Source organism: Pelodiscus sinensis, chromosome 11 (assembly GCF_052426305.1).
Source record: "Pelodiscus sinensis isolate ZL-2025 chromosome 11, ASM5242630v1, whole genome shotgun sequence".
Taxonomy (NCBI): domain Eukaryota; kingdom Metazoa; phylum Chordata; order Testudines; family Trionychidae; genus Pelodiscus; species Pelodiscus sinensis.
Genome location: NC_143062.1, coordinates 25,901,017 through 26,045,195, shown reverse-complemented (window position 1 = coordinate 26,045,195; position 144,179 = coordinate 25,901,017). Strand labels below are relative to the sequence as shown.

General features: G+C 46.6%; 1 protein-coding gene and 1 pseudogene across 4 annotated transcripts; one reads left to right on the top strand and one right to left on the bottom strand.

Annotated features, from left to right (window-relative positions):
• Positions 1 to 22,867: 22,867 nt before the first annotated feature.
• IP6K2 (inositol hexakisphosphate kinase 2) lies at positions 22,868 to 57,893 on the bottom strand. 4 transcript variants are annotated; one of them, XM_014577419.4, is made up of 7 exons: positions 57,748 to 57,763; positions 57,003 to 57,044; positions 31,594 to 31,892; positions 29,162 to 29,384; positions 28,131 to 28,306; positions 26,079 to 26,254; positions 22,868 to 23,652 (listed from the first exon to the last, which is right to left on the bottom strand). In XM_014577419.4, exons 3-7 carry the CDS (start codon positions 31,793 to 31,795, stop codon positions 23,155 to 23,157), a joined length of 1,275 nt encoding a protein of 424 aa, XP_014432905.1. In that variant the 5' UTR covers positions 31,796 to 31,892; positions 57,003 to 57,044; positions 57,748 to 57,763; the 3' UTR covers positions 22,868 to 23,154. The 4 variants fall into 4 exon arrangements, with proteins under 4 accessions (XP_014432905.1, XP_006130948.1, XP_025044348.1 ...); XM_006130886.5 differs by lacking the exon at positions 57,003 to 57,044 and having other exon boundaries at positions 57,748 to 57,893; XM_025188563.3 differs by lacking the exons at positions 57,003 to 57,044; positions 57,748 to 57,763 and adding an exon at positions 32,055 to 32,073.
• Positions 57,894 to 73,526: 15,633 nt separating this feature from the next.
• On the top strand, positions 73,527 to 117,498 carry LOC149523806 (uncharacterized; annotated as a pseudogene).
• Positions 117,499 to 144,179: the final 26,681 nt, after the last annotated feature.

Sequence of the window (144,179 nt, the reverse complement as noted above, 5' to 3'; positions counted from 1 at the left end):
GTCTCTCACCAGCAGAAGTTGGGCCAATAAAAGATATTCCCTCACCCATCTTGTCTCAGCACGGCAGAGGCGTGTACAGCATCCAAATGCACTATAGGGAGCCGAAAGGGCCTAATGAGCCCCAGATGCTGTTGGAACAAATGACCCAGCCAAGATGCAGTCAATGATTTTCTTTAAAAAGAGCCAGAGCAGGGCCTGAGGTCAGTGTTCAAGAGCCACGTCAGGAGCAAGGTCAGACGCGCTCCACAGGATCCAGCATATCCAGCCCTTAGCCCGCAGCCTGTGACAGAGGCATGTGTGTTGTCGGTTCGGTCAGCTCATCAGCCAGAGAGATAGGCGGCAATGTTTGTAAAGCAGAGAGAAAGAAGCTTCCCCCACGTTGGGGGAGAGATTGGGAAGCTGGTCTAGATCTGCAGACAGAAGAAACTGGAAAATCAAAGAGCAATGGAACCAAATTCTATTCTCATTTTACTCCCATGCAACCCCACTGAAGACCACACACTGGTCTAGTGGAGAATACAATTCCTTAGCATCCAAGAGCAACTACATGGTAGCACGGGACTCCCCTCCATCCAGGCCTACAAATAGGATGATTAACGCCAGGTCTGGAGTATGAGTTGCATTGAGGAGGAGAGAGGGAGAAATTAATTCAAGAGAAAGCTTTTGCCAGAGCTGGGCTGGGAAGCAGGGGGCGTGAGAGAGCAGGGAAGGGAAGAAGGGGATCTGGACATGGAATGGAAGTCAGTGTCTCTGCCCTGGCAGGGGGCCACAGGGTAGATTATACAATTGTGTGTATGTTTGAAATGCACCTTTCAGGCCTGATCAGCTTGCGAGTGATGCTGCTGCAAGTGGCTGGAGAGGCAGACACACCAAGGTCCCACAATGCATCACAGCAAAACAGGCAAGTCAGAGAGCAATTGTGGCTTGTTACACACACTGGGTACTACACAGAGCAGGGTAAGTTAACGCAGACCCAGGGAGCACAGTGCTGGTTGGCACCGTGCATGATGCAGCTGCTGTGCTGGTTTATCATTGGCCTCCATCCAGCCTCATGCACCAGCAACACTGCACTTGATGCCATCCCCATTTGAATAACTGCATGTCCAGAATGGGCCAGCTGTGTGTGGCAGAGGAAAGCACTAGTGAAGCACAAAGCTTGCCACGAGAGGCAGACAGAGATCCCATCTGTGTCCCTCCCTGGCTCCCTGTGTTCCAGTTTCTGCAGTACATCTGCACAGAGCTGGGCTTGCTGCTCAAACCAAACAGCTTGGAAGGAACCGCTCCCACTGTCACAATGCAAAATGAAAACAACCTAGACTTGGTCCCAGCTGTTCTGAAACTTGGGACATCAGGGTTCTCTAATCATTAACATCCAATAAAAGGGCTGGCGCTTCCACACACAGTTACTGGTCTGATGGTAGATTGAGGGGCAATAACGACCTTCAGATGGCTACTGGCCCCCAATGAGTCCAAGTCCGGCACGATGCTCCAGTGGGGTGAATGAAAAGGAGTTTCTTTCTCATCAAATTCATCCCAGAAGCAGCCCATGGCTTGAGGGCAATTACACCAGCAAAGAATCTGCCCGGTATTTTGCACACGGTGTGTGGGGGAGCAGTGCAGGTTCTTTGTATAGCTGGGCAGACATAGGGTACTTGTCTGTAGTTTCAGGACCGTGATCAGAAAATTGGAATCACTGAAGCTTCCCAAGGTTGGGGTTGGGGGTGGGGGTGGGGATGGGGGCGGATTTACAGGGCTCCAGAAACCCTGAGCCCATTGCTCTTTTTGATAAACTAGGGGGTCAGATTCCTGCAGCTCCTCAGTGTCTCCCACCCCAGCCAATGTGACTGGGCGGGAAACTAGCAGCCAGGTTCTCCCAGGAGAAAGGAGCCTTTGAGTTTCTGCTCAGCTGCCCTGAGCAGATTTTCCTGCTCCTGAGACAGTCCCTTGGTAACAAGGCAGCAGCTGAAGACAAAGCTGGTCCTGCCTCATGCACCAGGACAGGAGTGACTACTACTCAGCACTTTGCTTGATGGTTATGCTGCCGGCTCCGGGAGGAAACACCACTCCCCTCTCCAGGTCTGGCCAGATCTGAGACTCTCTGCAACTGTCAGCTCCTGTTGCCACTACCTCTCTCCTCTGCTGTCCCAATAAACACTCTTATCTCCAGAACCCCCCAATCCTGCTCACCCCACCACCCTTCCAAGCCACACTCCTGCTCTGCTTCCTACCCAAATACCCCCAAGTTCTGCTCCAGTCCCAAACAACTGCACTGCACCTCCCCCCAGCCCACAACAAGCCCCGGCCCCAGCATCAGTCGTTGGACTAACAATGAAAACTTTCCACAGTATGTGCTGTCCCTGGGTCTCAAAGCACTTAACAGAAGGGGGACAGCATCCGCTGCACTTTACAGGTAGAAAACTGAGGCAGAGAGGGGAAATTCTTTGCCCAGAGATTCCCAGACATATACAGCATCCCTTCCCCTCTGCACCCGTGGACCAGCAGGCACGCAGGGGGGCTAGACTGCTCCCTTCAGAGCCAGGGCATGCCCACTTCCCCCAGGCTCCAACCCTTTAATACTCCTGGGTTGGAGCTAAGAGAGCCTAGCTCCTGCCACCCTCTCTCAGACATGCTGGATCAGAGGAAGAACCAAGACTAAAACCTCGGCCTCCTGATTTCAGCACCAGAGGCTCTGGCGCCTTGCAGGGGGTTATTATTGTTTAGAGAGGTGCCTAGGTTGGGAAAATGGCTCCTTACGCAGCTCATGAGCCTCTTCTGAGCAAAGGTGAAAGTAAGCTGGTGCACCCCGTGTGGCACACTGGTAAGAGAGTGGGGGCAGGGCTGTTATGCTTATGAGAAGCAGATGCGATCTTTTTCAGGGGAAAAGGCAATATGAAGCATTTATTGAAGGTACATGAAAAGCAGCATATGCATTCATTCAGACACACACGCACACGCATGGGTCCTGCAGATGGCGTATAGTTACCAGTCTGTTGTGTCTCAAGTCAGTCTTACTGGCCAGGGTAAGGCTGAGTAAGGAGTCGGGGGTCTATTGATTGTGAGTCAAGACTCCTCTGAGGCTTGGCTTGCAGGACAAAACTCAGTCTAATAGCAAAAGCCCCCCATTGTAAGTTGTAACATGTAAGTTCCCATTTGAGTCTGTGGCTATTGCAGTGTCATGCTGCAATCATTCATCCTTGAATGGTATTAATCTCAAGGCTTTCCACAGTTTTCATTTGAGAACTATCCTCAGGCTTTCCATCCTTATCTCTTGTTTGTGTCTGGCTCTCGGGGGTCTGCCTGTCTCCAGGGTTCTGTCAATTCTGCTAATTTAATTCAGTCTCTGGTACAATGGATGTTTCCTGGTTATCTTCAAGGTTCTCACTTCTTCTTGACCATGTGCGCATTTGTGACAGCTTTCATACCACACATCCTCCACTCACACCAAACAATTTTGCAGTTTCAGACAAGATTAGAGTTTAAAAGGGACTATAATTACTAAAGGAATAACAAAAAAGGACAACTTAGTTTGTGATGCAAACAAGAGATACAACTTAATTTGTAATGCTAACAAGAAGCAAGACTTGCAGCAAACATTTTCTCATTGCAAGAGACAGAGTGAAATAGAAGCATTCAAAGCTTATGAGCAAATCTTATAGGACGTGTTATTAGCATTATACTTATATTCTTATACCAACACTAAAATACTACATTTTGGCTACAGGGCTCTGAATGTTCCCCCCAACCTCCTGCCCTAAGCCCCCTCCCCCCACCCTGCCCCAGCAGGGGGAGGTTGCAACAGTACCTGTAAGAATGTAAGTTACTTTCATCCCTGCTTGTGAGCCACCCCCCTGCCATCGCTAGCCCATTAGATTGACAGCCTCCTAACATACAAATTCTCCACCCCCTGAGCCCGTGAGGGGAGAGCAAGCTGGAATCTGCTATGCTTTGCACGCTAGCACCCTGCTCCGCAGCTCATCCCTTGGGCAAATCACATGATCTCTGAGGGCTTATCCCTCTCAGCACAGGATTTCAAGGAGGGGAATAAAGGTGGTTTTTATCCCAGTCAGGGACTGCTGAAGGCCCCTTGCCCCCAGGGCTTGTCCTTACCAGCACCTGGCTGTACAAGCATCTGGGAAAAGCAGGGTCATAGGAATGACCTGCCACATCGTCCTACTCTGTGCCGTGTCCTAACCCACCCACTCTGCTGAGGGCTCATGCAACGGGGTGGCACTGACCTGACTCTGTGCCTATTGGCTGCTCTCTCTATGCCGGGGCATACTGCAGATATGATCGATATGCAGATTGATAGATCTTTTACTGCTACAGAGCGAGTGTAAAAATCCAGCAGGGCACCAACCAATTCGGCTGTGTGGGCCTTGCTTTCCCCATGCGCAAGACAAAGATAGCAGCACTCCCCTGCCGTGCAGGGTGTTGGGAGGAGAGAGGCCTTACTGCCTGAGCTGCACAGACACTCTAGTGTTGGGGCCAGGCATGTACTGAGCTAGACAAACACTCCCAGCAAGTCCCATAGCAACCTGCCCCCTGCAGCATTGTGACCAGGCTACCCAAAGGAAAATCATATTGCCTAGCTGACGTGTACGAGTCCCTTATCAAGCCAAAGCATGTTACCCAGCGCCTGAGCCCTGTTTCACTGGGGACTTCAGTAGTGCTGCTCTGGTTTTATATAGGAGGAAATTAGATCAGACTCTAGCCCTAACTCTGTCACTTTTCCCACCATTGAAATGCAGCCACCTCTGGTGTGAAGTGCTGCAGCTGTTTAACCTCACACCCTGACTCTCTTGTTCTGGACACAAGATGAAGTAGTAGCCCATCCATAACCACGTGAAGCTAGAGGTGGCATTTAGGTTGTCAGAACGCAATGTGGAACTGTCCAAATCCCAGCTGGGACAGCCAGCAGCACAGCTCCCCTGCTGAACGACAGACTCCATGCTAACGACGGACTCCTCACTGACCACACTTGGCCTGGACTAGCCCAGAGGAGTTGATGCAATTGCAGCGTAAGGTGTTTAGGTAAGAAAGACTCCAGCTGGTGAATAAAACCCATGCCCCACCCTGGGACAGAGCCTGTGTATTTAGCCTTGAACTGGCCAGTCACCTGGCTAGGCCATGCTGGGGATATAATATGATTATAAGATACCTATAGCTCTCAGCTGTTGCTCCCTGCATGTCATTGCCTGTGCTGAAATCCCACTCAGACCTGACTAAGAGGAGCTTAGGGCAGAGGATTACATACCGCTCATTACCATACAATCCTAGGAAGGTGGCTTCCCCCAGCTGCCTATTCTTAGCCCGGATCCCAGGACACAAGATGTTTACTTGTCCTCTCTCTTCCGATAAACTTTCCGCAGCAGCCTCACTGTGTCCATAAGCCCGGAATGATGCTAGAGCCGGGAGGGTCACCATGCCCAGCTCTTGGGTGCCTGTGAGTGCTGAGGGGGGTGGCAGGCAGCCTCAGGGGATAAGCTGACCCAGCTCTGAGCATGGGTGTTTGCCTGGGCATGACAACCAGCACCCTAATAGCACCTCCCTAAATGCAACACCTCTAGTGTAGGGCCAGGAGGGATCCATTTTCATGTGGAGGGGCTGGGGTGTGCAGGGTCCCCAGATGCAGGGTCTGAGAGGCTAGGTCTCTGTGTGCGGGGAGAGGTGGGAGCCTGGGGGGAGCACTGAGGCCCAGGCAGAGACTGCAGGGTACCCTGAGCAGGGAGAGTGGGGGGTCCAGTGAGGAGGGTCTCTAGGCTAGTTGAGCTCTACCTTTAGTGTCTCTGCAGTGTGGGGATGTTCAGTGGGTGGAAGGAGGCTGCTGGCGACTGAGTATTCATGTCCTCAGTGTGCTGAGATGGGGTTATTTGCACATGCTGGCAGGGGGCGGGGTGGATGCTGCACTCATTGGTGGGAGCGGGAAGAGCAGCACATGAAATGTTCTTGGGAGCGTCTCTCTGAGCCCAGGCCCAGTGGCTGAGTCCCAGCCTGTTCTACTCAGCAAGTCCCTTAGCCCTGTCCCTCCCCATTGTGTGCCATACAAACCCCTGCATTGTGGCTCCCTGTGGCCTGCGTCACTGCTGTGGGCACAGGGTGGGTGTGTGGCAGCCGGTACCATCTGAGCCAGGAGATCTTTGCCCTCTCCTGAAAGGAACCGTTGAGCTGCCAGCTCTCAGGCCTGCAGGGAAATCAGCCTATTGGGCCGCTCTGTGGGGCCAGTTAGGGGCACTGCTGCCCCCCACCTCAAGAAAGAGGGTGGCGTCTGGCCAGGGGGAGGCGAGGAGGCACAGCACAGACACGGGCTGTCAGCTGACCCTGCATTAGAGGAGTCCAAACTGAGCAGAGAACATCCTGCCTCAGGACTAATGTGGGGAGCCAGGCACCCCAGAACTAATGCAGGAGGGGAGACACCACAGCAGAAAGCACCCTGACGAGGTCCATACTGTGCCAGAGCCAGATAAACGCCTTCCCAGACAGATGCAGCTGCCAACCGCTACTGTTACCTCCCTAGCCTCAGGACAAGCCCCGCTCCCCTCCCAGCACACCAGCCCTGCATTCCCAGGCACGTGGCCAGACTTCCCCCTTGTAGCTGCAGGTTTTCCTGTTTTCCAAGTCCGGGAAAGAGCCTCACCAGGCCCTGGCAGCAACTCTCCCTGCAGCTCCAGTTTCCAGCAAATTGAGTAGCATTTGAAGGGTTAAATCAATTTTAATCAATGCCTAAGCCAACCTCCCCCAACTCTGTCTGCCTCGCTCCTCCCCAGCCTCAGACCTTCTTCCCTGCTGCCCCCATCCTGCAAAGCATTGCTCGCTCACCCTGGTCCTTTTCCCTTTCAAACTGCTGCTGAAAACGCTCCTGCTCCCAGAATCATTCTAGCTCCAGGGATGCCACCTTCCCTATCAGCCGCTCCCTGCAGGGCACAGCTCTGCAAAGAGTGCACCTCTACCTTCAAACCGTGTGGTCTTGTATCCAGGTGCTAAAGGAGCAGCAGGGGCAGTGGGGAGGGTTCCTGGGGCCCCCACCACTGGACTGCTAGCGTCTTGAGAACACAGGGGCTAGGCCTCACTTTTTGGAACTGGGTGAGCATACGAGTGCATTCAAAAAATCCACTCGGACATACTATGGCTACCCTTGCCCATGTGGTCACTACATGTGCTATATCCACTGCATGGTCTACAATTCAAGGCCCTAATGGCTATAAAGTATCTCTGAGATCAGGGGTCAGCAGCCTTTCGGAAGTGGCATGGCAAGATTTAACTTATTCCCTTCTACTTGCGGATCTGCGGGCCATTGAGACTTTTGAAAGTCATTAATAATCCTACTTACATTTTAGCAGCTTCATTAATAAATAAATTAAGATGCAAATGCTTGGCCTTGCTTTCCTTTGCCGAGTTCGCCGATCTCAGGCTCGTAGGTGGATACTTTAAGCAGCACCCAGGCCTCTGTCTCCAGTGCTGCTCTGCTGGTGGCGATAGCAGAAGAATCGCAGCCTGATCCCCACCACAGCAGCTCCCTGGTACTCCCATGCCACACCGCAGACCCAGGTCCAGTCCCAACAGCTGCTCCATGGCCTGCCCCAGGAGCAGCTACCATGTGGCCCTAACTCAGGTCCAGCCCTTCCCCAGGGCTGAATCTGGGGCCACAGCCATGTGGTGACTTTCCAGCTGTCCTGGGTGGTGGCTCTGGCTGCCTGAGGAGCAGCCGCCACACAGCTCTGGCCCCAGCCCCGGCCGCCGGAGGACATGTAGTCCCGGCCAGCCCCAGGTGCCGGAGGAGCCAATGCCTCAGCCCTAGCATCACCTCCTCCCACGGCCACTGGGCATGGCACAGCCTAACCTGCTGCTGGAGAAGTGGGAGGGCGTTGTCCGCTGCATGCCGACAGTGAGGCTCCAGCAGTAGGGAGTGTGCCACTCAAAACCATCTAGTGTGTCACTTACGGCACACGGGCCATACGTTGCCGACCCCTGTCCTTCATCATAGGTAAAATAATGAGCAGGTGAGTCCTCCTAACCCAGTTGTACTTAGGAACCTGGTCGCCTGGCAGAGCAGAGGCAGGTGCCAAAGGAAGCCAGGTGATTACCAACGCAGCACGGCTAGCTCCTCAACCAAACACTCCCAGGCCCTAACTGAAATCCACATGCCCTGCAGTGAGCGGCAGGAGGAGTTTGTATCAGGGGACAGAGTGAAACCTGCCTCTCTCAGACTAACAGGCAAGCGGGCGCCTTGCCTGCTATTCAATAGCTCTGGCGGCAGGCATAGCGCAAACACACCACACCCCGTCCTGCAGGACAGACCGTGGCAGCAGGCCAAGGCTCTCACCTCGGGCGCTGGTAGGAAGTGAGGGGGCTGGCGACGGAGGAGGCTCTGTAGAGTGGGGGAGTTAGGAGCTGTGGGTGGCTCACCCCAGCTGGTTCTCTCTGGGGCTTCACCTACACTGACTCAGCAGAGGCCCATCTATTCCTACAGGGTTCAGAGACACAGAAAGCCCCTGGCGGACTGAGGATACCACAGCTACTCCCTGCTGAGATGCTCCTGCTCAGGGCAGGAGGAAATACTTTGCTCTCATTGTATAAGACCTAATTGTCTTGTTTCGCTCTTTGGCTGTGATGTCAGCTGTTCAAAACAACCCAGGGGCTGTTTGAACAACATTGCAGAGCAGGGGCTCCCTCAAGGCCAGTGCAGCTTGGCACAGAGTGTTGGCAAAGCAGCCCTGCTCTACCCTTTCCTCCCCGATCCCTGGGGGCACAGTGCAGCAGGGTCCAGCGTCAACCTCCCCAGGCAGCACTGTGCTGCTGCCTCTTCTTCACTCCCATCCTCCGCAGCACATCAGCCACTTCCTGCCTGCAGCCACCCCACTTTGTGTTGCTAGCCCACCTGCTAAGCAGGGCGAGGCCTGGTCAGCCCTTGGCTGCGAGACCTCCAGGGAGCAGCCAGTCAAGTCAGGGAATGGCAGAAGTCATTCAGTAGTGGTGCTGTGTTTGACATGTCGTTTTCACTGTTTGTGACAGCTAGCTCTAGTGTCCTGGCCAAAACAAATCTCCTTAGGAAATAGCAATAAGCCAATGTAGAATGCCCCTGCAGGTCCCTTTACCTCCTGTCCCACATGGCTGCACTGCGGTCCTGTTTGCTGAGGACCAGTTATCTTATTCCAGCCCAGACACAGCTGCATTTCAGGATGGGAACTTCTGTTCCTTTGCTAGGTTCTGCCAGAGACAGCAGCTACTGTCACCAGTCTCGGGCATGAGGCTGATCAGTCATTTCCCAATGCGCATCACAGGACTAACAGTAATTTTCTCTGCCCACATTGGGAAGAGGGGAGTGTTCATAGCCAAGTTAAACTCCTATAGAGCCATTAACAAATGTGTTCTCATTACAGGGCAGGTCCCTATCGTATAGCTGGGGAAGACTGAGAAGTTGAGTGATTTGCTCCAGGTCAACTGATTCACATACCAGATTTTCTAATCTAGGGCACCCCTCACTGGATTGTTCAGCACCGCCAGGGCAAGACCAATGAGCTCCTGGTGCCCAGTCCCCCACCAGAACCACTAGACCACACTGCAGTTCAGCAAGCCAGCTTGGTGAGCCTCCCATGCTCTCCTGGCTGATGACATCATCCTTATCGAGGAGGTAGCCCTGCTGAAGCTGCCAAATCTGAGCAGAGAATAAAGCTCAAGACGCCCGGCAGGTCTGAGAGAAGGACAGACACTGACATCCCTGCTAACAGGTCTCTGTCCCTGGGGTCGTTGCCCCCGGAAAAGGAAGGCGCGACACAGGCCGGTTCTGCTGCCTTATGCTGCACTCAGCAGCTGAAACTGCAGGCAGGAGTGACCTGCCTCCTGCAGCCACCAGCCCCTTACATGAGAGTCGACAGGCTGGAGGCAGACGGGATGCCCAGGTGGAAGGCGGGAAGACGACAAAGACCTTCACACTGTGCAATCGGCCTCTGACTCCTGATCAAAGCAGAAATTAATTTCTGAGAGAGGTTGGTGAATGTTTCCTGTCTGCCCAGATGGCCTGTGGCAATTCACAGAAGCCTCTTCCTGCCTCCATTTTGGCTTTGGGCTAACCCACGTACACACGCTAAAGGAGAGCAGGACAGAGTGTTGTGTGTGCAGCCAGGAAGCAGCAGGGGAGAATTGAAAGCAGTAGCCAGCATGCAGGCCAGGAGCCTGGTCCCTCTCCCTGACAGCAGGAAGAGAACAGGCAAGAGGAGAAAGCAACCAGCAGGCAGAGAGATCCAGCCCGGGTCTCTAACCTTCGCTAGGCTGCTGTTACCAGGGGCGGCCCGTCCATATGAGTGAACTAGGCGGTTGCCTAGGGTGCCAAGTTAAATGGGGCGCTAAATGGTGGCGCAATATGGCTGAGGGGTTTGGAGGTGGGGGCGTCGATTGCATGGTTTGCCTAGGGTGCCAGTTGCTGGCAGCTAGTCTAGGGCCACCCCTGTGTGTTACACAGGCTCTCCTGGTATTGCCAGGCCTAGGCTCTAGGCTGCATGTGCCCTTTGGCATCCCCCATCGCACACGCAGGGACCCATCCAGGTGAGAGCAACTGATTTCTCAGAGCAGAGCAGAGGTGCATGAGTCATCGAACCAGCTCAGATCAGGGTCCTGAGAAACGAGAGAGGGGCTCACACACCTGTGCACAGCTCAGGCGTTGAAGTGCTAAGGGAAGCCAGGAACAGGAAGCGATAATACTCCCTGAGGTGACACTGCAGCGCTGCTCAGTGAGCAACCCCCCACCACTAATAGCAACTGTGAGTAGGTTCCAGTTCCCACAGGCCATAGCTTCACCCGCACACAGCACAGGGAGCAGAGCAAACAGGGACACTCACTGAGGAGCCAAATACAAAACCAGAGCAGCTCCTGGGAAGACTAAGGAGGCCAAGGCCTGTGCGAGAGTTAGCAAGGCTGCCACCAGACACAGCTACTCCTGCCAGCACACATAGGGTTGCCAGATGGTTTCAACAAAAATACCGGACACACTTGACATTACTTCACAATCTACATTACATCTTATTTAGACAATACCGGACATTTCTATTTTCTCAATCTGTTTCCCAAACAGAAAGCTCAAATACTGGACTGTCCGGTTCAAAACCGAACACCTGGCAACCCTAAGCACACAGACCCTCAGGGCAAAGGCAACAACACCCTAGCGCAGAGACAGCGAGGAAAATGGCACTGAAGCAACCCGCTAGCCCTTAACCTCCTAGAAACTCTTGGCTTGGTTACAGAACTCTACTGCTCCCAAGGACTGGACATGCTTCCCTGGGTTAGTCATGGCAGGAGGCGGCTGGTGGGGGCAATGGTACATTTACTGTATCCCTGCTATGGAGCTTCCTGAATCACACCCTGTGTCAGTTCTATGCCTGAGGCAGTCTCTAGAGCAGGGGCTCTATCCTGGGTTTGCAGGGGGTTGGTACAGGGGACACATTGACCAGGTATCATCTCAGTATAGCTGCTATGTTGTGTGGTGAGAGAGGGTGATGGGCAAAGGTCAGACCCGTGCAGGAAGGCGGGTGCCACTGATGCACTAACAGGGATGAAGTGCAGAAGAGGAGGCAAATGAGAAAGGAGTGGGAAAGAGGATGGAGGGGGAGGAGGGTTGCTGGAGAGGAGGCAGGGGATGTTTGACTGTGATGCACAGAATAGGAAGGAAGCAGATGGCTGGCTCACATGGCACTAGGAAGCTGGCTCCGGAGGATGACAGTGAATTGCGGTACGCAGGGGGAAGCAGCTTGCTGGGATGGACATTCTATCAACGGCGCTGCACTCAGAGAGGTACCAGAGAAGAAGCAAGAGGGTTTCATGACCATAGGTGACTTCCACCCTGCCAGCATAAGTGTCCTCCTCCTTCTCCGTCTCTTGCTCAGCCAGGCCGCGAGCAATCCGACAGACATTCTGATCCACATCATTGCTATTGCTTACCACTGAAACTGGAAAGAGGAGCCAAGACACACCTCTGCAGCCAAGCGCTGCCACGCCCCGTCCCAGCATCTCTCGTCTCTGTTCGCAGGGGAAGGCAGCCAGCTGCTACCGTGTGTTTTAACGACACTCACCTGTCATCCCAGGCATGGTTGTAGTTTATGTAACAGGGTTGGCTTCGACAGTTAAGTTGTTCTTTAGCCCCTTCACATGCCCCCGATATAAGAAGGGGTCTCTTTACAGCAGCCAAGTGCAGCCCTTGAAATAGTACCTGGTAATTCAGAAACCAAGCTTTGCAGGCTGGATTGTGGAGTCTCTCCTCCTAGCCTGAGGGAGAGCCCAGAAAGTGGCCCAACAGCCCTTCATGTAGAATAGCCACCTAGAGTCTTAGTTCTGTGCCTGATGCAACATGGCTGCCTAGCCCCAGCTCTGCACTGCCCCCACTCAGTGACTGCAGATCTTTGGGATCCTGCACTGGCCGCGGCATGGAACAGACTAGTCACTAGATGAACTGACAGGAATTTTCCAGTGCTAGCGCATTGGCTTTCTGCTGCAAGACCCACAGCAGGCTGGTGTTTTCCTGTAGCCACCAGTTCACCAGAGGAGGTTAATTAAAAGTCTTGATCCTTTTTTATTAATTAAAATGCCTTATGCACTTGGACATGTTAGAGCTGGATGGCTTGTAGCCCAGCAGTATGTAAAGCTGATTGTGGGCCGCACTGAGCACAAGAGCAGGCAACTCCGGGGCAGCATTGTTGCCTCCGACCCACAGCCATGCCCACTAATCTCTGGGGATCAAGAGGAGCTTGAATCATGCCATGTTTACAGCAGAGTATAAGCCCCTTCTCCCTGCAGTGACCAAGGACCAACCTGAGGAGTGCGTGGAAGAGAAAAAAGGAGGTGGGAAGAAAAGGAAAGAGATTGCTTTACCAATCCCAACATGCCTCTGGGGTTCTAGACAAGGGAGAGGGTGAGAGGAGGGTCCGTAGGGGACCAGTTTGCTTCTCTCGCTGCTGTTAGCATTCTGAATCCACAGCAATGGGCAGATGACTAGACAGACCGATCCCAGGGCATACCTCCACATACAGGCTTGGGGCAAGACTTGCCTTTTGATTTCTCCAAACTAGTGCTGGTTTTCATTCGTTGGGCTGCATACAAGTCCCCTTTCACCTGCAGTACCGGGTAGTTCACCTTGGGGTTGATTCTCCCCTTTGTAACTCCTTCTCAAGCCCAGCGAAGAGTCACGAGATTAAACCTGACTCATTGACCACTAGCATTGGGTGAAAAGGCCAGTGTTCATTTGTTTGATGCAGGGACTTAACACATCATTTCTGCCAGTGAACTCAGCACTGTGCCTCTATCTCCCAGGAGGGTAATACTGGCTCACCAATGCACATGGAGCTGTGAGATTCCAGTCATTAATGCCTCGCAAATTCATCAGGTGGCAGATGATAAAGGAATGCTATTCTCAACAGACACTGGCCGCTCTTACCCCCTCCACTAGCCTGGGTGATGCTTTGTGCTAGAGGTGCCCTGTGCAGAATGAGTAGCTGGGTACAGTCAGGTCTCAGAGCATTGCAATCTGCTTTGTTTGGCTGGCCAGTTTCCTCTGAGGTTGTCTTTATCTCCAGGCTTAACTGACTGTGTATCATGGACCAGGAAGGAGGCAACACTCAGAATAGGAGTCATATCTAGTGGGCAGAGCTGGCATTCAAATTGGGGAATGAAGGGGAAGGTCAGCACTGAGTCAACTGCTAGTTCCCAGAGTGAGGGGTCAAGATAGGGCCAGGAATCAAAGTTGAGAGTCAGAACCCAAATGCTGGAACCAAGTGTCAAGCCAGAGCCAGAAGTTGGAGGCGAGAGTCAAAGTCAGGACTAGTAACTGATGGCTGTAGGCGAGGTGTAAAGGAGGCAGGAAGATCAAGCAGGGAGCAGATGTCTGGTGGGGGCAGTGGTGAGGCGGATCAAGTGCAGCAGACAGACACAACAGGATCTGGTGCAGTAACAAAAAGAAATCACCTTTTGCTCAGACAATTTCCTGGGCCTCTTTCTGGCTTAAATAATGTGATTGGCCAAGGGGGCAGAGCCTGGTGACCCTCCAGTCCTACTAGCTTCTCAGCCCACCAGGTGTCAGCAGGGGTTTGAACAGTAGCCTAATGAGGATGCCCCTAGAGCCAAGCCAGGGAGAGCTGGAGGAAAGAATTCTCAATCCTACTCTTCAAACTCTTGGAGGGGAGGATAAAACATTTTGGAGAAGGGAAATCTCCATTAAAGACTCAATGCCCTGGCCCCTTGAGTTAGAGCTGCAGGCACTTACACTGGGACCACCAAGGAATCAGCAACGCCAGACCAGCAGGCCCCAGTTCTGAGGGGGAACAGCCAGGGAGCAATATGAGGTGGTATTCTGAGGCCAAAGATAGGACAAAGACAGTATCATTATCCCTCCATGCAGTGCAGCCCCCACCCCAGCTGTCCTCCCAGAGCCAGAAGAATTTAGGAAAGCAGAGAAGTAAAATCTGGTGGCTTCCTGCCGCCTCTGCCAGGCTTCTCCCCGTCTGCAGACAGACACAGCTGCTCTTGGAATTGCAAAGTTCATTCCTGCTGCCCCATAAGGGTTTACGGTAAGGAGGCCATGGAGAGGATCCTGCCAAGGAGGTGACATTTCCACTGCATTGCCTTTCATCTCAACTGTGAGATGTCCTGTGGCCCAACAGTACTTGGCTGTCACTGGACAGGCCTGGAGGTGCCTGGGAAAGGCACTAGAGCAGCCAGTGAGGAGAGGATCCCTGACAAATTTTACCTTGAGCCCAGAGCTGGCTGGGCCAGGACTCAAGGGGGGAAGAGTGCAGTCAGTAAAACTGCCGATTTCAGCTTTCCTCCAGCTGCCCAACAGGAATCCGCCATGCCAGGCAATGCCATGCCAAGGCAGTGCTCCTCAGGACTCTTGCCCCAGAGTACTGGGATCTGCAGCCAGTGCATGAGATGGGATTTCTCCCTACAGGTGTGTGTGTGTGTGTGTGTTGCAGGATGAGCATCCTATGACGGGCACCTGTAGGCACAGCATCAACCCACCTGGCAATTGGGGCAATCACGCAAGGGTGACACCAGTGCCGTAACTAGCTAATTTTGTGCCTGAGGCAAGAATATAAAATTGTGCCCCCTCGTGTATATATTCATAGTAGTTATTTCATAGAAAAAGAGAAAATACATAAACAGCAACAATACCACCACCACATTTAATTATTATCGTTATGAGATCTGCAGAAACAATTAATACATATATACATATAATTATAAAATATCACCATGTCAGGTACTATTAGGTATTTGTTTATAATTGTACTTTGTGCGCTTTTAATGAGGCAAACTCATCAATAATTGCATTGAAATTAATATTATTTGCTACCTCGTGTTCTATTGATAAAATGGACATATTTGATAATCTCTTCTGATCCGGAGATGTTCAAAGGTAGTTCTTAATTCATTTTAGTTTACTAAATCTTCTTTCACAAGAAGCCAGTCACTGCCTTATCCCCTTGGTTTCTGTAGCACATTCAAAGCACTTGGCACGGGCGGTTCAGCAGCATGGGCTTCAGTTTTTGGAGGGGAAACCATGACTCCAGCGGGCTAAAGGCCTGGACCCCGACCCACAGAACCCAGGGATCATAGCTCCCAGACTCCCAGCTCTAATCTCATACCCTTAAGACCTAGTGTCACTCTCCTGGCAGAGCTGAGAAGACCCAGGAGTCCTGGCTCCCAGCCTGACACCCCCACCTCACCCCTTGCACCTCTGCCCCTGTGCAGGGCAACCTGAGCCCCTTGTCCTCTGGCCCCATGCCCGGGAACTGAGCTAGGCACCTTAAGGTGGCACTTGGCACTGCTGAGCCAGTGCCCGGCCTCCCGCGCCACTCGGAAGCAGCTGATGCACTGGGCGGCCACCAGGGCTGGTGTCTGTTGGATTGCGGAGCGACAACGTGCAGCCTGACATGTAAACTGCGGGCTGGCCAATGCTAATGGGCGGGGGAGGGAAGCGGCGCTGTCTTTAAATAATTCGATTTCTATATTATTTCTCTGTGCCCCCTCAGCTATACGCCTGAGGCAAGTGCCTCACTTGCCTCGCCCTCGTTACGGCCCTGGGCGACACCAGGAGACAGCACTGAAAGAGGCTGGCATGGAAAAACTGGGTGAGCTGGGTGGGACCGGAGGAAAATGGGCAAGAGTGGATGGGGGAAAATCTCAAGGGTTTCCTCTGCAGCGTGCCCAGTTAGGGCTCTGTGTTCATGACCTCTCAGTGGCGCTAGTTTAGTTTCCAAGGAAAGGGAGAGGGACTCTCTAATTGTCAGCACACAAGACTCCCCTGCTACTCTCTGATCCACAGGTTCATTCCTACCTGAGCATCAGCACAGCAGTACAGATCCTGCAGGATCCTGTGAAGGACATTTCAGCCAGAGGGTTTGCACTGCCATAGGGGCTGGCTCTGGGATTCTGCTGAAGATGCACAAGGAGGAACTGACTTCAGCTCCCTTCCCTGGAGCTGAGCTGGCTCTGCTGGCCAGAGGGGCAAAAAACCTCATAGCGATCTCTGCGGCCAGCAAACAAGATTCCAGTAGTGCCCAGGGCAGTAACTGAGCCCAGTATCACGCTGGGGGCACCAGCTGAGTCCAACAGTGCCTAGAAGTGGAGGGCAGCAGCTCTGGGCTGCCAGGATGGAGGGAATGACTCTCACTGTGGAAGGAAGGGGAAGAAGAATGGCTCTGAGCCCAACAGCAGCTGGGGGGAGAGGGAGTGGCTCTGAGCCCCTCACACTAGCCATACAGTGCCTGAGTAGGAAGAGCCCAGTCTTACCCAGAGAAGAGCTGCACTTCAACACCTGTCCTCTGTCACTGGATACTCAGCCCTGGGTACTCAGCACCCTCTCAGGTTGTCCTGCAGCCCACTTCCCTTCAATACAGCTTAACCTGCACAGAGGGGCATGCCCATGCCCAGCCCCTGCACACCCCCATCCGTGCTGCCTGTGCTGCCTCCATTCCCCTCCACCAGCCCCACCCTCTGGCCTGGCCTGGTGGGGCTCCAGCCAGAGCAGGCTTCCATGCTCCAGCAGCGGGTGAAGGGGCTGTGGGCGCTTCTCCCTCTGGTCCCCCTGCCAGAGCAGGACTTGCCCAGCCCAGCAGAACAGCTGTACTCACAGCCAGCCCTGGCTGCACTGACCCTACCGAGCTATTTTCTCCCTCTGTGTTCTGCTTCTGAGCTAAAGCTGTCTGCATTCCCCCCCGGGAAGCTGCATCCTCACTGCCTGCCCTCTTACCGCTGGGCTTGCGTTGCTCAGATTAAATTATGTCTGGCTGACATTTCCCCTGCCCAGAAAGCGCACACGTGTGCCCCGCCACCCCAGAGGCACAGTGCACGGCTGGGGGCAGGCACGTGGAGAGCCTCAGAGCCCCCACTTACCTGCCCTTGCCTCATCTCCTAAAATAGGACACAGATGCGGTGGCAGGGGACACCACTGAACCAGCAGCAGGGAGGGCTCCCCACAGCAGGCCTCAGCTGGCTTCACATCCAAGCCCCAGCTAATTAGCTAACCGCACATTGCCCTGCGCTTGCCTGCCTGATGTGAGGAGCCTTGCTCTCCCTCTGGCACCTCGCTTCAGTCCCAGAAACTGGCTTTGGCTCCTGCCTTCAGCGAGCTGCATGCTGTGGGGCGGGAAGGAAACTATGCGAGGAGGGGGATTTCCCACTCTTCCTGCTTCTACCATTCAGGCAGGGAGGGAGCTCAGGGCTCCAGATCCGGACCAGCTATACGCCCAGGGGCTTAGCACCAACAGCAGTCACCAAACAGGGTCTAAGATTAGCTCACAGCACAGCAGGCCCGGATATTACAACCTTCCTACGCCTCCACAGGCACAAAAAAGGCTAATTCAGTGGTTATCGGGGCATCAGAGAAGAGACTCTGCCAGGCTCTGAAAGGAAAGTCCCGTTGCTAGGGTCAGATAAAACAGAACCCCAGCAAATGCAGTGTACTGGGAGGCACTCTGGGGGTGAGAATAGGGCCAATGGGGCTCTCTCTGCACTGATTTCATGACTGATATTACAGCCACAACACTCAGAAGACGAGAAAAAACAATTTGGGAAGGTGGAGCACAAACAACCCTGCTGCAGTCACATGGAGGAGATGGAAGCCCTTTCTGCACTCTGCTCAGTGCCCTGTGATGTCAGAACCCCGCCATCCAGCCAGGTGTTCTGAACTGCCCTGAACTCAGCAGTGACAGCCAACTCCGGGGGCAGTCCGGGCCAGCCACCTCACATTGGGGGAGAAACATCCCAAAACAACCACGCTCCAAGAACAAGACATTCAGAAATCCAACCACTGAACTGTGGGAGGCCGGAGAAAGGCTCCAATCCCAGGGCTGAGCCCATAGGAAGCTCTTCACCCAAGAGGTGATCTCACAGCAGGCTCCTAAGTAAGGGCCAGATTTATTGAGCACCCACAGCTTGTGAGACAAGCAGCACCATTGAAACGCCTGGCTGTGATTGTGGGTGCTGGGTTCTTTTGAGAAACTGGCCTCTGAGGCCTCTCGCCTGTGTCATCAGAAAGCTCCACATTTTGCTTTAGGGCAGGATGGGGTAGAAACATTTGGCTTAGTCATTCGGGCAGTCTCCTTGCTGGTGCCTTCACACGTTTGTACAATACTCAGTGGAGCCTCTGGCTGGAGAGGTAAGCACAAGTTTCTGTGGGGCATTCCCTCTCTGGGACTGAATTTGCACAGCTCCCCTTTGGGTACGCTGCAGTTACACTTCTAGGATCCGGCAGGACCTATTTTCAGCTGTTTCTGTCTCAGCCTTGGTTTGCTCTGGGGAGACACTGGCCTCCTCCCAGGTTTTATTTAACTCAAGCTGGGGGGGAGGGGTCTCAAAGGAGCTTATGGGTTCATCTACACTGCAAGGTCAGGCCAGCATTAATCAAACTCAGTTTGGTAGACCCTGTGTTTGTCTACCTCAGTCAGGCTTGAGTGTCTATGAACCAGTGAACAAGCCACTCATTTGTAGCTGAAGGTTAGGAATTGTGGAAACGAGTCCAACTGCCTTTAATTCAGATTTCCCACTGACTTCCCAAATAAGGCTGCTCTAGCCTTTTGTTTATGGTGCAGGGTGAAAAAAACTTGATTGCCCATCACTCTTGACAAAGAAGGTTTTGACAGATTTCCAAAGCACAGTAGTGCTGAGTCTACACTGCAAAGCAACAGGGCTTGAATACTGGGGCTGGGCTTGACTCAGGCTTGAATCCTACACTCCTGTAGGATCTCTGTGCAAGCCCTGAGTTAGCATGATTCAGGTGTAGGAAGGCCTGAGTTGGGATCCTGGGTTTGCGCTGCAGTCAAGACATACCCTAAGTGATCTAAAAGCACATGTCCCCCAGGACCTCCACTGGCACTTGTGCTTCTAAGTCACCTACATGCTTTGAAAATCCTATTGTGGGCCACCCAATGTAAAACAAACCTAAGAAGTTATCGGCGTATATGGGAGTGAGAGGAATGGCCTCCCTGTCTGAACTCAGGGTGGAAGCCAAACGTTGCCGAGCTCCACTCACCAATTCCCACTGTAGCCTTGGTCAAGTCGTGGAAACTCTGCCACTGTCTCGCCATCTAGACCCACCTCTGGGGTGGGAGAGGACTTACTCATGTCAGTGACTACTTGTAAAGCTCATCAGCAGGGTCACTGCTGGCCCTGCTGCTCAAGCAGATTTCTGGAAACACGAATTTGCTTTTGTGTGACCACGTCACCTCCCGGGGCTGGATTCTGAACATGCAGGGCCAGGTATTTGCTGACTTTTCCTTTTTACGCAACCTGTGCAAGAAAGAGCCAAGTGAAATGCAGATGTGAAGTGTACAAAGTTCCTTAATCAGCAAACAGCTTCTTTATCTGCTAGAAAGGGAGCATGCACTGAATAGGGAAACGTGTCTACACACTGGTAGGATTTCTCAGTGCAGCACAGGAATGGAAAATGCCTGGTAAAAAGGCATCCAATGCCAGCAAATATCTGCTAGTCAGTGCACGCCATCTAAGGAAGCTAAGCAGCAAACTTGCCAGGGATTGCAGCTGGTGGTGTGGAGTAGCAGCTGTCCCCAGAGGCATACACACCTATAGCCAGCACAAAAGCTGCTGGAGCAGAGACCATCACATCTGTCACATCCCAAAGTCCTCAGACCACCTGTGCAGGCCCAGAGGTCATACCAGAAGCCTCCTCAGAGCATGCAGTTCTGTCTGCAGGGGAACAGGCAGCCCCCTCTCTGCATGTCTGGATCAACTACTGTGTAACACACTCCCTTTTTAGCTAGTCCATGACTATGCAGCTTTGCATGCACCCTCCCAGCAGTACACCTGGCCCCACAGAGGAAGTCTGTGGATACTAAAGGGACATCCTTAGACCTATGGACCTGCAGTGTGGGACACCAATATTAAACAGGACAGTGAGTATCTCCCTTTCCCACCCCCCTGTGCACACTTGAAGCCTCTCCCTGGGCCTGATGTTTCTGCTGTCTTTGGCAGCCATGTTGATGAGAGTTTTGCAGTCAAATTACATTTTCAAAGTCTTTCCTGAGTCACATGCCTGCCTGCTGATGCTTGCAGTGACTCACGGATTAGTGAAAGGATTAGAGCAATTTTAACCAGCCTTATGATGCCCTTGGAAACTGCTCATGGTATGTCTATGGAGCAGCTCTCAATGGGAGAGGTGGCAGCCTACAGCAAGAAAACAGGAAACATTGATGTACACAGCAAATGTGCCCCTCCATGCGCTTGTTGCCCATTCTCCCTAGCACTTGTTGCTGCCTGGCACAAGCTGTGGGCTGCAAAAATCCTGCTCTCTCAGGCTGAACATCAGTCCCAGCTGCTGCCCAAAACCCTGACAGTGGCTGCCGACGGGAACATCCCTGGGGTTTCTGCACCAGAGGCCCTGTGACTTCAGCCTGTCTGCTGGGATTATGGTGACACCAGCTCAACACTTTCCCTTGTATAATTGAGTAAAAAGGGGAAAAAAAGCCAAGGCCTATTTGTCTGCTCAGACTGTCTCATCCACTGAGCCATCAATTACTCATATTGATGGCGCACTCGCCCTTCCCTCCTTCCCACCCACCCACATCATGTCCAAGAAGTTCCTTAGATCTGCATTTCCACCTCCAATTGTTTTTCTGCTGCTTTGCAATCCTGGGCTGTTATATATATAAACTCCATAACCAAAAGATGGACGATACTGATAAAAACGATGAATTAATAGCACTGACTAGTTAACATAGGGGTGCTATATTCTCAGTCTTATCAATCCTTTTCTTAATGATTCCCAACATGTTTGCTTTTTTGACTACTTCTGTACATTGAGTGAATGTTTTCAGAGAACTATCCACAATGACTCCAAGATCCCTGGTAATCAAGTGAGACCACTGCCATCCAGTAAAGCTAAACTCAAATCAACAACTATTGAACTACCATTTTTGTCTCCAGCCAGAACCTGGGATCCTCAAATGACTTGAAGTGAAGCATAGGAAAGAAGAGCTCATTATGGAATCACCAAATGTCTGAGTTACATTAGACCAAACTCTTTTGAGAGTAAGGTCCATGTGAAAAAGTCAAACTGAAAGATCACTCATTTGATTCTGTTTCATCTTGCACACTTTAGAAAGACCACAGAAAAGGTTAACACGGGCTGTGGAGTTTGACATGTGCAGGTGCATGATTATTTTTACTCCAAAAGCATGAGAGCAGATGATTTCACTGCGTGCAGATTTTTCATTTAACATGAACTGATATTTAACTACTGCCAAATACCGATGGCTACTATAAAAAACAAAACTATGACACAAGTCAACAGTAAAGGCTTTATGAATCTCTAAAAGAAACTTAGAATAGCACTCTTAAGAATATTAAACAGTTACAGCCATTCAATAGGTAAGCATGAACAGAAGACCGCAAATTGTAGACTTTGAATAGAGGAAGGTAACATCACTTTGCAAATCAATGTGTGTCAGTAAAAGACCAAAGAGTAGCAGAACCCATCTTCCATCTCGACTACTGCAACACCCTTCTCTCTGGCTTCTCTCAATACATAAATCCCACTCCCCTCTGATGCATGTGAATTCAACTTCTAAGATCATCTTCCTGGCCCACTCTGCCAACACCATTCCCTTTTTAAATCTCTGCATTGGATCCTTCATAACTTGCCTACTTTGTCCATCACATCACCTCATTTACTCTGCCAGCACCTACACATATATCAGCTGTTTACACAGTACCAACTTAGCCTTTCCTTCCATGCTGTCCCTTTGCGCATGGAACTCTGTCCATGAATTGATCCATAAAAGCTATTACTCACTCTTCCCTCAAATCCCACAAGACTCACCTTTACAGTGACATATACAGTAGAGCAGCCTATCAGTTTGTGCATAATTCGGAGCAGCTGATGTGTATTCTTAAAAACTGAAGATTATTTGGCATTATCAGGTTGTATAATAGGTAATCCGAAATGGGGTGAGTTACCCTTGTCTTACCTCACTGTCACACATTCTTATTGCATCTTGTCTCATAAGATTTCAAGCTCTTTAGGAGACGGGTTTTCATATCATGTAGCAATCCAGCAGCTGTGACTAAACTAAAACTAAGCGGAAGATTAACCCTTGGCGGGGTTCTCATTCATGCTCTGGTTCAATTTATCTTTATGGTAATATTTTACTGAATATCCAAATGGGGCTATTTATCCATATAAAATTTACAGAAACGAGATCCTGAATTACTGTAAAACAATGTATTGGATATTTTTAAGCAGATTATTTCTTATTTATTCTTATTCCCCCTCAATAGCCAGTGATCAAACCTACTTTCGGTTAATATATGACTGGAAAAATATGGTAACACTGATTCTCTTTCTTAAACACCAGAAATGACACCAGCATCATTTACAATGAACAAAAAGAATTTATTGGAACATATACACACTGGGATAACAGAGGTATTTGAGTCAAATATGGAATGTTTCAGAAAGTTAAAATAAATAAGGATACCAAGATTTGCCAGTGCTAGGTCCAGCACCATTGTAAGTAAATGCCCTCCTCTGAACAAGTCTGACTCTGACAGGGCCAACCCAACAGAGTCTGCAAAGACTCCTACCACTAGAAAGTGGCCAATAATTTTGGAATACAAAGAGTCACTATAGTGCTTTCTACTGATGTGCATTCAAACTGTTTATTCGCTGCTTTCGTCTCTTATTTCTTTAATAATACCTATTAAGTTCTGAAGTCCAAAAACATAACCTGTATCTTGGCCCTCATGCACCACACTATCTTCCCCATAGTACTTGCAGGTTGTGTGGGCAAAGTCTATCATACGGACATCAACAGTACTAGCAGTAGGCTTGTACGCATATGCGCCAGCTGATTCATCCGAAGACTCCTCTGAGAGATCCTCTAAGTCCTCTGGATCTGAGTCCACAGCAACTTCCCGCAACTCCTTGCCATCATAAATGATAAGCAAGGAGCTGGAATAGAAACGGTAAGATTCTTGTTTTTCTAAGACAGACTTGAGTTCAGTTAATTTTTTTATAACCGATTCAAAGAGTTCCCTGCGCAGGTATTTGCCATTATGAAAGAACTGGTAAAGTGCTTCTTTAAATCCTTGGACTGAAAGCTTTCGCCCATGGTATTTATTCATGAACATTAACTGGCCAGTGCCCGTCTGGTAGACCTGGACAGGGAGAAAAAAAGAACAAAAGGAATGGTTGGATGCCAACAATAGTAACTCTGAAGAACACCTCAAAAAAATTAACAATGTCCCACCAGAAAAAAAGCAAGTTTTATCAAGATGATGTGTTTGTCTCTTAAAACAGCTTGTATGCAGTTGGTGAGAAGAGCATGCTAGCAACCACAGGCCCACCAATATCCAAAGTATTGCTAGTCACAAAGGAAACTGAAAATTCCTCAGGCTTAGACTTGAGCGTTTCCATTTTAAAAAAAGGGGATGAAGAGTTTAACTAGGATTAGGAAGGCTGAAGCCAAGATTTCTGAAGTCATGTTACAACATGTAGGTCAGCCACTCCATAAGCAACTACAGCACATCTCTGCTGGCAGCCTTTCCAAACTTATTTCCAGAACTGCTGGAAGTCTGAACAACAGCAACTGCCCATATGCAACACTGAAGCAAGAAGAAGAAAAAGGTTTTAACAATCAGCAATCATTGCTTTAAACAATTGAGAATGTCATTTGAAAATATCAAACCCACAGACCAGGTAGAGTCTATATTTACAGGGCAGAGACCTGTAAATGGAACAATCACTTACAGCTCTGTATGTTTTTTCCGCAAAGGCCTCCATGTTTCAAGAGCACACACATTCTAAATTGTTGGAACAGGAAACCAGAATCTCTACCCCAAATGAGCACTGATAATGATGGTTAACAAATATTACATCCATTTCTGATGACTGCGCCTCCTCTGCTCGATACATGAGTTAATGGCAGCGGCAAGCTGAGTGTCATCCCAGAAACACTCATTTTACCAAACAGACCAGGGAATGCTGAGTGAACACATCAGGCATCGGAGCAGTTGACTGGATGACAAAGGAGGCACCCCAAATAACTGCCCAGGGTGGAACTTTTGTGAATGGCAGTGGGTAGAGAATTAATTTTCTCTACCTACTCAGAGCTCTGGGAAGAAAAAGCATGCCCCCTCTCTATCAATATCTATAAATAAAAGGGAAGAGGCTTAAACTCTCCCACACAGCAGCTGGAAGGGGAGCACCAGAAGAGCAGGGAAGAGGAAAACAGATTAGAGATTCACTCAACCTTCCTAGGAAACAGGTGAGTGTAAAGCGACCCATCATCATCAGTTGTAGTGGTCATGTATACATCTGGTGAGATTTGTTAAGGGCATACTACTGCTTCTTTCCGCCTTTTCATTCCTAAACTAATTAACCATTTCTATGCTGTCTAACCATTTCTATGCTGTCTAATTTAGAGGGACCTGAGGAAGACCTATGCCTCCAATGTAGCCCCATATTGCTGGGGCATCCTTTTGTGCCAGCATTCCAGGAGAGTTGCGGCTCTTCAACACCACTGGAGCAGCAGTGAAGCAGTTAAGGCATTTCTTAGAACTGAATCAAATCATTGAGTTGCTACAGAACGATAAGTAAGCTACAGGATATTACTTTAAATGGAAGCCTAAGCTGCTGCTCTCACTGTATCTGCACTATAAATCTTATCACTCCTCTTTAATGATCAACTTCTTGTTTACACATTACACAAAGTTTACTTTCAGCAGTGAAAAGAGTCCAGACTTTACAAGTCTCCAGGACAGTACTAACTGTAAAAGCTGTTGCTGCTGATCTAATAGTCAAATGTAAGATCCATGCACAGAGAAAGGCGGCAAACATGTCTGTTTTCTGATCTCCAGCTCACAGGATATATTTACTGTGAGGCATTCAGAGAAAGAACTGCAGATTACTATGCAGTTGCTCCTCAGTCTGACTAGTGCTACTATATCCTTCATGTTGTGAAGAAAGTAATTAAATGTCCTTCAATTAGAAAGGTGACTAAAAGGTAAGACCCTCTCAAGGAGGAGGAACATGAAGTGAGATGATTGGATAATGAATAGCTATCTAAGGCTACAAATGCAAAGAATATAATGGACTAAGAAAGCAACAAAATGTATTTTCCTATTGCCGACTTAAGATAATACTGTAATGGTTTGTTTGTGATTGTTTGGAAAATTATTGATTTCACATTCCTGCTATTACCAGACAACCATACTTGTAATCTTGGAAGAGAGATATTTTCCTCATTCTGACCAGCTGCAGCCTTGTTTCAGAAGAAAGTTAAAATCTTTGTTAATAGTACCATACCACCATCTCATAGAACTGGAAGGGACCTTGAGAGGTCATTGAGTCCAGTCCCCTGCCCTCATAGCAGGAGCAAGTACTATCCCTGACAGATTTGCCCCAGATCCCTAAATGGCCCCCTCAAGGACTGAACTCACAACCCTGGGTTTAGCAAGCCAATGCTCAAACCACTGAGCTATCCCTCCCCAAAAAAGTGTTACTAGCAAAAAGTGTTTAAAAAAAGTCTCTTCAAATATAACCCATTGTGCCCATTCCTACCCACAGTCAATTTCAGACGCACCTGCATGCCACACACTCGGACCCCAATAACCGCTGAAGTACTCTGCTGACACTTCCGGATCTGGTTAGCTTTCTTCTCTTCTGATGCATCATCTCCATGCTGCCGGGTTCCCATTTTAAGGTCCAACACACATGGCACTTCGTATCGGGAGGTTAGGTTTTCCAGCAAGATAAATTCTGACTGGTTAAGGGAAAAGCCTTACAATAACTGTTTTAAAAAGCATTCGGTCATCCCCATTGCAAATGAGAAAAGGCTACAAAACAGGAGCATCCAAACTTTGCCTAATGATTGCACCTTAGCAACAAGCTTACCCGGAACCAAAAAGATACACTTACTTTGCATTAAACAAAGTAGACTGCATATGACCTAGCCTTTCATTTGGAAGTGAAGCCCAAAGAGACCACAGGTTCCAGGTTGCACTGCTCTCTATCACTCTACAAGCACCCCCAAATTAGAGATGAAAATCACCAGGGCTGCATTATTTACTATTATTTTTTTCTGGCAAACCAGAATCTAATTTTAAGTTCTCTATGGCGTGAATAAAGCTGACGCTCTGTTTCTATAAAGAGAGGCAAAATGTTTCACTGGGGAAGATGCTGCACTGAGACTCATTAAATCTGGGTTCAATTTCTTGTTCTGCCAAATACCTGCATGACTTTGGGAAAGTCACTACAAATCTTTATCCTTGTTTCCTCATCTCTAAAATGAGGATAGCACTTCCTTCTCTCAAAAGGGTGTTATGAGAAGTTGATGGATATCTGAGAATACCTCAACTGTCATCTGAAGAAGTAGGTTGTACCCACAAAAGCTCATGATACCATCTACATGTTTGGTCTTTGAGGTGCAGCTAGACTATTTGTTGTTTTTAAAGTTTTTCTAGTTACAGACTTAGCTGAAGCTTTTGAGAATACCTCAGATACTTAACTCCTTATACACAAGATTCCCTCCCCTAAACATGTAGGTTTTAAGATCTTTACAGCATTTGTGCCCGTTGCAAGCAGAACATATTTAAGATTATATGTGCATTATGGAAGAGAAGCAGCATCACTGTAAACATTCACATGCATATAGACTCCTTTTGTCATCACTGGAGTTGAGTGTGCATGCGCTGATGGCTGCACTGGCATTAATGGAACATGGAAATCTCATTTTCCCTCACCTGAACAACCCTACACCCTTCGAACAGATAAGTATAATCTGCTTCTAGGAGCATGCATTCACTAATGATTTTCATCTTTTCCCATCTATAAACCCAGATTAAATTTTAGATTGTTTGCTTTTACCAAAAAATTAGCTGAAACTAGGAATCAGCAGACTAGCCTGAACAAAATATCTCTGCAAAAGGAACTCTCTCAATCAAGGAATCAAAACTTTCCACCTCTAATGTCTTCATTTAAAAGCCAACCATTTCCTTATACTTTTTAAAGTAGTATCTGAAAAAATAGCATTTTTAGAATTGAGAGGGTGGGGAAGTGGAGGCTAAATCCTTTGACATCATCCTAATATATGCAACAAATATATAACTGCTACGCCTAGGAAAGCAACAGCAGAATTCCCTTCCTCTAAACTCATGCATTAGGAAACTTACTTAGGATTAGGGATGTTAGAATATACCTGATTAACTGTTTAATGGATAAGATGATGCATATCAGTTAATGGTTTCGGTTATATTCAGCTTCCCCAGGAATTTGGCAGGCAAAGGCTTTACAACTGCAGAGCCTGCAGCAGGAGTACCAGCTAAGATTTTTAGCGGTTATACGGTTACCCTATTACATGATTTTTAACATCCCTATCTAGGATGCTGGAATCTTGTCTACTAGCAGAGATTCACAGAGATTTGTAGATTCCTTGAGTCGCCCAGCACAAATTCCAGCAAAAAGTAATGATCCCTTCATAGTCACCATCTATTAGACAAATCCTGGTTTCAGATAATCCTATTGTCAGTGTTACAGCTACAGTATGGGTTGGGCTTTTTGGCAGGGGATGGGGAGGCATCTTAACAAAAAAGCAGACTCCATCCTTGTTCTGGCACACACTTCTGGGAAAGGATACTATACTGATTCCGATGTTTTGCATTTTCCTTCATCCGCCGTAACTGCTGCTGGTGACATTTCATACTCCAAGGGTTATGATGCTTAAACTGTGAACTGACATTCCCCTTTTTTTCTACACTATAATACAAGACTTCAGATTTCTTTAGCCACTCAAATTCTTCTTCTAATTTGTGACTAAAAATAAAAATAAAAATAGGGAGAAGTAGTTAGAAGCCAAATGAAAATAAAAAATACAATTTGTTCTAGCTTTACATATTACACGCTGCAGACCCTCAACATCTCAGCCTATTCATGTATCTCAAAATGACAAAATCCATTACTGCATTATACATGGGTCTGCGCAATTTCCCATTAATGATATTTCGCTCTTTGTAAATCTGCTTCCATGCTAATTTATATTTGCAGATTTCAACAGACTATGAAACAAACAGTAATGATGATTGAACTACTTAGACAGAAGTGTGCAGAACAGTGGCACAGCTATAAATCTTCCAGATTTCAATTTTGTTACAGCTCTCTGGTAATTGCCTCTACAGTGCATCACAGATCAGAGATTTCGAATTGGGAACAGATCTGCATGAATCCTGTTTTACCTCTAACTGCATTTTTCCTCATTCATTCATGCAAAAGATTTCAGTAGACTCATTTAACACAGCAGAACTTCTCTCTTGAACAGCCATGCTTTTGCTGATACTACAGTTAGAAAATAATCAGAATCCTAGAACCCTCCTCAACTGACCACTGCAAAAAGGTAATTGTGAAGGAGAACAAATGAAATTCACCTGAATGGAAACCACTTCTGCTACTGAAAGTGTTTCACAATGGAGACAAAATAAACAGAAATGAGAGTGCGAGGAAGAGACATACGGCATAAGAAACAGGAAAAGTGGATAAAACCTCCATTCTAGAATTGAAACAAAGCCCTCACATGTTGAATTTTATTCATCTCTGCATCAGAACAGATATGAATAAAATTCAGCATATCATGGTTATCTTTCAAAGCTTTACATTGACTTCCTTTTGACCTACCTTTTCATTTTTTCCTCTTTCCTGTGCTGTCGAACCCATTCTTTAGTTATCTTGTCATTTTCTAATAATACAGCCTTTTTATTAGTCCACCGTAACAACTTGTTTTTGGGTTCACAATCAGAATTATCTATGCTTTCCAAGTTATCATGGTCCCCATTTAATGGATAGGCTATTAGACACAGGTTTCCATCTTCATCCTCTTCAAAGCTAACTGACACAACACCTGGGGAAAGAAAGGAGATGACCAATTAGTAATCAATGAAATGACATGCAAACATTTTATTCAACATGATTTTTCACTAAAAATATAGCAACTTTTGGTTTTTCTCTTACCCAGGTCCTTAGTTTTTTAATCTTGCCACAGGCCAAACTCATCTGTCAACCTAACAAATATCAAAACATCTAGACACAAATGACACCTCACAGAGAAGACAATTTATCATGTAGACAAAACAATTGTGACAGAAGAGATTTTTCTCTCTCTGATGTACAGAGTCAAATACGAATCAAATAATAACAGGAGACGATTTCAATTATTGAAAAATTTTATTAATTTAAAAAAGTCTGACTGGTCTGACCTTAGGAGAGATGTAAAACATTTTATATTTACATCTTGCAGTGAAAAATAACCTGCATAGAAACACCAAAAGCTTTCAGTTTTGCATGACAGCAAAGCAAAAAGCATTTATCCAGATTTTTTTGCGAATAGATTCCAAGGGCAAGGAAAGGCTTGTAAGGAGAGCAAAACAAGAAAAACGTCACACATTACAACAGATACTAGTTCAATGGCTTCCATTTAGAATCACCACGTTTAATTTTACATTTTTTTTCCTTTTTGGGATATAGATTTTATTGATGTTGGTTATGCAGCAGTTTTGTAAAATAAAGAACAAAAAGCAATACAAAGCAAATCTGATTGTAGTACATAGAAACATGGTGAACCTTGAAAGCATATTTTCCTCCTCATCTCAAGAGTCTCTAGAACACTGCATTGTATATTAAGAGTCTTAGAGGAAAGTTGTGACAGGGTTGCCCCCAGAGCCATATTAGAAAGTTTCAATGATTATCGAAGAAGCCGTAACAACTGGCTGAATGTTTGGTTTTTTGGGGTTTTTTTAGGGTTTATTTTTCTCAGTCCTTTCTCTTTATCCTCAAATCAATCACTCTGCACAGTTCTTGCAGCTCATCACTCGGCCGGAGGAGAGAGTTCTCGGCGAGAGATTGGCACTTCTGAGCTGGGCAGGCAGTTCTGGGACCTATAGTAGCTGGGGTAGGGAGTGCAGAAGCTCAGACTGACAGTCCTGCTGCCACATAGGAAAGGACTACAGGAAAAAATGGGGGAGCCAGCTAGCAATTGGCCTTTGGCTTTATCCTGGAAAAAACAACAGAGATGGACCAAATGAGGCCCCTTACCCCTAAATTCCTCCCATACCTCCCAAAAGAGAAAAATCACATATACTAGTACAATTGTTCTATAACATTTCGTAAAGTATCGTTTATAGACCACATTTCTGTCAACAATTCCAAAAGATGTGTTCAAACCTCTCAGCAATTATGTGAACATTCAAACAATGTAACTTTCAAACATCTTCTCTGAGGTCTTCCTTCAATTTTACAATCAATATTAAAGAAACTTGGTCACCCTTATTCAGTGTTCAAGTCTAAAATACTTAAAAAACAATTCAAAATAAATAAATGCTCCAGACTTATTTTATCAATTAATCTCCGGACAGCAGTTAACAGCAAACCCTACTAAGAAAGAAGCATTTTAACTAGTGCAATGCTTAAAAGAACTGGAATTTCCACTCCTACATACCATCTGACTCAGCCTCATCACGGCTACTTGATCCTTGCCTACCTAAATGCTTCGAATTTTCGTTTCCTTAAAGGCAGAAACAAACTGCAAATGTTTAACAAAATACTTTTCAACTTTCTTTGCTGTACCAATATTGTTATTTATGGAGATAAATATTTGAGCGTTAGAGGACAATCCAAAACACAAAACAATACAACTAAACTTCCACACAACATGTATTCAAGCAATCTTACCCAGTCCTAGAAGACACACATTAAAATAAAGAGCCAACAAAATTTAAAATATATATATATATACACAAATGAGAAAAAAAATCCCAAAAGTATTACTGAGAACATTTACAAGCTGTTAGCTACTTACCTGTCTGTGCCTAGGGGAGATATATGGGCTGTCACCAGCAGAGTTGTTCTACTCTAATGCTGTTAGTCAGCCCAAAGACCCACTGGCAAGCATCTCCACCCTGCATCTCCACAGCCTGGCTCAGACAACATCAAAATACATGAAAAGAAAACCCCTAAAATCTCTTCTGCTCAGAAGAGATTTTAGAGGAAAGAGAGCACACTTAGAGTTACACTAGAGAAAAGCCCCAACCCCTTTCTAAGGCTTTGTAACATACCTTCATACTGTGGAGTGAATTTACGCATTTCTGTTGGGAGAGTCTCATAGAATTGGTGTTCCCTCTGGATGAGGGGTTTACAGATGGTCTTGTCATTAAACCGGAGGACACAGGAATGACCCCCAACCTGGTGGACAAAAGGCTCGAGCAGGACTCCCTTGGCATAGTGCTCCACTTCCATGGCTCCAAATGCAGGGCTCATCCTTGTAGCACATTAGATAAAACAATGTGGCAGTGGTGAAGGCAGCTCAGAAGTAAGTAGATGTCTCCCAAAAGGTATTTATTCCAGTTCAAAAAGTCTGTTAAAATAAATATAACAGAATCCTTTGTGTTAACTTTTATGTTGAGGTCTGAACAGCCAATGCTAATAACAGTTACAGTATTTTCAAAATGAAGGCACAGGAAAGGAAACTGAATGTATACAATCCTCTATGCAAAGATGAAACTGAAAAGAACCTTACAGCTCTAAGTGCTGAGGCAAATAAAAGTGAGGTCATACAAGCAGAGAAAAACAAAGCCACTTACCCCTCCCACCAAAGCCTCAGCCAATGGAAATTAAATTTAGCTGCTATGCTGAACCAAGATGAAGGAGGGGAAACAAGAGGAGGTGAGACAAAAGAAAGGAGGCATGAAAAACATACTGCTTCTGTCAGCTTTTCTCCTTAGGAGCCCTGACAGCATTTTCTTATCAATAAGAAAGGACCATAGGGCAAACTAAAGATAAAACTTCATGCCTTAGCATTTCATGCCACATACTCATATTATGTAGGTACTAAGCAGAGTTTAGATCCAAGTTACACTTTAGATATAAGCTACTGTATACACTTACAGAACTACTCAAAACAATCGCTGTCAATCCATGCCTAGGTTTCCATTTAATACATGTGATGTTTTACTAAACTTTCAACACAAGCTATAAAGAAAGACTAGTTTAAAACTTCCACTAAATTGACAAATCCTCTTTTCCAGGAACTGAAAAAAAGACCCTATAAAAATCTACCCTGCACAACTTTCTACAATATATTATTTAAAAGTAATTTAATATAAAAATATGCTGTGCACTGTTCTTATTATCTGTAAAAAGTTCTGATCACAGTAATTAAGCTTTTAAACAGTTTAACTTTTTGTATCATTCACCAATTTTTAAATGTACTATATTTCATAGATAAAGGCAGAGAAATCTTTTGTAGAAAACAGACATCGCACCCAGAAAGCTGCAAATCAACTACCACTAATCAGTTTCAATCATCTATTATTTTATCATTTAATTTTACATATAAAACAGTACAGCATGAAAAAAATCATACAAAGCATAAATCTTATTACCAAATTTAGGTTGAGTAATTCTAATTTGAGAGCCTATTTTAATAATTAACTTTAGTATCTAAAAATTGAACAGACATCTTTATTTCATCTTAAAGAATGTTACATAAACAATAAGGCACCTAATTCAAAGAAACTACAAAGTGTTCTAGGTCACTGGGCTATTTTTATTTGTCCTTCTTAGATATTTAGCAGCTTTAGGCTTATCTTTAAAACTCAAGAACTGGAAGCTTATGGCAGTGACCACAGGTCTGACAGGCAATGACCTGTTTACCTTCCTAATTTAATTTACCAGAAACAATGGGTCAACCAATTAATTATGACGGCAGGAAAATATACTTTAACTAAGGCACCTCTGCCAGTGGAATTGTTCCCATGCATACTTAAGTTAACATATATAAAAATTGCAAATTTCCAAAATAAAATAAAATAAAATAAAATTACTAGATTTTTATATCAAGACTGAATTAGAGAAACAAAAGCAAATTGATCGACTGAATATATTCTATGGCAAAGATATTTAAAACCTAGCTTAAAACAATGAACTCACAATCTTGCACAGTTTTTTTTATATTTGATAATCTAGCTACATGAATACGAACTGACCCAGACAATTTAAGCAATACTCTTTTATCCAGAAGATGGCACTCATAGTATTTTTCCCTTGCAGCAAATTACAGAATACATCCTTTGAACTTCTAGTGCATTTCTAGCCATCTTATGAAAATATATCAGTATGCTGACCGCTACTGAGATTGCTACAAGCAAGCATCAGTACACACTTATCAATTTCTGAGATATGAGAGAGCATGAAAATCTACTGAAAAACAGATATTCCAATGTGATTCTAAGAGAGCACTAAATTTCAATGGGCAAAGTTTTTTGTTTTGAGGCTTGCTTGCACACTTTACTAAAATTATTTTGTACACATTTTTTCAAACTAATTTTAAAATCCCCAAGTATTTAATCATGCTTCCTGGAATAAAAAATCCAGCTGTCTGGATTTTGTTCAATCTTAGATAACAAAGGCTTGTCTAGAAATAAAAACTATATTGCTTTAATTATAAGGTAAATCTAAAAGCTGTACATTACCCTGTACCTACATTATTATACTGGTAATAGCTTATTCCAGTAGATAAAGGGAAATAATCTACACCAGTGTAAGCACTTTTATATCAGCATAACTGTGTCCACAATAGAGGTTGTAACAGAATAACTATTTTAACAAAAAAAAAAAACAATTTTCTAAAAAAGCACCATATTTTTAACTTAGTTACACTGATACAACATCTGTGTGGAGATTGACGAATCTTGTTCCAGAACAACAAAATTTATATTGAAAATTATGCTTATAGCATCACAACAGAAATTAAGTAAATATCTAAAAGGAGAAAGTTCACCTAAGACAACTAAAACAACCCATGTCCCTCCCTCACATCCCCAGTGAGCTCATTAGTACTTCAGTGTAACTCCATAACTTGTTTTCTTTTATATAGACCCAAACAGTCCATAAGGTATTTGCACACTGTGTATTTAGAAAACACTAGTCACTTGGGTATGACATTAGCCAGTATGCAGTTCAACAGAAAAAAAAATCCTACTAGTTCTAATGATAAAAGTATTTGATAAGGGCACCATATATATTATGCAATATCTAGTGCAAGTGCTAAATCAGAATTAAGCAATTTATATATTCTCATAATTGCTGTGTCCTATGTGAAATTTTATCAAATTACTTATTTCATATTTATGCAAAGTTCTGAGTTTGAAGATTTGGGTGATCAGTTCACAGATACCGTATTTTGCGGCGTAGAAGACGACTTTTTATGCTAAAAAACATCCCCCAAAAATCGGGGGTCGTCTAATATGCCGGGTATACAGGCAGTCCCCGACTTGCAGGTACGAATGGGGCTTTTCTCGCCCCGGAGGACATGGACTGTGGGACCTCGCGGTCCCGCTGCCCGTGTACTCCGGGGCGAGAAAAGCTGCTCCGCGTCTCCCTGGTCTGCAGACCAGGAAGACGCGGAGCAAAGCTGCGGAGGGGCTCCGGCAGCGGGGCAGCCCAGGCACGCCTGAGCTGCCCCACTGCCGAGCCCCTCCACGGCTTTGCAAAGCCTCGGGGGAAGCCGGCAGCGGGGCAGCCCAGACGCACCGCGGTTGTCCTGCTGCCGGCATCGTCAGAGGCTTTGCTCCCGGTGTCCCTGGTCTGCTAGAGACGGTCCCCAGCAGACCAGAGGCACCGGGAGCAAAGCCGAAGCGGCGGCGGGGTGCCACTCTTCTGAGGCTTTGCTCTGGCAAAGCCTCAGAGGCGAGGGACCCCGCCGCCGCTGCGGCTTTGCTCCCGGTGCCTCTGGTCTGCTGGGGACCGTCTCTAGCAGACCAGGGACACCGGGAGCAAAGCCGAAGCGGCGGCGGGGTGCCGCTCTTCTGAGGCTTTGCTCTGGCAAAGCCTCAGAAGCACGGCACCCCGCCGCCGCTTCGGCTTTGCTCCCGGTGCCCCTGGTCTGCTGGGGACCGTCTCCAACAGACCAGGGACACTGGGAGCAAAGCCGGGGAGGCGGCGGGGCACTGCCGGTTGGCCTCTTAAGGGGGGGTAGTCTTATACGGTGAGTATAAGACGAAAACCTATGTTTTAACTAGAAAATTAGGGGGTCGTCTTATACGCCCAGTCGCCTTATACGCCGGAAAATTCGGTACCTAAAAAAAAAAAGGTCCTATTTTGACTAAGTGCAAGAGGTAAGTATAAATCCTTCCTAATGGCGGGAAAAAAACATGGAAGGTAACTTTATTGTGGTTGTGTTACACAAGCTCCTCTTATATTTTCATATTTAATGAAACAATATGTATGCTCTGCATCTGTGTTCACAAAGTACTGATATAAGAAATAAGAATATGGTTTAGAAATATGCCAGACTGAGGATTTCAACAAAGCTAATTCTGTTAAAATCCTAAGGCTGGGATACATGAGGAAATTTACTGCTATAAATATGATAAATTCTCCATGTGAATATTCTTCTCTTGAATCAGAGTACTTTGGAGGAGTATAAACTAAGCAAGAAAAATCACCCACTCTCACAGAATAAGTATCTACACAGGCCCTTATGCCAGAATAGCTGTAGTAGTAGGATTATGTTGGGATACTTTACTATGCAGACAAGCACTCAAGAGAACAAAACTCAGTTTGGAACCTGGCTTTATTCTCAAAAACAGACTGAGGAAAGAAACCCTGTCTTTACTTACTCACAAACCAAGTTCACATTCAGACTGAGTGCCAAACATTATAATGGATTCACTCAATGAGAGTGTTATATAAATCTGGGATTCTGTACCCCAGATGTGCTGTACTAACAAATTAATTCCCAGCGCTCTAGGTAAGAAGGAGAACAGAAATAACAATTTGGTTAAGTGACTTTCAAAAGGTCAGTGACACAGTGAGTCAACATGATGGAATTGACTCAGAAGTGTTCCCAGCAGCATTCCTCTGTCTCTGCTAAATTCTGGAGTAATTTTCTAGCAACATTTTTGGTAATCAGCTGTACCAGCAAAAGAGACACAGGTAAACAGAGTATGCATTTAACCATTTCCTTTTAATCACACAATTCAAATGGGGAAGTCAGAGGGATTTGACTTAAACTCAAATAGTTTTTATTAAAAACTAACCCAACAAATGATTTGATGTCATTATTAAGATACTAACACTTCTGGATATTCAACTGTAAAGACCTGAAGGAAATCATGTAAAGTATCTCAACAGTATGTTATTTCTGCTCAGTGGAGACTACATTTCAATGAATTAATTTTATTCTCTCATATGATCATATGACTATCCAAAGCATATCAGTCTGGATTAAGTTTTGATAAAATGACTAATCGTTTATATTAATCATAGCTGCTAAATGCAAAGCAACCCATGAAGAATTTCACCAGGTTTGCTTGCAATGTACCTATATGTCTGATTGACATAAACAGCATCATTGAAACAAATTCATTAGAACAAAATATGTTCCTCAGAAAAGCTAAGAACTCCCCTCCCCTCCTATCATTCCATTAAAAACCTTATATACTCAGAGGGAAAATGCCTACAAGCCCTGATTCAAAGGGAAAATGTGTCATAAGAGCAGGAATTCAATGCTCTTTAAAATGTGATGAATGCATAATACAAGAAACATACTCCACTTCCACCAAACTCCTCATAAGAGTTCCCATTTCATTATTATAGTCCCACAGATATGCATGATACAATGTCCCCAAGCCAAATAACTCACAACCTAAACATAAAACATGAAGACTTAACCTTTGCCTCTCATTTTAATATTCATATTTACTCCTTCCTATTCTGACCCAGTGTAACAGCAACACCTTCACTTTCCTTCCAATTGCCATTTTCAGCAGTATCCAGAGGAAGACAAGCAAGTATGCTATTGCCCGAAAAAACATGAAACTAAACAAGTAATGGAAGAGCAAAGAAAATGACAAGTGCATTGCTTACTGTATTCCCTTTATAACCTTGCTTAGTCTCAAGAAATATACCAACCACTTTAGCAGTTTGGAAAAAGAGACCCAGTAAGTGTCAGTCAGATACAGCTCTATTTAACAGAAAATATCAAAACTAAGATTATACCCAATGTTGCCTGGTTTGCCAGTATCTGGCCAATCGGAGTAGCAGGAGGCCATGACTGGGAACAGCACAGAGCGCAAAGGCAAGTGCCCCCCAACCTGACATGCCCAGACCCCCATACCTCCAGCCCCCTCATGCAACCTCCCCCAGCCCACTCCTGCTCCCTCTCCCTGGCCAAACAACCTACTCCCAAATCTGCTCCTGTACCCCACCTCCCACCCAGACCTTGCACCCTCACCCCCTAATCAGATCCTGCACCCCCATCCCTCTCTCTGGCTACCCTGTCCCACACACTGAACCAGATAAAAGCAGTAGCGCAGGCAGGCAACACCACCGAGCCAGTGCCGCCTTCCTCCCCATCCCCCACATCTGTAGGAGGCAGCAAGAGGTGGGAAGACAGGTCTGTGGGAGCAAATACACCCAGGGAGCTGGCTTGAAAGCTGGCTCCCGGCGCATATTCAATTCAGCCTGTCCCTCCCTCCCCCCCACGCTGCTGCCTCTCTATCAGAAGCAGCAGCACCAAGGAGGGGGCAGGCGGAACCGGTGCTTGTGGGGAGCTGGTTTTTAAGCCAGCTCCTCACAGACACTGGTTCTCAACTTTCCCCCTTGCTTCCTCTGATACGGAGACAGCAGGGAGGTGGAGAGAAATGTATGTAGTTGACAAGATCGTGTAGTTGTTTACATGATGACAACCATAGTGGGTAACAGGACAGCTGCATTTATGCATACATGAATGACTGGAAACAATGCTAGGACTTTGAGTGCAACTGTAAATACTAGGAATTACTGAATAATAGGCATCATAATACATAATGCTGTACACTTAATTATATACAAACTTTTATAACGTACATATGATGTTGTAATATTTGCTTCATTATTCACCTTTACGAAACACCACAATTTCAGTCTTCTCTAACTCAGCTTTATTTCCATTTAACAGACGTAATTTCTCTGGCCTTCCTCTGGGTACATTCCCCCCCAAAATGTTTTTTTTTTAAATTCCCTAATGAAACCTGTATAACTCTACATATTAATTCACTTTATGAGAAGATTATGAAACAAATCTACAAATCCCCCACCCATTTTACCAATATGTAATAGTAAACTGCAGCTACCTTCAGCTTACAAAGTAGTCTTTTCAGATATCAAGAATTCCCTGCTGTGCTGCGAATTCATGAATTCAAACATGTTCTGGTATGAAGAGCTTTATTACACTAAATACTCATTTCCCCAAAGATCTTTTACGAAGTTCTGTACAACAGCAATATTGTTTTAACTAAGAATTTTTTCTTACATTCAGTTCACATCCTCCTAATCCTAATGTTTTTCTTGCTCTTCCACATCTGAATCTCAAAACATATTTTAAGAAGATAAATACTGGTTTCACCTTCCTGGTCTGGCACACTCAGGACCTGACTGGTGCCAGATGAGGGATTTTGCTGGAACAGGAGAGGTCATTTCTGACCTCCCTGCTGCTGGCTGGCTCCCCCAGCAGCCCAGCTGGGCTATGAACCAGACTCCCGACCCCACCACCACATTATGCTGAGTTTCCAGTTCCCTCACCCCCCAATCCTGGAACATCCATGGCCCTGCCGAACTACAGGGCTGTGTCTACACTGGCGCAATCTTGTGCAAAAGCGGCTGCTCTTGCGCAAAAACCTGCTGCCTGTCTACACTAGCCATGTGGTCTTACGCAAGTAAACTTATGTTCTAATGTATGAAATCAGGGCTTCTTGCGCCAGAACTCTGATGCTCCCGCTCAAGAATAAGCCCCTTTGTGCAACTGTTCTTGCACAAGAGGCCAGTGTAGACAGGGTACATAAATTTCTTGCGCAAGACAGCCCTATGGTTAAAATGGCCATCAGAGCTTTCTTGCGCAACAGAGCGTCTACACTGGCAAGGATGCTCTTGCGCAAAAGCACATCTCTTGTGTAAAAGCACATGCCAGTGTAGACGCTCTCTTGCGGAACTACTTTAACGCAAGAACTCTTGCGCTAAAGAGTTTTTGCGCAGGATCATGCCAGTGGAGACGTAGCCCAGGTGCTGCTGGACCAGAATTACAGGTTGTACCTCTGTAAACTGGACTTCAAATTTAGAAGCCTAAGGGAATAAGGTGCCAAAATCATGCTCACTTCTAATGTGATTTGCATGCCTAACTCCTTAGGCTCCTTTGAAAATCCAATCTTAAATTAAGTTTTTGTAAATGCCTGTAAACCACTAGCCCTCTTTTATTATAAAAAGACAAGTGACAAACACATCATCACCACAAAATCTAGTAAGGTATGGCTTGTAATGAACAAGAGAAATATGCATAGTATTCTGCAGCCACTTGTCATACTACAAAGGCAATTTAAAGAAAGGGGCTTTCATGTCTAATTTTTGTGACTAGTTACAGTTTTAAATAAAGGTTTTCAAAAGCAGATTCCTAGTCTTCTAAATCCTGATGTATCATGGCACAGTGGGGCTGTACTCCAAAGAAATAGCTATAAGGTTATGCCCCCAGGGTGCACCTTAGAAACTATATTAAATGCATTTAAGGAAACAACCAGTGTTCCAAGCACGTCACTTTAGTGTAATACTGCTACCTAGTCATACATTTTTAATGGAATAGAAAATTATTTAGAGGGTACATCAGATATCTGTTCCTGCCCTGAGTTCAATTTCAAGTCAACAATATATCAAAGACTCTTCTGACACCCGAACACCACTGTTATCTGCAAAGCTGCAACTTTGACTAAAGCAAGGGTGGGCAAAATATGGCTCGCAGACTGCATTCAGCTCCCCACCATCTTGCAGCCCAGCGAGGACCTTGGGCAGGCAACCCTGCTTGCTGTGCCTCTGCATACTGTTCAAAGCAGCTAGCTGCCAGGGCCATGTGAGTTTCTGCGTGTGGCATGCCCAGAGGGGTGGGAGGAGGAGGGAGCTTCTACAATTATAATAATGCACATCGCATTTTGTTATAACTGGCTGAGTATTTCTCAAAACTTTAAAAAATTGATTTTTGACCAAAAAACTGCAGAAATTTGTTAACATTTCATTTTTCTCCAATAAAAATTTCTGAGTGAAAGGTTCTGGTTCTATTTTTCTGCTTTCCCTTGTACTTTTTTTCCCCCTTGCTTTGTTAAAAAACGTGTCTCCTGTTCCACCTCACTGTCCCTCCCCCACACTACACCTCCACTGGGGAAAAAAAAAGGGGGGGGAGAGAAATTTTAAGTGTATTGAAAATTGTCTTGAATTTTTTGCACAAAATAATTTTAATCATCCTTACCCTTTGATAAACTGCCCCAAGGCTGACATAAGAGAAAAACTATAGTTTTGGCTCCCAAGCACTCCCCACCTTCAGGAGTCTTTCAGACACACAGATTTCTAAGCAAAAACTCACTAACAATTACTAGGGGGCCACGCCCCCTGCTTGCTGTGCTCTCCAACTAACCCTCCTGCCCCCCAGAGCACCAGGGAGGGGGGAGGCCATGCAGCTCCCACCTCTCCACCCAAAACACCAGGAAAGGGGAAGGCCATACAGCTCCACCCCTCTCCCCAAGATCACAGGAAAGTGGGGAAGCCGAGCAGCTCCCATCCTCCCCCCCAGCACCTGCGAGAGGGGAAGAGGAAAGCTGCAAGGCTCCCACCCCAGCTCTCTCTCACCCCTTCTCCCCCTCCCCAAGTCCATCTGGCTCTCTCGCCACCCCTCTGGCTGCCATTCTCCCCCCAACATAGAGTGTGTGTGTGAAGGGGGCTGGGGAAGAGTGTGGCTGTGTGGTGTCCCCCCCGCTCCCCTCGAGCACCGGGGAAGGGCGTGGCTGAGCAGTTCCCAGGGCCACATGGCTAGCAGTTTCACCCCCCCCCCCCGCCCCAAACACTGGGAAGGGAGGAGAGGAAAGGTCACGCATCTCCTGGCTTTGGGAACCCCCACCGCTACACAGGAGGTGTGGGGAGAGGAAAGGCCACGCGGCTCCCAGCTTCAGCCCACCCACTCCTCACCCTGTAGCAGCTGAGCACTGGGGAAAGGGGAGGGAGGAGGCAGGCAGGATGCAGAGTGATGTGACGACGTCATTCTGTTGTCCTGCAGGAAAAACTTTTTTTATATAGAGATAGTTAAACAAAGGTCTTATTTTTAAAAAGTAACATCTCCACCTACACTTTAATAGGTCAAATTCAATAGTACTTCAATCACTGGTTGGGATCTCTGTTAGGATCCCAGCTCCTACTACATTTAGACTGCAGAGTCGGGGGGGAGGGAAGGGGGAAGGTAGTTCCCAGGGGCAGTGTGATGCTGCTGCCTCTCTGTCCCCTTCCACTCCGTGTAGACAATGCTGGAGAGAACCGGCTTTCAAGCTGGCTCCCCCCAGCACCAGCTCCTGCTTCCCTGCCCTCCTTGCTGCCTCTAATAGAGAGGCAGCACGTAGCATATGCTTATCAGGTAGTCCAGGGGACCAGCAAACCCATTCATAAACTTTGGCAGACCGGTAACATTTTATTTTCATATTTATTATGCAAATGATGAATATGCACATAAAACATTACTAGTCCGCCAAAAGCCCAGCCTGCAGAGCCCACCTGATGAGGAATGACCACATCATTATTATGCCTGTATATATCACTTTTTACCAGAAATGTATCACAAAAGAAGTGTTTCTGCACTACAAGCAAAGGTGGTTAATGTTATTTAATTCAAACTAAGGATCCAAAAGGATTTTGCAGGCAAAAAGCTATTGGCAGGACCAATCCCCCACCCAAATGAGAACCAAGGAATCTTTAGGGCAGGGTTTCCCAACCTATGGGTCGGGACCCAAATATGGGTCGCCATTACATTTCAAAAGGGTCGCCAAGTGTCTCTCCAGTGGCTCTACCTCCGCTGCCTTCCCCCGTTTTTGAATTGCCTTGGGTCACCAAGTCTTCCTGAATTGTCAAAATGGGTCATCATCCGGAAAAGGTTGGGAACCACTGCTTTAGGGGAAGGTTGCTGACTGCCCACTTCCCCCTCCACAGCTAGGGAACAGCCATAACCAGTAAGACATTCACGGACCATAATGAGCCAAGAATATGGACTTTTGTCCCCTAAATGATATACTAATACAGGCAGTCCCCGGGTTACGCGGATCCGACTTATGTCGGATCCGCACTTACAAACAGGGCTTTTCTCGCCCTGGAGGACGCGGGCGGCAGGACCGCCCAGACACGCCGTGGTCCTGCCGCCCGCGTCCTCCGGGGCAAGAAAAGCTGCTCCGTGTCTCTCTAGTCTGCTGGGGGGGGGGGGCAGCAGACCAGGGAGACGCGGAGCAAAGCCGTGGAGGACCCGGGCGGCAGGACTGGTCCCCCCACCCAGTCCTCCACGGCTTTGCTCCGCGTCTCCCTGGTCTGCTGGGGGGGGAGGCCAGCAGACCAGGGAGACACGGAGGACCGCGGCGGCGGGACCACGGCGCGTCTCGGTCCCGCTGCCCGCGTCTCCCTGGTCTGCTGGGGGGGGCGGGGGGGAGCAGCTAGTGTGCCCCCCCCCCCCCAGCAGACCAGGCTCTTCTCGGGACGCCTGTGGTAGAGCAGCTGGGGCGTTGCCGGTTGGTCCCGCAGCGCCGCTCTCGGCGCTACCTGACCAACCCGGCAGCACCCCAGCTGCTCTGCCCCAGGCGTCCTGATTCAGCTGCTGCTGAAACTGACCAGCAGCAGCTGAATCAGGACGCCTGGGGCAGAGCAGCTGGGGTGCTGCTGGGTTGGTCCGGTAGCACCGAGGAGCGGCGCTACTGGAGCAACCCAGGAGCACCCCAGCTGCTCTGCCCCAGGCGTCCCAAGTCAGCCGCTGCTGAAACTGACCAGCAGCTGACTACAGGAAGCCTGAGGCAGAGTTGCTCGGCCCCGGGCTTCCTGGAATCAGCCGCTGATCAGTTTCAGCAGCAGCTGACTTGGGGATGCCTGGGGTTCTTAAGTTGAATCTGTATGTAAGTCGGAACTGGCGTCCCGATTCAACCACTGATGAAACTGATCAGCGGCTGATTCCAGGAAGCCCGGGGCAGAGCAACTCTGCCTCGGGCTTCCTGTAGTCAGCCGCTGGTCAGTTTCAGCAGCGGCTGAATCTGGACGCCAGTTCCGACTTACATACAGATTCAACTTAAGAACAAACCTACAGTCCTTATCTTGTACGTAACCCAGGGACTGCCTGTAGTGTTTGTTTCAGAGCATTTTGACAGAAGAAATGCTGGATTTCAGCTAGAGGTTGGAGTCTTTGCACAGTTCTCTAACATTCTTTTCATTTACATTTCCACTTCATATTCTGAGAAAATACCACTTGGCTCTAAGAATATTATTAAAGCAAAATGGACAAATTACTCCAAAGGTATTGACCCTTCAATAAAAAAAACCTGCACATTCATCTACCAAATCCTCTATGGGAGAAAATTATGATACCATGAATTCTGGGAACAATACTCCGTAAAAGAGTATTTTTAACTCCCCCACCCTTTTCCATATACAGGAGATTTTCACATTTTTCACTAGATTCACCTGATGACATTTTAAACATCTGCTCATAAGGTTTTTAAACACAGCTGTAAACAAGAACTGCAATCTTTTTACATAATTTAATTAATCCTGCGCAATGTACTGATTCACATAAGCACAAATCAATAACTCTAGTTTTATTTTAAAGAGCTAAAGCATTGCTATCTTTCTGCGCAGCACCTATTTGAGAATAAAAAATGGAAACTGATCTTCCTCCTCTGGTCCAATTCTTCTGAAATTAGCTATATAGCATCATCTCTTGTAGCTTTGTCATGCCCCTCTATGAATAGAAAAAGGCAAATTTATCCTGGATCACTAATTTGAGATCACAGACCAGATATAAACTGGGTGAAAAGTTTGGAGAACATTATAAATGAAAATTAAATTCCCCAAGGCTTGAATTTCTGAAAGAATCCAGCACTAATGTAGTTAGCAGCACATTACCTATTTCTGTATATGCTGATGACTAGGATAAAAGCTTGTCCCTACTGAAAACAATTATTTAAATGGGACTAAGATTTCATCATAGGTTTTTGTTTTAATTTGCAGGATTGCACTCTCACATGCATTCAGACAGATAAATAAGTGAAATGATGTCAGCTGGAAGAGATCAAATATTTTCCATGCTTGAGATAACAAGGTATGTTCAGAAGGTCTATGACTTATATTTTAATTACTCTGTAACTCTGCCTGGCTTTAATTCCCTCTATATTCTGTTAAAAAGAGTTTTACATGCATGGAAATGAGAACAAGGTAAGCAATCTAGCAAGTGCAAATTGAAACCAGCAGGCACAGGCATGTGCCTGGAAAGACTACAGGATCACATTCACTACAAGGGGAGGATGACAGGTCTAATATCTGCTCTCTGGAATCCAGTATAAATATAAATGATATCTAAATAGAAGATAGCAGTCTATTCTCAAAGTAAACAAGACATTCCAATGGTGAATACCATACCAGTCAGCACGTTTTTCAAAGTGGTAGTGTAATGCCAAAACCAGGGATCCTCAATCTTTTCACTCAAAATGAACTATTAGTAACTCTGCACAGACCTGCCCAGCTCAAGAACTTTCCAACATTTTATATCACCTTTTTAATGCTTTAAAATTATTTTGATTACAAAACATATTGAGTCCATGCCTATGTCAGGTGGAGAAATCGATAATGTGTAGCTGTCTTTGCAACTGTATGTACAGTATGACATAAAAAAGCAATACAGACATAAAATATAAACCCCATAAAAGTGACCTTAAATGTACACCACCAGCTTTCTCAAAACAGAGTTCCTAGTACCAACTAGCACTTGATGTAGGATAAACATAAATCCTGGAAAAGGCAACTTTGTTAAATCAAACCTCCTAACAGTTTTAAAGGTGAAAAACTGGGGCAGTGCCTTTTTTGAGTTCTTTATTTTGTGTAATAAAGGCCTGAAAGAGCTTGGTTGATTTTTTTTAATTTCATGTCTTTATTGTTCCAAGTTTGTAGGGGTTTTTTCCTGTTTGTTTTATGCTTTAGAAATTCAGGCCTTTTCTATCTCGGAAGACTATGATTGAGTGAAGACCCTGTACAGAGATGGGGAAACTTACCACCCAGATCCAGTCCACAGCTTGCTTAGATCCACCCCATGCAGCCCAGGGCTCCACCCCAGCATCAAGAGCCCAAGCTGATGCTCAGCCTCAAGATCCCCCCCATGTGGCTGCAGCCCTAGCTTCCCAACCCTTGTGAGTCCCAACCCTTGTGGACTAGAGCTAGACAAGCCAGGGCCAAATTTGACTCACAAGCTTTGCCTGGCACAGCAGTTCTCAAACTTTTTGGGCTCCGGAGACCTTTACATGTGTACAAATTTATGAGGAGCCCCAGCGGTCCACTGATTGTATGTGTTGTACCTATTGATGTTTCCAGTTTGTCAACCTCGCGGAGCCCCTGGAGATGTCTAGCAGAGCCCTGGGGCTGCGCAGAGCACAGTTTGATAAACACTGGCCTGGCAGAAGGATGAAAGGTTCTGTGTGCTGCCGCTCCTCCTTCCCTCTGGCTGAATGGCAATGCAAAAAAGTGCTGGCCTGGAGGCTTTCCCCTGAAGCTACCTGGGAGCGGTGGGGGAGTGGAGCCACATTTCCCTCCCATACACCCCATCTTCCTCATACACCTCCTTCTGTCCAGATCCCCCAGCCTGCTCCTGCACCCTACTGCCCACCGACTCTGCACCCCCAGCCTGCTTCCCAGCATCCCCCTCCCACATACTGAACGCATTTTGCCCCACCCCAAAACCTGGGGGGTGCCACAAAAATCTACAAGCCTGTCCCTCCCTCCCATGGCTCTGGGACTAGAGTGTGAGGAGAGTGTCATTACAGGAAGGGAAGCATTTTTTGTAAAGCATGACACTAAATACAGGGCATATATTCAGGTTTTTTTTTAAAACTACTTTTCAAGTTACTTTTAACAATAAATTAGACAACATAAACTACTTGTTTAAAAAACTCCTTTTTAACTAAAAGTATCTACTAATACTAGTACTAGGGTTGTAAAATCCTGTTTAATTAATTAACCGGTTAAACATTACGTTTAAGTGGTTAACTGATTAAACAGGGGTGGGAAGGGACCATTCCAACTTGCTGGGCTGGTGTGCCCCGACCTGAACCTGCCATGGCTGTGCCTGAAGTGGCCCCAATGCTGCTGGCAGGAATTGTTCCAGCCCTGCTGCTTCTGACGCCCCATGTGGCTTCACAAAGGACTAGAAGGGGCAGCAGGGGTTGGAGAAAGAGGCCATCAGCAACCACCCTCCCTCCCCACAAAGGCTGCTGGCAGCCCTGTCCCCCACTCCCTGCCCCTCAGCAAGGCTGACAAATCCCCAGAGCCAGCAGCCCTGCAAGATTAGAGCAACCCTCTACCTGCATCGGGCCACTGGCAGGGGGCTGCTCCCAGATGCTGGGTAACCAGTTAACTGTGTACCCATTCACACCCCTAGCTAATACCATCAGACAATACTTAGAGCTTGGTTACTTTGCTTTCTTCACAGGTTAGAGTCTAGAACTTGTCTAAATAAAAAAAATGTACTAATTTAAAATTAAGGCATGATGTTAAACCAGTGTAAAGCCTTGTGTAGACACTTTTGTTTAGGTTTAAAAGTACTTTATTTCAATACAGCCTAAACAGATTCCTAAATCAACTTAAACTGATGTACAGCTAGTTTAAAACAAAATAAGAATATAACCTTTGGCACCAATTTAACTAACTCAGTTTAAAATCACACCGTTTGTTAAATTGACACAACTTTCTTTATAGCAGGGACTGGCAACCTTTTCAAACCAAAGAGCCAAACTACATAAAAATTTAGAACATGTGGTCAACAAAGAGCCATATAAGAATGCCTATTTACATGACTGAAAATATACAGCTTATTACTGATAACTGACATAACGATTAATAATAGCATAAATGAAACATTGTACTCACAAACTTAATTTAATGGGACTTCTGTTGCTGCCTCTTTTCTCACATTTATAACTGGTCAAATCCAGCTTCATGCACGTATTCAGGCTGTCTTCTGTCAATCTTATGGCAGAGGTTGGGGATGTGGGGGTGCAGAAATCTGAGTTGGGGCATATAAGGGGCTCAGGGAAGGTGGTCTGAGGATATGATTGGCTCAGGGCACAAGTCTGGGGTATGTGTGGGGTGCAGGAGTCTGGGGATGTGCGTGTATGAGGGGCTCAGGGCAGGGGGTTCAGGAGTATGATGGGCTCGGGGCTGGTGTGTATGGAGGGTGCAGCAGTGATATGACGCTGCAGCCAAATAGGGGCTGGGCCCCAATTAGGGGCTTGTTGGCCAGAGTTCATTTTTAAATAAAGTAAAATATTATGTGTCACAAAAAAACCACAAAAGGTTTCAACACTGTCTTTATTTATGGTAGGGGTGGAGAATCTTTTTTGGGCAGGGGCCACTGTCCCACAGAAAAATCAGATGAAAGCAAAAACCCAAAAAAGCCCAAAAAACCTCCACAAATCCCCAGCCTTCAGTGATGTTCATCCCCCCTGGAACTGAAACACCTCACTCCCCTGGTGCTCCAGTCCAGGGGAGGACTGAGAGGTTCAAAGTCTCAGGCCAGATTTACTCTTCTGGGGTTCCAGGGTTAGTCGATTTTGGGCCCCTCTAGGCTCTGGGTTGAGGCCAAAAATGAGGGGTTAAGTATGCGGGACAGAGCTGCCAGCAAGTGGGATAGGGATGGGGTGCAGGAGGGGGTGAGGGTGCAAGGTCTGGGTGGGAGGTAGGGTGCAGAAGCAGGCTGTGAGTAGGGTGTCTGGCTGGGGGGGAGGTGGTAGAGCAGGAGAAGGTTGGGGGCAGGAGTGGGCTGAGTCTCAGCAGGAGGTAAGTGAAGGGGTAGAAATGCAGGGTCTGGGCATGAGGGAGTGCGAAGGGGCATTTACTTGCTTCCGTGCCACGTTGCAGGCACTGTATAACACAGCCCCCCACTGCTCCCATTTGCTGGACTGGGAGCAAAGGGGAAGCCTGCAGGAAGTGTGTGCCTTTGAGGCTGGTCCCCAGCCAGGGGAAGGAAAATGCCAGTGCACTGAGCCATTTTTGGCTCCGCTTGTTCCCCGCACACCAGATCCCCCTGCCTCCCCTTCCCCCACAGAAAGCCAGCATAGGCGTTCCAATCTTGTGGGGAGCCACAAGGTTGTAGCACCAGCACTGACTCCCTGCTGCAGGAGGAACTAGGGGGGGGCTGAGCTGGAGCTCCAAAGGAGCGATATCTGGCTCCCCTAGTGAGCCCCCTGTCTTACAGCAAGGCTCAGAAAACAAAGTAGGCAGGGAGTTTGTAAACAGTAGCATTTCTTACTTTTGTATCCAGGAACTATATTAATCTAACTGATGTAATAATTAAATTCTATGACCACATGATTTATTGTACATTTGGAATTGATCCAAACACAAAACAGGATCAACTGCTAAAAGAAAGTCGTCTTTTTTAATGAACATGAAACAAAGATTCACCCACGCTTCCTGACAAACCTCAGATACTGTAAAAGCCTTCTGCATCATACTACTGCATAGCCATTTAAGTATTCTAGTCAAGACCCTCTATGCATAATGAAAACAGATTAAAATAGAGCATAGGAAAAATGACAAATTCTAGTTGGTAAAAGATTTAATAAAGCTAAAAAGCTAAAGATCCTGGGACATTTTTAGCAATATAAATGTGGGAGGTAGCTTTTAAATTATAAGCTTACATTTAATCATTATATATACTAGTCAATGCCATGGCGGCATTTCAATGGGGCAGAGCCGCACTGCTGATCCCGGGCTCAGCGTGGTGCTGCCCCCCTTTGAAATGTTGCTGCTGAGTTTCAAAACGGCAGGATCGTGTGGAACCTGGGATCAGCTGGGGAGTCCCGAAATGACCCCGGCTCCATGAAGCATTTTAAAGGCTCCATGTGGGTGCTTCCACTTTGAAATGTACAAGAGCACCCACTGGGCACGCTTGGTACTTTTCAGAGCTGGCACACTGCCTGCTGCCCGGGGCCATGACTCTGGGCTCCATGCAGGCACTTCTGCTTTGAAATGCACAAGAGCCCATTTCAAAGCGGAAGCGCCAGTGTGGAGCCCTGAGTCAGCAGGACTTCCCGCTGGCTCAGGGCTGCACATGGAGTTCCACATTCCTCCTCTGAAATGTTCAAGAGAACCTACAGGGTTTCTTGTACATTTCAAAGGAGGAATATGAAAGTGCCTATCAACTACTCGAGGAAAAGTCCATCGACTACTCGACTAGTAAATTAACCGGTATTTAACATCCTTAACGGGGATATGCTTATCAGGTAGCTGACTAGTTGCTTACATCCCTACAAGGAACTTGTACTTAAAGTGGCAAATCAGGAAGACAAACAGGAGAAGAAGCAGAATTTTGGACAGACTGGATGAAAGGAAAGGAGACCAGAGAAGAGAAGCTAAGAGGTTCAAACATTAGGTAAATGGCTACCTAAAATCTCCTTTTTCCATCCACCAGACTGCAAGCAGCAAATCTTGTGTTGCTGACTAGGGATGTTAAGGAATAGTCCACAGGATAGTCAACTAGTTGCTTCTCTCCCCTTGCTGCCTCTATCAGATAGAGGCAGCAGGGGGACGGAGGGGGGAGGAAAGAGGGGAGGACTTCAAAGCAGCTGTGCCACATGGAGCCCACCAGGGTCCCGGGCTCCATGCTGTACTGCCGTTTTGAAACCCCACAAATGCATCGACTATTCGATTAGTCAATTACATGATACTTAACATCCTTATTGCGGACTCACAAAAAATTTAAACTACCCAGTATTTTGTCTTTGAACAAGTATTTGACACTGGAAGAAAAATCAGTGTCAGACGAACAGAGCCTGAAGTTACAAGCCTGAAATGCAGACTAGCACAAAATGACATCGGTTTAATTTTTGTGAAAAGAATGAAATTTCCTCTACACAGATAACCCTGGCTCTGGTGGCCATTACTGATCTGAATAGCATATTTTGAAATTAAAAAGTAAACAATGTGATCAAATATACTTTACTAACTTGTGCAATTTTGATGCTACTTATGCTATAATTCTTCAGGTCTTTTAACTTATTAAATAAAGATAAATGTAACAAACATCTAAGGTAACAATCCATCTACATATATTTACAAAGCAAGACTACTACTCTCATCCATTCTGAGGATTAGTATATTATCACATTAGATCTACCACAATCATTAACACAACTAGACATATTCGTGACAAAAAACCATTGCTGTGTGAAGCAGGAAGTTAAAAAAAAAACCTGTAGTGATTAAGCCATCAAATCAATGCCTCCAGAAATATGTAGCCAAGCACCTGACTACAAGCACTCAATAGAGTTTTAATTTTAGCAAACCTTGTTTTCTTCCACTTTCAAGAAGTATAGTGAATTTTAAACCACTGTCTGGCAAATCAAAACGGTTTGTAGCTCCTATAGCATATTAACAGCGGTGGACATGCACTGTAAACGTATCATGCTCTCTCTTGGTAATATGAATTTTTGTAACTGAACAGGATAGAGCGATCAATTTTTAAACAAATAAAAATGAAATGTTACCTCAACAAAAATCCCAACAAAAAATCCTGATGTTTGTCAAAATCTGCACTGACACATCTCAACATACCTTAAAACTATTCACACAAAAAATTGTAGTTAAATAGTTATATAGTGTATCTTGTTCCTGCATAATTACAAAAATATATTAATCTGGAACAGAAAACAACAAGCAGGTGAAGGAATTTAGGTAGAAAGGAAAAATCCTCTTCCCCTGCGATGGAAAATTTTAATCTCTTGAAGCAGGTTGCAGAGATGCTTAGCTGGACTTGGGTTGCCTAGATACTAATCACACCTCTTGCCAATAGAGACAACTAACCATCAGCAAAATAAAACAATAGACAAGTGAATGAACTAAACTAGAAGGATTTTTATTTTATTACTCCTCTGCACACCAAGCACAAATCACACATCTTAATCTGGTAAGGGACTGCTTAAGATTGATTTAGCAGAAACTCATCAAAAGTAATGGAAAAATACTGATAAGCTCTAGCCACAATAATCAACAAGAACACAATATTCCTTTATCTCAACTGACCTTGGCTCTGGAACTAGGGATGTTAAATTTTGATTATTGACTAATTGAGTAGTCAATAGAAATTCTAATGACTACTCGATAAGCTGATTAAGGGGGAAAGGGGCACTCACTATCCCCAATGTGCCTCTGCCTTTGAAATGTAGTAAGAGCCACCTGCAGCTCCTGCTACATTTCAAAGGCAGAGGTGCAGCTGTTGGGACTCGTCACAAGCAAGGACTGCTTCAGTCCCTGCTTGCATCGAGTATCCCACTGTGCCTCTGCCTCCCCTGTCCATTCCCCCTGCACTGTGGAGATGGTGCGGGGGGGGGGGGGGGGGGGGGAACCAGCTTTTAAGCCACCTAGCTGAAACCCAGCAGGCTTTGCATCTACCCTAATATTATGAATAGAAGGACAGATTGTATATAATGCCAATTTCCTAAACCATATTCCTAACTCAGTGTTAGGGATGTAAGCAAGTAGTCGACTATTCAACTACCCAGACAAATGGCGCTCTCATCTACTCACTCCCCTCTTTCTACCTCTGAATGTGAGGCAGCAAGGAGGAGGAGGAGGAGGGGAGGAACAGGAGCCAGTACTAGGGGGAAATGGCCAGCTCCTGCAGTGGCTCTGCGGAAGGCCCCCATATCTACTAATAGCAGAGAGGATAAAATTGTATCGACTACACGATGAACCAGATAATTGCAATTTAACATTCTTACTCAGAGTTAAATAAAAAAGTTGAATTACCAAGGCAGCATGGTTAATAACACTGCAACAAAGAAATATAATAAAAATTATCATTTAAATATTGAATACGCTATTTAACCAGATAGCTGAATTTTTAGATCACATTCTTAGTTACTGAACAAGTTTCACACTAGAAAACACAATAAAAATCAAAGGCACATGTCAAATCACACAATCTGTATTGAGATCCTGAAAAAAAATAATTTTTAAAATAATGTTAAAGATTGCAACAAATTAAATTGAACTATACCAAAATGAAAAAAAATCCCTATCTTGCGACCTTGTCTATACCAAGATTTTTTTCCATAAAATTTCCCACTATAGCCACCAAGTGAGTTTTACTAGTAGAAGCAGTGATGGAAGAGGCTAAAATTTTGGACACCATGTATTCTAGATCAATTCTTACCAGAGTTAGATGAAACAATATTAAACATGCTTGTAGGATAGCCTTCCATACTAGGGATGTAAAAGTATAACCTTTTAAACAGTTAACCGATAAGTCTGGATTTATTGGTTACTCTTCACAATTATACACAGGCTCCCATCCTGCTCCTGGAGCCAGTTGCTACCCTGCGCTGCTGGCTATGTATCAGAGGCAGTAACATGGAGTGGCAGCTGGCTCCCTGGGAGCAAGGTGGCAGGCAGAAACTGGCTGTCTCCCCCCCCGCCATTTTCCAGGTGCATGTAACATCCACTATGCTATATTAATACTCCCACAGTGTTGCTACCCCACATGTAATGATAATAAAACCAATTATAATAAAAGGAGGTAGTGTGGTCCAGTGGACAGGTCACAAGATGGTGATTCAGGATAACTCGGCTCAGAGTTCTGCTACTACCTATCTGTAACGGTGGGGAAACCATTTCCCCACCAAGCTCTTGTATTCAACTCTTCAAGACAAGGGACCATCCTATGTTACAAATAGCATCTAGCACAACTTAGCCCACAATTCTGGCTGGACCCTCTAGATCAGTGGTGAGCAGTGGGTGGCCCATGAGACATTTTTTTTAAACTGTTGGCATGTGTGGGGATGCCAGATTCTGCTTGTTTCAGTTCATGTTATTTAGTATTATGAAAGTGAAATGTACTTAAAGCAAGGGCATGCAAAGTGCAGTGTGCGCTGACTGCACACAACACTGACTGTGAGAACCAGGGACTCCCTCTGCTTTCAACGTATTCCTATGGTTCAACCGCTGTACTCCACAAATTCTAGGCATGCACGCATAGTTAGAAAAATACTTTATCTGGGGAGATTGTGACCCACTGAGATGAAGGAGGGCCACAGATGCAACACACTCACCAGCCCAGGTTGCCCATCGCTGCTCTAGGTGCTATTGTAATACAAATCCTAACACAGATGTGGCCTTAGAGAAAACTGGCCTGTATAAATAAATGATTTTCTTATTTATATGACATTTAAGTTATTTGGGTGTTTAATATTAGTTTCCAGAACATCTGCAACTTACTCCCTTCACTATAAGCTTCTTATGGTCAAATGTATAGATAAATACTATGATGTACAAATGTAAAAGCCAACCAACACTATTACTGAACTTGCCCTTCTAGATACGCAATCTCTTTACGCTCCTGTGTGCTAGTTATATTAGTCTGAAGGAAAATTTGTTTAATCCCTAGTGGGACACTCAAGTCTCACCCCACTGCTGTAATTCTTTCTAGAGTGCTGCTCCTCAATCCTGCTCAGGGTAGTAAGATTGTCATTCTATGATGCACTCTTGAAACACAGAATATCTGTTGAGTCAGTATGAAATTAAGGAAATGGCTATAGACAAAGCTGAAAAACTTCTTTTTAGATTTTGGACTGTTATATCCAATTTTTAAGTTGTCAACCTTTTTGACTTTGAAAATTACATGCATGAGAAAGAATGGACTATCCACTACTAAATTATATTTAAACCTCTAGCAAGTGGGTGTCTGATAAATTTAATAGTGATAGAAATGTAGCCATGTTAAGTCTGGTGTAGCTGAAACAAAATACAGGACTATGTAGCACTTTAAAGACTAACAAGATGGTTTATTAGATGATGAGCTTTCGTGGGCCAGACCCACTTCCTCAGATCAAATAGTGGAAGAAAATAGTCACAACCATATATACCAAAGGATACAATTAAAAAAATGAACACACATGAAAAGGACAAATCACATTTCAGAACAGAAGGGGGATGCGGGGGGGGGGAGTGGGGGGAAGAGAAGGAAGGTAAATGTCTGAGTTAATGGTATTAGAGGTGATAATTGAGGAAGCTATCTTTGTAATGGGTAAGGTACTTGGTGTCTTTGTTGAGCTTCCCCCCCCCCCCCCCCGCGAAGAGCATCGAATTTTAGCATGAATGACAGTTCTAAATGAATGACACTTTCATTTAGAACTGTCATTCATGCTAAAATTCGACACTCTCCGCGGGGGCTCAACAAAGACACCAACTACCTTACCCATTACAAAGATAGCTTCCCCAATTATCACCTCTAATACCATTAGCTCACAGACATTTACCTTTCCACACCTCTAATATCATAAACTCACAGACATTTACCTCCCCCCCCGCCCCATACACCTTCTGTTCTGAACTGTGATTTGTCCTTTTCATGTGTGTTCATTTTTTTAATTGTATCCTTTGGTATATATGGTTGTGACTATTTTCTTCCACTATTTGATCTGAGGAAGTGGGTCTGGCCCATGAAAGCTCATCATCTAATAAACCATCTTGTTAGTCTTTAAAGTGCTACATAGTCCTGTATTTTGATAAATTTAAAATTCTCCTCTCCAACGAGTTAGGGAGAGGGAACTGTGTTAATATATAATACGTATTATATGTTTCTAGCCAGTTTCTAAGCTAATACTCCCAAAATATAACAGAAAGCAAGATACACAAAAGTAACCGCTATTTGTTTTATTTTAAAATGACAATATATTCAATTGTAAATAACTTGTAAATGGGGTGAGATTTATTTGTACATTTTACAAAATTGATACAAAACAAAAATGCCAATGAATTTTACATGAATAAAAGAGTCGACTCAGGTCAAAGATCATTTCTAAGCTTCACATTCAGCATGCACAATTCCCACATATTCCTAGCAGCAACTCTGCCATGATTTTATAGCCACATAACTTCAGACACCCTTTGATTTTGAAAATTGATCTTATTCAGCAGGTGAAGCTTTCTAAACTACACACACACACACACACACACACGTTCTAAGTTGCAGAGACAAACTAAGTACAGGCCATCCTTGCTTTAAATCCAAGATAGGTTCCAAAAAAACTTGGGACTTAGAGTATGTCTATACTTGTACCCTAGCTCGAACCAGAGATGCAAATGCAGGCATTCGAAATAGTCAATGGAGTGGGGATTTAAATATCCCGCACTTCATTAGCATGATCTCTCCAGCATGCTAGTTCGAATTACAGCTGATTCGAACCAGGAAGTGCACTCCGGACATGTTAGTTCAAACCAAACTCCTCATTTTTTGAGGAGTAACTTTAGTTCGAACCAAGGGGTTTAGTTCCAACTAACGTGTCCCAGCACACACTTTCTGGTTTGAATCAGCTGTGATTCGAACTAGCGCATCTGTGAGATCATGCTAATGAAGCACAGGATATTTAAATCTCCACTTCACTGACTATTTCAAATGCCTGCATCTGCATCCCTAGTTCGAACGAGGGTGCAAGTGCAGATATACCCTTATAGGGAAACAAAACTGGGAATTTTTTCCCTGCATCTGACTTCCATTTAAGCAAATTGGGGGGAGTATTTCACAGGCTTTATAGAGGGGAATAAAAGGACTTTAACACATCAGTTCCTACAAACGTCAACAACGTTAGTGTGGAACGGATATATACAGGGGTGACTTCTAGTGAGGATGCCCTGTCATAAGAAAAAGGCCTCCCAAAACTCTGTCTCTTTAGACAAGTTCGCCTCATGGCTTTTCTGGAATATTCAAAGGACAAGAATACAATATTCATTTGTTAAAATACTGGTTTTGAAATAACTGTGGAATATATTTGGCCACTGTATCATACAAAAAGGACAAAGCCCATCGCTATACAGTAATTCAGTGTATAACCAGGAAATAAACGTGTATTTTAATATGTGTCAGTGTGTTGAAAACACACCTTCTTTCTAGAGAAGACAAAGTGGAAAGTAGGATTGTTTTGCACATAACTACAACTGGAGTTTATTTTGGCAGCAATGTTAACACAACACAAACCACATTTTATGAACCCCAGAATTACAAAACCTCACTTAATCCAAATGTCTTTTTGCCCCTGTACTTGAGAACACTATTACACCCTTCCTTAATTTTGTGAGACCTTGATTTTACAAAATATTTGTAGAACAGGTTTTGTTCACTGAAACCACGATTTAACAATATGCACTGAAAACGACAAGTGTTGCCTTACGCAAGAGAAGTAATTACCTTATTTGCATTTCTGTAATTTTTCGGTGGTTTTGAAATAAATATTAAATGTAATTTGTATCCACTATACTGAAAAAACCCAGCCCCTCATCCCCAGTCTATTTTAGCAGTTAATGTTGAACAGTACTGCTTAAGGAGTGAAATTATCCACGTTTAGTCTGAGCATAAAACCACTCTTCGTAAAACTCAGGGGGTTTTGCCTACCTATTTGATGACATCCAGAAACTAGCACCAAATGTCCCAACGCTGTTTGTGGGAAGACAAAAGAGGAACTGAACTGTCTCCTTACAAGATAGGATGCTGGGGCGCTTAAAGGGCTCCCACCCCCCTACAGAGAAACATTCAATACCGAGACTGGAAACCGGTGCAACAAGAAGCCAGTCCGCACGCAAAGAAACTGAGGCATTTTAGGAAGTGATTTCCCTGTTACGTCGGCCAAACATTAGGACCAGGCGGGCCCATGTTTCCGTGGGTGCCTGGCGCAGCACCAACGCCAGCCACACGAGAGGTGCCCAGAGGAAGTCGGGGGTGGAGCAGGGAAGGCAGAACTAGGCAGCGGATGAAAGGCCCATGGGGGGGGGGGGGAAGAATTATTGGGGATTTCCGCGTCCCGCGAGGAAACAGGATCTGGGCGGCCGCAGCAGCGCCGCGGGCCAGGGCTCTGCGGACTCGGCCCATTGCACAGCCCGACCCCGGAGCGGCGGGGATCCGCTTAGCTCAGCTGGGCTGGCCCGGGCCGGGTCCCCGTGGGAGGAGCGTCAACCTGCACAGGCCGGCCCCGCTTTCCCAGGCTACCGAGCGGTTTGTCAGCGTCCCTGGCTCCGGGCGGGTCGGGCGCGGCCGCCCAAACCGCTATGAGGGCTGGCAACGGGGGCTGGGCCCAAGAATCGGGGGGAGCTACCGGAAGAGGGGTGGTGCGGCCCCAGCAGGGGCGGGAGGGACAAGTTACCTGAGTATCCGGTGCCCGCAGCCGGCGGCTTCACCTCTTTTGTTTCTCTGTAGCCAAAATGGCGGCGACGAGCAGGACAGCCCCCGGCCCCCTCCCTGAGGCCTGGCCCCGCCCCTGCCCCCCTGCCTTCCCATTGGCTCTGCGGCGGCAGCAGCCCGCTGATTGGATGGCCGCGAGAAGCATTGTTACTAGGGCAGCCAGGCCGGCAGCGCGTGCCACGTGACGGGGGGAGGGGGAAGGATGCTCGAGGTGGTGGATGTGTTGAGCTGCGCTAAGCTGTCCCCTGTGCGGTGCTCCCTCGAGACGGGCTCGCGCCCTGCCCTCCATTTGCAAGGGCGGGGGCTTGGTGCCCATATGGGTTTGGTTCCCTCGCAGCTCCTCTCCCTCGGACCCCATAAGCTCTGGTTCTCCTCAGCCCCAGGTGAGCGCCGGATGTGGCCGGCCAGCCAGCCAGCCCTCCTTCGGGTGGCCCACTCACTGGCCTTGCTTCCAGCTCTCACGTTGCACTGAACGGTGAGGTGCGTACCCAGCACTGCAGCCTGCGCTGTCACAAGGCTCACGGGGCCTTTAGTGATACCGTCACGTGCAACGTGCCCCCTTTGCCACTGCCCCTCTGACAAGCCGATCTGCAGCCAGCTAAAGCGCAAGCTGGATCGAATGATACAGAAAATGCAAATATTGGCTTACGTCCTAGTCCTGCTTTTGTTTCTGTTGGTAAAACCCATCTCATTCACCCGAAACATTTATTCCTGTTCTTCGTGGACACAGCCGGAGTGGTCACCCTACTGTAAAAAGATGCCCTCGGCTGAATGCTTTGTGAAGTGACAATAGAGGGCCAATTGCAACCCCATTAATGGACCTATGACAATAGAGCTGCCAGAGAAGTATAAAATCAATAAAATAATAATATTGCAGTTCAGTTTACTAAACAGACTCTCTCTGTCATCTATGGAGTCTAAGGCTCTGTCACAATTAATGCAAAACAAATTAACTGGATTTAAAAGTCATGATTAATCAGTTTTAATCACACTGTTAAACAATAACACATTCTGTTATTTTGCATTCTGTGTTGTAACTGAAGTCAGTATATTTAAAAATGCAGACAATATCCAAAATATTCATAATACATTTAAATTGTTTCAGAGGGGTAGCCCAGTTAGTCTGTAACAGGAAAAACTTCAAAAAACAACAAATAGTCTAGTAGCACTTTAAAGACTAACAAAACATGTTATTAGTCTTTAAAGTGCTACCAAAGTATTTGTTTTTTTTACATTTAAATTGGTATTTTATTAATTAAGTGTGATTAAACAACTATTTATGTTACACTCATGGTCAATTAAGACTTTTTTAATCGTTTGACAGCTGTAATTTAGTCATGAGATCAGATACATCCACATAGGTAAAAATTATTAGCATTCTGTGCTAATTTTAAATAGAATCTAAATGTGGTAAAAGCCACTGCAATTTTGTTTCACAAAGCACCCAGTAAAGAACTCTGTACCAAAAGTAATGGTTGGACCTTTTGTACCATCTCTAGATATCAGACACTTTGGCACTGCTGTGAACACCCAGAGCATGCTGCAGAGCAGTATGATGCTCACATCAAACCTCTTAGATTTGTGAATTCCTATGTCAGTCATCGCCAAGCAACAAAGGACAAATTATTCTTAGGGATACCTATTTGGAAATGTGCAGTGCCACTTCACAAATGAGGTTTACAGGCATCTGTATCTGTTTTAACCATACACAGGTGCAGCACAATATAAACAATAATTGTATGCCTTATTGTATGCCTTAGATTCTTTTAACCAAAAATTCACTCCCCTTCACTCCATGTTGCAGCAATAGTGAGATTAAGAGCCTCCAGATTTGTTTGGAAATTTGTGCATTATTCTCAGTAAAAGCCTTTGGCTCTGGAAATAATTTTCCCAAGCCTGGGGACATATGATTCTGTTCTAAATTCTATTCTCTCAAGGTGGCTGTGGAGTATGATCATAGCTTGTTAGGTTGGCAGTTTCTCATTTGGGGCAACTTTTTTTTAGTAAGTTTTGCATATTTTAGTTACTGTTTACATGGTCATGGGTGCACTAGAAATCATGCAGTTGCCACAAAATGCAATGCAGAAGTAGATGCAGAAGTGTGGCCCTTTGAGCCCATTGTCCATGAGCGATTATTATACTTCCAGAGTGGTGAGTATATTATCATATTAATAATGACAGTATTAGAGTTCCTCATGCCTTGTTTCTCATTGCACCTTTCTCTGTCCTTCTTATATAGATGTACGTAAGGGGAGTCCAGTTATGGGATGGTCCCTCAGATGCCATAATTCCTCTCATTTTCCTATGTTCAGTTCCTCGATATGGTTCATGACTGTAATAAATTGTTGACGCCGAGCCTCATTTGGCAGGTGCAATATCTTACTTCTCAGTTCTCACACTTCCCTTCATTGCTTTAGTGCCCTTGATTATATTCCTCTCATGTTCATTTTCTGAACAGATGCCATCCTCCTCCAAGGCCCTTTGTACCTCTCAGCTCCGTCATTAGCTAATGACTTGGTTACATTTTGAGAGATGGATACAGTGTCAATGCCTTGGTAACCTGGCCTTGCAGGTGACCCGATTGGATCAATCTTTCAGTAACGTGGCACTTCAGATGACCCCATAATTCTTATTTTGAACACTCACCCTGGGCTCTGTCTTGTTGTCATTCTATACAAGACATTTAATTCTGAACAGAGGTGAGAGCTACAGGAAAACTACTTCCTTGCATAAACAAGGAAGGTGCACCTTGTAGACACCAATTAGCACTGAAAATTCTACTGATCCAGACAATCTCAAAAGTGCTTCTCAGAGTGCCGCATTCACAAAACAAAGAACCACCACATGTTTCCACAAAGATCTGCCTTTTCTTTTAAGAGCTGGTGAGAAGTGTCAAATTGACATTTGTGGAAACTAAAGACTCTTCTGTTCATCCACAGAACTGATACAGCACAGGGAGCAGCAGTGCAAGCATCTCATTCCCCCACTGTGCTTTGTCCATGACCCAAAAGGAACACCCTTTAACAAGACGTTCATACACATTTACTGTTTGGTTTTTCTGCTGAGACGGTCAACAAAAAGCACAATTATTGCTGGGGGGAGAGAGAAGTTAGCACATATCTGAGGCTGTGGGACTCACTCCCTTTACACAGAGCAGTGAAGAACTACTAGATGAAGACAGATTCAGCTCACTACCTGAAGGTTATTTTTGCTACAGTAAGGGCATGTCTACACTAGAGCAGCACATCTACTATGATGTTGTAAAACTGCTTCCACCATTGTAGGAGTTCTGCCTCCCCAAGCAACATGAGTCAGGTTGAAAGACAGAGGCGATTAGGGTGGTGCTCAGGGCTGTGAATTTACCCTAAAATGCTTTAGCTAAGCTCAGTGTTTAATTTGTACTGGTATGGAGTCCCTGCATTTAGAAGGTTGGCAGTTCATAGCGGTGGCACACCTGGACTTGCTGCTTCGGTTATGAAAATAAGAAAACTGCTTGAACCTCAGCACCTAATTGCTTGAGCCCTGGCATCTTTTTTATTACAAATTAAGCACTGACTATGCCAACCTAACTTTTTTGTATAAACTGTGTCTACGTGTCATCAGTGTGCTGTCCTGACAATATATTGCTCTGTCCAATGACGATAACCATTCAGCTGCATGTGTGTGCTTCCCCTGTGTGTTGCACTGGCTCTGTGCAGATAGCAGCACAGCAGACTCAGAGAACCCCCAAGGACCACAGAATCAGATAAGACACAAAGCACCTGGGCCAGTTTATTGTCAAACAAAGCATGGTCTCCAGCTCCCCAGATCAAATATTTACAGGTCTGCTAGTACATGAGTGCCCCCTGACAATGGACTCAGCTCAGTCAGTGGTGGGATTTTCCATTGTTCCCTTGGCTAGAGAACGACAGCCCCCTTAACATACGTTTTTATACACAAGTATAAAGTTACACATACTTTTTGACATATCCGGTTGCCACCCTCTTTGTACCCAGATATGGCCATTATCTTGTACACAGTGGTTTAATTAAAACACCACTATCCATCCTGCTGTCATCTTAGAACTTATCCTGAACCTGAGTCAATATGTCCCTGTTATCTGTGGGGAGTGTGTTGGTACCACAATGTCTCCTAACAGGGTGTTCTGTTACCATCCCTCTGGAATGTGTTTACAACCTGTGCCTAGTACTTCTTAGGTATAAGTGTTTTTGTAATATCAGCCCTGTTCTTGACATGTTCTGTGAGCAGGGCCTGCCTCTTGCTTATAGCTTAACTTTGCTTTATATTAGCAGTCTTGACCGTTGTTGCTAGGGCCTCAAGGCTCACACCAGGCCTGTCATACATGGCCTTATGTTTTAGGCCCTCTTCTTGCTACATAGACCTAGCCTTAGGCTTAGAGTCTTTTTAAAAATGAAATACGAGATTCTGCAACACAAGATGGTAGCCTTAACAAAATATATGTACCTGCTAACCAAACTGATCCCATACAAACCTGATAGAGTGCTTTCCTAATTCTGTGATCATCCCTATCTCCCAAACCCCCTTATTCTACGTACAACGTGTGGCTAGCACAGCATTCACGGTGATTTGATTTCTGGGGCTTGCATCGATGCATCTTGAATTGTTTTCCAAACAAATACTTCTTAGATGATGAGAGGGTTAATTGGGCTGTGCTTGGTTTAATACTCAGAAGGTGCACAGCACGTGTTTTAATCACGACAACAGTTTGAGAGTGCCATGCTGTTCAGATGCACTCTGTATAGCTTGAAAGCTCTCTCACTCACAGTAGTTAGGTTAATAAACGATATTACCTCATCCACCCTGTCTCTCTAATATGCTGAAAAGAGGCCCTTTAGAACAGAATGTGATAGAAATACACCCAATTCTACTCTCAGCCCTGGCAGAGTCATGAAATAATAATTACAACAAAACCACTGGAAAAAGGATAATGACTGAAAGACTCATTTCTCTTTAGCTCAGAAGCAGAGACAGCTGCCTGGGCAATGACAACCCGATGAATGAGACATGGATAATACACGTGTCAGGCCTTTGTTTACGGGGAATTTGAGATCAAAGTTCTGCTCTGGGATTTCTCTACAGCTGCAGGGATGGATGGGCAGACAGCTGCCATTTTAATGAGGTAGGGCATGAAGGAATTACAGGTAAATCCTGTGTCTTTGCCAGGAGCTGTAATTAATGGCCGATATTTACTCCACTGTACACTCACAATCCAGGGAATGACTAATAAAGCCATAATGTGCAATTTAGGAATTTATTTTGTAAGTTATGATCCAGAAAGCTTGGAGGCCTCAGCTCTACACTGCTTTTGAAATCAGTTGTTGACAAACTGGCTGGCTGGGGAGATTGGTATTGAACTATGGCTCCTTGACACGCTCACTCACTAATTAAAATCCAGCTGTAAGGGAATGATCTCCCCTTTAGCCCCCTCATGCAAAGGGAGAGCCCTGGGCTAGAGAAGTGCTTTTTTTCCCCCTCCTACCAAATTCTCTTTCAACCGAATCTGAAAGCAAACATTTGAAAATCACTATTTTCATTCTGTTGCTAACGTTGGCAACATATATTCTAATCACACTGTGGCCCCAAACTTAGTGGTGCCCTATGCTGCATATCCCGGCCTAGAGCTAGGGTGTTAAGCAGCTCTGATGGCCCCTTCCCATAGCCACCCTCTCAACAGCAGGCTCAGTGCTGGGGCTCTGGCAGTGTCCATTCCCCTCCTCTGGCAATCTAAACAGAGGAGTGGCCGCCAACTTCTATAATTCACCATCTACTGGCCCTTTTGTCTGAGTGGCTGAATCCCTGCCCTAGACCTTGAGTTTAGTATCCAAACTTGCCCTTTTAGGATTTGGCTTCATTGGTGAATCAAAACTACTAACAAAACCTAACCCTAAACACTGGCGGGTTCTTGCGCAAGAACGGCTGTTCTTCCATAGTGTCCACACTGCCCGCCCACTTTTGTGCAAGAATATTTACAGCAAAGCCGGGGAAGAGAGGGCTTCTTGCGCAAGAGCTACGCTGTTTTCTAACAAGTCCTGTTCTAGCAAGAGCTCATGCACAAGAGGTCAGTGTGGACGTGTGGCTGGGGTTTCTTGCTCAAGAGAGCAACCACACTTCCGTGGACACTCTTGCGCAAAAGCACATGGTCGTGTGGACATGTTATTGCGCAAGAATCCACCAGTGTAGACATAGCCTAAGTGTCCTCCTCTGATTCAAAGAGACATATCCCACTCTGCTTGTATCCCAGCTGTAGCTAACTCCACCCACTTGTTGGCAAGGCTCAGCAGCACTTACCCCAAATGTTAACAGTGTTTTAGTCGCCAAGCCTAGGATGACTGAACAGAAGAGCTCAACATTCCTATACAGGGTGTTAGTCTACCACCCTACTAAAGAGCTACTAGTGGGCAGATGCTCCCATCCCAGCTGGCACCATTACAGCCCTTGCAAAGCTGGGATGTCACAGCCCTCCTCCACAGTGTCATAGATGAACACATTAAAAATTACTAGAAAATCCAGAAATTGACTGTTTCTTCTTCGGAACAACTTTGGTCATTCCTTTTGGCTTGGTGCTCTTACTTAGTGAATACGAGAAAGAGTTAACAGCATAGCAGTGCTGTCTCTGGCCCTTCTGAAGCAGGAAAGAACAGCCAGACTGAGCTTCCTGTTGTCACCCTTCACGCCTCCCCTGCGGCACACCCTGCCCTGAGCATGCTTCGTCACTCATTAGGGCTTTGCTGCCTGATTCTGGTTTGGGGTTTTTCAGCTTCTCCCACTTTACACAGTGAAGGTTTCTTACAAAAAGTTAAGTTTCGAATGAATCAGGCCAACTATATTCTCTTGTCTGAGGAGCTCCCGTTGATGCAGATCTGGAGGTGACAGAATGGGGAAAATTTCCTTCCCTTTCTGTTGCCTGTATTATGTCTGCTCCATGGCCTAGAAGACTTAGTTTCCAGGGATCTCAGTCCAGCTCCTTTCACTTACTTTTTAATAACAGAAGACTGAGTATTGCAATGGCTTTGCTTTCATGTTAGGCTAAAGCACTCTCTGTCTCTCTTAGGGTTGCAAAACCTCCATGATAGTTCCGAACCTGAAGTCTCCAGGAATTAAAGATTAATCTTTAATTAAACATTATATCATGAGATGAAAACTCCAGGAATGCATCCAACCAAAATCCTAATTTCTCTCGCTAACAGATTTGAGCAGTGTCACCTCTGCAGATATCCTTCTTTTCCTTTTTAGGTTTACAGAGATCTAAGAGCCATGAAGGACACTGCCTATAATGACCTCCATCCCACCTCCCCCCAACCTTCAAAGCTCCATGTTTTAGAGATTCTCCAACCCAGCAAGGCTGGACTTGGCTTTCTCCAGAGAGCTCAGCATTAATCTGGCTTCTGGAGTGGGCTGAAAGAGCTTCTGGAAAGGAGAGGCACCTTACCCTCTGTCTAGACTTTGTATACACTATGGGTGCGTCTAGACTGGCAAGATTTTGCGCAAAAGCAACTGCTTTTGCGCAAAAACTTGCCAGCTGTCTACACTGGCCGCTTGAATTTGCACAAGAACACTGATGTTCTAATGTAAGAATTCAGTGCTTCTTGTGCAAATACTTTGACGCTTCTGCTCAGGGATAAGCCCTCTTGTGCAAGAATACTTGCGCAAGAGGGCCGGTGTAGACAGGCACCTTAATTTTTTGCGCAAGAAAGCCCGATGGCTAAAATGGCCATCGGAGCTTTCTTGCACAAAAGCGCATCTATACTGGGCACGGATGCTTTTGTGCAAAAGCACTTTTTGCGCAAAAGCATCTGTGCCAATCTAGATGCTCTTTTGCGGAAATACTTTTAACGGAAAAACATTTCAGTTAAAAGTATTTCCACAAAATCATGCCAGTCTAGACACAGCCTCTGATTCTATGATTATTAAGCTTACATTTATTACAATAATGGTGAAGGACCAGCCATTGTGTAAGGCAGTGTACAAATACAGAGAAGCTGACTGTAAGCTCTTCAAGAAAGTGCCAATCAATGGTGTGCCTGGTCACAAAGCAGCACCAGGTGGTATCATTTTCATAGCACATCCTGGTTTTTGATTGCTTCCTGGGGCAGCTGATTCTGTAACTCACAAGAGGAGAAGCAATTCTTGATTTAGTCCTAAGTAGAGTACAGGATCTGATCCAAGAGGTGATAAAGCTTTACCACTGGGAAATAGTGACCATAATATAATTAAATGTTTCAGTGGGGTAGCTGAATTAGTCTGTATAGGATAAACTTTAAAAACAACAAATGGACTGGTAGCACTTTAAGACTAACAAAACATGTAGATGGTATCATGAGCTTTCATGGACACAGCCCACTTCTTCAGATGACTGGAGAGTCATTAAATGTAACATTCCTATGGTACAAAAAAACCCACCACAGCAGCCCAACACTGTGGCATTTAATTTCAGAAAGGGGAAACTACACACGCACACACACACACACACACACACACATGCACACACACACATGGAGATTAGTTAAACAGAAATTAAAAGGTACAGTGCCAAAAGTAAAATCCCTGCAAAGCTGCATGGAAACTTTTCAAAGACACCATATGAGAGGCTCAACTTAAATGTACTGTATACCCTAAATTAAAAAACACAGTAAGAGAATAAAAACGTTTCATCATAGCTTAACCAAATAAAAGAAGCAGTGAGAGATGAAAAAAGGCATTGTTTAAAAAGTGGAAGTTAAATCCTAGTGAGGAAAATAAAAAGGAGCATAAACTCTGTCAAATGAAGTGCAAAATATTATTAGGAAGGCCAAAAAGGAATTTGAAGAACAGCTAGCCAAAAATTCAAAAAGTAATAGCAAAAATTAAGTACATCAGAAGCAAGAAGCCTGCTAAACAACTGTGTGTGGGAGGGGGGGAGGGGAGAGTTGTCACTGGACAATCAAGACGCTAAAGGAGCCCTCACAGATGGTAAGGTCGTTGCAGGGAAACTAAATAAATTCTTCGCATCGGCCTTCATACCTAAGGATGTTAGGGAGATTCCCAAACCTGAGCCATTCTTTTTAGGTGACAAATCTGAGGAATTGTCCCAGATTGAGGTGTCATTAGAGGAGGTTTTGGAACAAACTGATAAACTAAACAAGTCACTGGGACCAGGTGGCATTCACCCTAGATTTCTGAAAGAACTCAAATGTGAAATGGCAGAACTACTAACTATGGTTTGTAAGTTATCCTCTAAATCAGCATCTGTACCAAATGACTGGAAGATAGCTAATGTGACACCAATTTTCAAAAAGGGCACTAGAGATGATCCTGGCAATTACAGGGCAGTAAGTCTAACTTCAGTTCTGGGCAAATTGGTTGAAACTACAGTAAAGAATTGTCAGGCACGTAGATTAATATAATTTGTTGGGGGAAAGTCAACATGGTTTCTGTCAAGGGAAATCATGCCTTACCAGTCTACTAGAGTTCTTTGAATGTGGATCAATAAGCATGTAGAAAAGGGAGATCCAGTAGATACAGTATACTTAGATTTCAAGAAAGCCTTTGATAAGGTCCCTCACCAAAGTCTCTAGCTGTCATGGGATAAGTGGGAAGGTCTTCTCATGGATTGATAACTGGTTAAATATATGAAACAAAGGGTAGGCATAAATGGTCAGTTTTCAGAATGGAGAGAAGTACCTAGTGGTGTCCCAGAGGGGTCTGTATTGGGACCAGTCCTATTCAACATATTCAGAAATGATCTAGAGAATGGGGTAAACAGTGGGGTGGCAAAATTTGCAGATGATACTAGAGAGCTCTAATTATTAAGTCCAAAGCAGATAGTGAAGAGCTTCAAAAGGATTAAATTAAGGATTCTCATTAAATTAGGCAACTGGGCAACAAAATGGCAGATTAATTATAATATTAATAAATGCAAAGTAATGGATATTAGGAAACATAATTTCAATTATACATATAAAATGATGGAGGACTAAATTAACTATTGCCACTCTAGAGTGACCTTGGAATCATTGTGGATAGTTCTCTGAAAATATCCACTCAATGTGCAGTGGCAGTAAAAAAAAACAAACCAAACAGAATGTTAGGAATAATTTAAAAAGGGATAGAGAATAATACAGAATATCTTATTGCCTCTGTATAAATCCACTGTATGCCCACATCTTGACTATTGCATGCAGATGTGATCACCTCATCTCAAAAAAAGGTATCTTCTTAGCACTGGAAAAAGTTCAGAAAAGAACAATAATGATCAGGGGTTTGGAATGGCTGCCATATGAAGAGAGATTAATGAAACTAGGACTTTTCATCTTTAAAAAAGGAAACTAAGGATGTGATAGAGATCTATAAAATCATGACAGGCATGGAAAAAGTAAATAAGGAAAAGTTATTTACTTGCTCCTATAACAGAACTAAGGGTCACCAAATGAAGTTAATAGGTAGCAGATTTAAAACAAAAAAAAAAGGAAGTATTTCTTCACACAACACACAGCCTTGCTAGAACTTTAACAGGGTTCAAACAAGAACTAGATAAATTAATCGAGGACAGGTCCATCAATGGTTATTAGCCAAAATGGGTAGAAATGGTGTCCCTAGCCTTTATTTGTCAGAAGCTGGGGTTGGGTGACAGGAGAGGGATCACCTGATGATTACCTGTTCATTCCTTCTGGGGCACCTCACATTGGCCACTATGAAGACAGGACAATTGACTTACATGAGCCTTTGGTCTGACCCAATACGACCATTTTTATGTTCTTGTGCCCAGAAGCAAATGCACCAAAATCCCATGAGGAAGGCTGTTCTTGCAGAGTTGTTCATCCAGCAAGAAATCTGATGAGAAAGCTGTTTCTTGCAAGATTTCCAGCCTGTTTTCCAGCTCAACAGGGCTACGTCTAGACTGGCATGATTTTCCGGAAATGCTTTTAACGGAAAAGTTTTCCATTAAAAGCATTTTCGGAAAAGCGCATCTAGATTGTCACGGACGCTTTTCCGCAAAAGCACTCATCCTGCCTTATAAACAGACATTTACTATAGATGCCTAGACATCTGCTAAAGACAGAGAGGTATTCTACTGTAATAAAGAGATTATAAATCACCCAGAATAAAAACAAGTCTGCACTCATGATGTCACTAACACAGTGGAGATAGGAAAAAAGGATCTCTCAATAACGCCAACACACAGAAGAATGGGAGAGTGCTGACTAGTGGTGAGAGCAGGGGAACTAAGAGTCAGGAAAACTGTAATTGCACAAATATTGTAATTGCTTTGCTGTGTGACATTGGGTAAGTTAGCTAACCTCTCCCAACTTTTCTTTCTTCTCTTTAAAGAGAAAACATGACCTACTTCTCAGGGGGATTGTGAGGATTTGTATGATTTGAGATCTTGGAAGAAAATAGATTTCTGTAGAAATTGTTCATTATTTTTATTAACATGCAAAACTCTGTGGAGCAATAATCATAGTAAGTGAAAGAGGAACACCTTACCTCAGGAGAACTGGATTTGTAGCAGGAAAGGCTGTATGTAGGGTTACACAATTTCAGCCAGTAAAACAGATGGTAGCTTCTGTAGAAAGAATCATTTTCATGCTACCAAGTGACAGATTCTGGCTTGTGGCCCATGACAATGTATATTCTAACTGGACACACGTAAGAACTGTTTTGGTTGTGAAACAGCACGCACGGCCCAGCAGAAAGGTATTACATCAGGCCCCTTTGGGAAGATGCTGCGTATTGCTGTTCTGGGTCCCATTCGGGGTGGAGAGAATGCCCCAAGGTCAGTAGCTTTCCACTGGCAACCCTAATCAGGGCTGAATGCTGGGTGTATATTCTCATCAAGTGCCTTGGTTGCATGCCTGGGAATCCTGTCTGTCACTAGCTAAAGCCCCCATTCCTTGTTTTAGGAGGATTCTGGCACAGATTGCAGAGTGTAATGGATACAACTGTCCAGTCAGAGTCAGGACAGAGAGTGAATCTTCATTTCAGGCCCACTGTGGATGCCTGTTGATCTGGCAGGATTTAGAATTCCTCGCTGGTTACTGTAATGCCATTATACTCCGTTATGTAATCCTACAGACCCCTTGGGGACTGCGTTTCATTTTGATCTGGTATTGATTTTATTTCTTTGCTCTCCCTCTCCCAGCTATACCCTGCTCTAACTGTGTCTGCAAAACTGGGTATAGGAAATAATGACTCTAATTCTACATTTTAACAGTTAAATCATCTCACCTGGAGCTGCCCTGTCCTGCAGAGCTGGCATAATGTCTCCATGCTAATCTTCCCCTTGAGCTCAAGAATATATTAAGGAGGAAAGGGCATACTATTCTGGTGCACCTCTAGGTTCTGGTTCTCCTGACCTGCTGGATGAGGTCCCTCAAGGAGTGATGCTGTCCAAGCATAAATTAGAGTAAACCCGGAACAGCAATAGCTTATGTTGGGAGTTGAATTAATTTTTGGATTCCCAAACATGCAAAGGTCATATAAAGCCAACTTTTCCCCTCCCCCACCAATCTCCTGAAAGGCACAACTCCAAAGTGGGTACTGATACATCCTTGACTTACTTACTCCCACACCCATGTGTATCGCGTGTACCCCTGCTTTGGGGAAGCAAGCCTGCTGGCCCTGCCCCTTCTGGCCCTGGCCCTGCATGCCAGAGCCCCGAAGTCTCCCCCCATAAAAGGAAAAGCTCTGAGAGCTTCCACAGACTGGAGGAGCCCCAGCCTGCCCACCCCGGCCTCATCAGGCCAAGCCATCGCCATTGCCACCCCTCCCCCCGGCCCACTGTGCCCTCAGCCCCATACCAAACTGCTCCCCTGAGCACTAGGTCAGTCCCAGTGCCACCAGATTTGGGCTGGCCCCAGAACTGGGATGAGCTGTCGCCCCCGCTCCCACAAGAGCTGGACCAGTCCAAGTACTACCAGAGTTGGGCTGGCCCTAGTGCTGGGCCAAACCAGCAGCTTCCTGTAAGCACCAACTCCTCCCTCAATAAAGCCCTCCTGCCTGCCACTGAACTGCTGGCTCCAACAGCAGTTCGCCCGTTCTCCGCATCACTCTCATGCCTACACCACTATAAAAATGGAACATTCATAGCAGAAAGGTGATGTCTTTCTGTCTATATATTCCTAACCACCTGTCACACTAAATGCCTGGGTACCGCAGTATGTCTATAGAGCAATTAAAAACCTGTGCTTGTGCCAAGCTGACTCTGGCTTACAGGCTTGAGCTAAGGGGCTGTTTAATTGTGGCAGATGTTTAGGGTCGGCACTAGGATCTTGCCACCTTGCAGGGTACAAGAACCCAGGCTTCATTCTTACCCCAAACATCTACACTGCAATTAAACAGCTACTTAGCCTGAATCAGCCTTGTGTGTCTAACTGCAGTGTAAACATACTCTGAGGGGGCCTACCAAAAATCAGGGGGGTTGGAATGTTAAGGAGTCGAAGAATCTAGGTAGTAGAAAATGAGCTAGTGATGGCTTCAAAGTTCCTTGATCATGTAATGATTGATGGCGAGCAGGCTGGAAGTGATTAAGTTACCAAATGCACTGCTGGTGTGTATGCGTGCATGTGTGTTCTAAAGAGCCACCCAGAGGGAAAGGAATAAAAGGAAGGTGAGGATTATATGTGCATATGGAACAAAAGCAGATAGTAATTTAGGGCTCAGCAAAAGCCAAATCCGGGATTAGTTAGGATCAGATCCTCAAGTGGTGTAAATGGGGAGAGCTACACTGAATTCAACAGAGCTATTCACTTTACACCAGTTGAGGATCTGACCCACTGTTTATTACCAAGCACTCAGCTGATTCCTTCTAAACTGCTGAGACCAAAGTGATAATGAAACAGCCAAAGACCTTCCAGTTACTGCAATCTCTTTCTTGTATGTTTTCATTGAACCCTGTTAAGTCAAAAGCCCAGAGCAGAGACAGGGCTGCTAACAGTCATCACTGACCTAAGGGAAAATATTCTGCTGCTGATTAAAGGAGGATAAGCAAGCACACACACCATAGGGGAGAGTAAGTACAGCTGATTGTTAGACTGAATCTATCAGCAAGGTCAATCACACGACTAATTATCTGTTTTATTGTGGTGCCACTAGTGCTATGCAGGGAATTTCAATACCAATCATCAGGATTTCTCTTCTCAATCCCCAGAGCTGCAGTAAGCATCCTTCATCTGGGCAACTTGTGTAGAGATTATGAAACCAAACTACCTTCACTACAGCTGGGCCAAGGTTAACTCAAAAGCCCACAAGCATCCCACTAGCCACAACATTTGAGTCCATGTGAGAAAGTGCGTCATGCCAGCAAGGGATGGGCAAAGCAGCTGCAGTGCACACACATTCTTACCCTGAGTAGGTGGAGAAGGACTGACATTGGGTTTCCCCATTCTCATAAGGGAATCAAGAAGCTTAATTCTTTCATGTTTGTGAACCACATGGGGCTCCTTAATTGAAATAAGTAGCAAAGGATAAAGGAGTATTATAAGTGGTCTTCACTATTAGCCTGCAGGCATGGTACTGCTTAGCTACGCCTATCCCACAATACAGGCAAGAGCTGTGTCCCCCATTTTTGGCTTGCAGGGCAATTCAAGCAAATGAGTAACTGGTGATGCAGAAGCTTCAGGGGATAGCCAAGTTAGTCTGTACAGGAAAAACTTTAAAAACAACAAATAGTCTGGTAGCACTTTATAGACTAACAAAACACATAGATGGTATCATGAGCTTTTGTGGATGCAGCCCACTTCTTCAGATGACTAGAGTGATGCAGGGTCATGTTGTGATATAGTAGTGTGATGAGGCATCTGCCCTGCCCTAGCCATGCAAGGGTTAAACCCAGCTCTGAGAGAGGGCTGGAGCAGTGAAGCCAGCAGCTGTGGCAGGTATAAGCCAGGTAGGGCCCAGCTGAGGGCACAATGGACCCTGTATGAACAGTTGGGGCAGCTGGTGGAGGAACAGCAGGCCCTGATGAAACGCCAAGGCTACGACTGCCCTCTCCTGTCCAAGAAAATATGCAAATGAGGCAAAGCAGTGCTATCGCTGTGCCTCAGTTACATACTTAATGAGCCACCATTTTTGTGCAAGGGGCTTTTGCGCAAACCCCCACTCTTGCGCAAGAGCGGTTCTTTCTGAAAAAAAGCAGCAGAATGGCTCTTGCGCAAGAGGGGGGTTTTGTGCAAAAAATTTATTTCATTAAATATGAAAATTAGGCGTGCGATATTCACCTTTGCCTCATTTGCATATTTTCTTGTGCAAGAGAGGGCAGTCTAGACATAGCCCTAAGGAAAGAATTGAGGAATCACAAAGAGTATGCAGGAAAGCCCAGTGCTAGGGCCTGGAGACAGGTGGAAGAACAGCGAGCTTGTTATACCTGTGGAAAGTACAGATATATAGGAAGGGATTGTCCCTACTGGGATGGGGGCAGGGAGTGTCACCCAGAGCAGCAAAAGGGGCAAGTCCTGGAGAGAGCCCACCAGGTGAGAGGAAAAAGGGAGAGACAGACATGTTGGGCCTTTGGGTGCAGAGAGCACCTATAGAGAAACTGCCAGGATCCAGGGATTAGGGCCAAAGTTAGCCCCAAGGCAGGCACTGAACCAGAGAGGGACAGAGTTAAGGCCAAGGGCAGAAGCTGAGGCAGGGACAGTTGATGCTGCAGGGATGGCAGTAGTTGACCTGCCTGGGAGCCACCCTAGGGAGGTGGCCGTTACATTGCCTAGGATGGCAAGGGCCCAGTTGGAGAAGTAGATGCAGATGGTAGTGGACCAGGCCACAGTATGGACTCAGACTGTGATAATGGATCCTCCAGAAGACTCTGACCTGTGTGTGTGGCTGGTGGCAACAGAGAAGGCCCAGAATATGGCAGAGGACCACAATGTGAATGTGGCCCAGATGTACAGGGAGGTGATTGTGGAGAATGACTGCCTTCAGGAAAAGCTAAGGGAAATGGAAGAGAAGTGAGTTGCTCTAGAGGGGCACTGGCAACTGGCGCAGGCTACGAAACCCTCCTATCCCCAGGAGTGGTGATCCTAAGGAGGGGAGTGTGTGCTGGGGTGTCTGCCCCGCACTGGCCCTTTAAGGGAGAGGGCTGGAGCTGTGGAGCCAGCAGCTGTGACAGGTATGAGTCAATTAGGGCCCAGCTGGGACTGTATAAATAAAGGCTACTGGAGGGACAGAGACAGTCTCACTCTTGCTGGGGAGCAGGATGGACCTAGTTGCTAGGGAAGCTAGAGGCTTCCTGACAGAGCAGGGCTGGGGAAGGTTGCCGGCCAGACAAGCTCAAAGGCTGCAGGGCCCGAGGGTACTAAAGTACATAGCCAGGATAGCAGCAGGTCCACACATCCTTGCCAATGATCAGTGGCTATTTCAGACTGCAGTTTGTTCCTGAGGAAGATGGGCAGTAAGGTCACTGACACAAGGTGGCATAGAAGGTTTGGGGGTCCTAGAGACAGAGGATGCCAGAGTGTGGAGACTGACATGGTAGGGCCAGGCAGTAGGGTCATAGTTCTTGCGCAAGAAAAACTCTCTTGCGCAATGCCATTATTCCCAAAAATAATCAGCGTAGGGGCATTGCACAAGAAGGGGCAGTGTAGACAGCTCCTTCTGGTGCAAGAGCCTCTTCTGCAAAATGGCGGCTCACTAGATATGCAAATGAAGCTTGGCGATATTCCACGCTTAGCCTCATTTGCGTATCTCTTTGGCGCAAGATCGCGCCAGTGTAAACATAGCCCATGTTACAAGCAGCCTCCTCTCCCAATGCTGTATCAGTGTGGACATCATCACACAACAAATCAATGTCATTAGACAAACCAGTAGTAGCGCCAGTATATCAGTCTGGTGTGGGTGCACCCACTCACAGAGCCTCCTGTATTTGACAGATTGAGGCTGCCTCATTTCCACCAGCTAGGTGAAGATACTTATTTCACTATCAGCTGCTGGAGCATTTTCAATGGTAGATATGCCCAAAGGCTAACAATGCAACCTTCTTTCCCTGTAGCTGCTGTGTATAGGCCACTTTTCAGTGAAGCTAAGAGCATAAAAGGGGTTCAGGGAAGTTAAACACTGAGGCTGCATCTACATTGGCGCGATCTGGCACCAAAGCGGCCACTTTTGCACAAAATCATGCTGCCTGTCTGCACTGGCGGGGAGTTCTTGCGCAAGAACACTGACGTTCTAATGTGTGAAATCAGTGCTTCTTGCGCAAGAGCTATGATGCTCCCACTCCGGAATAAGCCCTCTTGCGCAAGAGGCCAGTGTAGACAGGCAATGTGAATTTCTTGCGCAAGAAAGCCTGATGGTTAAAATGGCCGTTGGAGCTTTCTTGCCCAAGAGAACATCCACATTGGCACAGATGCTCTTGTGCAGAGGTACATGCCAGTGTAGACACTCTCTTGAGCAAATACTTTAACGCAAGAACTCTTGCGTTAAAGAGTATTTGTGTAAGATCATGCCAATGTAGATGTAGCCTGATGGAAGCATGAAAAAGAAAATCTTGCTTCATGGGGGGTGGGAAAATGACCCAGGAAGTTTTGTGTATTAACTATGGCATCTCAAAAGGGTGCTTCATAGTCAAAAGGTGCTCAGCGAAGGATAAGAAAAGGGTTTGTGCTGTTTCCCCCTCCCCCAGCTTCTTTACCAAACAAAAAGCAATCTAGGGAAATTGGTGGGACTGGTAAAGTGCTCCCCTCTAACTTGCCAGATCTAGTCTAGCTCTGATCTGTAGTGACAAAAGTAAGCAGATGTTGGTTCCTGGGTGTCCTATCTAACATGAACTGGGGAGGGGACTCACTCCAGTGCCCAGTCGGCAAGTATCTGTATTACAGTTGGCATTAATTAGTCCACTGCTTGAGTATCTCTGCTGAAAGGCTAATAACTGAACATGTCCTGGAGGGTGAACACCACTCATCCTGATAGGAAAAGTCACAGATCTGCAGACTGGCTGCTGAATCAGGATCCAAATTTTAGTGTTCATTTAAAGACAAAAAAAAAAAAACTTTTAAAAACAACCAATAGTCTAGTAGCACCTTAAAGACGAGCAAAACATGTAGATGGAATCATGAGCTTTCGTGGGTGAAACCCACTTCTTCCATCCATTCTTCAGTGTCATCTGAAGAAGTGGGTTGCACCCACAAAAGCACATGATATCATCTACATGTTTTGTTAGTCTTTAAGGTGCTGCTAGACTATTTGTTGTTTTTTAAGTTTTTCCTGTTACAGACTAATTTGGCTACCCTTCTGAAGATTTAAAATCATGTTGCCAGTCATGATTGCTAAAATAACCTGGAAAATGTGACCCAAGTATAACCACAAAAGTGGTGTTTTCCTCATTCTACAGGACAACTGAAACAATAGCTCTGACAGGTGCAAACAGCTTCTTTCGTCTAAATGGAGTGTTCACACTGAAAACAAAAGATGGCAGGCTTATTATGTTAACATAGCTATTTCACTGCTGAAATGGTTTAGCAAAAATGTCCTTATATAATCCCAAATTGCCATCTCAGGAGCTCAGACACCCACTTTCCAATTTCCTCATGACATCTTCCATACTGTCAGGTGTTAATGTAAAAATCTGCAGTACTGTACACTGAACATATGTAGAAAGCATAAAAATAAAAAAGTAACTGTTCTGAGCAATTGTTCATTTGCATATTTAATTCAATAAAAAACCTAATTCAGAATTTAAATAAAACCCCTGCAGAATTTCCAGTGTGCTCCACCAAAGCACAGCAGAACACAGGGACCTGAGAATTTGGATCTACAGCTTGAACTTCTGTAGTCCAGCACCCTTGGGACCTTACTGGTGCCAAACCAGAGAATTGCCAAACCATGGGAGGTCAATATTGTCCAGCAGCATTATCAACACTTCTGCTTACAGGGCTCTTAAAAGACATTGAAGAGTAACTTAGAGCACAGAATACTGAGAACCAGGACTGGTGGTTATAAACAAATTTTATGGGACTGTGGGAAACTTGCCTTTGTCCATGATAAGTGGACATCTGGCTAACTAAATTCATGCTGCACCATGGATGTTGCTGGACCAGAGTGTGCCAGATTAAAGGTTCAACCTGTGGTTTGAGTACATAGAACCTTGCTCAAAGAGCCTCAAGTTAGTTACTTGAGATCGAATTTTAGGGCCAGCATGTGGGAGCTCACCCTGCCCTGATATTAAAATGTGAATAAACAAAGGCTTAGTCTCCAGGGCTGCATGTGACATTGTGAGACTCCTGGTGGGGTATTGCATCCAGTTCTGATATACACACTTTTTTTAGATTAGGGTATTGGAAAATAGGCAGGCATTCAGAGAAGAGCTACAAGAATGATGCAAGGTCTGGAAAACAATCCTTGCACAAGGGACGTAAGAAGTTCAACCAATTTAGTTTACTGATGAGAAGCTAAACAAGTGATTTGTGCTCTACAAGGACCTGCAAAGGGAGAAAATATCTGATACCAGAGGGGACTTCAGTCTGGCAGACAAAAGTGTAACAAGATCTGGTGGCTCAAAATTGAAGTCAGAAGAACGTAAGATGGAAACAGGATGCCATGTTTGACCTCTGGAATGAAAGGATGCAAGAATCACTGAGGCCATGTCTACACTACAGAGAAGATTGAAGCTACCGCAGGTTGATCTTCAAGGGTTCGAATTAGCGAGTCTAGATAAGACACTAACTCAAACAGAGGGTGCTCCCATCAATGCTAGTAGTCCTGCTTCCAAGAGGAGTAGGGGAAGTTGAAGGGAGAGTATGCTCCTTTCAACTTCCCACAGTATGCACAGCACCAAAATTTGAGTTAAGATACTTCGACTAAAGCTACACAATTAACATAGCTGAAGTTGCAGAGCTTAATTTGAATTTATCCCCTAGTGTAGACCAGGGGTGAGTGAAGTTCAGTATTCTGTGTCAGCTAGGAGCCAAGCAGTGAGGGCAGGGGTGTGTGGCAGCAGAGCTCAAGGGCACATGTGGAAGGAGGATGACAGAAGAAGATAAGGGCAGGAAGCATTCCCCTCTGCTCCTATGACTCCAGCAACAGGGCTTGTTCTGCTCACATGATGGCAGAAGGGTCACACAAGCTGTAGGAAGGGGACATGTGCTCAGCCATCTGAGTCTTTTGCTCTTTAAGCCTCAGGCCAGGTAGGTTCATGTTGGGGTTGCTTGTGTTTTGTTTGTTATTTAGGTAAGTACCATTTATTTCAAGCATTAAATAGGAAGATGCAAGTGAATGCAGCCTCTATTGGTCACTCCCCAGCAGGGGCCCTTTGGCAAGCAGAGGCAGCTCTGCACTGTTACTCCCAGGCTGTGCTGTGTCAGTTCCACAGAGAAGCAGAGGTCTGTCTGTCACCAGGAACCATCTCCCCAGAGACTGGGCTTGAAAATGTAAGTGTGTGTTGTCAAGGCCTGACTCCCAGGTCATCTCCATCCTGTTGCCTACGCTGCTATTGCAGTCCTGCTGCTGCACTCCAGTCTTATGGCCGTATCCAACTGACTTGTCATTCTACCACATTTCTGAAATGTGGCACATTAAACTATGTTTCAGCAGTGACTATTATAAGCCAAGGTGCACCACCATTGCCAGGTGCTCAATTTCATTTGTGTTCACTTTTAAGCTTTTCATCCTGGTGTACAATTAATTGTAGCTTCCATGGCTGACTATGTACCCGTTTTCGTTTAACTCCTTTATCTGGTGTGCCATGTTCCAGCATTTACTACCTCTGATATCAACCTGTCTTTCCTCCAAGTCATCTGTATTTTATTTCTGATCCCACACTGCAAATAGAGATGCATTTGTCTTATTGGCATTTAAAGCAGATAGCTTTGTCTCTCCTGTCAGTTTTCCCTCAATTCTTAGCTCAAATAATCCCCCCAAACTCTGACAATTCTCTGCTGTTAGTCTGGTTCCACCTTGGCTAACTAGCAGAGGAGCACGAGAGGGGTGACACACACTTGGAGCACCCTCTTGTGCTAGCTGTGAGATAACAGGTGTGCCTGCCTCAGTTTCCCCTTCTGTTTGACCATGAAAAGACCAGTCTTTCAGCACTCAGTACAAAGTCCCAGCTCTGGCCACAGATTATTCACATACACTTGTGCAGTAATTCCCCCAAAGTCTTTGCAGTAAAACCATTTGCAACAAGCCCACAGTAAAGATACAAGAGCAATTTTCCTTTTCCCTCTTCAGGGGCATCACTTCAGGTCACCCACCTATGTATCCCCAAGCATTCTGTTTCCAGTTCCTTTCTGCCTTTCTTCCAGGCTCCTGTTGCATGACTCCATTGCCCAAGTAGAGTCCAATCTCTCACCCCTTTTATGCATCCCACTGCTGGCTCAAGATCTCAGGGCAGTCAGCAGATTAGCCATGGAATTGGCCATCTAGGCAATGCCTCCCTCTTCCCGGTGAGGGCCTCCTCCGGGCTTCTCTGAGCCGCATCCATAGGACAGTTGAGGCAGCCACCATAGGGGCCCTTGAAGTGCGGAGCCAGGGGTAACTGCCCCAAACTGTCCTATGGACAGAATGGTTCTGCTCACTCTCCTGACTTGAGTGGAGATAACCTGATTTACGTGGGAATAAGTGAGATAGGAATCATCCCCTTTATCAGTAAGTTAGAAGCAAAGGCTTAATTTTTGAATGTAAAGATTTCCCTTACCTAAAGTCACTTACAACTGATTTAGAAGCCTGCAGCCTTTATTGCTGAATGCTAACTCTGCCGAAGCCACCGGTGCTCACTTTCTCTAGGGGCCTCTCTTATCTGTCTTTTGGCATATCAGAATTGACCTTTCGAGGAAGTTCAGCTGACAAACACAAGCCAGTGAAGGGACTTGCCCTAGCACAGGTTGAGTCAGTGGCTGTGCCCACACTACCAGTAAATGTCAGCTAGCTTCCAATCACTCTGTAAAAGGCACTCTGACTTGCACACTCCCAGTTATCCGTCTCCCACTAGCCATTAAAACCAGTGAATCAGAGATTCATGTATAGCATCAGGCTCCTTGGTAAACACTCCTCAGGAGAGGACTTAACAGAGGGAAGTCTCCATCTCTCTCTCTTCATTTAGCTGGAGGGGTGATGACTTTTCTGAACAGCTTGTGAATGGTATGTGAGTAAGACAGGCAGATAGCCTGGAAGTAATTGTCACTCTCCCCAACAGGAAATGGCACAGCACAGTTTACCATGTTACATGAATCCTTGAGAACGGTACTTTGCAGATATGGTGCCTTCTTCTGGAGGAAGAGTTAGTAGAAAACAGAGGGGCTACGTCTACACTGGCATGATTTTCCGGAAATGCTTTTAACGGAAAAGTTTTCCGTTAAAAGCATTTTTGGAAAAGCGCATCTAGATTGGCAGGATGCTTTTCCGCAAAAGCACTTTTTGCGGAAAAGCGTCCGTGGCCAATCTAGATGCGCTTTTCCGCAAAAAAGGCCCGATCACCATTTTCACGATCGGGGCTTTTTTGCGGAAAACAAATCTCTGCTTTCTACACTGGCCTTTCGCGCAAAAGTTTTTCGGAAAAAGACTTTTGCCTGAACGGGAGCAGCATAGTATTTCCGCAAAAGCACTGACAATCTTACATGAGATCGTCGGTGCTTTTGCGGAAATTCAAGTGGCCAGTGTAGACAGCTGGCAAGTTTTTCCGCAAAAGCAGATGATTTTGCGGAAAAACTTTCCAGTCTAGACACAGCCAGGATGTCTAGTGATCCATTGGACTATAATAGAGTTTAAAGAGTTTAGAGTTTAAAGAGAAGCTAGATAATTTCATGGAGGTTAGGTCCATAAAAGGCTATTGGCCAGGGGATAAAATGGTGTCCTTGGCCTCTGTTTGTCAGAGGCTGGAGAGGGATGACAGGAGACAAATCGCTTGACCATTGTCTTCGGTCCACCATCTCTGGGGCACCTGGTGCTGGCCACTGTCGGTAGACAGGATACTGGGCTAAATGGACCTTTGGTCTGACCAAGTACAGCCGTTCTTCTGTTCTTATTGACACTCTAAGTAGAGCTGTTTACAGCACTCTCTCGCCTACAGCTTCTTTTACTATACAGCCACGTGTCAGAGTGTTTGCATCTGCACCTACCCATGCTCATATAAAAGCACTCTGGGAAAATCTGGGCAGCTCTCCCATAATGCTGCAGCAGGGGACAGAATAGTGGGGAGACATACACAGAGCTCACCGGCAGAAAGTGGGTAAATGCACAGAGGACTGAAAGGCCAAACTGGTCATACCCACCCAGTCGAAGGCTCATGTCCCAAAGAGCAAAGTAACACTGTGCTAAAGTAGTCAGACTCAGATAACCATACAGCAGCTTAGGCCTGGGCCAGAGTTTGAACGTGGTTAGCTATTGTGGTTACTAACTGTGCTGTGTGTGGACATTGACCATGTTTTGAGGCAACCATCTCAGGAACTTAGGCTAAAAATTGTAATACAGAAAGGGTCTCAGGCCAGACATACAGGGAGGAAAGGAAGCCTAGAAGACTGGCACCTCATGTGGTATGACCTAAATGGAGGTGGGCACAATACAGCCCATGGGCTGGATGCGGTCTGCCAAGCTATTTGAGTTGACCCGTGGCCTGCCTTGGTGGAAGTGTGAGGGGAGGATTGGTTTGGGGGTGGGGTAGTATAAAGAGTCTCCTCCCCACCACCCTTCTGCTGTCAGGAGTGCACAGCGCATAGATGGAGCCATGAGCTGTTCAAAATAGCTGGCGGTTCCCTCTACATGCCAGATGCCTCTGGCAGCGGGGGGGAGGGGGGAGGGGTGTGTGTAAGAAATTTTGCACGCTCTGCTGCCCCCGGGCCAGTTATCGCAGTAGGGGACAGGGGGGTGCACAAACTCTCTCACCTCCCACCAGGGTCATGTGGCACGTAGAGGGAACCACTAGCCATTTTGAACAGCTGGCAGTTCCCTCTAGGCACCGCGTAATGGAGGCAAGAGACTTTGCATGCTCCCACACCCTCAGGACCCAATTGGCCTGGGGTGAGGGAGTGTGCACAAAGTATCTTGCCCCCCAAGGACACACGGCCCTGAGTAGCACATGGAGGGCCCCCATGTGGCTGGGGCTGCTGCAGTAGGGAGTCTGCCTCAGGGACCCTGTTGGGCTGCTGGCTGGGAGCCGCCTAAGGTAAGTGACTCCTGACCAGAGCCTGCCTCTAGCACCTCAGCCCCTGCCTGTTGCACCCCAGCATCTCCCACTTCCTAACTCCCAACCCCAGGACATCACTCCCTCTGCTCTAGGTCACCACCCAAATCATCTGTACACCACCCCAGATCATAATTCCCTCCCACACCCTGCAACCCCTGCTATGCTCTTCCCCCATGTCAAAATTCACTCCTGCATCCTTACTCCCTCCTGGACTCAGCACCCTAATCCCCTGCTCAAGATCACAAACCCCTACTTCACCTAAACTCCCTCTCAGATCCCACACCCTCTCCTGCACTCCAATCTCCTACCCCGAGCTCCCTTCTGCACCCAACCTCCCTCCCAAATCCCACACCCCCTCCATAGAAAAGTGTGGCCTTTGACCACTTTCCAAAATCTTGGTAGCTGCAGATAAAAAATTAATGCCCACCCTTGACCTAAATGATGGGATTGACCAAGTCACTGTGTGTGGACAAAGGAAGAGCCAGAGGACTGCATTAGGTTCACTCTGTTTGGTATTAGGCATTATTAGCCATTTAGAGGTTCAGGTCTCAGTCAGTTACCGAAACGTGCTGAGAATCAACCTGACTGGGAGGGAAACAAGACTTCTCTGTTCTCCATGCTTTATTATAGAGCAGATATAGATTTTTTGCTCTGCAGGGTTAACTAAGTTGACAGGAGATTCTGTGGTTAACCCTTTATAAATCACTGCAGCAGGAGGGATCCAAATTCCCATATGGACAAACTCAGGTAAATATTTCCTTACTTTGAATGCTGCCAGCCCAAGCCTACCATACTCTCTGGGACTCAACCTTCTTGGAAGCAAAGAATGGGGGAATGGAATGGAGAGAAAAAACATAAAAATAAGGCCACATTCAACAACTCTTCTGTAAATTGACAGAAATCAATGGAGTTACACTAGGGTGGATGTGAGGACCTAGAAGGGAAGATCTGCCCTTAGATGCAAACAGCAGATCCCACTCTCCCTCTGCATATTACACAGGCTGCCTCTTCTTCATTACAGCAAAAAATAAATGAGAAGCCTGGTCCCTGGATACCTGTTGTTTTCTTCCTGCGCTGTTACCCAATGGCTGACAATTACCCCAGCTCAGATTTAAGCTTTAGCAAATCCCAGCTAATCAGCTAAATTGCACCGTGGGCAGGGATTGCAGGAGCCAAAAGAGAACATTCTGGGGGAGAAAGGGACCTATAGGAAAACAAGAAATTGCCAAAGACAACAAAGGATGCCAGCACATTTGGAAACAAGAGGGTTAAGGGAGGGGCTGCAAGGGACAATGGGAGGGGAAGGAATTCCACTCTCAGGCTGCTGTGATGGTTGTTGTTTTGTTACTGATTCAATAAACAGAACGTGGAGAGCTGTAACCTAGGCACCTTGTACTTAAAAAGGCTGTTATGCAACCTGGGCTGTGCCATTAAAATGTTCCCTCTGGCATTGGGGAGAAAAAAAGCTGGGATAGCCTTTCTCCTGGTAACTAATCCAATTAAAATAAGAATGCCCAACACATCAAGCTAAGCTAGCAGAGAGCAGAGAGGAGAGCCCACTACAGCAACACCATTTTGGAATTGCTCCTGCTAAGTGGTAGGAGGACACCACTGGATTTAGGGTCAATGGGGAGAGAGAATCTAATCACCTGCCCAAGATCTATAACGCAATGTCCAAGCTATCGGGGTCAGGAAACATGGTGGTGCTGGTACTCCCGCTTTCTGGATATTACCGGGCATCCCTGCTATAAGTCACCCAGGTGTACGTCCGTTCTGCACCAACACTGTTGACACTTGTAGGAAGTGTTGCATGATGAGTCCCTCCCATTCCCCACTCTTAAGTCGTGCAAAAAAAAAAATTGCACACACGGAAGTCAGCCATGGGGAAAAAATTCCCTGCTTTAAGTTGTTTCGCTATAAGTCCAAGTTTTTTGGAATGTATCTTGGACTTATAGTGAGGCTGGCCTGTAACTCCGCCCTGCATTGTGCTAGAATAAGACAGGGAGGCAGGAACGGGCCAGCACTGAGCACTCAGAATACCTTATCTATGGATGTTCCCTCTGCACTAGCTATGCTGAAACTTGGAGCTATGGGTTTGTCTTTACTAAGGGCTGCATTGACAGGCAGTGATTGATCCAGCGGGGTCAGTTTATCACATCTAATACATTGTCCACATGGGGAGTTACTGCAGAGCAGCTAGCATGCCCTGGCTATGGTGGGCTTTTTCCCTCTGTAGATCAGCCCTTAGTTAAAAGCATTGGCAGATCTCTGTCATTACATTAATCCAAAATTAAATTAAAAATAAAGCATGAAACAGACAAGCCCACCCACTTCCATTCAAACAGCAGTAATAACACATTAAGAAAATCTACCATGAGGCTAGCTATTTACGTCATGCTAAGAAAGCCAGGCACATCTAATCAGGAGAGAAACCTATATATAGTCCCATATAATAAACTACATCTGGGAGAAGATGGTGGGGAGGAGGATAATTCAAAAAGGTAAACAGGCTTGAGCAGTTAGTTGGATGGCAGTTTCATCTAGAAAACTGTCTCTGGCCACCACACTGCCAATGGCTGATGTCAACAAACCCCAAGCCCTCCCATCACAGAAGGAACATACTGCACCCGACAAATGGGCTAACTCCCTCCGTGCACTCTGCCGATAGGCGGAAGATGAGCCAGTTCATGGAGACAAAACAACAGGGGCCCTTTGACTTCACAGATGTGGAAATTAATGGGCCGAGCTGAAAGATACGCTCCAGTGGAACTTTGGGGAACAGCTGCTGGGCTCTGTGAAGCGGAAAAGGCGCCTCAGGAGATTGTTTCCGATGCACATGAAGCTATACATAGTCTGTGCTTTACATCTACAGAATAGCAGAAATCCAGCCCCATCATTCAGAAGCAGCAGGGAGCACTGTACTCACATCTGTAATTAGTTTGAATTACTCTCAGGAGTAATTATTTCAAAACAGCGGCACCAGCGCGTCCACACTACCGTTATTTCAAAATAGCTATTTCGGAATTAGCGTTACTCCTGATGAAAAGCAGGAATACACACTTTGAATTCCATGGCCTGTTATTTCGAAATAACAGATTAGTAGTGTGGAATCTCCACTTACACATTCGACCTTAGTGGGGTTATTTCAAAATAAAATCCTAGTATAGACCAGGGCTAAGTGATATTCCTGCTTTCCTGCCTTACACAAGCTAGTGGGGAAATGGTGCACCCCATCAGTGTGATCAGGCCAAGGCCACAGGGATGTGGGGGCAGGGCAACCCGAACCATTCAGCAGAATGATACCAGTGCATACCATGTGTCCTACTAGCTCTTTATGCTCTGGGTGCCATGATGGAATCCCTTTTGCCCAAGAACCCCAGCAGCACAGCTAGAATGGGACAGTAGCACTTGAAGTTGGTAGTCTGAGCTCTGCCCCTAAAATAATGCTGGACCCAGTGCCGTCCTTACCCATACACAGAATATGCAGTTGCAAAGGGCACCCAAAAATTTGGGGCACCACTGGATCTCAATGTCCACCTTCATGTCTCTTCCTATCCCTGTTCTGGGACTCTGCTTCCTCCAGAGAGGATCTAGTTAACTTAAAAGTGAAAAAGCCTGCCAGACCCATTAGCAGAACATCAAACCTGTGAAAGTGCCATTCAGGTGGTAATTAAGCCATTTAACAGGCATTTGCCAAACCCAAGTAAATACTGTCAGTGTCTGAATTTACTGTGGTAGTCTACAGGACCTTCATTTAAAAAATGTGCTTTTAAAAATCCCCTGGTTGCTATGCTCAAAACCCCCTTCTCCTGGGGGTAGAGTAGGCAATCCCAGTTCTCCAACTGTCCACTGGGAGAGAGGGGTCAGGCAGCGGCAGCCCCAGCCCTTTCTCTCCTGCCCTGGGGCCTTTTCTCCTCCCCTCCCCCCCCCCCGGCCATTCCAGTTCCAGCCCAGGCCCTTTTTCTCTCCCCCCTCCATGACCGCACCAGCCCTGACCCTTTCTCTCCCCCCAGCTGCGCCTGTGCCAACCCCAGCTTCCCCCCCACCCATGCTAGCTTGGGCACTTTCCCTCCCCCCCTACAATGTTCCCCAGTCATGCCAGCCTGAGCCCTTTCCCTCCCTCTCCTCTGCCCCCCGCCATGCCAGACCAGGCCCTTTCTCTCCCCCGCCCCAGCCACACCCAATCCGGCCCTTCCCCCTCAGCCTAACTCTACCCCCTCTCCTGCCATGGCCAAGGCTGCACCAGACCCAGCTCTGCCCATGATGGCTGGGGAATGCCAGGCTGAGGCCGCAGTGCAGCTATGGAAAGCCAACACCATGGTACCCTAGCCCTGGCTGCCCATGTGGCTGTAAGAGAGGGCTGGGCTGGCAGTGGGTGGTCCTTGGCTCCAGAGACACAGGGGCAGGGCTGAGGGCTGGGCTTTCCCCCTGCCCCGCTATGCCTACCCCCCAACCTGTGGACGCTGTGACATGATGACATCACTCTGTTGTCCCACAGGAAAAAAAATTATAGAGAGAGAGAGCTTTATTAGTGTGTTGCTGAAGATTATGAAATCACATCTCTAAAAAACTGCCATCCCCTTGGCTGCCATTGGGCATGGGGCACTGGTTTAATAGTGCTGCATAGGACCCTGGCTGGACCTGTCCATTCTGTGTGCCCAGAGTTAGTCCCAGAACCCAGGGGAAGGCTCAAGCTTTGCTTTCTGAGCCCATTTGCTCTAGCACGGAAGGGTTAATAATCGCTCACACTGTACATGTTTGAGGTACTCTTCTAGGCAGAGTGCCTGGCTAGACCCTTTCTCGCACAGGCACCCTCTCTGCTATATCTCCTGGATTTCCTTTTTCCTGAACTCTGCTATATCTCCTGGATTTCCTTTTTCCTGAACTCTGCTCTACATGCATCTCTGTGGCTGCTCCCACTCTTCCAGATGCAGACCAGAGCAGATCACCCTGATATTGGTGCTAACGTCTTCCCACTTCTGCTGCAAATGCAGGCCTGGGCTTGTTACATAACAGGACTGCTCACCAGTTGAACAGCAGCTCTATCCCTATATTTAGTCTCTTCGCTCAGATTCTCATTTTCAAAGCCACCCACTGGAAACATTTCCATTTTATCATGAAAACAACTTGGTTGTGAGAATAAATTATGAGGCTATCAAAGCATTACAATAAACTCTCACTATGGAAGAGAGCCCTAGGGCACAGAGTGGGCAGCTCTTCTTTATTCCAGTGGGTCAGATGCAAAACAGCCTCCTAAAGCTCCTTTTAGAAAAGAAAACAATGCAGCAAACGAGAAAGCAATTAAAACAGAAGGAAGTGCTGCAGCAGGGAGCTAATCAGGATCAGGAGAGTGACTCAGTCTGGCTCTCACATGGAAATGAGCCCATCATGCAGCTCTGCAAACATGAGGGTCTCAGAGCATATATATTGCCCCAAACTCCCCTGGTTCCTTCCATTTAGGGGCCAATGTTGCAGCATTCCAGGGCCTATAAGATCCCTGGGTGTCCTTCCTTAATGTAAAGGAACTGGGGATCAGATCAGGTAGGGAGCTGTAGAGTGAGTTATTCTCTGGTAGCAGGTGGAAATTCACAAGCATCAGAAAGCCATAGTGGATAATAGACTCTTCCTTTTAGGCACAGGAGAGGGAAGAAATGAGCCATCAGGGTTGGAAACTCAGGAACTGTCAGGCTGGATTCAATCAAACCAGTAGTACATCTAATTCAGTCTCCAGCAGTGACCCACACAAAACCCCACCATGGACAATTTCATAATATCTGCCCATTTAGGCTTAGGAATAGTTCTTCCAAATGGAGAGGGAGAGGGAGTGACGGTTAGCAAAAGGTGGGTAAAAGACTGAACAGGCCATGGAAGACTGACCTCTCCTCTGACCCACTCATCCTAGTTTAGTTCCTCCAAATAAGGCTGAGACACGCTGGCAGGGGACATTGTGTGGGGGTAAACGTGCCCTGCTGCTACAGTGGCACAAAGTCTGAGGATTCCTTAGGGACATCCATCTCCAGGGATGTCAAACCAGAGCAATAGTCACTGAAAAAGGAGCAAGAGACAAAAGAAAAGAGGATGGTTCATTCTCTGGAGTCTTAATTCATCAGCCTTGCTGGCCACCTTTGGTGCTATTTTCCTTGGAGGGACGAATCATCTGTCCAAATAAGAGGAACTTGTCTAAAACCTACCAACTGATTTTATACAGGGCACCAAATGGGCTTCAGGCAAGAATGACTTTGGTGACTCCTGACTAGTTCAGACTCAGAGGCTACGTCTAGACTGCAGAGCTTTTCTGGGACATGGGAGGTATCCCGGAAGAGCTCTGCCATGTCCAAGGAACACGTCCGCTTCTTTGAAACAGTTTCTGAAAAAGTGGACGTGTTCTTTCGGCATCTCTGTATTCCTCTCGGTGAGAGGAATAAGGGATGGTCTGAAAGAGGACTTTTTCCTGAAATTTGGCCCGAAAATTGTAGCCAGGCCAAATTTTAGAAAAGCCTCTTTCGGAAAAAAGCAGAAAAAGATATGCAAATTGCAGCTTGCAATTTGCATATCTTTTTCTGACTTTTCCCTGAAGTGTAGACATAGTCAGAATGTGTTTTTTAAATTAACAGAGGTTGCTACATCAGAGAATGCTGTAATTATTCTTCAGTGAAGAACATTCTGTTCGGTTACTTCAGAGAGAACCAGGTAGTGTCGAAGGAAAGGAGCGAGGTTCAACTAAAGCTGTAACTCTCCACTGTGGAAGGGGAAGAAAAGTCTCCTTCGGGGTCTCAAACTTGCTATCCTCAGTTTGTTCCATTAGTTGGAGACTGGCGTTGGTAGAATGCCTGCTTAGAACGCCATGAATGAGGCCAAGTTCCAGGTGACACACAGGTTGCCTTTGATTGTACATACACAGCTGCCCAGTTGTTGATTCTGAGCCCACTCCCTCAAAGCTCTCTCCGTGAATGCTGCCCAGGTTCCCTGGAGTCCTGCCACATGCCCAGATTTTTACAATAAGCAGAAAGAGAATGAGATAGTGGGTGCAGAAAAGTCTTCTCCTCTGGATGTTGACCACTCATTTTCTTTTCAAGCTAGGGGCATCTTCCAATGGGTGAAGTTTCAGGGACTAGATCCCCTCCTAACGGGAGCATGAGTCCTGCACAGATTTTATCACCACCTCCCACAGCCATGTCTGTGCATTACCCACCCTCTCTGGAACGATCCACAAGGCTCTACTTTCTCCTCTAAATCTTTCCTCCAGTCTCACTTCTACTATCATAAGGAAATAGCCACTAATTATATCCTAGCAGAGGAGTCATTGGAGATTATAGATTGTCTGGGGAAGAGGGATAACACAGTGTTGCTCCTCTTCTGAGACTGTAAGCTCTTCAGCTAGCCAGAAAATGAAGTCCCTATCTATACATGGACAGCATTTGGCACATTATGGGTGCTACCGGGAGACAGGTAATAACTAATAATGGTGTCTCACAGACCATGTGCAAGTGAGGCATTGTGAGCACCTTGAGAAAATAGCTCCTTTCTGTAAAATGCACTCAGACTGAGTCCGGTTCATCTAGCACAGTCCAGGAAGATAGGAATACCAGGGAGTGGCAAATGAATAAAGTAACAATGGAACCTGTCAGGGTTCGTGAGAGTTCCTCAGAAGGAGCTATCTACAAAGGGCTTCCCACAGCTGGAATCACTCTTAATAGGACTATCATTAATCCACAATGTTGCATCCGTCCTTCTTGCCTTCAGCAACTGAAGACATCAGGAGCACCCCATTCACGTGTTACCAATATAACTTCATCATTGACATGTGGAGGTGCTGGGAGCCCCTGTACTCACCACAAGCTCAGGTTGCTCAACCCTTGAATCTTGAGACGAGTAAGATGGACCCGTGAGCTTGAAGATTTCAATTGCTCAGGATGTTTAGCAAACAGAGGGGGTACCAGTGGGGCAAGGCACCGGTGTGGAAAGCTTGTCCCTGCACTGCCTGTACTGTAGGGATAAATGAGGACTGCACTATGAAACAAAGAATAAAAATGTTATCTTTGTGAACAGACACCCTTACTAATTTCCAGGAAGAGACTGGAGTACTACTACACCCCTGTGAAATAGTGCACAGGGATCCGATTGCCGTGAAAGCTGCTCCCCACTGTGAAATGTATTCCCTATCTCTTCTTTGTGCTCAGCAGAGAAACACATTGGCTCAGTTATCCCCAGAGGGTGAATTTTAGCCCAACCTCTAATGATTTGCCAGAAAAATTGCATTCAAATTCATCTGTTAGTAATGATTTGGGAATCGTCACACATTAAACCCAACTTCTCCCTAATACAACTGCCTGCCTGGGGCTTCCATACGTGGCGTACGTGGCTCTGAACTTCCTGTTACTGCAAGGGCATTTGAAAGATGTGACTGAGTCATGGCACTTCATAGAGCGGATGTGAGCTAAATCAGCCTCGCCTTATTCACACCAGCCCAGTAGCCGCACAGGAACAGTAATACTGCCTAGTACTGCAGTAGCACTTTTCAACCCAATCTCAAAGCACTATTTAAAGGTGGGTCAGAAGCTCTGAGTGGGAGGGGGAGACAAACCAAAGCACAGATAACAGAAGGGACTTGCCCAAGGTCACCTCAGCAGAAAGCTTTCAGAAAAAGCACAGTGACGCTAGAAGCATAAGCACTGGCCACACCTATATTGAGAAACCTCTGCTCTCATTTACCTGTAGCTCAGACCCACGGTCTGTCCCGTCTTTTGCCTCTAAACAGGCAGAAGCCTGCTGTCCAAGCTGACAGCATGCAGAGCTCTACCCACCGTCAGCACCAGCCTGTGTGTGAGGAATCTCCCCATCCCAGCAATCAAAAAGCCAAGGTATTGCCTTCTGCCCCAGACAGACACCAGCAAGCTGCAGGCCTTTCATCTGACCACCTCCCTCCTGCAGTGCTGCCTCCTCAAACCCACCTGGTCTGCAAAGTCCCAGTCAGCCTCACCCCACTCATTAGGAGCAGTTTACAGCAAGAGTTACCCTTAATGCTCAGCTCAGTTAGAGCTCCATAAACATCCCTGGTCTGAGCAGATCTAGACAATAGACCCACTTACAGAAATAATTACACTTTAGCTACAATCAGATGCAATCTCATGAAAACCTTGTCCTCTCCTTACCCCCCAAGCACCTTTACTTCCCTGACGTTGCTCCAGGTGTTGTCTTGATACCTGGAGGGGAGATGCCTCCTGGACAGTAAGTACTTGTTAATTCCAGTTACTGGTGGTAAGAGGCTATTAAGAAACTAAAGTGCCAAGAGATTAGGACTCATTCTGCAGCAACATGCTGCTTACCCACTCCCTGTATTTCCCATCCCAGCCTCTCTCAGATGCAGCCCTGGTCCCCTCCCTTATCCTTTCCTTCTCATTCAAATCATAGAATCATAGAATAATAGGACTGGAAGGGACCTCAAGAGGTCATCGAGTCCAGCCCCCCGCCCTCAAGGCAGGACCAAGCTCCACCTACACCATCCCTGACAGATGTCTATCTAACCTGTTCTTAAATATCTCCAGAGAGGGAGATTCCACCACCTCCCTTGGCAATTTATTCCAATATTTGACCACCCTGACAGTTAGGAATTTTTACATAATGTCCAATCTAAACCTCCCCTGCTGCACTTTAAGCCCATTACTCCTTGTCCTGTCCTCAGAAACCAAGAGGAACAAATTTTCTCCTTCCTCCTTGTGACACCCTTTTAGATATTTGAAAACCGCTATCATGTCCCCTCTTAATCTTCTTTTTTCCAAACTAAACAAGCCCAGTTCATGAAGCCTGGCTTCATAGGTCATGTTCTCTAGACCTTTAATCATTCTTGTCGCTCTTCTCTGTACTCTTTCCAATTTCTCCACATCTTTCTTGAAATGTGGCGCCCAGAACTGGACACAGTACTCCAGCTGAGGCCTAACTAGTGCAGAGTAGAGCGGCAGAATGACTTCACGAGTTTTGCTTACAACACACCTGTTGATACAGGTGTATCAAAAATAAAAATAAGGTTTACTCTGCAAAGCTGGTGGACAATCACACTTCACTGTCCAATGTTACTAATGGCAAAAAGAGCAGAGAGCTTGGAATCTATAAGGGAAGGGGCATGTGACATTTTCAACCAGATCCATTGCAGTGTAAAATGCAACCTAAATCTGGGGCTCCCATCCATCTCCAACCCTACGCCTAGATAGGATCACCTTCTAACCCTAAACTGCACCTGGCCCCAGCTGCACCCTAAGCCTGAGTCTACAACCAGTCACAACTCTAACTCTAGCCAGGGGCCCTAACCCAGACCCACAAGCTAATCCCAATCCTGACCTCAGCCTGGGGTCACAAACCAGTCCCAACCCTAACCCTAGTCCAGGGCTTTCTGTAGGCACCAACCTACATATAATCCAGACCAAAGTACTGAACAGATTCAGTGCATACCATCCAGATTCCAGGCCATAAACTTGACAACTGGAGATTCAGCCATTCATCTGCCACAGTTCCTTTGGTCTTTCCTCATGACTTGCACATGGACATCTCAACTCACTCATACTAACCTAGCCTAGTCTCCCCTACACATGTTATCCACCAATAAAGGAAATACCTCCAGCCCAATGCAACTGACAAAACTTGGGTCCTGTGAATTAGATTTAAAAAATAAATATTGATAACATGGACAATAGTAATTAAGGGATTCAAACCAATCATTCACATCCCGGTCATGGAATCTGCCATCATTCACTTCCTGCTAATGCATGGCAGCAGCATGAGCAGCAATCGGTGTCCTGGGTGTAAGGGTTTGTGTGCTCCAGACCAGTGGTGTTGACTGGCTGAACACCAATCAATGCTCCTGGGTGAATTTTGTCACTCTCAGAGGCTAAGGGAACATGTAACATTTCTGTATCACCTTTTTATTTACAGCACTGGGAAGATGCAAGTACCTTTGGTGAAGGGCAGTAGCCATAGCACTACACGCTATAGTGCATCTAGCACAAAGAGCACACACTACTGCAGTGGGGACAGGGAACATCCTGACCAAGGACATCAGTAGATATAAACCCAGCTCTTACAAGACATGCCCTTACTGTCCATGCAGGCCAGAGAGGAGTTTGTCTTTCTTTCCTTGCCTACTGAAAGTCCACTTAGGAAGACAGAGCACTTGGATTGGACTTGCTCTGGACCCTCCTCCTTGACCACCACTGCAGCTGCATGGAGGTCAGTTGTTAACATGTTAGGCCACGTCTCCACTTGCCGGAGGACTGAGGCTCTGGCAATTGATCCTCCAAGGTTTGATTTAGTGGGTCTAGTAAAGACCTGCTAAATCAAATGCTGAGGGCACCAGCACTCCTTGCTGTCATTAGGAATAAGGGAAGTCGACAGGAGCATTTTTCCCATCGATCACTCACTGTGGAGCCACCCCAGAAAATTGATGCATGGTACATTGACTCCAGCTACACAATTCACATAGCTGGAGTTGTGTATCTTGCATTGCTTTTCTCTGCCAGTGTAGACCTGGCCTCAGTCTCACCAAGCGTATGTGTAATCCATACACCCACATATGCTCATGCACTAGGTATCAGGCTGCACTTTAATAGTCATAAACTCTCATCTCTCCCTTTTCCCTTGGTTTTTCATGTCTCTCGGCACTATCACTGCTGCTGTTTAGTGATATACATCCAGCCCCTTATTCACACTGTAGTTCCTGTCCTGCCTCCGCACAGGCTGTATTGGGCAGCTCCACTTGTTATTTCCCCCACTCTTTGGGACAATGGGATAGTTTTCTGAGCACACAACCTAGAGCAGAGAAGGTGCTGCCTCAGTTGCCCTGCAGCCAAGCCCCCTTCTCGGCCACAGTTCCCAAGGGGGACAGCCCTCCCTGATCCTGTCTGATTTCTGAGAGACATTGCCAAAAGCATGGACAGCAAGAGTGAGCACACTAAGAAATGGGCCAGGCTCCTCAGCTCACTTCACTGGCTAAACCTTCCCCTGGCTCTGTGAAGAGGCCTGGCCCAGTGGAACAGGCTCTGTCCCTACAGACTCCGTTGTTGGACTTCAACTGGAATTTAAACAACACAAATGATCAAGCTTCAAAACCACACTCCCAAGGTTTGAAAGATGGAGGTCAGGGATCACTTGAGTCACTTGGAGAAGGGTTAGGCCAGGCCAGTGACTCTCAGGCCATGAGCTGTGCACTGCCATGTGCCTAGGGTTGGAGTCCCAAGTTGTTGCATACTCATGCGGGCTGACGGGGGCTGGGAGTTCTGCAGAGGCAGCCTGCTCAGCCCCGGGGAGGAGAGGATCCCAGAGAAAAGAGTGTGTTGTGTGACAAAGAGCCCCCTCCTTGGCTGCTAAGGAGCTGTGTTGATGGGCTCTAAATGGTTGGCCTGACCAATTACTGTTGGCCAGCAGGGAGGACTCAGATGGCTTTGCCATCTTCTAAACCAGTGTTTCCCAATTGGTGCTCCGCGGAACCCTGGGGTTCCACGGACCAAAACTAGGGGTTCCGCGAGGAGCCGGCACTCCCCCGCCCCTTCTGAAAAAGAGAGAGAGAGCCAGCTAGCCAGCAGAGGCATGGGTGGCGAGTTGTGTGGGCTCGTGGTGCCCATGCTCCAGCAATATTTGGAACTGGAGCGGGTCCCGACCCACCCGCCCCCCGCACATCCTCCCAGCCCGACCCCAGAGCGTCTCTCCCCCGTCCCTGTCCCGGTTCTGTCCCTGCCATGCGCAACCTTCTCTGAGCTCCCCCTTGTGTCTGCTGCTGCCCTGCGCAGCGTGCTCAAACCAGTGGGTGGGGAGACGCCTGGACATGACATAACCTCACGGCCCGGTATTTTAAACCTGCTGGGTGCTGTGGTGCGCCACATGGCTGAGTTGTGGGTACGGAGTCCGGGGACAGAGCACAGACTCCATCCCCGCAAAGTGGAAGGCAGAAGGTACGGGAGAGGAAGGGAAGGGGCTTGTGCAGAGGGAAAGGGGAAGGGCTGGGAGAGGAAGGTGCTTGTGCGGAGGCGGAGGGGAAGGGGAAGGCACCAAAGGGATGGGGTGGAGGAGAGACAAATGGCAGAGGGCCAAGTGCAGACAATGAGGAAAAAGGCAGGAGGGGAGGTGTCAGTGGGAGGGGGACAGGGTGATGCTGGGATGGGAGAGGGTAAGGGTATTGGGGGCTAGAGGGATGAGGGGAGGTGCTGGGAGAAGGCTTGAAAGAAGGGGTGGGCATGAGGAAGGCCGGGATGGAGCAAGTCATGTGAGAGGGCATGGGCATGAGGGCAGAGGATGGTGAGGGGTGGGCATCAGGGAAAAAGGGGGCAAAGGGGGCAGGGGAAGTGAGGGAAGGGGGAGGCACCAGGAGGGTGAGGGGTAAGAGAAGGTGCAGGTGCCAAGGAATTCTGAGGGTGACGCAGAAGGGCAGACACCTGCAGGGAAGGGACCACCATCAGAGGAGAGACACAGGGCAGGCTTGTAGAGGGAGGTGTTAGGAGAGGGGATGAGGAGGGGTAGCTCACATGATCAGAGTGGGGCTACTGGAGGAGTGGGCACAGGGAGGAGAGAAGGGCTGGTGGAGGGGGGCAGGTTATAGGAGGGCTGAGGACAGTGAGAAGAGCAGGAGTCAGGACAGCAGAGGAGGGTGAGGAGTGGGGGGCAGCAGGCACCAGGGGAGCTGATGGAGCAAGGGGAGGAGACATGGCAGCAGAGGGAAAAGATAGAGGTTTAAAAATATTTATTAATAACTTGTGTGGCACATCCAAACAAGCCACATGAACTCAGTACTGGTGCACAACACAAAATTCATTTTGCTCATGTCAGGAAACTCTTAGGCTATGTCTACACTGGTTGTTTCTTGTGCAAGAACACGTCCACACTGCCAAGTGCAAGCTGTGCTTTTGCACAAGAGCATCTATGGCAGTGTGGACGCTCTCTTGCCCAAGAAAGTACCGATGGCCATTTTAGCGATAGGACTTTGTTGCACAAGAAATTCATGTTGCCTGTCTACACTGGCCTCTTGCGCAAGAATAGTTGCGCAAAAGGGCTTATTCCTGAGCGGGAGCATCGTAGTTCTTGTGCAAGAAGCCCTGATTCCATACATGAGAACGTCAGTGTACTTGCGCAAGAACACACGGCCAGTGTAGACAGGCAGCAAATTTTTGCGCAAGAGCAGCCGCTTTGGCACAAGATCATGCCAGTGTAGACACAGCCAAGGGGAGGGAGGAAGGCAGGGGCAGGGAATCAGCACTGGCTCAGCATGTCTACATCGTTTGGGGGAAGGTGCAGGGAAATTGAGCTCAGCTGGGTTGCAGAGTGGGGAGGTCTGGGGAGCTGGGCTAGGCTGGGCTGTGAGGTGGTGTGTGTGTGTGTGGAGCTCAGAGCTCAGTTTGGCTGCAGGAGGAGGGAGGTGCCGGGAACTGGGGCTAGACTCAAGGGGAGAGAGGGACAGGGAATCGGCTCTTGGCTCAGCAGTTTTGTGGGGCTTGTGGGAGGTGCAGGGAAACGAGGCTCAACTGTGCTGTGGGGGAAGCATGCAGGGAACCAGTGCAGGGCTCAGCTGGGCTGAGGTGGATGGGGGAGGGCATACAGAACAGATGGGCAGCTCAGCTGGGCTGTGAGGGGCTGCAGGGAACTGGTGCTGCACACCCTTGGATTGTGGGGGATGGTTGTGGGGGAGGGGCAGGGAACCAGCAGGGGTGGGCAGCTCAGTTGGGTTGCAGGGGATAGAGGTGCAAAGAAGCCTAGTGGGGAAGAGGGGAGGGATCCAGGAGCCCTGAAATGACCTCCCTGGTCCAAAAATTCCTCATCGGGGACCAGTCAGGTCCAGAGGGTGCCAGATCAGGGAGATCCAACTCCTACCCAAGTCCCCTCCTTGCACCGTCCCTTGTAGCCAGACATCCTACCCCCAATCTGCTCCTGCTCCCGTCCCTTGGCCAGACACCCTACATCCAGCCTGCTTCTGCACCCTACCTACCACCCAGACCGTGACCCGTTCTGCCCCCCACCTCCTTCCCAGATCCTGCACTCCATCCCTATCCCGCTCCTTGGCAGCCCTGCCATCCACCCTAGCACCGCCCTGGCCCCAGCACCTTGCCTCACACCCCAGGACTCAGCACCGCCCTGGCCCCAGCACGCTGCCATCCCCACTAGCACCCAGCAGTGCCCTGTTCCTTGTCCCAACACCCTGCCAGTCATCCTAGTGCCCAGCAAGACTATGTCCCTGACCCCAGCACTCCACCACCTGCCTGCCCCAGCACCTCGCCACCTGAGCCAGCAGCCTTCCACCCAGCAGCACCCTCTCCCCAGCCCCAGCACCCACTAGCACTCTGTCTTCTACCCCCACCAGCACATTTGGGACCACATTAGTGAGGCTTGGTGGTTTTTGGAGGAGTTTTTTTTTGTTTTTTACATCTCACTTGTGTGGCCCCAACTGACTTTTCTGTGGGTCAGTGACCTTTGACTCAAAACAGGTTCCTCACCCCTCTCATAAATAGAGACAATGCTAAAACCTTTTGAGTTTGACATAATATTTTATTTAAAAATGAAGCCTGGTCAACAAGCCCTCAATTGGGACCAAACCCCCATTTCACTGCAGCAGCATAACACTCCTGCACCACCTTACCCCAAGTCTGAGCTTATCATACACTGGAACCCCCATCCTGAGCCTCTTACATCCCCACACTGCTGCATCCCCACATCCCCAGTCTTCTGCCACAACATTCCTGCATCATCCACACATGGCAAATCTGTGTCCTGAGCCCATCATACTCACAAACTTCTTGCCCTGAGTCCCTCACATATCCAGCTCGAACTCTTGCAGCCTCACATCCACAGGCCCTGGCTTACTCAGCATCCCAACCATCCACCCGAGCCCAACACGCCCCAGCGTAGCGCCCCCTTCCCGAGCCAACAGCCCCTCTTCCTGCATCCAAATTCCCTCCCAGAGCTTGTACTTCTCGCCCCCACACCCAAATCCCTCATTCCCACTCCACACCTCACTCTCACTAGGTTGAGACAGGTATAATGGCTGGGGATAGCAAGTGAGAGGAGGGGAACAGAGAGGATGAGGCCTCACGGAAGGGAGGTGGGGGGGGTGTCTCGGGGAAGGAATGTGATTTTCATGAATTGGTGGGTCGTTCTCCCCCCCCCCCTTTTTTTTGCTTGACAAACCTAGTGGTTCCTTGAAATTCGGAAAAGCTGAAAAGGGTTCCTCAGCCAAATAAAATTGGGAAACACTGTTCTAAACTGACATCTGAGCTGTTCCAGAGAGCACCTCTGCTCTACATGATCACAGAGAGACACAGAGGAGCTGGGGCACCAGGGTGATGGGACTAATGATGGATTACTATTCCCATTATCTCATTACTGAGAAAGGTTTATGCTGCAAAGGGCAGCTGCCTACCAGTGCACTGGAATTCAGTTCTAAAGCCTACACCTTGGACATTCACCAGGGTTCTCCACCCACAGTGAAAGGAGCAGGACCCATGCAAAGCACCAACCGCATCAAAAAACAGATCGCCTTCCATTTCCCTTGTCCTCTCCCTCAAAGAGCTCTGAAAGGGGATTGCTGCCTCTTTGGGACTTGGGAGCCATTTCCCACTGTTATTTGCCCAGCTGAGCCCTTTCTAGCTCTCCTACCAACTGTGCGTCACTTAGCACTCTCAGGCATTGTCGCTCAATCACTCATCGGGGACCAGTCAGGTCCAGAGGGTGCCAGATCAGGGTCAGGATATTTTGACCCTCCTCTTCCTGCCTGGTCAGCAGTATCAGGCAGAAACACTTGGGACAATCCAGAGACAAAATGCCTGAATCATCTGTTACCTGCGATAAAGACAAGAGGCCAGAAGGAGAGCATTGTTGGGGACAATACCACAGTGCCCTGCAGAGCTGCATGTTTAGCTAGCTGTGGTCAATGGGGCCCTTCTGGGAACAATGTGCTCCTGACGTCAGCCATGGAGCAATGAGGCTGTCCTGCCAGAGCCCCCATAGGTAAATAATCCCATTCTTGCCAGTAGAGAAGTCACGTGGCTTTGCGCAGGTCAGAACAAAGGGAGATTTAAATTGATGTTCATTCATGCTCTGGTACTGAGCTGCACTCAGCTTCGAACGCAAAAGGCTGCAGGGCTTGAACCAGACCTGTGTGTCTGGAGATAGCAATGCAGTCAATCAGTTAGCTGCAGATGTTGTCACAGGGAGATCCACTGACCCAGGGTATGTCTAGACTGCAGGAGGTTTTTCAGGATACCTCCGGTATCCCGAAAAAACTCCCCCGCGTCCAGGGAACACATTTGCTCTTCCACTTTTTTTTTTGAGGAAGAGCAGACATGCTTTTTTGGAAGCCCTGTCTTCCTCATTCCACGAAGAAGGGATCTTCCGAAAGAGGAGGGTTTTTTTAAATTTAGCCCAGTGTAGATGGGCCAAATTTGGAAACGCCTCTTCCGACAAAAGTATCGGAAAAGGGTATGCAAATTGTGGAACGCAATTCACATATCTTTTCCTGAAAAACCACCATAGTGTAGACATAGCTCCAGAGAACAGAGGAGAGGTGCAGGGAATGGGTCAAACAACCAGTTTTTATTGCTTCAAAATGTAGGGATAAGTCACAGCATGGACAGAGAAGTGCCAGCTTCTCCTGCACCCTACAGTTCACATCACTTTGCTCTTCCTAACCCAGGCAGCTCCAGTCCTACCCTTCAGCATGCTCTGCTATCCCATCACCCCACACCAAGGAGTCTGGGGATTGCAGGAGGAGCCAGGCACTGGTGATGGGAAGTTACTGTCTACCTTGTAGCTGGCTTTGACATGCTAATGCATTAGGAAGATTAGCCCCGAGCAGACAGTGATGTGGTCCTGATCTTGTATTCTTGGTACTGACAGTGCACAAGGAATCTATTCCAGGGTTTGATCCTGCCATCACTGTAGTATCTGAACATGTTTCATAGAAATGTCCCAAAATCAATAGCATGAGTGAAGGCCTGAGTGGGCTGCATGGAATCTCAGAGGCATGTCTTCTTTTTTGGGGTAAATGCTCTCCTTGGGGAAGGGCTTGTGCTTTGTTTTTAAATTGTACAACTTTATTCATGATTATTGTATTCAGCTTGGTTTGTTTAAGGGGGGTTGGTTTGTCTGGGGCTGAGGGGCTTATACAGTGTTGTGGACTGCACTCCTAAAGTGGAAAGGAATCACAACAGGAGGGAGGGAGAGAGAGAGAAAACACGAGTCTCTATTCAATTACCTATTCAAGCAATTTCACTTTCCAGTTTCGCAATCCTTTCCCTCCACCTCTCCCGGGCACGGGCGCTCTCCAAGAAAGTGAACCGTTTCCTCCCAGTAACTGATCTGGCCACCATGTCCTTCCTTGAAGAGAAAATGCCAGAGCCAAAGTAAACTGTACTGCACTTATGTGCTCAGATCTAGGGCCCAACTATGCACTGTGCATAAGGCTGCAGAGGCCCAGAGCTGCACACTCCTGCCTGAACATACTTCCCTCGTACGTGTGTCCCTGAGCTTGGCTGAACTTTGCTGGGTGATGCCAAACACTCCTCTCCAGCATAGGCGTAGATGTGGGTGTGGACCTGAGCCAGAATGGACAGGTCAGGCCTCACACATGGACCTGAGCATTCTGTGCCTCGGCTCAGATCGCAAAAACCCAGTTCCACTATAGACTCTCACTCTCATCTCAGACCCCTGCCACTTTTCTTGTCTCCCTTCTGTGCCAGCCAGTGGGACACCTTCCTCCCACATAGCTCAGCAGTGGAGCAGCCACAGGAGCCACAGGCGCTGTGTTTCAAAATGACAAGTTGCACGAATCTGGAATCACACCAGGAATGGAGCCTTAGCTGCATTTGGAGAAGCTGCACTTGAAGAGGTGCCTTCAATACTCACTGGGAAGAGGAAGGTCACCCTCTACATCTACTGCAGGAGTGATGCACTCCAGAAGACCCATGCTACATACTGATAGAGTGGTACCACAGTGTACTGGGCTTCTTGCTTTTATTTAACCCTCTTCCTAATGTTTGCAGAATCCCTGCCTATTTGGGGAAGTGAGGAAGGAGTGACTATTCATTAGAGAGACAAGGTGTGTGGGGTACACACACATAAAGAAGAGTTATATATAAGCTCAAAGGCAAGTCTTTTTTACTGACAGAAGTTGGTCCAATAAAAGATACTCTCTCACCGGGATAGAATAAACTCCTGTATTCATACTTTCCTTTGCATAGGGTGTGCCCAGTAAACGCATCTGAAAACTCAATTTGCTGGTCCATGCTGTCTGGATAATATATATGTGCCAAAATTACATATGACGTTATAAGATTTCCCTGTATGATGTTCAAAACTCATGTAGCACCAAACGGATCAATACGCCTCTCTGGAGTTTTTCAAGAGGGGGACTGAATTTATAAAACAAGGTCCCTCTCTGTCTGCCCTTGACCATCACATTCACTCCAGCTAAGACGACAAAAAGAAACAGCCATTGGACTTTAGAGGGAGGGGGTCTTGACCAGCCAAGTTTGGTCAGTAACACTGCTGGAAGCACATGGTGAGAAATTTTGCTAGACTCTAATATAGTTTGTTAAAGCGATGAGGAGTCCTGTGGCACCTTATAGACTAACTGAAGTGTAGGAGCATAAGCTTTCATGGGCAAAGACCCACTTCGTCAGATGCATGTGGGTCTTTGCCCACAAAAGCTTAGGCTCCTACACTTCAGTTAGTCTATAAGGGTACGTCTAGACTACAGGCTTCTGTCGACAGAAGTTTTGTCGACAGATACTGTCGACAAAAATTCTGTCGACAAAGAGCGTCTAGACTACATTGAGTTCTGTTGACAAAGCAAGCTGCTTTGTCGACATGGTAGTGTGGACGCAAAGGACAGTTTACATGCAATAACACCTTCTGTCGACAGAAACTCTGTCGACAGAAGGCGTTATGCCTCGTAAAATGAGGTTTACCAGCGTCGACAAAACTGCTGAGTTCTGTCGATGTTATGTCGACAGAACTCAGCGGTAGTGTAGACGCAGGTATAGTTTTGTCGACAAAAGTCCACTTTTGTCGATAAAACCCTGTAGTCTAGACACACCCTAAGGTACCACAGAACTCCTCGCCGCTTTTGCAGATTCAGACTAACACGGCTATCCCTCTGATAGTTTGTTAAGTTAGGCACTAATACATGTTTTATCTTTTTTTCCTTGTAACCATTTCTGACTTTTTATGGTTCATTCTTTGTACTCACAAAATCTATCCCTTTGTAGTTAATAAACTACCTGTATTGTTTGATCTAATTCAGTGTGTTTCAAATGAAGTGTCCGGGTAACTCTGTTCAAGTTAATAAGCAGGTATATTAGTCCCAATGGATTAAATATAGTTGTACAATCTGGGAGAGGACAGGGCTATATAGGACATATATTTCTGAGGGAGGGGCAATCCAGGACTTGGGTGTGTTTTGGAGTGACACTGCAGTATAACCAAGGCTGGGGAGAGCCAAGGTGTAACAGGCATACAGAAGATGCACACAGACACGCAGAGTGTGGGCTGGCATGCTGGAAGGCTGTATGTGAATGACCCAGGTGGGGAGCTATTTCACCAAGGTATTGTTAAGCACTCACGGTTGCAGGACAGTGAGGAAAAAGGCCCACCCCACTGGTTTGTATCTTACCTTGGTATAATACACTATTCCACCTTGTCTCTCTAATGTCCTGGGACCACCACAATGAATGGCATCTTTTGGGAGGTTTCCCTTGAGAATGAATCTGGCACAGAATTGACAGGCAATTTGGGAATGCGTGGGTTTGGGCTTTTGTGAGTTACTGTTTAACTCACACACTCTAATACATTCAGCTTATTTTTACTATATAAGGGTCACGTAAAGATAAGGCACCTGAAAGGAAAACTAACTGCTCTTCAGGAAGCACCACTTTCCTTCTCTACATCACATTACAAAAAGGAGAGACTGTTGCAACAGTGAACAGTGTTCCCACCTCGCAGGCACCCTGGGGCCTGCTCAGAGAATGTGAAAATATGACTCATTCTGGTAGACCTTATTCTGAGACATATATACCAAGGGTTAAAGGAACTCAGTTCTTCCTGGGATGAAGGAGAAGAAACTTGTCACTGTGATTATGATTTAAAATGACAATGGTTCAGGGAAGTTGCTTCCCCATCGCACCCACGGGAGATGCAGCAGTGCATGTCACTTCCATTTGTATTCATGTTGTTTACACTTGGCTCTTCTGAGACATAATCAACAAGAGGCAAAGAGAAACTCTTTCCAAATGGAGACAGAAAGAACACATGGAAACAGAACACTAGCAGTAAACATATCCTTCACGTGGTCAATGATACCCTATTTCATCAGGTCAACTTAGTGCTTAAGGCCCTCCCCATAACCAGAATCTAATGGTACCCAGCTTTACAGTCTAGGAAAAGGAGTGACACAGAGAAAACATGTGTTAGAACAGCTGCCACAGATAGAAATGGGTGTAGTTGAAACAACAGCGTTGCCTGTAACAAAAATAGTGCCTTTCGACAAATTACTGTTGTTTTATGTTTCACTTTGAAAGCAAAACTCCCAGATGTTTGCAATGGAGAAGTTAGAAATTTAATAGATGAGTTCTCTGCATTTATAGGCTTTTCCTCCTGTTATCAGGGCTTAGGAAGAGGAGTTCATATTAGACCTTGATGTACTTTTTCTTGTGCCAATGATCAGCAAATTACAAAGCTAATAAATTACTGTAGCTGGAAATGAAAGGCTTCCCGCCAGGACTAGAACCCAGCAGTCTTGACACCCAATGTCCTACTACTATCTAGCAATTAATTGCACTCAGGAGAATTTCTTTCCCATTTTTTCAATAAAAAGGTGTTAAAAAAATATAGTATGTGATCATGTGCCAGGCCCCAGCTACGGGGCATGGGTCCAAGGGTTGGAATCTGGGTTGGAGAGGGCTGTGGAATGTGATCTCAGTTCAGTCTAGAGGGTCAACACTACAAGCAGTGGTCTAAATCAGTGTCACGCCATAGGCTCACTCAGTGTTGAGATTGACAAGCTGCACCAGGTCAGCACCAATGAACCAGTTCTACCAACTAAATAGAGTTAGTGGAAAAGAAGCAGGATCAGGCACCAGGATCAGAGCAGAAGACCAGGAACCAAAGGCATCGAGAGTGGAGCAGGGGACCAGAAACTAAAACTACATGTACCAGGAGTACACTGAAGGATCTGTTGATAACAGTAAGTCAGGGATCCACTGAGTTGCACAGACAACCTCCACTGGTTTCTCCTAAGCCTTAAATAGCATGCCTGGGCCAGTAAGGGAATACAGTATGCTCTGTCACTCAAGACTTCTGTGGGTGGGACAGCCAATGGTGCTTGAATCAGTAGGGCTTTTAGGCTGCTGTTCCCCACAACTAATGCATATCGGCATGGACATGATAGCTGCCCAAGAACCAACAGGTTTCAGACTTGTGAATCCTCACTGTGACAGGTTGGGTCATAGTTGCAAGTGATAACAGACAAATCAAAGTAAATTACTGAGCTAAAATAAAACCTAATAGACTAGGAAAAGTTGTTACAAATCATAATTTCTCAACCTAGTTCTTATTTCAGGTAAAGTCCTTTTCAGGCAAGAGCTGATCTTTTTCCAGACCTGGGTCTAACAGCTTCTCTCCACCTCTTTCCTTAGAGTTCTTTTGTTTCGATGTATCCTCTCAGGATGGGGAGCAGTCTGTGAAGTCAGCTGAAGACCATAATTGTTTGCTTCCCAAGGCAGGAAGTCTTTGTTCAATTCTCTCCCATCCCGTAGAAAAGTAAAAAATGCAAGATGGATTCCAGCACCAGGTGACACGGTCACATGTTTTTGTAGGACCAATCAGAATCCAGGCTTATAAGAAAAAAAACAGACTATTTATAGATCATTGCCTTAAGCACTGGGCCATTAAGTTCCCTGAGTACTGCTAACGGCCTTCATTTTTACATCTAGATATACAAATGGGATTATTCATCATAATTCTAACTGTATATACAAGAATTATACATGCACACAAATCAGAGGATTACAAGCTCTCCAGTGACAGGTCACATGCTTCCTTTTGCATGGAGCGTATTTGAGTTATGCCTATTCACATTCAAAATACATTTCCATAAAAAATATGTGGGTACAACATTACACACACACATCATGTCATCAAAAAGGGTGAGTTATAATTTGTACACTGAAGGAAACAAAGTGAAGTTGCCTTAACTTCTGAGGGCTCCACTTTGCAACCCTAATAAAGTACTTTCAAAGTTGGAGTTTTTCTTTAATAGAATTGTATATATATACATATAGAAACACTCACAATTCCTAGCTATACTGGTCCTATTTTCCTAGCAGTCAACTGAACTTCTTTTCTCGTACCTCCCGCTCCATAAATACATTTTCTATTTTCCTAGTTCAAGCAATTGACACATAAGAACACACACAATGTTCCTTTCAAGGAAACAAAAGCTAAAAACAAACAAAAAAGCTATAATCAGACGAGATGTGGGGTTTATTTATTTTAGTTTTTTGCAAGAACAGCAGTGTGGTTTGTCCCTTTTATTTTCAGTTTTTCACTTTGTATATTTTATTGGTCTGAAGTGCTCTAACAAGCAGAGAGTCCCAGCTTAACCAGCTAGTGCTGCATTTGGAGCTACATGGCTCCCACCAAGCTGCAATCTACTTTATGTGATTTAAGCTTCCATCATGCCAACCCTGGCTAAAAATACCGTCAAGTAACTAATCAGCTTCTATAAGAGGGAATTTCCTCCTGCACCCCCCCCCTCCACAAAGCTAAAATGAAAGAGAGCCCAAAGGATTTGTTGGTCCATTGCAAATGTCCCTGGCCTATAAAAATGCAAACCAGAACCTAACAAGAGGTTGAAAAAATACATTTGCATTAAAAAGGGTGAGTTACATTTGCATTAAAAAGCATACACGTGTTTCAAGATCCATCCTGCATCTGGGGTATGCAGAAGGCAACCACAGTAGAGGCAGTGCATCTGCCTCTTCTCACTCACTAAATCTGAATCCAAATGATAAGCTCAGAAAGCAGTCTCAGGGGCATAGAATAGTTCAGGGCCCAAGATCTATCACTTGTTTTGAATGTTTTACAGCACCTGTCAAAGAGCAAGAGTGACATGGATTTTTGATACGTGTGGCTGGCCCTGCTCTGGCACATGAATGCAACAGACCCATATCCAACCCCCAACAAATTTCTGAAGTTAGATCAGGCCTTGTAAAGAGCATGAGGTCTGGAATAAACACATAGTTGTAGCCTAGAAGTGCTCCCTGTAAGCTGTGCACTTGGGCAGCCACCCAGGAGAGAAATGCCACCCAGCTGATTAGCAGAGTGCCCACAGCTGGCAGCATGTGTTTCTACTGTTGGCGTACATCCACACATGCCTCAGTGCACAGAACAAATTTTATTCCACACATGGATGGGGACAATTTAGAGATAACATTGTACTCCAGCCGGACAAAGAAAAGATTCTATTTCCTCAACTCCCACCATTCACCCCATGAAGAGGAACTCTCAAGTAGGTCAGGGAATCTGGCACTACAGATGACAGATGATCAAGAACCAAACATATACAAAAAAAATCAAGTACAGAAACATCAAGTTATCCTCAGATTAAATCAAGTTGCCATCACTGTGCAATACTGTAAGTTTCCACATTAGAATTCCTACTGTACGTCACAAGACTGACAAGAGCCACTGCTTTTAGGGAAATGCAGGACAATGTAGCACTTTAAAGACTAACAAGATGGTTTATTAGATGATGAGCTTTCGTGGGCCAGACCCACTTCCTCAGATCAAATAGTGGAAGAAAGTAGTCACAACCATATATACCAAAGGATACAATTTAAAAAAATGAACAAATATGAAAAGGACAAATCACATTGCAGAACAGAAGGGGGATGCGGGGGGGTGGGAAGGGGGAGGAAGGAAGGTAAGTGTCTGTGAATTGCTGATATTAAAGGTAGGGAGAGTGGGATGTTTGTGAGTTAATGGTATTACAGGTGATAATTGGGGAAACTGTCTTGGTAATGGGTGAGAAAGTTCAAAGACTTGTTAAGTCCTTGTTGGTAAGTGTCGAATTTTAACATGAATGACAGTTCAGAGGATTCCCTTTCAAGTGCAGATGTAAAAGGTCTTTGTAGCAGAATGCAGGTGGCTAAGTCATTTAGAGAGTGTCCTTTCTGGTTAAAGTGGCAAGAAACTGTTTTCTCTTTGTGATCTTGTCTGATATCTGTTTTGTGGGCATTAATCCTTTGGCGAAGTGTCTGAGATGTTTGTCCAATGTACATAGCAGACGGACACTTTCGGCACATGATAGCGTAGATTATATTTCTGGATGCGCAGGAATATGTGTTCTTGATCTTATAACTCACTTGGTTAGGTCCAATAATGGTATCAGCAGAATGAATATGTGGACAAAGCTGGCAACGGGGTTTGTTGCAAGGGAAGGTACCAGGGTTGGTATTAGTGTGGTATGTCCTGTGGTGGTTGGTAAGAATCATCTTGAGGTTAGGTGGTTGTCTATAGGAGACTATGGGTCTGTCTCCCAGAGCCTCTTTGAGTATGGTATCCTGTTCCAATATAGGCTGTAGTTTATTGATAGTGTGTTGGACAGGTTTAAGTTGGGGGTTGTAGGTGATGACAAGTGGTGTTCTATTGTTGGTTTTCTTGGGTCTGTCTTGAAGTAGATGGTTTCTAGGTATTCGTCTGGCTCTTTCAATTTGCTTTTTTGTTTCTCTGGGTGGGTAGTTGAGATTTATAAATGCTTGGTAGAGATCCTGAAGCTTCTGGTCTCTGTCAGTGGGGTTAGAGCAGATGCGGTTGTATCGAAGGGCTTGGCTATAGACGATGGATCGTGTGGTGTGTTCTGGATGGGAGCTGGATGCATGTAGGTAACTGTATGAGTCAGTGGGTTTTCTGTAGAGAGTGGTGTCTAATTTTCCATTGTTGATTTGTACGGTGGTGTCCAGGAAGTGGATCTCTCGTGTAGAATGGTCCAGGCTGAGGTTGATGGTGGGGTGTAGGTTGTTGAAATCTCTGTGGAATATCTCCAGTGTTTCTTGGCCATGTGTCCAGATCATAAAGATGTCATCGATGTACCGTAGGTAGAGGAGGGGTGAAAGGGGACGGGAGTTGAGGAAACGTTGTTCTAGGTCAGCCATAAAGATGTTAGCATACTGTGGGGCCATGTGTGTACCCATGGCTGTGCCGCTGATCTGGAGGTATAAGTTGTTCTCAAACCGGAAATAATTGTGGGTGAGAACAAAGTTACATAGGTCTGCTATCAGGTTGGCAGTAGTGTCCTCTGGGATAGTGTTTCTAATTGCTTGTAATCCGTCTTCATGTGGGATGTTGGTATATAGAGCTTCTACATCCATGGTGGCAAGGATGGTATTATTGGGGAGGTTATCGATGTTTTGTAGTTTCCTTAGGAAGTCAGTAGTGTCTCGGAGATAGCTGGGGGTATTGGTTACGAAGGGTTTGAGAAGAGTGTCTACATAGCTGGATAGACCAGTAGTGAGCGTGCCAATACCAGAGATGATGGGACGTCCGGGGTGCCCAGGTTTATGGATCTTGGGAAGTAGATAGAACAATCCTGGTCGGGGGTCAGAAGGTGATTCTGTGAGGATTTGTTCCCGAGTAGCTGTGGGGAGGCTTTTAAGGAGACAGTGTAGTTTCTTTTGGTAGTCCAAGGTGGGATCAGAGGGGAGAGGTTTGTAAAATGTGGTGTTCGAGAGTTGTCTGGTTGCCTCCTGGTTATAGTCGGCCTTATTCATAATGACCACAGCACCCCCTTTGTCAGCTGGTTTGATTACAATGTCCAGGTTGTTTTTGAGACTCTGGATGGCATGGTGTTCAGCGCGGCTAAGATTGTGTGTCGCTTGTTGTCGTTTGCGAATAATGTCAGTCTGTGCGTTGTTGCGGAAGCTGTGTATATAGAAATCCAGATTGTAATTCCGACCGTCAGGGGGAGTCCACATAGAATTATTTTTCCTTTGGTGTTGGTAGGGGGGATCTGGTAGGTCAGATTGATGTTCAGTGGTGGTTTGGAAATATTCTCGGAGACGGAGAGATTGCCTCCCCCTCATCTCTACTTTTTCATTTTATGTATTTATTTTGGAATAATTAACTGGGCAGACTCATGAAAGGATTTAATTGCCTGATACTTAGGATGCACATTTACAGTTTGGTGTCACTAGCTATTTACTCCAACCTATGTGGTCATTTAAGATTTGCTCTGCACATCTATTCCGTTCTACTATAGAAAAGAAAACATGAGTCACTCATACCCAATAAAACCCCAGATGGCTTAATTATCTGAGGGTCCTGCAACCATACCTACAAGGAAAGTTACCAGATGTCCTGATTTTATAGGGTCTATTCCAATATTCAGGTATTTTCTTATGTAGGCATCAAATACCCTCTACCCTCGCCCTCCTATTTTTTAATAGCTAGCTGGTCATCCTACCTTCAAGCCATGAAGCGTCCTAATTGTGAGGTAAATGTATGACTTGCCAGAGAGACTGTAGCAGTGATAAGCCGCTAAGCTTTAGTTAAATGCAAAAACCATGCAGTCCTTACTCAGTCAGAACAGGCAAAGAAATCGACATAGAGTGAGTGCTCTCTTAGGAGCTCCCTTGTCTGCTTTGTGTCACGCCAGGTTTTGGGCTCACTCAGTATTAGCTCCTTGGATTCCTGACTGTCAAAATCCTTCCATGCAGCCTAATACTGCTTAATGCTCCTTGTGTAACTCCCATAAGCGTTGATATTGACATGACCTGAAGGGCCAGACATTTACCTTATGTGCACAAGTAGTAAAATGTCAGGCAGAGAGCGAGGGTGCGAGGCTGCCACAGGAGATCAGAAACAAAGCAAAGCCTATGGCATGCAGCAGCACCTGCCCAAAACCATGTCTCAGAAAGAAGCTGCAGCATTCCTGGGCTCTTTATGCTAAGGGACAGAGGTGGGGGGGATGGCTACCTCTACCTTACTTGACAGCTGCTGAGGCAGTATTTGAATTCAGTGCTGGTTTTGTAAGTGAAACATTGTCACCCCCCTGCCCTGGATGGTGAGGAGAGACCTCAGCAACACAAGGGATGTTGAGATCAATGTTTCACACAGACATCACATCTCTCTAAAGCTGTTGTGAGCAGGATCATAGAATCATAGATTACTAGGACTGGAAGGGACCTCGAGAGGTCATCGAGTACAGTCCCCTGCCCTCATGGCAGAACCAAATACTGCCTAGACCATCCCTGATAGACATTTATCTAACCTACTCTTAAATATCTCCAGAGATGGGGATTCCACAATCTCCCTGGGCAATTTATTCCAGCGTTTGACTACCCTGACAGTTAGGAACTTTTTCCTAATGTCCAACCTAAACCTCCCTTGCGGCAGTTTAAGCCCATTGCTTCTTGTCCTATTCTCAGAGGCCAAGATGAACAAGTTTTCTCCCTCCTCCTTATGACACCCTTTTAGATACCTGAAAACTGCTATCATGTCCCCCCTCAATCTTCTCTTTTCTAAACTAAACAAATCCAATTCTTTCAGCCTTCCTTCATAGGTCATGTTCTCTAGACCTTTAATCATTCTTGTTGCTCTTCTCTGGACCCTCTCCAATTTCTCCACATCTTTCTTGAAATGCGGTGCCCAGAACTGGACACAATACTCCAACTGAGGCCTAACCAAGGCAGAGTAGAGTGGAAGAATGGCTTCTTGTGTCTTGCTCACAACACACCTGTTAATGCATCCCAGAATCATGTTTGGTTTTTTTTGCAACAGCATCACACTGATGACTCATATTCAGCTTGTGGTCCACTATAACCCCTAGATCCCTTTCTGCCATACTCCTTCCTACACAGTCGCTTCCCATTCTGTATGTGTGAAACTGATTGTTCCTTCCTAAGTGGAGCACTTTGCATTTGTCTTTATTAAACTTCATCCTGTTTACCTCAGACCATTTCTCCAATTACTCCAGATCATTTTTAATTATGACCCTATCCTCCAGAGCAGTCGCAACCCCTCCCAGCTTGGTATCATCTGCAAACTTAATAAGCATACTTTCTATGTCAATATCTAAATCGTTGATGAAGATATTGAACAGAGCCGGTATCAAAACAGACCCCTGCGGAACCCCGCTTGTTATACCTTTCCAGCAGGATTGTGAACCATTAATAACTACTCTCTGAGTACGGTTATCCAGACAGTTACGCACCCACCTTATAGTAGCCCCATCTAAGTTGTATTTGCCTAGTTTATTGATAAGAATATCATGTGAGACTTTACTAAAGTCTAGGTATACCCCATCCACCGCTTCTCTCTTATCCACACGACTTCTTATCCTATCAAAGAAAGCTATCAGATTGGTTTGACATGATTTTTCTTTACAAATCCATGCTGGCTGTTCCCTATCACCTTGCCACCTTCCAAGGTGACGTCTACACTGGCCCCTTTTCCGAAAGGGGCATGCTAAGTTTCAACTTCAGAATAGGGAAATCCGCAGGGGATTTAAATATCCCCTGTGGGATTTAAATAAAGATGTCCGCTGCTTTTTTCCGGCTTGGGGAAAAGCCGGAAAAAAGCGTCTAGACTGGCCCGATCCTCCGGAATAAAGCCCTATTCCGGAGGATCTCTTATTCAAAATAGGAATAAGAGATCCTCCAGAAAAGGGCTTTATTCCAGAGGATCGGGCCAGTCTAGATGCTTTTTTCCGGCTTTTCCCCAAGCCGGAAAAAAGCGGCGGACATCTTTATTTAAATCCCGCAGGGGATATTTAAATCCCCTGCGGATTTCCCTATTCTGAAGTTGAAACTTAGCATGCCCCTTTCGGAAAAGGGGCCAGTGTAGACGTAGCCCAAGTGATTTCCTTAATTACTTGCTCCATTATCTTCCCTGGCACAGAAGTTAAACTAACTGGTCTGTGGTTTCCTGGGTTTTTCTTATTTCCCTTTTTATAGATAGGCACTATATTAGCCTTTTTCCAGGCTTCTGGAATCTCTCCTGTTTCCCATGATTTTCCAAAGATGATAGCTACAGGTTCAGAGACCTCCTCTATCAGCTCCTTGAGTATTCTAGGATGCATTTCATTAGGCCCTGGTGAGAGCTCTCCTGAGCCATGGGTTCCTGTGCTTTAGCTCTGCCTTTCAGCTTGCCAATGGGGAACTGTGCTCTGAATTCTCTGGGGTCCTGTGCAAAGATACTCTGGGACCATGTCATCAAAGCCTGAATCATAATGTACATGCCCAAAGTGGCCAAACCAAGAGCACAAGGGCAACCTTCACAGCTGGCATTGCCTAATTTAGAGAGAGAGAGAGAGAGAGAGAGAGCATATGTGTGTGTGTGAGAGAGAGAGAACACACTCACTGCCCAAGCAAAGCCTCCTATGGCAATGACAAAGGCCACTGAATAATGTAGGAGGAGATGATTCCTCCTGGAATGCAACAGGAATTTATGGTTTCTCTGTATGTTTCCTACTGCTCTTAATAAAGGCCCCAGTAATTACTGGGTGAGGTCAGTGGTACTATGCACCCTATGTAATCTATCCACAGTGGGTCAGTGCCAAACAAGTGCCACAGCAGCTGGGTCATTCATTAGTAGGCCTTCAGGCAGCTCCTTCATTGCAAATGCACAGGCTGGCAGCCACCTCTCATTTGCTCAGGGACAGCTGCACAGTTTAACTCCTGATTCATTACTATCTTAGCAAATGGCAGCTGTGAATGTTTTCGTGCCAGCATTCAGGTTGGAATCGGGGCTGTGACAAGAGACCCAGTGATGAGATAGTGCTGTGTAAGGGTTGCACATTAATTGAAAATTGGCTATGAAAGTATTTGAACCAACCATATGCTCACAGGAGGGACAAGCAGAAGATGGAATTTTGTTTTTATATTACTGGTTCCCATCCATTAAGTATCTTGCCTCTGGCTCATCTCCCAGGGCTAGGAGACTGACTTTGGGCTTCCATACAGCAGTGTACAGCACTGGTTTACTCGTACGTCCTTTCTTTAATAGTGCAATTATACTGTTTTATACAGCATGCAGCAAGGCAAGCGTTTCCCACTCTAGGTCCTTGGCATTTCACATTCCTTCCTCTCAGCTTCTTCTTTCCCCTCTGAATTAGGCTCAGGCCCAGGCTTCTTAAGTTTCATTTTAGTCTGAGACGGTCATTTCCCAGTCACAGGTTTTGTGTTTTTAAACTCACTTCCAGTTAACACAACTAGTCTGAAGAGGCTCATAGTTTATTTGACTTGGAGCAAATCTATGGCACTGCAAAATATTAGGGATTAAAATAAAAAGACGCTTGTCCCCCATAATGTTGAACAGGCAAATTTCATGATTGTAAAAGTGAGTGAGAATGCACTGGCTGCAGCCCAGAAAGGGGTTGGGTGGGACAGGTTGTGTGCAAGTTAACTACTTACGCTTCCTGTACACTGGATAATTGCTGGTGCACTTCTTGTGCTTCTACCCTGCCACCATCTTCTCCAGTCCCCCAATGTGCTGTTGCATGTCAGTGCTGACCTGCCGCGTGCTGTTATTCTAACCCAGACTGCCACCCCAAGCTCGCGCCTCACTTACCACACACTGAAAAGTCTCAAGGAAATCACAGGCTGGGAGTGTTGGACCATGGCCCACCTTTGTTACTCTAAAATCGATATGTGCCTTTCTTGGAAAGGGATCCGCCAGTGAAACTGCATAGTCTGCAAAACCATTCATGGAACCACATGAAAACACATTTTAGTGCCTCAGTTTCAATCAGCAGGGGTGACACACAGCCCAGCACAGGTACTGACAAGCAGCATGATTCTTGGTATCGTTCTGGGCTGCAGAAACACTCCTGACTTCTCCACTCTCACTGTCTCTTACACTGTTAATCCCCTGCTTGAGGCGGCAGGGGAAGAGGCTCCAGTCAGAGCTGTTGTATAAATCTAATCCGCTCCCATTTCCCCTTCCCCACCCGCTGAGATGGAGTCTCTAGGTTAAAGAGCAGGAAGGCGCTCTGGAAAATCTGACAATTGCTATTTGCGAACAGGCAGCTGAATTTACTGTCAACAGCAATGATCTTTATCATCCAGTCAAGTTAATTGAAGCTGATTCTTCTGCTGGGAATAAGTCAACAAGACAAGGTCACGTTGGTTTACTTCCTCGAACCAGCAGAGGTGGATATCCAGGGTGCCCAGATGGCAGGACTGTTTCTAGCACTTCTAGGCAGGTGAAAGATCTGGAAACTTGGCCCCAGTCACTTACTGCTGAGTGATTCAGCAAAGGGATTCTGGGATTAAGGGATAGTGATTGTTCCCTTTTAGCAGAGGGGGGTGAGGGGGGGAGACGAGCTAGGTCAATTACCCATTTCTTGATCCTATTATTAGGTGCTGCTCATTGACAGAGTCAGACTCTACTTAACCCTTGCAGCAGAGGGACTCACTTTTCCTTCTCTCCCCTCAAAGTTTTTCTGTGGTCTTCCACTGGGAAAAAAATATCCCTAGGCCACAATTGGGACAATCTTGCTTTTTCAGCTCTGTGTTAGTGCCACAGTTGCAATCAGCAGAGATGTGCAAGTTCTCGGCTGGACTCAGTGCTTACTTCATGCAGGGCTGAGTTCCAGCATCTCTATGACCCCAAGTTCTGGAGGCTGCCGCTAGGCCATTCCCACTTCTCCCCAGGAGCCTCACCCAGAGCAAAGCCCACAAGTGGTTGGGGTCCCCCTTCCCACACTCCAGCCGCATCATTTCTAGGAAAGACTGAGGAATCAGCTGCAGGTTTCGCTAGATTGTCCCATGTTCCCAGGAGACGGGGAAGGAAGTGATTGTGGTGGAGCCGTCTCAGGGTTCAGTGACCTTTGAGGAGGGGGAAGGGGCTCTGCTGAAACCTGGTCAGAGAACCTTCTTCAGTGAGAACCTCGCTGGGATTCCACGTTGCCAAACCTGAGCTGGTCACTGGGTTGGAATGAGGGGAAGAACCATGGGATCTCCCGGACTCCAAGGAAAAGGAAATTCCCAAGAGGCGCGTGCACAGTGTGGAAACCTCACCTAACAACTGCCCAGCTGAGCATGACAGCTCTAGTGGCAGACTGGCTTTCACCTGTAGTACACCAGAAGTGGTGGATCTCCTGGGCCTGTGGGAACAGGAGGGTGTGCAGGCACAACTCCGAAACAGCTGTAGGAACTGACATCTACAGCCAGATCACTTGGGGCATGAGAGCGAAGGGCTATGACAGGGACCCGCAAAAGTGTCACATGAAAATTGAGGAGCTGTGGCCAGCAGGCCAGAAGGCAAAGGAAGCAAATAGTCTCTCGGGTGCACAGACGTGCCTCTTCAACAAGATGCTGCCTGCCATTCCTCTGCAGCGGCTCCACCTCCCCAGACAAGAAACCCGTGGATACGTGGAGGGTGGGAGGTAGGATTCACAGGCCCCCAGGGTGATCCCTGAGACTGAGATGCTGATCAAGACAGAGGAGGAGGAGGAATATGGGGGACAGGTAATAGTGGGATCTGGCAGCATGGCGAGTGAGGATCTTTGTTTTGACTCCTGTGCATTCTAGCCAGTCCCAGCTGTCCAGCTCTGGCGAGCCTGCAGGGGAGGGAACCTCTGCAGCTGCAAATGCAGTTTTCTGGGCCTTTCTGTCCACACCAGAGGAGCAGCTGGGCCAGCTGAGGAAGAGAAAGAAGAGGATGAGGGAAGATATGTTCCAGGAGGTCACTCGTGCTTCAGCGCGCAAGCAGAGAGCTTGGAGGGTGATGATCAATGACAAAATGCAGAGGCACAGCAAGGACAGGAGAAATGGGCAGCAAGAGATGATAGTGTTGCTGAGGGAAAAGACTTGCTGTAGTCCCTGATTGAATTTCAGGCCTACCATATCCAGGCTCACCTCCCCTTGCAGCTGAGGGAGGGACTGCATTCCAGGATCTCCCTATACTGGCTCCCCCACCTTTCGCGCTGGGGCAACTGGTGAGGGGGCACACAGGGGGCCACAAGCCATTTGCCCCCCCCCAGCCCAGGGAAGGGCCAGGTCAAAGGTCAACCCCCTTCTTACCCCTGGCCCCACCTCTTCCTGCTCCGTCCTCTTCTTGCCCTCGCTCCACCCCTACCCCACCTCTTCTTCAAGAACCCAGGGAATTAGTAGGCCTGGGGGTTCCAGCACCAGCAGGAACTTTCCAGCCCCCCACATTCACCGGAACAGCAAGGGGAAGTGGAGCAACACTTGCTTCCCACCAGTAGGGTTGCCAGGTGTCCGATATTGAACCAGACAGTCCAGTATTGGTGCCTTCTGTCCAGTAAAGAAATTGAGAAAATTGCAGACATAAAATGTCCAGTATTTTCTGTTTTTTCTGGCTCGGTGCCCGACGGACATGTGGCGGAGGTGGGGGGAGTGGCAGGGGAGGGGCCTGGCAATTGCATTTCGGTGGCCCGGTACATTTGGTTGGTTTTTTTTTTTCCGCTCAACAAAATTTTCCTGGCACTTTTATTTATTTTTTGTGGGGGGTCTGGTATTTTTGGTGAAACCATCTGGCAACCCTACCCACCAGTGAGTGCAGGGGTGCTCCTACCCCTCACCCGAGTGATGCACTGGGAAAGCAGAACAAGCTGGGGCCATGTTGCTCCACTTCCCCTGCCACTGCTGGTGAGTGGGGGGGGGGGTTGACCCCTGCTCTGGGCACCAGCCCTTCCCCATCCCCCTGCTAGCTCCCCTGAACGCCCAGGGACTCTGGTCCTGCCAGCTTCTGGCTGGCTGGCCCCTTATCCCTCCCACCCATGGAATTTGGGGGCATGTGCCCCCTCATGCTCCACACACATTGCCCCTGCTTCTGCATACCTTCTGGGGCTGCAGCAGTACCCCAAGCACTCCATCCCATGGAAGATTGCACATGATGACATCTGCCCATACTCCCAGCTGGGAGAGTCTCTTGGCTTGTGAAATTCCCTCTTCCTTCCCCTTTAAAGGTACATTTCTCTGTATGCATGAAGTTTTTACTTTAGCATTACATTACCTAGGTATGTTTGCATAGGTGTGGAATAAAAATGTAAATTCAGAACAAAATCTTGGGACTTGGCAGTTCAATTACTTGTTACAAACTAAGCACTACTTGGTTTAAAAAAGGAGGAAGGGAGGCTGGTGGCAGGATATTTTCCCTGAGGGGCCCTTGACTTTGGAATTCAATCCTTCCTAACCGCAAATAGCTTGAGTGGGTGGATCGTTAGGGTATGCCACAGGGACCAAGTATTGTCCAGGGTGATAGGGCAGGACTGAGATGCATGGGAATAGATAAGTTTCAGATGCCGTTCAGCTGGCCAGTGGGCATGGGTGTGAGGTGGGGGCAGAGTGGGAATGGAGCTGAGCTCTCTCAGTCCTTGGTGTTGTAGGAACTGTCGCTTTTAAAAGATGTCGGAATGCCTAGAGCTGAGAGAAGCCTTTCACAAACAGAAAGGAAACTTAGTAGCACAGGAAAAATAGTTGAATTGTTTTTGTAGCTGTCACGGTCCCCAAGGACTTGATTCCCAGCTTTGATGTGAGGAGCTCAAGCGAGGGACAGAACCGGCATGATTCAAGGCAGAACTGGCTGGAACACAAGCCTGATGGAACCGCCACATGAAGCAAAGCAGAGCTGCCGTGGTTGATTTGAGTTTCCCGCAGGGACTTCCAGAGCGAGTGATCCCATGTGACAGAGACTCCAATGGAGCTACTGTTTCACTGTCAGCTGGGGGAACAAGTGATACAGCCTCCCCTGCTCTGCTCCCAGGAGTGCAGAGGTGATGAGAGTGTTGCCAGCAAAACAGCCTGTAGCATGATGCAGGCTTGACAGTAGTTGCAAAGCTCAGAGAAAAACAACCCCATCCAGAGTACTGAGAGGGCTTTGGATCTGGAAATCTGAGGGCTTCTTTTCTCAAGTGCCATGCTTCCTGTTTGCCAGGCCTTCCCCTAGGTTTGCCAGGCTTTCCTCTGTACCTAGGGGCGGCCCATGAGCCTAGGCAAACTAGGCAGTTGCCTAGGGCGCCACTGGCCTGGATGCCCGATAATGACGTCATGGGGCGCTGGGGCACCCCGTGATTACGTCACGGCCATTGATGGCCGTGCAGGCGGGGGCACTGATCGCGCCTTCCGCCTGGGGTGCCAGCTGCCGCAGCCGGCTTCAGGCCACTTTGGTGCCAGCGACAGACCATTTGGCTCTCGGGCGGGGGGGAGACACAGATTGCTGACTGAGCTCAAGTGACCCAGTTCTGCCCATTGATTAGTTTGTACCACTAGAGAGGTCATCTGTTCCTATTTCCCTCCTGTGGGACTATAGCTGGGTTTGGGCCCTTTGTTTTAAGAACTGATTGCTTTGTGCATCCCCCAACTCTGGCCTACAGGCTATTGTGACTAGAATGCTCCCTTTGGCAGCATGGCAGCCAAGCCATAAAGAAGCTTAAGGCACTGCACTCACTTCTGTTGTGATTGGACCATGCTCTGTGATGGATGAGAGTGCCCCCAAGTGAGTGCGGGGTTATGGGCACTCACCAGGCAAGAGGGTTCACAGACAAAAGCTGTAATATCTATGAATTTATCCTATGATACAAGAATCTATAGAACCAGGAAGTTTCTCACTTCTGTCCCCACTGTGTTGATGTTCTACAACCCAAATAGGAAACAAGGGTGCGGTGGGGACTGCAATGCAGAATAGGTAAAATTATCACATGCTGGATTATCTAAGCATCTCAAGGGCAGCAGCTTATCTGGAGATTTATTTATCCAGAGAGGTCAACTTCTGGCCATGGACTATCTTTAGCCAAACTGTTTCACAAATGTACCCAAATTCCCTGCCTGATAAGCTCCAAAGGAGAGCTCAGGCCAGTGCAGCTTGGGCAATTAGTCCCCCCAGCCACAGATCTTCCAGGGTTGAGGCGTACATGTGCATGTCCCTGTCCCTGTGAGAATCCCAGCTCGCCAGACCACTCACTGCAGCTCCAGCCCAGCGTTAGCTTTGTGTACAGGCAGGAACAGCCCTGGCTGGAATTTACAGCATTGCCCAGGAGAAGCCACAGTCACTGGCCCCACTCCACTCTGGCAGATCCCAGCTGGATAGTGGAAGCTGGGCAGGCCTCTCCTAGCTGCACGGCCTATGCAATATAAACTGCAGACACAGACGCGGCCACTCCACAGAGAGGTGCCACTCAGCTCTCCCAGTGATTCCTCAGGCAAGTCACATTTGGTGACTTAGTTCGTGTTTCAATAGGCTCCGCAACAGAGGGGCAAGAAATGGAGAGGGATAAATGGGTTAACCAGGCTACTCCATTAGACTCAAGGGGAATTGTACAGCCAGCCCCCTCTGCAGCCTTTTGTAAATGCAGCCCTTAAAGCTGAATGGTTTGGGAGCTTCATTCGCCCCTGCACACCTGTCTCCCGAGGCTGTTTACATTCCAGAGGCAGAGTCACTGTTGTGGATCCAGGGCCAGTATCACACCTGACAACAAATGGGCCCTTGGGAGCCCTGACAAAGCTGACTCTGGCACCTACACGCAGCATGAGCATTCTCTTTAATACACTGGGAAAGATGCAGCACTTGGGAAAATGTCAAAACTGCCGTCAAGCTGTACCACACCTGCAAGTAAAGTGAAAGCACATGTTCAGGAAGGGGAGGGGGGAGAGGATTGTGAAATTCAGACAGAGGCAGGAGAGATTATTATTTATACGAACTCTCCAACCCTTTCTGTTGCTGTAGGCCCGGGGTGGGTCAGGGGCCACTGACCCACAGAAAAACAAATCAGTCGGGGGCTGCACAAAAGTGAAAAGCAAAAAACCCCCAAGCTCCTAGGGTTGCCAGATGGTTGAAACAAAAATACTGAACACCTTCCCACCCCTCCCCAAAAAAAAGGGGGGGGGGGAATTCTGTTGAAGGGAAGCACTAAGACCCAGAGGAAACCATTGCTTCCCCTAGGTCTTTTGGCTGGCAGCCATTTTGTGCCGGCAGCCTTGGGAAACCAGGTAAGCATGGGGGCTGGGGTCAGGGGACTGGGGGTGTTGGGAGGCAGGGGGAGCCTCGGGGGGGGGGGGGGAGAGGCCGGGTGCTGAGTGTTTGTAGGGTTGCCGGGTGCCCGGCATTTTCGCCTCCTGGACGGGGGAAAATTCTGAAAATACCGGACATCTCTGAAAATCCTGGACTGTTCGGGTGAATACTGGACACCTGGCAACCCTACGAAACCTCACATTCCCCTCACACTCCAAAGCCTAAGAGGGGCCACAGGCTAGTAGATTTTTGTGAGGCCCCCCCCACACCCTGAGGTGAGGCCAAAACCAAGGAGTTCATTGTGTGGGATGGGGCTGCCAGGAAGTGGGTTTGGGGTGTGGGGGAGGGACAGGAGGGAGGGTGCAGGTGTGAGTTGGGAGTTGGTAGATCTGGGAGGGTGGTAGGATGGTAGGGTACAGGAGTAGAGTAGGGATGCAGAGTTTGGATGCACCAGGCAAAAAAATCACGAAGTGTATGTGAGACACAGTGTTTCATGGGACAAGAGCACCTCCAGGCAGCAGGCTGATAGGACAGTGTCTTGGGGTGACAGAGCTCCCCAGTCAGGGATAATGAGAAAACACAGAAAACACTTAATAAAATTCCCTATGCTTTCCTTTTTGAGCACTCCTCCAGTCATTTAGTCACTAAGAAAATATAGTGCAGCTGGTAACCTTCCTGTCCTGTCTAACCCAGATATACCCCTATTAGCATAGAGGTAGGCCCACAGACTCCCCCAAAACAGCTTATCAGTTCAGCATAAACAAACAGAATAGGGTAGCAGTGAGGATGTTCTACCCATCTAGTTACCTCTTTGCCACTAGGGGTGTGTCTAGACTACATGGTTCCGTCAATGAAGCCATGTAGATGAGGCAGGATGACAAAGGGAAATGAAGCAGCGATTTAAATAATCACCACTTCATTTAAATAAAAATGGCCACTGTGCTGTGCCGATCAGCTGTTTGTCGGCACAGTGCGGCAGTCTAGACGGGGATCTGCTGACCCCAGAACCTTTTGTTGGCAGATCCTTTATGCCTTGTGAAATCGCCGCTTCATTTCCCTTTGTCACCCTGCCTCATCTACATGGCTACGTCGACAGAGCCATGTTGTCTAGACACACCCTCTGAGTTTACTGGTCAGCGAATCACAAGGAGAAGGCAGGTAGGGTGGGAATTCCACAAGCGAGTAGGGAGCACAAATCCCCATAAATCTCAGATGGGATCTCTCACAGGACTTGTCATTCTAGCAGGCACCCATCACCTTCCACTGTAGTTGACTCAGTCAAGTTGTTTGCTGTGGCAGTTCTGAGCACTGGATCACACCTCGCCAACTCCATGCCAACCTGTCTAATTCTGGCCAGTATAAACAATGTTACTGTGGTAATAGGGTATTCCAAGCACTCTGTGAAGTGCTACTCACCCCAAAGCTCCTTTTATCTACTGTTCTACTGTGGGTCAGTCTAGCCAGGCCTGGCACTCAGGAAACACCTTTTCCTCCCTACCTAAACCAGTCCAACAGAGCTGCACTGGAGGTACTGTCTGCACTGTAGAGGAAAGCAGTTGGTATCTGTAGGCTGGGCTATGGTACTGAGTAGCATACTGGCTTATTCAGAGGATTGGCTGGTGTGTTCTCTCTGCTGGAAAGCTACATGGGGCATGTGGATATGCTTGTGCAGAAGGAACGGGTGTGTTTTGTAGGAACCTCTGTGTGGGCTCTAACTATGAATCAGAAGAAGCCAGAGGGCACTTTCCAGACTTCTGATTTCCCACACAAAGCCATTCATTGCCCCACCCATTATGTAGCTATCAGAAGCCTGGTAATAAAGAGGGGGAGGGTGACACACACTTCACTGCCTGGTTGGCTACAGCTCCCATACATTCAAATTGCTTATTTACAAAGCCCTCCCCCAACTGAACCAGCAGGGGGAAGAGTTCCTTCCCAAGCCTGAGAACAGGGGATGGAGACAGGGATCTGTTTTGCTGCTCAAGGTAGAGCATGGTCATGGATGCTGCTCCCAGTCTCTCTGTTGGGCCCATGGGTCCTCAGTGAAACAAGGTAGGGCCAGAAGGCAGCTCAGTTTAGTCAGGTGAATCGGAGTGAGTGAGTGGGAAATGAAAGGGCACAAATACTAGTGAATTCTCATGTGTTGCTTTGCAAATCCCCTACAGGAGGAGCTCCCTGCCAGGAGAGTGGTACCCACATGCCTTTTGCCACTGGTTTCCTCCCCCTCTGGAGCTATTGGACACAAAATGGCATACAACTGCTGTGGTTTGAACAACAAGAGAATGTTCAGTCATTCAGTTGGCAAGAGTCAGGCTTGGACACTGATTCATCTGGCTGGCATCACAATCTCACCATGCAGGCACTCCAGCTGCTGGGACTTTCCAGCCACAGTCACGCACTCTGGGGGAATTGGCCCATGCCAACTTGCCTGGGTGAAATCCTAGGCCTTTTTACTAGAACAGGTCAACTTTTTTTTTTTTGACAGAACAGTTTTCGGTTGAAAAATGCATTTTCATTGACACAAAAGTTTGGGAGCAACCTATTTCATTTAACTGTTCAACAGGAAGGCACCGAAACATTTCTTTTCTGACTTTCTCGTTTCAGACAGTTCTGTGTCAAATATTTTATTACATTTATCTATTGAATATAAAATATTAAGGATTAATACAAGCATCAAAATGAAATACATCAAAATGAAACATTTCAACAATTCCACAATGAAAAGTTTCCAAGTTTCCCAAATGAAAGTTTTTGGAATTTCCCTTCCACAGAGAAGCTCAAAATTTCAACTTTTTGAAATGCCAGAACTTCCCGTGGAATGGAAATTCTATTGTCCTGCCAGCTACACATGCCGCACTTCCACACATGAGCACTTTGTGTCTCCCAAACCTTCCCTGACAGGCGGGAGGTCGTAATACTTGCCAGCAAGGAGGGGCGGGCAGCTCTGCACTCCAAGAAAGGATGGGGGGCCTCGGTGGAGGGGGCAAGGATAGGGGCTAGCCCTTCCCCACCAGTCCTTGAGTGCTGCCCAGGGCTTTAGTGGCAATTTAAAGTGTCTGGGGCTCCGGCAGCCGGGAACCTCTGGCCCCTTTTGAATTGCTGGGCACTAAAGCAGTTGCCCCCTTTGCTCTCCTCCCCCCAATTGGTGGGCCTGCTCACAGGGAAATGTAGTGATCTAGGGAGATGGCTGGGTCTAGTTCGGAGGTATCAGATACACCCAGAAGAACTAGCTGAGGACCTTAGTGACTTCCAACAGCTGAGCGGTGCTGTTATGAAATTAGCACTCTAGAATTAGTGGTCCCTCTGGGGACCGAGGTCCAGGCTCCCTGCTGTGGTAGAATGTGTAGACAATCTTCTTATAGGCATCTGGTTCCTGTGCTCCTGTCATTGGGCCTCAAGGAGCTGGAGAGCTTGTGCTGTATTTGTGATTTTTTTAAAGGTGCAGGCTCAGCAAGTTAGCCAGGGACAGTCTGGTGACAGGTTTCGTGCTCCTGGACAGCAAGAGACACGTTGTTCATTCACGCTTTAATTTCTCAAGAAAGAAACTGGGGTTGGGCAATTCCAAGGGAAGCGGAACTGTGGGATGCAATTAGCAACCCCAGGGCATTTGAGGAAACTAGCAAACAACCTGGCATGCTGCAGTGAACCAAACCCACAATAGGAATCTGAGGCACATGGACATATTACTTACAGAGTATCATAGAAATGTTGGATTGAAAGGGACCTCAGCAGAGTATCTAGCCCAGTCCCCTGCACCGATGCATGACTAAGTACCATCCCTGACACGTGTTTCTCTAACCTGCTCTTAAAAACCTCCAATGATGGAGACTTCACAACCTCCCTAGGTAATTTGTTCCTGTGCTTAACCACCCTGATAGTTAGGAAGTTTTTGCTAATGTCTGACCTAAATCTCCTTTCCTGCAATTTAAGCCCATGACTTCTTGTCCTGTCCTTAGTGGTTAAGGAGAAAAGTGTACCATCCTCCTCTCTATAACAACCTTTTACATGCTGGCAGTCGGTTATTATATCGCTCCTCATTCCCATTTGGGGAGTTGCCCAGACACTGCTCTTATTGTTCACCAAAGTGTTTGTGCTCATGGTTCTCTGTCTGGTAGATGCATTGACACATGAATCACAAACCTCAGAAGCATCTTGCCTGAGCACTTAGGGGAAGAGTTGGAAACTGCTACAAGTGATGGGTGAAGTAGAGAGTTGCTGGAATGCCTGGGTACAATGGGAGTTGGCAATGTGAGGAGGAAGGTCTGATCATGACTGAGGGTCTCCTGGGATCTAGAGATGTTAAAATGAGATTAATCAACTAATATCGTTGACGGAATTTCCATCAACTATTCAATTAGTCAATAAGGACACTTCCACTTTGAAATGTAGCAAGAGCCCACATGGCTGTTGCTACATTTCAAAGGTTAAAGTGCCATGTGGTGTTCTGCCTTTGAAATGTACAAGAGCCCCAGCGGTGGTGCTTGTGCATTTCAAAGATTGAAACACCCTGTGGATCCCAGGGCCAGCAGGAGACTCTGAGTCTCCCGCTGGCCCCAGGCTCCTTGCAGTGCTTCCACTTTGAAATGTACAAGAGTCCCAGTGGGTTTTTAAGCCGACTCTCCCCAGCATCTCCTCCTCTTTCCCCTCCTTGCTGCCTCTATCAGAAAGAGGCAGCAAGTTGGGGGGGAAGCGACTAGTGTGTCAACTATTCAATAAGCTTTTGCTTATAGGATAGTCGACTAGTTGAGTAGTTGCTTACATCCCTATGCGATTCTGCTCAGACAAGAGAGAAAGTTCTTTGGTTCTGAGTATAGGAAATATAACTCTCTTACCACATCTCATAGAGAACAGACAGGGACTGTAGCTAACTTTCCTCGTTTCTTCATCCACTGACACAACCATCCCGATGTGTTCCTTTCCCTTTCCTTTAACTTCCTGTCCCCTCAACCTCTCACTTCCTGTCTGAACCCAGGAGACCTGTGGGATATGTGGTTAGATGTTTTATGTGCCATGTTGATTTTCTGGCTAGTGGGTCTGTCATATTTTGTCTCCAAGGCTGACTAAAGGAGTGTGTGTCCCTGTGTGTCCTGGGCTGAGGAAACTCTGGGTGCAAGTTGTTACTGCCTAGCCAGTTGCCACCATTTGGCGAAGTGCCTGTGACACATGTGATTGGAAAATACAAAACAACATCTCTGTCTAAGTATCTGGATGGATGATAAATCCATTTGATTCATCTTAATTTCCGCTGCTCAGGCAGGAAATCTGGAAATAGCTACATCCTTTGCCACCTCTGATTGATACCCTCAGGCCACTCGCACTCTAGAGTTTGGCCACCCTCTTTGAAATTGCTGGTGACCTCAGAGGCAAGGACTAACCAAATAAGGCTGCTGCTTGAAACCCAATTTATCTCATGGTTAGAGCAAGGGACAGAGTCAGGAACTTCTGACTCAAAAGCCTGACTCTGCCATTGACTCAGTGTCTGGTGGGCACGTCTCACCACTGCTAGGCCTCAATTTCTTCATTTGTCAAAAGTGGGCGGTGCTGACCTACTCCCAGGTGTGAGTGGATTGCCAGGATTAGTGAGTCAGTGTTTGTGCAGTGCTCTGCAAAGGGAACATGCTGTCTGGAGGAGATGTACTATTAGTCTGTGAATTGGCCTTGCTAGTCAGGTAAAGTATTAATGTTTGTTGGTTTTAAGTATGGTCATTGTCCTGTTCCTCTTCAGCGTACTCTGACCCATCTCCACACTTCTTTCCTACGTTCCTAGCTCCCTGTTCCTGGCTTATCTGAGTTCAGGAGGGGCTTACGCATGTGTCCCATTCAATCCACTGAGGAGAATAATGAATTTATTCTGAAGGCTGGATATGACTTGTGTTTGAAGTAACCAGTGTTAGCCAGCAAAGCCTATTTATCTACACTGGCTGTGCAATACATCTAAAAATAACCATGATCCTCTGCCTTTTTCCAAATTGGCATCAACTCAATCTACACAGAAGTGCATGCGTCTCTGTAGATATAAGAAAAGAGAGAGGATCTTTATACAGTTACATAAAGCAGGAGAAGAGGGCACAGTCCAGTGGACTGAATAAATTTGTGCTGGCACTTTTGCTTCTATCAGTAATAAAGCAGTGCCCAGCAGGGCCATAGGGGCACCGTGTGGCTAGAAATTGTCTTTCACATGAGATGTAAAAATCAAAGTCCTGACTGCTTGTGCTCACTTAAAGTCCTTGATGTCCTGGTCAAAAATCCAACCAGGGTGAATGACATTTTGCCTTTCCACACTGCTCCTGGCAGTGTGGGATTTATGCACAAGCTAAGTAAATTACATTTTAGGGCCTCGGATTATGAGGGTCCTCTAAATACAAAAAAATTACAGTACTAGTTTTTAGTTGCATCCTAATGAAACCCATGTGTGGGGTTTGTACACTCAGTAAAGTTTGCTAGTGGTTTAGGGACACACTGAGGACCTACAGCTAATTATCCTTACTGTTAAAAGTTACACCTTATTTGCAATCTGAATTTCCCCAGTTTCCAACCCTTGGATATTATGCCATTTTCTGCTAGATAAAAGAGCTGCCTACTGTCCACATTTCTTCCCAATATGGGTGATTTAAAATTTTAAACAAGTCACTGCTTAACTTTCTTTCCAATTAACTAACTAGAGTAAGCTGCTTAAGTCTCTCCTATCAGGCACGTTTTCCAGAACTCACATAATTCTTATATCTCTGTTCTGAATCCTTTCTAGTTCTTCAACCTTCTTTTTGAAGTGTGGACACCAGAACCATAGATAGAAGTAATACCATCTTCTGATTCCTATTTCATAGTCCCTTGCATATGTATCAAAGAACCACATCATCCTCTTAACTCCAGTGTTTCACTGAGAGCTTATGTTCAGTTATTTCTCTAGTGTGACCCCTATAAGTCCTTTTTGGTGTCACTGCATTCTGGGATACAGTTCCCCCATCTTATATTTGTGACTAACATCCTTTGCTCACAGAGGTAGGATGCAATTGATAGTATTAAAACAGGTTCGGATGAATCTACCTTACAAAGCATGCCAGGTCAATCTGTGAAAATAATCTTGTCCCCATCAATATCTACCAGTCCACCAATGTTTGTATAATTTCCACACTTTTCTAGTAATGATTATATGTTTTCTTCCAGATATTGATAAAGCTATTGAATAGCACTGGGCCAAGAACAGATTGCTGCAAGACCAAGGTAGAAATACTCCCTTTGGATGACTAGTTTCCAGGAGTGAGAAAGAGAGGAGAAAGTAATTAGGGAGGTCAGTGTCAGTTACATGCAAGGCAAGTATCATGTTGCAAGCTTATGCTGCAGGCAAACCTGTTACGTGTAATGCCCGTATACTGGTTATACAATCTCTCTGACCGTACTAGGTCCAGTGTCAGACCTCTTCCAGGATGTCTTGGCTGGAGCAATGGAGCCTCAAGCCAATGACCCTTACATGTGGAGGGAGACAGACAAGGACATAATAGGATTAAGCCTAAGATTTTGCAATGAAAATCATTCCCAGATGTTTGTTATCCATGGTGAAACAAATGAATCTCCTGGTTCAGGGGCTAAGCACAACTCCACCCCTTGAGAGCAAAGGTGCTGTTGCTCCTAAGTCTCCTGCCTAGGCATTGTTTCAGTAAAATGTGCTTAAACATTAATGAAGTATAAAGTAGGCAAGGCAGGCAGCCGGGGAAGGATAAATTATGACAGAGAAAGAGAGTGAATGAGGCAGAAGCTGAGTGAATGGAGAAGGTATGTCAGAGTGACACGTATTAGTGATAATTATGGTGTTTAAAAAATAAACACTAAATCCTAAACATGGCAGGTGTCCAAAACCCTAGGGCTATGTCTACACTGGCGGTTTCTTGCGCAAGAACATCTTGCGCAAGGGTTCTTGTGCAAGAAGTCTTGCGCAAGAACATGTCCACACTGCCATGTGCGAGCTGTGCTTTTGTTCAAGAGCATCCATGGCAGTGTGGACGCCCTCTTGTGCAAGAAAGCTCTGATGGCCATTTTAGCCATAGGGGTTTCTTGTGCAAGAAATCCCTGCCGCGCGTCCACACTGCCCTCTTGCACAAGAGCTCTTCCGCAAGAGAGCTTACACCTGTTAGAAAAGAGCGTAGTTCTTGCCCAAGAAGCCCTCTCCTACCACGCTTTACTGTAAATCTTCTTGCGCAAGAGCGGGTGGGCAGTGTGGACGCTCTGCGGAAGAACGGCCGTTCTTGCGCAATAACCCACCAGTGTAGACATAGCCTAGGAGATCAGGTAGTGACTATGGGCAGGACACACAGAGGGTGAGTCCAGTAACTCAGCTCCTTCTCTCCTGTTTCCTGGGCAGCTTTTTTCTGCTCTCTCCACTGAGAAGGGGCAGAAGATGGCACAGCAGGGGAAGCGGGGAGGAGAGATTTGCAGATAGGCAACTTCCTGCAAGGAAGTGAAATCCACCTCTGAGACCAGCTGCAGAGGGAGAGAAATTACCACCACTCCTCCTCAGTGCCCACCCCCTTTGAAAACAAATGGCTGTGATTTGTAGTCTCTGCATCTTCCTGATGCGAGAGCTGCCACCCTCAGCAATTACAGGGCTCAGCTCACTCAGCACTGCAGCAGCCAGCATGGCAGGGGGAGATAGGCCTCCCCACAAAAGACTCCAGCCAAGCAAGAAAAGAATGACAGAGGCAGCAAAGAAGACTGAATTCCCGAAGCAAAAAGTCAACTCGCTCCGTTCTTCTCTGCTGGTCCTGCTCCCAGGCGCCAACCTCACTAGCAGAGATGCTGGTTACAGAATTGGGGAAACAGATATCTAAGACAGAGAAGCTACTCTTTGGATAGATGCCGTAATGCAGTGATACTCAAACAAGGGTCCAAGATTCCTAGGGGGAAGAGAGGGTACTAAGCAGATCTAGTGTTAGATTCCCTGGGGCCCAGGTAGGGTTGCCAGGAGTCCGGTTTTGAACCGGACAGTCCAGTATTTGAGCTTTCTGTTTGGGAAACAAATTGAGAAAATAGAAATGAGAAAATATAAATGTCCAGTATTTTCTAAATAAGATGTAATGTAGATTGTGATGTAATGCCAAGTGTGTCCAGTATTTTTGTTGAAACCGTCTGGGAACCCTAGGCCCAGGCCAGAAAGCTGAAGCCCCACCACATGGGGCAGAACCCCAGGACTGAAGCCAAAGCCTGTAGCTTCATGTGGGGCCCCAGGCAACCGCTCTGCTTGCTACCCCCTATCACCAGCCTTGGCTTATCAGGCCCATATGCAGGAATTTTGGGAGGGGGAGGGGTTTGCAAGCCATGGGAGGGTTTGGTGGCTGCCCCGCCCCTGCGGCCCACCTCCACCCTCAGCCTTGCTCCTGAGGGCAGATCTGCCCCAGCCTTCCAGAGCACAGGAGGGGGGAGGCTGGGGCAACACGCCACTTCTGCCTTCCCCTGGCTGGCCAGAGCACCGGGGGAGGGAGGCTGGGGCAACACACCACCTGTAGTGGAAACGCGGAAGACAATTGTGAGGTTGAGGAAATTACCACAATTGTTCCTTTTGTGCCTGCATTTTCTTACAGGCCTGGATGCTCCAGGCAGCCATTTGTGCATTTTGCTTCTTATTATTCTTTTGTTATTCTCAAAGAGTTAGCTGTTTGTTCAAGATCGTACAGTGTAGGAATGCACTGGTGACTTTCATCAAGTTCTGGGACAGGTCCCAAGGCCAGCCACCTGAAAATGGGAGTGCAGGCGTGCTTGGGAAGATCACATAGCTATTTATACTGAATGTTTCCCACCTGATAATGCTAATTATTTGGCCTGGGAAAATATGCAATGTATCAACGATCTTGTTAGGTTCTCAAAACAACAGGTGGGATTACTGCAGATCCAGCAGTATATAAAGGCCGGGAATATTCCTAACATTGGAACCTTGGCATAGACCGAAGCCGCAGGAGGTGCTATGTACCGGCCTCTGAGGTCCATCCGCTGTCCTTCTTCAGGGGGTTCCCAGCAGCAGAAGGGACATATGTATTGCCTTTTATTCTAAAGCTTGCTTAGGCTTAATAACCATTGTACTTTTTTAGTAAGCATTGCATTTTACTTTAAGATAGGCTTAGGCTTAATAAGCATTGTATCCTATCCTAAGATTTTCTTAAAAAGCATTGCATTTCATTCTGAAATCTGTTTAGGCTTAATAAGTATTATACTTTCTTAGTAAGCATTGCATTTTATTTTAAGATTTGCTTCATTGTATTTTACTCTAATATTAAGCATGTATTTTACCTTAATATTTGCTTAGTAAAATCTTTAAGCCTTCACCCAGTTTGTGTGCTTATTGCTTCTGAATCCCTTAAGGGAAGAACCATTGCCTCTTGGCAATAGACCACCCCAGCCTCACAGTTACTTGGAGGACCATGGGGGAAATGCACAGTGGGAGGGATTAAGATTAGACAGGCAATTTTAATTCTGTCTTTCCCTAGTTTACCTTAAAAATCCCTCTTTCTATATAAAACAATTCTCATCACGTCACTCTGCCTCCACAGGAGCCAAGCCCCACCCATTCCCAGCCTGGCCCTCCTAGGGCCCACATGGAGAGCTGGGCCCAGGGCAGCGTTGGCCCCAGGTCCTCCCCAGCCAAGAGGGAGGTTGGCAAGTGTAGCAAGCAGGGGGTGTTCTGTTAACATAAGTTTATTTTCTGCCCTCCTTCCCCTTTTAGAAGAGCCAACTAGAAGTGTCCCCTGCCCCCAAAATTCCATCCCTGTGGCATCATGTTGATACCAACATGGTTAATCAACAAGGCTTAAATTTGTAGGTCCTCTGCACAGAGCCTTGCTGCGTGAGCTATCAGAGAAACAAATAGCAACAGTAGGTCGTCATCAGCTATGTGAGCCAACATTAGCAGAGACACTAATTTTGTCAGTGGTTTCACAGCTATTTGCTGATAGCAGAGGCATGATGAGACTCAGAAACCAGAGATTCCATTCCAGGCTCTGGAGGGGAGAGTTCTCTAATGGGCATAGACCCTTCTGCTCCATCCCCTTCGACTTACCATAGACTTGTCTCTTCCCACCACTGGTTTCTTGTCAGATTTGTCTCCTCCAATTACAAGCCTCCTTTCCTCTGCACCGAGAGTCTCAGTCCCAGTCTCTTTGCCCAGCCAATCCCATTCTTCCTCTCACCCCAATTCCCAGTTCTATTTTCTCTCTTCCAACCCCATTCACTTACTGCTAAAGCTTCCTCAAGAAAAAGTTGCCAGAACTTTTTAGTATAAACAAAATAATATTTTTTTCTAACTTTATTCTCAGACCAGTCTTCCTTGATATTTAGTTCATGATCTGCCTGTATGAACCATGTTAAATCTCTAAAATAAACTAAAATAAAATATACTTCCTAGCCTGTTCAAGGTTATGGAAAATTATTTCTTCTTGGAGCAAAAGGAGCAATAATGTATCTTCCACAGTCATTCTGCAATTCCTAATTTTCTGGAATTCTTGAAAGCGGGTTTGGATTTGTTTTGGGGCCTAGTTTTGCTGAGAGGCATACAATGGTACCTGGAATCCTATGTAAATAACATAGCTGGAGTCAATGTACCATAAGCCAAGCTTGGTGCTGCCTTCACAGCGGGAAGTGAACAGGAGCAAACACTCCCATTGACTTCCCTTACTCCTTGTTTCACAAGGAGTACTGGCATCGACTACAGGGTGCCCTCAATGTTTGATTTAGGAGGTCCTTACTAGACATGCTAAATCGTACACCAGAAGATTGATCTCCGTCATGATAAGCATAAACATGGACTAAGTCTCTCACTTTCCCTTTTAACATGACATTTCATGTTCTATAAGGCTTACATTTGGTTTTCAGAATTTCCATAACACCTTAATCCTCTGAAGAAAATCTGAATTAATTTACTCTACTTCAAGTTTCTATTTCACATGGCCATGTACTATAATAGAAGAGCAGGACACTCGAGGCCCCAAACTGCAAGGTACAATGTATGGTTTTCCTCTAGGACCAGATTGTCTTCAAAATTCTGCTGGAATTTAACACTCTAGAAATAGAAGCTGTCCTAGTCCATGAAATTCTGAGCGTGGCAGAAAGAAACCTCTATGCGACAGTCTGGGAATAAATCTTGTCAGACTGTGGACTTCACTGTATTTTGAAAAGCCATTTTTATTTCAGGGGCTCTGCTTTGTACTGTGAATTTCGTTTTGGAGCATGACCTCACTGCATTGCAACCTTGATTGCAGATTACAGCCTCCATTTGGTGGTAGGGGGCTTCCCTCCTACTTGAGTGACTATGTCTGGGAAGACAGCACAGAGCCATCAAAATCATTTAAAAATCAGCACTAGAAAACCCACTATTCCAGGAGTCATTCAATGATAATGACTCTTCACAGAAACTGACAGGCTTTGAGGGGGAAGGGATGCATAGGGGGAGCCCAGAACTTACCAGCAGAAGCCCTAGTGAAGACAACTCTTGTGTGTACTTTCTTGAAAGTAACAAATGCTTGGGTGGTGCATCTAGCACAAATGCTCGGGTGGTGCATCTAGCACAAATGCTCCTGGTCCAAATGGTATCCAGATGGAGTGGGGAAAGAATTTTCCTCACAGGTTAAATAGGCAGGCTCTTTGGAGTCTTTTTGTCTTCACCATAGCATAGGGCATAATTTGCTTTTTGGGAGCATCTGGGCATATCTTGCCTAATCAAGTCCCTGTCACTCAGGGCTTCAGGCAATAGTCTCTCATGATCTCTGCCTGTGGCACACAGTTTAGCCTCCTGAGGACTAAAATGCTGTAGTGTGATAAGTCTTTGGGTTTAATATAGGATTATCTGGGTGAAATGCAATGGCCTGTGATAGCCAAGACGTCAAACAAGATGATATAATGGTTCCTTCTGGCCTTAAACTCTATGAAACTATAAAATGGCTAAATTGTTTTGGGTGAAATCTTATAATATAAAATTCCACCTGAAGTAGAAACCCAGCATGGGAATTTCAGCACAAATTATTATAGGTTGGCAAAGTTATAAACAAATGAAAAGGGATCTTATATTGGGAAATGCCAGGCAACTGTAATACTACCAGTTCTGCCTTTAGCAATTGTATTAGTAACTTTATTGTCTGTAGGCACCTTGTAGGAGAGATCAAGAGTGAAATCCCAGTCTGACTAATGTCTAGTCAACCATTGATTTCAACATGGCCAGGAGCTCATTCCATGGGTTTCATCTCTGTTGTGAAGCCATTATGCAAACTATAGGACTACACGGTTACCGTTAAAGAACAAAGCATTGAAAAAACTTAAAATAGCTAGGGTAAGTTCCATAGAGCTATCATTAGCTTACAGAGTTCACATATTCCTTTAGTGACAATTTTATATCAACATTCACTCTATTCACCCTAATAACCATCTATATCTGACCCACAAGAGCCAGCTCACTTACTGATGGTTTCAATCTATATAAATCACTAATGTGTGGATCTTGGGCTACATAAAAATAATCATTAATTGAGAGAAATGCCGTAGGAGATGTATGTGGAAAGAAAATATGGAAGCCTCAACATTTGGGATATTTAAAAATAGAGAAATCCCCAGATATTAGCATATAGGGTACTCCTGCACTGCCTTTCTGCCTCAGTGCCCATCTAGGGGAATGAACCAAATGAGACCTTGTTCTGAGAGTTGCAGTAAGGGAAGGCAGGGGCATGCCTGGGGAGGGGGATAAATGGGATGTGGGGTGTATGAAGTTGTTATTGGCATGCTTCTGAGATGATCTCATCGCTCAGGAATGGCAGAACTACACAGGACTTATGCAGAGCACCCTAAAAAATAACACTAAACATTTCATAACACTATGTACTTTGCATGTGGCAATAAATAAACTAGATTAATTCATAGGAGGATAGATTCTTACCAGCAGAAAGAAGAGGTTAAGAACTATTTAGAAAAACTAGACATACACAAATCCATGGGTCTGGACTGAATGCATCCAAGGGTACTGAGGGAGTTGGCAAATGTCATTGCAGAGCCTTTGGCCATTATCTTTGAAAACTTGTGGAGATTGGGAGAGGTCCCGGATGATTGGAAAAAGGTAAATGTAGTGCCCATCTTTAAAAAAGGGAAGGAGGACAATCCAGGGAACTACAGACCAGTCAGCCTTACCTCAATCCCTGGAAAAATCATGGGAGGGGATCCTCAAAGAATCCATTTTGAAGCAGTTAGAAGAAGGGAAAGAGATCAACATGGATTCACAAAGGGCAAATCGTGCCTGACCAATCTGATTAGCTTCTATGATGAGGTAACTGGCTCTGTGGACATGGGGAAGTCAGTGGATGTGATATACCTTGACTTTAGCAAAGCTTTTGATACTGTCTCCCACAATATTCTTGCCAGCAAATTAAGGGAATATGGATTGGATAAATGGACTGTAAGGTGGACAGAAAGCTGGCTAGATGGTCAGGCCCAACGTGTAGTGATCAACAGCCGATGTCAGTCAGGCAGTCGGTTTCAAGTGGAGTACCCGAAGGTTCAGTTCTAGGGCCGTTTTTTTTCAACATCTTTATTAATGACCTGGATGAGGGGATGGATTGCACACTCAGCAAGTTTGCGGATGACAGTAAGCTAGGGGGAGAGGTAGATACATTGGAGGGCAGGGATAGGGTCCAGAGTGATCTAGACAAATTAGAGGATTGTTCTAAAAGAAATCTGATGAGGTTCAACAAGGACAAGTGCAGAGTCCTGCACTTGGGATAGAACAATCCCAAGCACTATTACAGGCTAGGGACTGACTGGCTAAGTAGCAGTTCAGCAGAAAAGGACCTGGGGATTACAGTGGATGAGAAGCTGGATATGAGTCAACAGTGTGTCCTTGTAGCCAAGAAGGCTAATGGCATATTAGGGTGCATTAGGAGGACCATTTCCAGCAGATCTAGAGAAGTGATTATTTCCCTTTATTCAGCACTGATGAGGCCATATCTGGAATATTGCATCCAATTCTGGGGCCCCCACTGCAGAAAGAATATGGACACACTGGAAAGAGTCCAGCAGAGAGCAACCAAAATGATTAGGGGGCTGGAACATATGACCTACAAGGAGAGGCTGAGGGATTTGGGCTTATTTAGTCTGCAGAAGAGAAGACTGAGGGGGGATTTGATAGCAGCCTTCAGCTTCCTGAAGGGAGGTTCCAAAAAGGATGGAGAGAGGCTGTTCTCAGTACTGACGGATGGCAGAACAAGGAGCAATGGTCTCAAGTTAGAGTGAGGGAGGTTTAGGTTGGCTATTAGGAAAAACTATTTCAGTAGGAGGGTGGTGACGCACTGGAATGGGTTACCTAAGGAGGTGGTGGAATTTCCATTTCTAGAGGTTTTTAAGTCCTGGCTTGACAAAGCCCTGGCTGGGATGATTTAGTTGGGATTGGTCCTGCTTTGGGCAGGGGACTGGACTCGATGACCTCCTGAGAGCTCTTCCAGCCCTAGGATTCTATGATTCTACGAGGCCCTCAGGGAATGCTCTTCCTCTGTGGCTCTTAGTGGACTTTAGAAAGTCACAGCAACTGAGGTACAGAGAAGGGAAGCAACGTGTCCAATATCACTCCGCAAGAAACAGAACCCAGGCCACTCCCAGACCCAACTCACAATCCACTAACCACAGTTGTCCCCTTCCCTCTCCAAGACCAGTGCTACCTGTAAATTGCTGTAACCTAGTTTCATGCTTAATAAAAACAAGACATTGGAAACCCTGGGTCTCCCTCACTTCCTAAATCACTGGCAGCCTGGCAGGTCCCGCCAGTCTCTCCTTGCTAGAGAAGGCTGCTCACAGAAAGGATGCAGCTCTTCCCCAGTTGCAGTTTGTGCTGATTCAAGCCCTGGGAGGCCAAGTTCTCTGGCAAGCTGCATCATTAAATATTTACCTGCACTCCACAGAGATCACAGGCAGGGTCTCCAGACCTGATTGACCTCTGGCCCTTGGCCCCTTCCTCCACCTGGGGCTCGTGCCAGCTGACAAGGATTATTTCCCCCCATTAAAGTGTATCCCATCCCACTCAGGAGGAACCATTCTCCTGGGTGCTGCTGGGCAGGTGGCAGAAAGGCAGCCAAGTCTGCTGACCCTGGTGGAGAGACAAAAGGAGTGTGGCTGTTCTCAGAACCTCAGGCAAAGGGAAAGGAGGAGCCAGAAGAGAGGAGGGACACCATGAGAGAGGGAGCAACATTTGTGTTGAAGGCAGATGAGGAGGAAGGCAAGAGGGGCAGTCTCAGACTTTGCCATTTCCCAGCACAGGGAGATATGAATGGCACCCATGTCGCAATACAAAACAGCCTGTCTCCAGTGGTCAGGTGTGACAGGCTTAATTTCTCTAGCTGGGCAGTCTGACAGTGTGTGCAATAGATGGCAGCCCAAGCCAGGTCCTTGCCCCATAGCACTGCACATCCAAGCAACAATCCCGGCCCCACACTGTCACTGCACATCTGAGCAGTAACTCCAACCCCACAGCCCAGCATGGCTACTGCAGACAGGCAATATCCAAGATGGAGTTTCTCCACCTAGCAAGACCAAATACAGAACAGATCCCCTGACATATCTAGTTTAGGAACTGCACTTTGTTTATATCCCGATTTGCAGCGCAGGGCTGGGGAACCTGGCTAGAAGCCCCAGACTGCACATCAGAGGCTATTTTAAACTGCTATCTCTGCCTTGCCCCCATTTTGTCTTTCCTAGGAATCCCTCTGTTTTGCTGGAACCACACATCACCACCACCTAAGTAGCAGCTTGCTCTGGGATCTGTCTCCTGTCTAATCTGACACTGCAGCCAAGCAGACTTCCTGTTTATAGAAGCAACACACAACACCACTGGTGCTGGCCTATCAAGATTGAAATAAACGATCCTGGCCCCGCACTCCAAGCCAGGCAGCTGCCATGGGGAACGAATTACACAGCAACAGACAGAAGCATCTCAGATATGCCCACCTTTGAAAACATTCCCCGAATGCCAGGCGGGAGAAGGGAAGCTGATCAAAATACGTGAGGGGGGAAATCATCATTATCAAATGAGAAGACCTTCCTGAGCTGAACTCTAAAGCCACTCTGCTCTCTGCAGTCACATCCCTGCTGCAGATCCGCTTGTCTTGTGATGCCCACATGAAGTCAGCCAGCTCAGAACAGCCAGGGCTGGGGGCAATTGGGAATGACCCTCCCCCATGCATTGGGAACTGGCCTCTGCCGGTGCAACCACACTGCCTATTTGTTTTACCCCTCGTCTCATGCCCTTTCCCCCTCGCTCTCCCAGCATAAGCTTTTTGTGGATGGGATTGAGTCACTGGGCACATGAATGTGATCTGATGAGAGCACATGATCCCTGGGAGCATTGCTCTGCACAGGATGCAGTTAGAGCGAAGTTGCAGCTGTTTGCCTCCCCTGGCTAAGGGGAATCCATTCCAAGCACATCCATGCCCATCAGTCCGTCTGGAGAGGGTGCCGTTGAGCAATGCTACACAAAACTACCTTCCGGAAGGAGATGAGGGTACAGCCCTTGCCAGGTGAAGAAACCTGCCAGGGAATCATATTCAGCTGTTGCACATGGAAGTACAGAACTCTAATCGCTAGGCCAGTAGGCTAATGGGAAGAGCAAGGTCAGGACTGGGAAATGAGCTGTGTTTCCCACTTTCCAGGCACTGTGGTGATCAGTAAGCACTGGAACTAGCCTCCTAAGATGCTCTTCTGGCAAACAATTCCTGTGTTAAGTTTACAACAAAATCCTGCTAGGTGCAGTGTCCAAATCCAGCATCCAACACCCAGCTTCCTGCTGCTTCGTCCAGCTCAAATGATCAATATTCGGTGACCAATGTCCTAAATCCTAGCCTAGAGCAATGTCATAAGCCAGAAAATTCTCACATCCCCGATGGAGAAGGCAAGCGTGTTCCAGTGAACCGAATAGAAAGAGGCTCTTGTTAGCGGCTGCAGAAAATCCCCCAGTCCAATGCACTGAGAATGCAAAATAAAGGAAACCTCCATGCTGAGCTAATTACTGTTCACTAATGTAGACTCACTTAGGCACTTAGGTGAAACTCCCATTGACTTCAGTGGTAGTTAAGTATCTAATACCTTTGTGAACTCCACCCTAGGTGCCTGCCTGATGCAAGGGGCAGAAATATAAGCCACAGAAGAACCAGAATGCAGAATAGCTCCTTTGAGGCAGCCCTGCCAGGGAGAGCTGCTAGGTACCACTGAAAATAGCTAACAGAAGAGAAATACTACAGGAATCTGCCAGCTTCTAATCTGCTGTTTCTCATCATTTGCACATTGCTTTCTTAACTGGAGAAGCATTTTGATGGGATTCAATTCCTGTGACACTATGCAATTAGCATGCAGATTAGATGCAAATCGCACCTAGTTGAAGCAGACCTTGGTAATATCACAATCATGTTCCATTAAGTGTCATACAAAGAAATGTGCTTTTGAAGAGTCTTTCATCTCCATAATCACAAAATGCTTCCCAGAACAGATAGATGTCTAGGGAGCCACAAGGCTTGATGGCTGCAAGGTCAGAATGGCAGCGGGGAGTGAAAGCATCCAAAGACAAGCAAAGCATGTCTGCACTGCCAGGTTAACTTGGGTGATCAGCACCCAAGTCAGCCTGGATGCAGGAAACCACACTGCAAAGCCACACTGTGTCATCATTCGTGTCCCAGAGTTCTTTGTGCTATAAGAATCTGAGCCTGTCGAGGATTCTTTCCCAGTGAATTGTGGGAGAACTGTTTGTCCTTCTGGGTACACGGGAAAATTGTGGGAAGGTGTTGGAGGAATATTAGCACTTCATTTAGTCCTCACTGCAAGGCAGAGGTGGGCAATAATTTTTGATGGGGGGGCACTCCAAGATTTTGGAACGTAGTCAAGGGCTGCGCTCTTCCATGATATTAATGAAGGAGGCGCAGAGTCTGGGATGGAGTGTGAGTGCAGAAGGAAGCTTTAGGTAAGGGATTGGGGTGCAGAAGGGTGTGTGGGGAGGGAGTTTGGGTGACGGAGGCAGTTATGACCTGGGGCATGGGACTGGGGTGCAGGAGGAGGTGTAGGAGTTTGGATTGGACCTAGGACAGGAAAGGGTTATGACCTGGGGCTGGGGACTGGAATGCAGGAGAAGGTACAACAGTTTGGGTAGTGACCTGGAGCAGGGGATTAGGTGCAGGATCTGGGAGCGGGTACGAATTCAGGATGGGGCAGAGGGTTTGGGTTATGTGGGGTGGCAGTAGGTCCAACGGAGGGAAGGGCCGGGGTACCAGAGGCAGGCTCTGACGGGGAGACTTATCTGGGTGACTCCCAGCGAGCAGCCCAGCAGGTTTCTTGGGCAGCCTTCCTGCCTGCCCTGCCCCTGCACAGGTTGCAGGGGCCATGTGCATCTGTGAATAAGAGCCTGAGGAAAGGGGGGAGTGGTGCTTCGTACTCTGCCTGTTCTTCAAACAGGCAGCTACCATTGGCCAGAAACCAGACAATGGGATTGTGCTAGGGGCAGGAACAGCTCATGAAGGCTCTGCTCCCTCCTCCCCCACAGTCGTGAAACACAAATAACTGGCAGCTGTTTTTCTTAATGGCATGCCGGGCAGAGCAAGCAGGGAGTCTGCCTCAGGCTCCCCGCTGCATTCTTGGGCTGGACCCAGTGGCTGGTGGGCCGAATTTGGCCCACTAGCCCTATTTTGCCCAGGCCTGCTATAAGGTAAGCAGGTTACCAGCCTCAGTAAGGCCATGTCTACAATGCCCCTCTCGTGTGGAAAATATGCAAATGAGGCTAAGCGTGGAATATCGTGGTTCCTCATTTGCAAAATGAGGCTCCGTTTTTGTGCAAGAGGCTTTTGCGCAAAACCCCCCTCTTGCACAAGAGCTGTTCTTCTAGAAAAAAATGCAGAAAAGCCTCTTGTGAAAAAAATGGAGCCTCATTAATTATGCAAATGAGGTGCCACAATATTCCATGCTTAGCCTCATTTGCATATGTTTTTCTGCAAGAGAGGGGCAGTGTAGACATAGCATAAAAGAAGCACCTCATTTCTAGCTTCTACTCTAGCTGGACCAGCTAGCTTGGGTTTAAAGCACCAATAAACTCTGGTGAGAGACTTTTCTTGGTGGGCACAAGAGTGGCCAAGTAGATGCAACACTCGAGCTTGATGATAATTTTGCAGTGAAGAAGGAGGCTGTGCCAGGACACATGGCCACAGAAAGCAATAGCAGAATTTAAATACTACAATGCCACCAGGCATCACATGAGGAAAATTTCCCTAAAATGGAGAGAAGAGATATGAGCGAGGCAGGAAAGGATCCAGAGGAGAGGGAGGATATAAGGGGCCAAGGCAAGAGGTGTCAATTGAAGCTGGTAGAAGGTCAAGTGAGACGGTGCCCAAAGCCAGCAAAGGAGGAGCTAAAGGAGATTAATGGGTGAGGATTAGAGGATTTCAGGTGTATTATAGGACAGCCGAGTGAGATGGAGGATTGCTGCTGTAGGAAGGAAGAAAATGTGAAGCATGACCCTTGATGGCAGAGAGAGACAGGGCTGAGAAGAGGGGGCAGCAAGGAACAGCTCCAGTGTGTGAATCCTCGCAGGAAATAGGCATGGACCCACGAGTGGGAGAAGAGACCAGAACAAGCAGCAAGAGTGTGGAAGATTGGACTCTGAAATGAAGGTTTTGCATTCTGACATGCCCTGGAATTCTTGTGAGCTGCTGGCTTGCAGCACCAAAATGCTACTTTGAGAAACTGTGGGTTCCTCTTGCTGCAGGAGAACAAGAAGGGAAATATGCCAGCAGATTACTTCCTGTCACCTGCCACCATGGTGCCCACAGGTTAGCTTCCAGGGTAGGCTAGCTCAGTGTTTATCAACCAGTGGTACGAGTACCCTTAGGAGTACTCAAGAAAAGTCTGGGGGGTACGTCAACACAACTGAAACTGGGAGAAAACTAAATTTTTGTTTTAAGTTTTACAGCGCTTTAATATTTTTTGTACTTTTTACACCCAAAAATTTCATCGCCCGCCTAGCTACAATTAAGTTGTTTAAACAAATGTGTTGCAATGGTAGAAAAAAATTGTCTCTCTCTGAAAAGGTATGGGGAGGTACTTAGAATTTTTTTTAAAGGGGTACTTTATTTAAAAAAAAAAGGTTGAGAAACACTGGGCTAGCTCACCTCCCAGGTACAGCTAAATATGTTCCCTTCCCCCATCACACAGGAAACTAACTGGCAAAAATGGGCATCCGGGGGGCTAGTGAAGAATTACCAGCCGGAAAAGAAACTCCACTGCCTGTATGAGAGCTCCTAGCACACACCTGGTTTGCAACAGGGGATCCTTGAGCTACCCTCATGAGCAGTAGGAGCTCTCATAGGTGTTTGTGGCAGGTTACAGAATCCCTGCTCCAAATTACTTACAATCTAATGCAGCCTGGAATGTACCTTTGTCAGCAGGACACAGGCCCTAACACTGACGCTCTGGTGCAATCCTCCACCCCCCCAACAACCACTGTGCAGGTGCAACATGCACCACACCCACATGGAAGAAAAACAGATGGCTAGAGATCTCCCTGCCTGGTTGCACAGGCTCAGCCACTTTCAAGCAGTTTTCCTTGTGGAAAGCACAGAGTCCTCTAGCTGCAGGCTGCTGATTGGGAAAACAAACATCAGGGCCATTGGCTCTGTCCAGGCCCAAGGAGTATGAAACCTTTGGACTACATCTTCCCCAAAACTACACTGAGAGCAGCTGGGGACAGAGCTCAGTACGACCATACCTGCAAAGCCACAACCAACAGACCACTTGTGGGCTATGTCGACACTCACGGCTTCTTGCACCAGAAATATGCAAATGAGGCTGAGTGTGAAATATCGCTGAGCCTCATTTGCATACCTAATGAGCCGCCATTTTTGCAGAAGAGGCTCTTGTGCCAGAAGGAGCTGTCTACACTGCCCCTTCTTGCACAACAAAAACCCTCTTGCACAATGCCATTATTCCTGAAAATAATCAGTGTGGCGAGCCCTTTCGAATCGCCAGGCCCCAGGACAACTGCCTCCTTTGCCTCCCCGCCCGATGGTGGCCTGCTCTTGCCCTGCCCATTGTGCTGCTCAGTGGAAACCACACACCATGCTTTCTACTTCATTTAGGCTCGTGTTAATTTAATCCCTCTCTTTTTAATGTGATCAGAACCACTGGAACAAAGTCATTTGTACTGAAAATGCACCGACTGCCCCCTGCGTACTGAGCACTATGGCAAGCACAATTGGATAATTCAGTCATCACTTCAGACTTGCCCTTTAACTAATAAGGTCAACAATTTGTAATGAGAGAAAGGCCCAGGCAAGATGTGAGGTTGCTAGAAGGTTGCCTAGAACTCAGTGAGTAACAGACTTTGGTACAGAAGATGGCCAGTGCACACGGAAGGTGGGGGAAGAGGTGTGTGCATGGACATTGTACTGTAGGCCAGGGGTGGTAATTAAGCAGCAATTGCTCGAGGAATGTTCATTTCACTTTTCCTTGTTCTCTGCTGTTGGGGTTCTAATAAAACCCAAATCACAGTTCTCAATCTATCATGCCTGTGCATTGTCAAGGCCAGGGCAGTGGTTTTGTCCCTACTACAGCTCCAGAAAGAAGTGGGTTGGAGCAGCCTAGAAAGCCCTTTGTGGGTGCAACTCTGGGAGAGCCAGTCTACCCGCACCACTGGGAATCAGCACAAGAGATTACCAGCCATAAAGGGTATGTCTAGACTGCAGAGCTTTTCCAGGATATCGAAGGCACCTCGGAAAAGCTCTGCTGCATCCAAGGAACGCATCCGCTTTTCCGAAAAAAGTCAAAAAAAGCAGACACGTTTTGTTGGCATCCCTGTAAACCTCATTTTACGAGGAAGAGACGTTCCGAAAGAGGGGTTTTTTCTGAAATTTGGCTCCGTGTAGATGGGCCAAATTTCGGAAAAGCCTCTTTCAAAAGTAAATCGGAAAAAGATACGCAATTTGCAAATTAAGTTTCTTTTTCCGATTTATCTTTGTAGTCTAGACATAGCCAGAGTCAGCTGGGAACACAAGTACCAGGAAGAATACCAGAACTCAGAACCTCCTGGCACAATGACTCCTAAATGCACTATGCCCTTTCACACAGGTACTGCACAGGAGTCAGTCACAGACCTGCAGCAAACACTGATAAGGCAGGAAATTATTCATATGAATCTGGGAAAATATATGCATGCCAAAAAACTAGATGAATGGAAAATTAGTGTCACTTAATTTCATGTATGTCAAGAAACTCAAAGATGCCAGAGGACAGATGGGCTTGTGGATAAGACAGCTCTTTGTCCCATGTCTAAATCCTGCACTCCCCCTCTATGATTCTGAAAACCGACCTTTCCTCTCCAGCCACACAGCTAAAACTCCATTTCCTCATCGGTCCATTCTGTGCTCTCAGCAATCTGTATTTTGATTACTATAATCTCCTCCTCTCTAATCACTCACGCACCCACCTTATCTCCCCCCCACACACACACACACCTTTTCCCCAAAATCACCAATGCTTCTTCCAAAGAAGATTAACAGTCTGGTCATTTCCAACTATTTCACCTGCAGGAGCAAACAGCACAGGGAGGCAAAGTTATGTGACCACCTACGGGAAGGAGAGTACCTTAGCTCTCACCACTAACCAGCCTTCTCTTCCCCTTCTCTCTCTCTACTCCCCAGCTGACCCCAGGCTCCTAGCGGCATGCAGCATAGCATGGAGCCCAGGGTCAGCGGGGGACTGAGAGTCCCCCACCGACCTCCAGACTCCATGGCTTTGAAATGCACAAGAGCCCCTGCTGGGGACTCTTGTGCATTTCAAAGCAGGCACCCATGTGCAGCCCGGAGTGAGCAGGACTTCCTGCTGGCCCTAGGCTGTACGCAGAGTTCCGCATTCCTCCTTTGAAATGTACAAGAGCCCCAGCGGGTGGCTCTTGTACATTTCAAAGGAGGAATGCGGAAGTGCCTATTGACTAGTCGATGGAAATTCCATCGAATAGTCGACTAGTCAATTAACCACATTTTAACATCCTTAGTCAAGACTATGACTTGCTCTGCAAAGCACACTTCTGCAGTCAGGCCAGAAGGGGCATACGTGGGGTGTTGCTCTCATCTCTGTGGAGGGACCTTCACTAGCAGTGGCGCAATCAGGCAGCTTACCCCAGCAACAGTTGCTCCTGCTATACCAGAAGCCATTAAGTAACATGGAGGCATGCACTTTCAGAACCTTAGGCGTGCCAGAACACAGTGAGCCAGGGGGCATGTACCCCCAACTAGCCATAAGGGCAAACAATGGGG

What these genes read in the sequence shown, in the direction of transcription:
- IP6K2 (XM_006130886.5), bottom strand. Translation starts at nt 31,795, where the DNA reads ATGAGCCCTGCATTTGGAGCCATGGAAGTGGAGCACTATGCCAAGGGA. An exon ending in AAAGAGGAAAAAATGAAAAG is followed by an intron (nt 28,307 to 29,161) that starts GTAGGTCAAAAG and finishes TTTTATTTTTAG; the next exon opens with TCACAAATTAGAAGAAGAAT. An exon ending in AAAACATCGGAATCAGTATA is followed by an intron (nt 26,255 to 28,130) that starts GTATCCTTTCCC and finishes TTAACCAGTCAG; the next exon opens with AATTTATCTTGCTGGAAAAC.